We start from the raw sequence: 144179 nt of genomic DNA on the forward strand, positions 1-144179 counted from the left end.
CGGCCACTGCACTCCAGCCTGGGCGACAGAGCGAGACTCCGTCTCAAAAAAAAAAAAAAAAAAAAATTAGCTGGTTGTGTTGCTGTGCACCTGTGGTCCCATCTACTTGGGAAGCTGAGTACTCCCCTGCCATCGCTTGAACCCCGGGGGTGGAGGCTGCAATGAGCTATGGTTACACCACAGGCTGAAAAAAACATAAATACATTCAAATGCAGTCATCAAAATATTAAAGATACAATTTATGACATTAACATGTGCTTCTTTGCCCTCAGCTTTGTTAAGGTATGATTGACAAAGTTGTATATATTTATGGTGTACAGCATGATGTTTTGATATCTGTATGTATTGTGAAATGACTAAGTCAAGCTAATTTACATATAATTATCTCACATACTTATTATTATTTTGAGACAGAGTCTTGCTCTGACGTCCAGGCTGGAGTGCAGTGCCACGATCTTGGCTCACTGCAACCTCCCCCTGCTGGGTTCAAGCAATTCTCCTGCCACAGCCTCCTGAGTAGCTGGGATTGCAGGCATGCACTACCATGCCCGGCTAATTTTTGTATTTTTAATAGAGACGGGGTTTCACCATGTTGATCAAGTTGGTCTCGAACTCCTGACCTCGTGATCTGCCTGCCTTGGCCTCCCAAAGTGCTGGGATTACAGGTATGAGCCACTGCACCTGGCCTATTTTTTTGAAAAATTTTATTTTAGATTCAAGTACATGTGTATGTTTGTTACATGGGAATTAAATGTGTAATGGTGAGAACTGGGCTTCTAGTGTACATATCACCCAAATATTGAACATTGTACCCAGTAGGTAATTTTTCACCCCTTCCTCCTCTCCCACTCTCCCTCCTTTGGAGTCCCTGGAGTCTATTTTCCCCATCTTTATGTCCATGTGTGCCATTTGTTTAGTTTCCACTTGTAAGTGAGAATATGCACTATTTGATATTCCGCTTCTGTGTTGGTTCACTTAGGATAATGGCCTTCAGCTGCATCTATGTTGCTGCAAATGACATTATTTTGTTCTTTATTGTGACTGTGTAGTATTCCATGGTGTATCTCCACCATATTTTCTTTATCCAATCAACTGTTGGTGGACACTTAGGTTGGTTCCATGTCTTTGCTATTGTAAATAATGCTGTGACAAACATATGAGTGCAGGTGTCTTTTTTATACAATAATTTCTTTTCCTCTGGATAGATATACAGTAGTGGGATAGCTAGACTGAATGGTAGTTCCCTTCTTAGTTCTTGGAGATATCTCCATACTGTTTTTTTGGTAGAAGTTGTACTAATTTACATCCCCACCAACAGTGACATACTTATCATTTTTGTGTGGTGAAAACATTTAAGATCTACTCTCATAGCAATTTTCAAATATATAATACATTATTATTTACTATAGTCACCATGCTGTAAAATAGATCTCCAGAAATGATTCATCCTCACTGAAACTTTGCACACGTTGACCAACATCTTTCCATTTCTCCCACCCCAATCCCTAGTAGTCACTATTCTCTGCTTCTACTAGTTCAAACTTTTAAGATGCCACACATAAGTGAGATTATGCAGTATTTGTCTTTCTGTGCCTGGCTTATTTCACTTAGTGTAATATCCTCTAGGTTTGTCCATATTGTCACAAATGAAAGGATTTCTTTCTTCTTTTAAAGCTGAATAGTATTCTGTTGTGCATACATACCACATTTTCTTTATCCATTCATCCATTGGTGGACCGTTGATTCCATATCTTGGTTAATGTGAAGAATGCTGCAATGAATGTGAGAGTGAAGGTATGCCTTCAACGTATTGATTTCAATTCCTTTGGATATATGCCTGGAATTGGGATTGCTAGATCATATGGTAATTCTGTTTTTAATTTTTTGAGGAACCACTTACTGTTTTTCATAATGGCCGTACTAATTTACATTCCCACTAACAGTATGCAAGGGTTCCCTTTTCTGTGTACCCTCGCCAACAGTTGTTATCTTTCCTGTTTTTGAAAATAGCCATTCTAACAAGTACGAGGTGATATCTCATTGTGGTTTTGATTTGCCTTTCCATGATGATTAGCGATGTTGGACATTATATTTTTTATATCCCTGTTGGCTACTTGTTTGTCATCCTTTGAAAATGTTTATTCAGATCCTTTGCTCATTTTTAATTTTTTTTTACATTTATTTTAATTTTTTTTAGTTTTAACTTTCGTGGGTACATAGTAGGTATACATATTTATGGGGCACATGAGATGTTTGGATATAGGCATGCAATGTGTAATAATCACATCATGGAGAATGGGATATCCATCCCCTCAAGCCTTAAACTTTTGTGTTACAAATATTCCCATTATACTCTTTTAGTTATTTCTACATATACAATTAAATTATTATTGACTATAGTCAGCCTGTTTTGCTATCAAATACTAGGTCTTATTCATTCATTCAAACTATTTTAATTGAGTTATTTGTTTTCTTTCTAGTGAGTTGTTTGAGTTCCTTATGTATTGTGGATATTAACCCCTTATCAGATATACTGTTTGCAAATATTTTCTCCCATTCTGTAGATTGTCTCTCTTTGTTGATTATTTCTTTGGCTGTGCAGAAGCTTTTTAGTTTAGTGCAATTCTATTTGTCTATTTTTGCTTGTGCTTTTGGGGTCATATCCAAAAATTTATTTTCTAGACCAGTGTCAAGAAGCATTTACATTGTTTTTTTCTAGTAGTTTTGCAGTTTCAGGCTTTATGTTTAAGTCTTTAATCCATTTTGAGGTTTTTTTTTTTTTTTTAACATAGTATAAGACAAGGGTCCAATTTCATTCTTCTGCATGTGAATATCCAGTTTTCCCAACATCATTAATTTTTTTAAATTTCCTTCCTTCCTTCCTTCCTTCCTTCCTTCCTTCCTTCCTTCCTTCCTTCCTTCCTTCCTTCTTTCCTTCCTTCCTTCCTTTCTTTCTTCTCTTTTTTATAAATAGAGACAGGGCCTCACTATATTGCCAAGGCTGGTCTCAAACTCCTGGCCTCAAGTAATCCACCTGCCTTGGCCTCCCAAAGTGCTGGGATTATAGGCATGAGCACCATGCCTGGCCCCCAAAATCATTTATTGAAGAGACTACCGTTTCCCCATTGGTACCTTTGTTAAAGATCAATTGACCATAAATGTGTAGATTTATATCTGGGCTCTTATTCTGTTCCCTTAGTCTATATGTCTGTTTTTATACCATTACCATGCTGTTTTGGTTACTATCTCTCCGCAGTATAATTTGAAGTTGGGTAGCATAATTCCTCAGTTTTGTTCTTTTTGTTCAGGATGGTTTTGGCTATTATGTGCCTTTTGTGGTTCCATGTGTATGTTAGTATTTTTTATTATTATTTCTGTGAAAAATATCCTTGGAATTTTGATAGGGATTGTATTGGCTCTGTAGATCACTTTGGGTAGCATGGACATTTTAACAATATTGTGTGTTCTTTTTTTATTAACCTAGCAAATAACACAACTAGAGCAGGTCTATAATCATCACAATTTTTAAATAGTGATGAGCATAACTGATCTTATGAGATATTTGCAACAGCTATAACGTGATATGAAAATATCTTTGATATATGTTGGTGAGAAAGTTGCAGACACTGATAATAAGACCGTGATTTGTTGACTACATTCAATTAGAAATGAATAAAAATAAAGGTGTAATTTTTCCCATCAAAGTCCAAAGAACCCCCCTAAATTCTATTCACAGAACCTCAGGGAAGGAAACCTTGTACCAGAGAGTCCATTAAGTAGTATAAAGGATGTAAGAAATAATATTTCATTGATGAATTGAATTCTGTTAAAAATATGTGCAATGGCTAGAAATTTTGTCCATGTACCTCAATGCTTGCATGAATAAAAGATAAAAATCTGGCATGCCAGCCCAACAGTTCAGCGTGTTCTGGAATGGCATCTAGGCCTCAGACTCTGTGTGATCCTTTATAGAGCCAGTTTGCCAGATGTCCCTAGTGATAATAAATGTTGTTTTTAGCCACTACATGTTGGGGGTAATTTGTAACACAGCAATAAATAAATAAAATAAATAGTATTTCTTAATAGAAGATTTTCCTGTTCCAACCAGAAGATAGGTTGATCCTGTTACCATAATATTAGGCCAAGTATTTCATGTAGATTTTTTATGCAAAGAGCTTGCTGGAGTTCCTAAAGATCAGAGAGCATGTATCAGGTTGGTGCAAAAGTAATTGTGGTTTTCATCATTGCTTTTAATGGCAAAACCTGCAATTACTTTTGCACCAACCTGTACTTGACCGACTTTACAAGGAGAGACTGTATGACTGTTTTGATCCCTGATTGCTAATAGCTGTATGTGTCATAGAATTCAGTCTGACAATTACCTTCATTATAATATTCTACCTAGTAAGGAGGTAGGAGAGGTGACTTATGGTCCTCACCTACCTCTAATTTTCAGAAGCTTCCTAAATCTACCAAAAACAATGAGTTTAGGTCCATTTGCAAAGCCCTAGGTAATCTGACTTTTGTCTACCTCTCTGAACTCACCTCTCCCCACCTACCCTCACTTCTGTCCAGCAACTCTGGTTGTATTCATTCGCTGGGATGCCATAGCAAAGTATCACAAATTGAGTGGTTTAAATACCAGAATGTGTTGCCTCATACTTCTTGAGGCAGGATTTGTTCCTTATCAGGGTCTCAGTCTGTCACCCAGGCTGGAGTGCAGTGGCACAATCATGGCTCACTGCAGTCTCAACCTCCTGGGGTCAGGTGATCCTCCCACCTCAGCCTCCCAGGTGGCTGGGACCACAGGCATGCCCGGCTAATTTTTGTATTTTTTTGTAGAGATGGAGTTTCACCATGTTGCCCAGGGTGGTCCCAAACTCCTGGGCTCAAGTTATCCACTCACGTCAACCTCTCACACTGCTGGGATTATAGGTGTGAGCCACCACATCTGCCTGGGTTTGTTCCTTTTGGGGGCTGTGAGGAAGAATCTGTTCCATGCCTGTGTCCTATCTTCTGGTGGTTTGCTGGCTATCTTTGGCATTCCTTGGCTTATAGAAGCATCACCCTGATCTCTGCCTTCATCGTTATATGGTGTTCTCCCCTGTGCATGTTTGCATTCAGACATTCCCCGTTTTTAGCCAGGCACAGTGCCTCACACCTGTAATCATGGCTACTCGCGAGGCTGACACAGGAAGATTGCTTGAGGCTAGGAGTTCGAGACCAGTCTGGATGATCTAGGAAGACCCTGTCTCTAAAAAAATATTAAAAAAAAAAAAAAAAGTAAAAAACCTGCCCCCTTTTCATAAGGACACAGTCATATTGCATTAGGAGCCACCCTACTCCAGTATGACCTCATCTTAACTAATTACATCTATAAGGTACCTACTTTCTTTTTTTCTTTTTTCTTTTTCTTTTCTTTTCTTTCTTTCTTTTTTTTTTTTTTTTTTTTTTTTTTTTTTTTTTGAGATAGAGTCTTGCACTGTCACCCAGGCTGGAGTGCAGTGGTGCAATCTCAGCTCACTACACCCTCCACCTCCCAGGTTCAAGCAATTCTTGTGTCTCAGTCTCCTGAGTAGCTGGGACTACAGGCACACACTACCATGCCCAGCTAATTTTTCTATTTTTAGTAGAGATGGGGTTTCACCATGTTGGCCATGACTGGTCTCGAACTCCTGACCTCACTTGATCAGCCCACCTCGGCCTCCCATAGTGCTAGGATTACAGGCATGAGCCACCGCACCCAGCCAGTTCCCCATTTTCAAATAAGGTTATATTCTAAGGCACTAGAGGTTATGTCTTCAACATATGATTTTTTGGGGAGACACAATTCAACACATAACTCTTGCCTTCTTGCTATTCCTCTAGCACACTAAACTGATTTTCATTTCAGGTCCTTTGTACATGGCAAGTCTTTCTGTCTAGAACCCTAAAGAAGGCTGGCTGTTCCCTTCTCAGCATACACATATTATCTCATATGCCACCTTCTCAAAAAGGCCTTCCCTGATCACTCTATTTAAAATAGCCTCTCCAGATACGTTTGTCAGCTTGCTCCTTTCTGCCTGTGGACACCACCCAAGAAGCATCACTAAAGTCTCTCTTCTCCCTTCCGTCATGTCTAAGTCAGAGTCTCCTAAAGAGCCCAAACAGCTGAGGAAGCTCTTCATTAGAGGTTTGAGCTTTGAAACAACCGTTGAGAGCCTGAGGAGCCATTTTGAGCGATGGGGAACGCTCGCAGACTGTGTGGTAATGAAAGATCCAAACACCAAGCGCTCCAGGGGCTTTGGGTTTGTTACATACGCCACTGTGGAGGAGGTGGATGCAGCCACGAATGCAAGGCCACACAAAGTGGATGGAAAAGTTGTAGAACCAAAGAGAGCTGTCTCAAGAGAAGATTGTCAAAGACCAGGTGCCCACTTAACTGTGAAAAAGATAACTTGTTGGTGGCATTGAAGAAGACACTGAAGAACATCACCTAAGAGATTATTTTTAACAGCATGGAAAAATTGAAGTGATTGAAATAATGACTGACTGAGGCAGTGGCAAGAAAAGGGGCTTTGCCTTTGTAACCTTTGACGACCATGAATCCGTGAATAAGATTGTCATTCCAAAATACCATACTGTGAATGGCCACAACTGTGAAGTTAGGAAAGCCCCGTCAAAGCGAGAGATGGCTAGTGCTTCTTCCAGTCAAAGAGGTCAAAGTGGTTCTGGAAACTTTGGTGGTGGTTGTGGAGGTAGTTTCGGTGGGAATGACAACTTTGGTCATGGAGGAAATGTCAGTGGTCGTGGTGGCTTTGGTGGCAGCCGTGGTGGTGGTGGATATGGTGGCAGTGGGGATGGCTATAATGGATTTGGTAATGATTGAAGCAATTTTGGAGGTGGTGGAAGCTACAATGATTTTGGCAATTACAACAATCAGTCTTCAAATTTTGGACCCATGAAGGGAGGAAACTTTGGGGCAGAAGCTCTGGCCCCTATGGTGGTGGAGGCCAATACTTTACCGAACCACAGTGTCTATGGTAGTTCCAGTAGCAGCAGTAGCTATGGCAGTGGCAGAAGATTTTAATTAGGAAACAAAGCTTAGCAGGAGTGGAGAGCCAGAGAAGTGACAGGGAAGCTACAGGTTACAACAGATTTGTGAACTCAGCCAAGCACAGTGGTGGCAGGGCCTAGCTGCTACAAAGAAGACATATTTTAGACAAATATTCATGTGTATGGGCAAAAAACTCAAGGATTGTATTTGTGACTAATTGTATAACAGGTTGTTTTATTTTCTGTTCTGTGGAAAGTGTAAAGCATTCCAACAAAGGGTTTTAATGTAGTTTTATTTTGTTGCACCCATGTTGTTGATTGCTAAATGTAACAGTCTGATCGTGACACTGAATAAATGTCTTTTTTAAAAATGTGCTGTGTAAAGTTAGTCTACTCTGAAGCCATCTTGGTAAATTTCTCCAACAGTTTGAAGTTAGAATTCCTTCAGGGTGATGCCGGGTTCTATTTGGAATCTATATACAACCTGCTTGGGTGGAGAAGCCATTGTCTTCAGAAACCTTGGTGTAGTTGAACTGACAGTTACTGTTGTGACCTGAAGTTCACCATTAAAAGGGACTACCCAAGCAAAATCATGGAATTATTGGTTATAAAAATGATTGCTGGCACATCCTATGCAATATATCTAAGTTGAATAATGGTACCAGATAAAATTATAGATGGGAATGAAGCTTGTGTAGCATCCATTATCATATGTAATCAATAAACGATTTAATTCTCTTAAATGAAATGACAACTCTATGGATTTGGGACTGGCAGAGATTTGGACTTTCCCTACCCACTACCCCTGATAATGTTGAATGCTTCTATCACAATTCAAGTTCAAAACTCTGCTAGGAATAGAAACTAGCTGCTGGCTAATGCTCCTCCATAAACCCACAGATTTGAAGTGTTTGGGCAGCCTTTTAAAAATGACCAATTTCAGAAAGCATTTTAATGAACATAAAGAGGCTTACATTAAAGGAAAAAATAAATAAATAGCCTCTCTACCACACACACATCATTCCCTTCTCCCTTTCCTGTTTCAGTTTTCTTCATAGCACTCATTACTACCTGAAATACTTTTATTTTTAGTTGTTTTTATCTGTCCCTCCCACCAGAATGTAAGTTCCTTGAGGACAAGAAACTTGTTCATCTTCTGTATCATTAGCTCCTAACATAATGCCCGTTCAAAATTAAATATTTAATAAATGTTGAATTAACATTGAATGAATGAACACTCAGTTTATTCTCTGATTGAGTCTCTAAACACTCCAATAGAATCAAGTTTCCACTGAGAAAATAGAGCTTATTTCAAACTCCTAAAGACATTCATTTTCCCCGTTTGAAATAAACTACACCTGTCTAAGAGACCAAGTATAAAACAATAAAATACTCCTCTCTCCCACAGTTGGCTTTTCTCTCTCTTCTTGTACTACCAGGGAACTACTCAATGGTAGCAAAAATCAGAGTGAAGAGAGGTTAGTTCCAAGACAGAAACACATTGTCAATCTTTACTCAAAGATTGTCTATCACCTGCTCTCTCTCCAGTCTGGCTAGCTCTTTTCAGGCCCGATAGGCACATATTCATGGGCCTGGCTGGACCACCTATGAGAGAGAAAAGGGTGATCCCTTCCATTAGATTAACAGGCTTAGAAAAGGCTAGGAGCTAAGCTGACTTCTTTTTTTTTTTTTTTTTTGAGATGGAGTCTGGCTCTGTCACCCAAGCTGGAGTACAGTGGTGCGATCTCAGCTCACTACAACCTCCACCTCCCAGGTTCAAGCAATTCTTGAGCCTCAGCCTCCCGAGTAGCTGGGACTACAGGGATTACAGGTATTAACCACGTCCAGCTAATTTTTGTACTTTTAGTAGAGATAGGGTTTCACCATGTTAGCCAGGCTGGTCATGAACTCCTGACCTCAGGTGATCCACCCGCCTCAGCCTTCCCAAAGTGCTGGAATCATAGGCGTGAGCCACTGTGCATGGCCTAAGCTGACTTCTTCTTCTTCTTCTTCTTCTTCTTCTTTTTTTTTTGAGACAGAGTCTTGCTCTGTCGTGCAGGCTGGAGTACAGTGGCATGATCTCGGCTCACTGCAACCTCTGCCTCCTGTGTTCAAGCGATTCTTCTGCCTCAGCATCCTGAGTAGCTGGGATTACAGGCATGCCACCACCATGCCCAGCTAGTTTTTGTGTTTTTAGTAGAGGCAGGGTTTCACCATGTTGGCCAGGCAGGTCTCAAACTCCTGACCTCGTGATCCGCCCACCTCGGCCTCCCAAAGTACTGGGATTACAGGCATGAGTCACCGTGCCTGGCCCTAAGCTGACTTCTAACTGAGATTTCTGAGTGTAAGAGCTTTAAGTCAGAGCAATGGCCATGTTTTGTTCCTCAGAGTTTTTTAAAAGATAATTGTCTACTTCGAGTTCTGACCTGCCTGAAAATTGAGTGGTGAACCTAATGACCTCCTGCCTGCTGTCTCCCAGGTCTTTTATGACTTATGACAATTACTAAGACAAATTGATATCTTAAACAAAGGTCTCTTGGGGATTTTTTGTTATTGTTTGCTTTTGTATCTTCTTAATGATCAAAAGAGGACTCTAACAGGAACCTTTGATGTTTATCCAAGTAAATTCAGGCTTTTCCTGCAATAACGAAAGTAAGCTTATTTGTGGTTTGTGAAGATTTAAGCAAAGGAGGAAAGAAAAGTTGATTTTTAAAAACTGTTTCTTAAAAGACAAATCTTTAAATGAACAGAGGAAATAATTTAATTTAACAGTTTTCTGAGATCAGGTTCCAACTTTTTTCTATTTAATCTTTTTCCAAACCTGCTTAAGTCAGTAGTTTTTAAGCCCTTGTGGGTTGCAGACACCTTAGGGCAATGCATCTCAAATTTAGTATGGGTATGAACCACCTGGTGGTCCTGCTAAAATGAAAATTCTGATTCAGTAGGTCAGGGGAGGGCACTGTTGGATGGATCGAATGGATTGTCAAGCTTCCCCACTTGGGCACCCACTTTGGCTTCAGCCCACCTCCAAATGCCCAATGCACTCCTATTTTTCAAAGTCCACTGCTGCAGTATCCTGTTCTAACTATTAGTTCTTGTCAGATGCCCCTGTTACAAATCTTTCTGTTTTTACTTCACCTTCAAGTTTACCTCCCTTAGGTCTGTTTCTCTCTGGACCCTACTCTTGGTGAAAATATAATGAGCAACAGGTGATCGTGGGTTGATGGGTTATTTCTCTTTCTCCCTTGGACAGAAGACCAAGCCCACTTATCCCTCCACCACCACAAGGTAACAATGGAATTTAACTATAGCTTTCAGGAACAAAGCTTTTCTCAAAGGAAAAATTCCAAATGGTAAAATTTTTCTGCCTTATAACACACTAATGAAAAGGCTATTTTTTAGTGGCTTGGAGAGGAGGAATAGAATTTCTAATTTCTCAGAAAAAAAAAAATCCGTACAACCTACCTAGGTAACTGCCAATCTGACCTGCTTACACTCTGCTCTGCCTCTCATCTGCTGTGGTCTCATTGAAAGCAACATTGTCTGATTTTAGAAATGGAACCATGAAACTGTTAAATGACCAGTTATTTCATGGTTATGTCCAAAGGGGTTGAAATTCCAAAGCAAGGGGAGCAACCAATTTATTTTTCTTTTCTTTTTTTTTGTTACTGAGAGACCTTGATGACCCATGGTGAAGAGCTTCAAAGCAGAGTCCAAAGTCTTAACCATGAAAATCTTTTTCTTAACTGCAAAGAGGGCTCAGTCTTCAAAATTCAGATGGTCTCATCTTGTACTCTCCAGAAGGGAGGGCAAATATTTGCATTCTGTTCTGGGAGAGGTCCCATGTGTTAAGTGCTCCTAATACAACAAAGGAAAAGGATTTTTTTTTAAAGCAGTTGCATTTCCTATTTAAAAGGCCAATCGTTTACATATTGCTTTACTTGCAACCAAAATAGTTCTAATGCATTTATCCACAGCACGTTGTGTTGATGGTAGGGACTATACATTGTCAGCCTTTAGCTCTGAAATCTTGTGGCTTTATCTTCTTTTTTTTTCTTTTTTTTTTCTTGAGATGGAGTCTCGCTTTGTCACCTAGGCTGGAGTGCAGTGGCGTGATCTCAGCTCAGTGCAACCTCCACCTCCAGGGCTCAAGTAATTCTCCTGCCTCAGCCTCCCAGGTAGCTGGGATTACAGGTGCCCACCACCATGACAGGTTAATTTTTTGTGTTTTTAGTAGAGATGGAGTTTCACCATGTTGGCCAGGCTGGTCTCGAACTCCTGAACTCAAGTGACCCGCCTACCTCAGCCTCCCGAAATGCTGGGATTGCAGGTATGAGCCACTGCACCCGGCCTATCTTCTTTCCCGGGCTACGGGTAGTCAGTTCAGAGCCAGTAAATATGGTTGCAGGAAAGTCTTTTCTTTACCATCTGTATTACTTCCCTATTGCTGCTGTAACAAATTACTATAAACTTTGTGACTTAAAGCAACACACACTTATCATTATCTTATGGTTCTGGATGTCATAATTCTGCATTGGCTCTCACTGGGTTAAAATCAAGGTGCTGACAGGGCTGCATTACTTTCTGGAGGCTCTATGGCAGAAGTTCCAGCCCACATTCCTTGGCTCCTGGCTTCCTTTCTCTGTCTTCAAAGTCAGTAATAGTAGGTCATGTTCTTCTCACATCTCATCAGTCTGACTTCTGTGTCCCTCTTCCATTTCTAAGGATCCTTATGATTACATTAGGACACCCATATAATCCACAATAATCTCCCTACTTTGGGGTCAACTGATTAGCAATCTTAATTCCACCTTCATTCCCCTTTGCTATGCAAGGTAACGTATTCAAAGGCTTAGGATGTGGACATCTTTAGGGGTCTATTATTCTGCCTACCACACCACCACATGACAAATGCTTATTGAACATCTACTGTTCATGGAAAGCTTTGTGCTCTGCCTTAAGGGAAAATCTGGATAAGACAGAACTTGTTCAGAAAAGGGTAAATAACAATGGGAGGTTTCACAGGCTATGAGAGAGGTAAGAACATGAGGAACTCATGCTATGTCATGCTACAAAAATTAGAAGACAGTGTGGTATGATGACTGAGGTGGTCAGAGAAGACTTCCTGGAAGAGGCAGAGCTTAATCGGTCTTAAAGAAAAGGCAAGACTTGAACATTGTTTCTGAGCTGAATAAGTCTTACATATACACTTTTGAGGGCAGATTTCCAAAGTAGCAGATGTAACATGAAAGTACTTACTGCTATTCTAGTGATGTCTCCATGACACTTATTGGCCTAAAAATCACTGTTATACATACCAGCTCATTCGATGCTCACCACAGCCCTGTGAGGGGAGTAAGGAGAACAGGGAACTACATAAACCTTTCCATCATTGAGTCCCTGGGCCCCTTTCCAGGCTTAGGGCCACCCCCAGTGTTCTTTCTTCCTTGTGGCCATAGGGATACCACCTGTTTTCTCCTTTGGTAATTATCTCCCCAAGCCTAGCTGCAGAATGAGACACAAACTCTGCACCTTCCCAGTTTCTTGCTACTATTGAAGCCAAGCACACAGGCTCATTTAAAATTTACTAAACTCTGGAGAAAACAGGGTAAAACCGACAGACACAAGGGAGTGACAAAAGTTTCATAATCTTACAAAGTTTGTATAATAATGGTCTCTGATCTATAGTTTCTGCTCCCCTTTTCAATGGCAAAAGAAAGTAGTATTGAGTTTAGGTCCTCTGCTTATATTTTCTTAGGGCTCATCGTCATCATCATCATTGTAGCAAGCAACTATGGAGTGCTTTTTATATGTCAGGCAGTGTTCTCATTGATTTCCATACTTTAACTCATTTAATTCTTACAACAACCCATTTTATGGATAATGAGGCAGACTTCAAACCTAAGTAGACTGGCTCTGGAATCTGTTTCTAACCACTACACCATACTGCTCTACCATCTCTTCCGCAGCACCACTTTGCCTTCTGCCTGTCAATATAGGCTACAATTTGGATACGTTCTCCATGAGGGATCAGTATGCTAAGTTACAGAAGAAGAAACTGAGGCTGAGCAAAGTTAGACTTTTCCAAGGCAGCATTAATAATGAGTGGGGAGCTGGAGGTCAAATCCAGCTCCATCATACCATGTTGCCTTTATGAGGTGCTACTTTGGTGAGGTCTGGTTCTGCTCCAACGTAGTAAAAAGAATTGATTTCAAATGATTCCACATGTATCAGTCCCTTGTATCATTATGGGATGTTTCATTTTTGGATGCTGTAATCAAGACCAGATTAATACCTTTAAAGGCTCTAAGATTTAAAAGAAACGAATGTCCTCCCAACACTATCCTCTATGGATTCAAATTAAAAGTAATTATAAACAATAAAATAAGTAAAACAAACTATCATTTTTCCCATGACTACTTAAATTTTTGTTTTTGAAATACCAGCCATTAAATTCTTTTATAAATTCTTAAAAGTATTCTCAAAACAATTTTTTCTGATGATGTCCTAAGCACATGCTTAAACTATTAAGTAATTCAACACTCTCTGTTACATCTTAATTCCTGGAAGAGGTGTACAAGATTTGTAACTGTAAAGGCAAATTTGGGACAAATGAGGACAGACACAAGTGATCAGGAAGAAGACAGAACATGCAGGTCAGGGAAGGGCTGTGTGTTTATAGTTTGCAAGAATCCACCTACCATGGGTGGGATCAACCGTCTACAGGAAATCTTTCCGAAAGACTGCAGTCTATGGTAAAACTATGAATAAGTTACTGATGATGTTTAAGTACTCCCTAGAGATCTCCAGGAAGCAACCTCAAATTTAATCAATGCCCTATAATCCATAAACCTGGGAAATGCAAACATTAAAATAGGTGAAACAATACAGGGTGGAGGGGACTATTATAATGTCTAGAGCCAACAGAAGGAAAGCAATTCTTGGAGAATTTACAAAAAGGAAGTTGATGGTGAGAAGTTTTATTTATTTATTTTAACTTATTTTTATTTTACTTTAAGTTCTGGGATACATGTGCTGAACGTGCAGGTTTGTTACATAGGTATACATGTGCCATGGTGGTTTGCTGCACCCATCAACCCATCATCTAGGTTTTAAGCCCATATAGTTTTTAAGGTGGATTCTTGCAAACTGTAAACACACAGCCCTTCCCTGAGCTGCATGTTTTGTCTTCTTCCTGATCACTTGTGTCTGTCCTCATTTGTCCTCAAAGTTGCCTTTACAGTTACAACTCTGGTACACCTCTTCCAGGAATTAATATGTAACAGAGAGTGTTGAATTACTTAACAGTTTAAACATTAGGTATTTGTCCTCATGCTCTTTCTCCCCTTGCCTGCCACCCCGCAACAGGCCCCAGTGTGTGATGTTCTCCTCCCTATGTCCATGTGTTCTCATTGTTCAAATCCCACTTATGAGTGAGAACATGCAGTATTTGGTTTTCTGTTCCTGTGTTAGTTTGCTGAGGATGATGGTTTCCAGCTTCATCCATGTCCCTGCAAAGGACATGAACTCATTCTTTTTTATGGCTGCATACTATTCCATGGTACATATGTGCCACATTTTCTTTATCCAGTCTATTATTGATGGGCATTTGGGTTGGTTCCAAGTCTTTGCTATTTTAAATAGTGCTGCCGTAAACATACACGTGCATGTGTCTTTATAGTAGAATGATTTATAATCCTTTGGGTATATACCCAGTAATGGGATTGCTGGGTCAAATGGTATTTCTGGTTCTAGATTCTTGAGGAATCACCATACTGTCTTTCACAATGGTTGAACTAATTTACACTCCCACCAACAGTGTAAAAGCATACCTATTTCTCCACATACTCTCCAGCATCTGTTGTTTCCTGACTTTTTAATGATCACCATTGTAACTGGCGTGAGATGGTATCTCATTGTGGTTTTGATTTGCATTTCTCTAATGGCCAGTGATGATGAGCTTTTTTTCATATGTTTGTTGGCCGCATAAATGTATTGATGGTGAGAAGTTTTTAGTGTGTCCAGCATTGCCCAAGAGAGGGAGGTTTCAGATTTGGGGCATGAATATTTTAGTTGAATTTGCTGGTGTAATCTTATCTTGAAAAGGGCCAAGTGAGTTTGCTGCTACAGTTTAATAGTAATATTCCGTTAAGATCATCTGACTATCTTAGCTCAGATTCTGTGATCACCAACTTATCAACGGACTTCATAGTACTCTGATATTGGGAATGGGGGTCCTACCTCACAGACATAAGGGTCCGATCAGCATGGCGTATATAATTCTTTAGATAATACATAAATTATCATCCAGATTATAGATCACTCTTTTATGAATCACAGGATCTCAATGTTGGAGTATATCTAAGGGACATTTAGTTAACCATCCACCTGGTGCTGATATTCCCCTTATAAAAAGCTGACAAGGGGTTGTCCATTTTTCCTTGAGAGTCTCAAGTAATAGGAAACACATTACTTCTTTACTTCTCTGAACACCTGTGTTGGAAAATTCTGCTTTATATTGAAAAAAAAAGTGTTACTTTATTTGTATTTTTATTTTTTGACACAGAGTCTTTTTCTGTTGCCCAGGCTGGAGTGCAGTGGCATGACCTTGGCTCACCACAACCCCTGCCTCCTGGGTTCAAGTGATTCAAGTACCTCAGCCTCCTGAGTAGCTGGGACTACAGGCATGCACCACCATGCCAGGCTAATTTTTGTATTTTAGGTAGAGATGGGGTTTTGCCATGTTGGCCAGGCTGTTCTCAAACTGCTGACCCCGGTGATCCGCCCACCTCGGCCTCCCAAAGTGCTGGGATTATAGGCGTGAGCCACCGTGCCCAACCAAAAGTGTGTTACTTTAGAGCCCCCATTCCTTGGTTGACTCCTTGGGTCACATACAAAAAAATCTAAATCTTCTAAAAAAAAATGTAGATAAACTCATGTCCCTGATAAACCTTTTCCAGGCCAAATTCCCTACACTCTTTAAATCCTTCTAATATAGGATGCTTTCAAATCATTACATCAACCTGGTCACCCTTCCATGGACAGGATTTAGTTTCTCTTTTAATATGTGGTCTTGGGCATGGGCAAGTATTTTTGTAAAATTTACAAATGTAAAATATTTTCATTGCTAGTGATTGACTGTCTCTTACCACTCCAACTTCCCTCTGTCACACTTCCCCTCAGGTCAAGTGATGCTGGACTGGCCATGAGCATTTCTGGAATACAGATAAGAGGTTATTGTTTTGGTGGTATATTTAGTTTGGATTTAGGAGAATATATATTATGTGGTTCACTGCCACTTCTATATCTAGTTAACTGATCGATAGCTGCCTTAGTGTAGAAATGGCTTCCAGGAAAACTCCTACTACGCACTGTGCCAATTTCACCTGGCATTATGATACTAAATTGCAGGTGTGTTTGGCAGCTAATGAAAATGTTATTTTTATGGGTTTGGTGATGTTGAAGAGATTTTTCAGCTTTTTATAATAAATATAAAATGTACTATGCATTGAGCTATACTCCTTATAATGGGAACATTTCATGGCATATAAATTATACCTCAATAAATCTGTTTAAAATGTGCTGTGATTTCTTTTCCATTTTAAATAAATATTTGCTTTTGTTTCTAAAGTAAAGTAAAATAAAAATATGTAGCAGGATATCTACAAAACCTGTACAAAACATCCCCTTGGTATGGAAGAGTGAAATGGAAGCATCCCCTTTGAGATTGGGAATTAGGCAAGGGGATCACTACTTCTACCTTTGTGCAACATTGTACTAGAAGTTCTAGTAAGTGCAGTAAGCAAATAAAAAAAAATAAAAGTTATAAAAATTAGAAAAAAGAAGGTTGGGCACGGTGGCTCACGCCTGTGATCACCGCATTTTGGGAGGTCAAGGCGGGCGGATCACCTGAGGTCAGGCGTTTGAGACCTGCCTGGCCAACATGGTGAAACCCTGTCTCTACTAAAAATACAAAAATTAGCCGAGCATGGTGGCAGGCGCCTGTAGTTCCAGCTACTCGGGAGGCTGAGGCAGGAGAATCGCTTGAACCCAGGAGGCAGAGGTTGCAGTGAGCTGTTGCAGTGAGCTATTGCACTCCAGCCTGGGCAACAAGAGGGAAACTCCATCTCAAAAAAAAAAGATAGAATTAGAAAAAAGAAATAAAACTGTGTTTAGAGCAAAAAATGTGACCATGTTTATAGATAATCTAAGACAAAATACAGAAATATTATTACAATTAATAAGTGAGTTCAGCAATGTTGCTGGATATAAAAATCAATATGTAAAAACAAATTGTCTCTTTAACAGCCATCATTAAAAATTAAAATAAAAATATATAATTTACGACCCCATGAAAACATATAAAGTTCTTAGAAGTGAATATAACAAAGGAGATGCAAGAATTTGATTATAAAATTTACATGAAAATGAAAAGGCCAAGAATAAAAACAAAACACAGAAACCCCCCCCCCACAAAACAAAGAAACAAACAAACAAAAAGCCAAGAATAGCCAAAGCACTCTTAAAGAACAAGGTGGGAGAACTTGTCTTATCAGATGTCAAGACTTAGTAATTAAGGCAGTGGCATGTAAGAACTAAATGGAGAGCTCCGAAACAAACTCGTGTATAAAGACATTTCATATATAATAGGACTGACATTTTAGATCAGCGAAGAAAGTATGTTTTTGAAAGTACTTTTCAAAAATGGTCGGGCGCGGTGGCTCATGCCTGTAATCCCAGCACTTTGGGAGGCCCACGTGGGTGGATCACATGAGGCCAGGAGGTCAAGACCAGCCTAGCCAACATAGCAAAAACCTGTCTCCACTAAAGATACAAAAATTAGCTGGGCATGATGGTGCTTGCCTGTAATCCCAGCTACTCGGGTGGCTAAGTCATGAGAATCACTTGAACCCAGGAGGCAAAGGTTGCAGTGAACAGAGATCATACAACTGTACTCCAGCCTGGGTGACAGAGCAAGACCCTGTCTCAAAAAAAAAAAAAAAAAGTACTTTTCAAAAATGATGCTGGAGCAATTCGTTTTCCATATTTAAAAGTCGTAAATTGGATACCATAAGTAAAAATCAGCTCCAGGTGGATTCAAAACATAAATGTAAAATGCAAAAATATAAAATTTCTGGAAGAAAATATAAAAGAGTGTCTTGATATCTGGATAGTGGTGGATTTCTAAAGCAAGACATAAAATGCATAAATCATAAAAGAAATGACTGGTAATCAGAGTGCATTAAAATTAAGAACTTTCATTTATCAGAAAACACTATTAAGAGAGTGAAAAGATAAGCCATAAACATAACCAATAAAAGATTAGTATAAGATTATAAACAGAACCCTAAGAATCTATAAGCAAAAGAAAAATAAACCAATAGAAAGATAGGCCATAAGGTAGAATAGGCTCAGAATAGGCTCTTTTAAAAAGAGAAAACTCAAATGGCCAGCAGTTGAATTAAAAGATGCTCAAACACATTAGTAATCAGGGAAATGCAAATTAAAATCATAATAAAATAGTATTCCACACTTACTTGAATCATAAAAACAAAAAAGTCTGGAAAATACTGAGGGCTGGTAAGCATGTGGCGGAAGTAGAACTCTCATTCATAACTCTCTGAAGTATACATTTAGGTGGTCACTTTGGAACGGGCTTAGAATTACATAGCAAAGTAGAATATGTGCAAATCTCAGGACCCAGGAATTTCACTCCTGGGTATATACCTTAGAGAAACTGTAGCATATGTGTGACATTTGATCAACATTGTTCTGTCATCATATCTATCAGTAGTGGGATGAATGAATACATTAATGTATATTCATTCATGCAATGGCATATTAGATAGCAGTGTAAATGAACTGTAATTACATGTACATGTATGAATCTCAAAAACCCAATGTTGAAAGAAGCAAACCACAGAAGCATACATACACACTGCCAGGTTTCATTTACAAAAAGTTCAAAAACAGGAAAAACTAAACAATATATTGTTTAGGGATGCAACTATAGTTAGTAAAAATATAAAGAAAAATAACAGAATGATTACCCCAAATTTCAGGATAGTAATTACATCTGGTGGGGTAGAGGAGGGGAAGAAGATAGATGTGATCGGGGAGAGAAACACAAAGAGCTTTAAGATACCGGAGAAAAATAGTCTATTTTCTTTAATCTGAGTAGTGAACAGATAGATATTTGTTCCTTAAAATTATTCTTTAAGTTACATATATATGTTGTATACACTCTTCTGTATATATTTTACCATTTTAGAAAAGGAAAAAAAATCAGTGCCCAGAGCTGAACATACAACTCTAGTTAATCTGCCCAGAGCTGAACATACAACTCTAGTTAATCTATCATACTCGAAGGCAATCATCTCCATTCTTTTGAGTGCTCTGCCCTTGTTTATTTTGAACCAAAGAGTACACTTATACTTGTTAAATTTTCTCTTATTCTATTTGGCCCTTCTTTTCACTTGTCCTTCCAGCCAGTCAAGCTCTCCCCAAAGCCATCATCATATATGTCAAGCATGGGTCATCCTCCAGGGCAACTGGTATACTAAAGTTTCTGAGCCAGCCAGGCTGAAATCCAAATGGCAGCCGGCAGACGTGGCAACACTTTGAAAAGTCCACCTTGAAACAGCTTCCTTACCACACACGCTTCCCTCCCTACTTCTCCTGAAGTAATCTGTTTATGGACCCAGACTAATTATCTTTTTTATGAGAAACTTTAGCAAATCTTTTATCTAGGAAGGCAATGCTTCACATTAGGTTATGTTGATAAGGTGATGAGAGAGAATATTTCATCCAAGAATACTGCTATTTCCTGAAGGGGTAAAAACCCCACAGGGAAAACCCCTGTGGTTCTCATAGGTAGGGCTGGTCTATCTAAGCTGATAGCACAGTTTCATCCAGAGAAGGGAGGCAGAATAAACTTATTCATTCCCGGGGACTCTTGGGGTAGGTGTGCGTTTTTCACATCTTGAAGACTCACAGACCCTGAGCTGGATAAATGTCCCATTCCTGAAGGACCTCTCCAGAATCCGGATTGCTGAATCTTCCCTGCTGCCTAGAGGGGCTCCAAACCACCTCTTGACAATGGGAAACTGGGTGGTTAACCACTGGTTTTCAGTTTTGTTTCTGGTAAGTGATGTTTGACTTCCTATTAATCAGGAAGAATTAAGGAGAAATCATGTTTGTTAATATTTGTAAAATAATTTGAAAGGGAAAGATTCCATGCCAATTATTGGGTTCCTCAGGACCAGTTAGTTAAAAAATACAACTCTGGGTCAGATGAGAGGACAGAGGCAAATAGCATGCAATTGTTCATGTTGTCAAATCACAAGTATTTGGAATTTCAATCTGTTTTCATTTTCTGTCATCTCCCTTTCTCTTCCATCTCACTTCTAACTACTACCATGAGTGCTGATTTCTCTCTATCTTTCCTATACTGGTCCCGTCAAGATTTCAAAAAGTCGCTGAATGTTTGAGATGAAAGTGATCTTAGAGATCATCTGGCCCAGCACTACCCACTAGAAATATAGCAAACCACATAATGTATTTCCTAAATTTTCTAATACCTGCACTGAAAATGTAAAAATAAACAGGTGAAGTTAATATTTAACAATATAACTCATTTAACCCAACATATCAACAGATCCTTTCAGTATGTATTCAATATTGAACATATTAATAAGATAATTTACATATTTTTATTTTTACTGAGTCTTTCAAATCTGATATGTATACCACAGCACATCTCAGCGAAGACTAGCCACATTTCAAGTGCTCAGCAGCCCCATGTGGGTAGTGGCTGTGGCATTGCATAGTGCAGATGTAAACCAACTTATTGATTGTACAAAGGAAAATAAGACCTAGATGTCACACAATGAATTGACTGAAGAGGCATCACTCGAACCCAGCTCCCCAGTGACGTTCAGGCCAGAACCCCTTTACCACCCTATGTATGCACAATCCCTTTCTCCTAACACTCAAACACCTCTCTCTACTCTCATTCTTCCATTTCTGAGCCACAAGTGAGCCTGGGGCTCCCTGTGTCCTTTCTCACTTTCCTAGATCTTCATTCATTACTCTTTCTCTTTTCTCCTATTTTGCTTTTGGGTCCCACAGGCGAAACAGGAGAAAAGAGAAGATGTGATGCTTCTTTTTTCTCCTGTCCACCCCCTCGCTCCCCCACCAGGTGCTCCAGGGAAAAATATGTGAGTTTTCCTGGAGGGTTGTTTGTTTTACATTTAACAAAAGTGCTTATTTTGTCAGGTTATCCCATGACATATTTTAAATGCTCAATGCCTTATATTGAGTTCTTTTGCACAATAATGGAAAAAACACTAGTTTAGGAGAAAGAGAACCTGGCAAGTACTTTGAATTCTGCTACTAACTGGGTGACCTTGATCAAATTATTTATCCTCTCTAGACTTCAGGTCCTGTATGTGTATGTGGGGGGGACTGGGCAGGGGAGGGGAGCAGGGGATTAATAAAGTGACTAGATTAGATAGAAATATAAGGGTGTTTCTAGCTCTAAAATCCACATTTACCTGCATTTTTCCCCTCTTATTTTTTGCTAGGAGAGGTTACCAGCTATGATGGTGACTCACATTTAACTCTCTAGCTTTGAATTTCCATCCCCCACCAAACCAGCTGGCAAGCTTAGACTTCTCATTATCTCTGATATATACTCCTATGCACTGATTTTTAAATAAAAAATAAATTACTTAAAAATGGTTTTATTCCTCCTTCCTCCCAGGTCTTGTAGTTTACCTACTTTGTCGTTCATAGTGGAGGAAATGACAGCTAAGATGGGGAATGGAATTCATTACTCCTAGCTATCACTGTATTTCATCATTTGCCTTGCCTACAATTGATGATGGGCTGACACAGAGTTATTTGCCCCTGTGTCTCTTTGTGATCCAGAAATATTTCTGCTCCCTCTAAATAAACTTCTCTCCTCTGTCTTCCAAATTCTGGAGGTATCTGTGACTGTTGACTTTCTCTTCTTTCAAAGACGTTTCTCTGGAAGACACTCAGCTCTGGAAAAGGGTATCTGAGCAAAGGAGGCAGGAAGAAATTGATTGGTAAAGGAGGTTCGGTGGTGACACAACTCTGTAGCTAGCACTTATTGATCTCTTACTAAGCCCCAAGCATTGCATTAATCACTTTACACGCATTATCTGACGTTAGCCTCATAGCACTACTATAAAGTAGGTCCTGTTATTATCCTCATTTTACAGGTGAAGAAATTGAGGTTTAGAAAAGTTAAATCACATGTCTGTCTGAGATTACAGAGCTATTAATTGGTGATGCTACAACTTGACTCCAATATCACACTTTAAATCACTATATTATAGTACTAAAGGTGTGTGAGTGGTCTAGATCTAGGGATTCTGAATAGGCCATGTCCTAGGCTAAAGGTCCTTTGCCTGTTGTGCTGAGATGGTTCTGACTCACACTGGGTCAAGGGATATAAACTAGCGCCCTGGAGACCTGTCGAATTACAGACTGTCAAATCACCTTCACACTTGAGCTAGAGACCAGTTGGTTGGTCCTCAAGGCAATGGGCAGTGAGTTCCAAATTTCACGTTTAGCCAGTGCAGAGACAGAACTTGGGACAAGCAAAAGCAGTCTTAAGAGCTCAAATGAGTCCAAAGGAAAAATAGATTAATTTGAAAAAAGACTCACAATCTGAAAACAGGAAAATGTATGTCAGGGTGTAATTAAAAAGGCAGGCCCATCTGGAATGGTTTAGTTCTTTTCAGATAGGTATTGTTATAGATGCTAAATTTGTTCTTTGTTTCTTCAGATATCCATTTATTCACTTATTGCCATCTTTTAGGTGCAACAGTTTGAATGCTGTAGTCCAAGAATTGGCAAATGTTTCTGTAAAAAGCTAGATAGTACATATTTTAGGCTTTGCAAGCCATATGGTCTCTGTCCCAACTACTCTACTCCGTCATTGTATCACAAAAACAGCCATAAACAATACAGAAATGAGTAGCAGTGGCTAAGTTTCAATACCACTTTATTTATGGTCACTGAAATCTGAATTTTATATAACTTTCACATGCCACAAAATATTCTTCTTTTGATTTTCTCAACCATTAGCAAATTTGAAAATATAAAATATAAAAAACCATTCTGAGCTTGCAGGCTGTGGCAAAACAGGTCATGGGCCATGGACCTCAGTTTGCTGACCATGCTCTGGTCTAATGCATGTCTCAAAGTGCTGACTCACTCTGAAAGCCAGTTAGATACTGGCAGGATTGTACTCATTTAAGATGAAAACAGGTAAACACAAAATAGCCAAAATGGCGACACTCTTCCTATCCCTATCCTTTATTTACTCCTTCCCATACTCAAATTTCACTTTATTCCTTGCATGTTTTTTTTTTCTTCCTCTAGGCTGTTTGGTTGGGGCTGAATGTTTTCCTGTTTGTGGATGCCTTCCTGAAATATGAGACGGCCGACAGATACTACTACACAAGAAAAATCCTTGGGGTGAGTATCACGGTTGTGATGGAGGAATCCTATTTTTTTCCTTATCTCTGATTCTGGCTTCTTTGTGACCCAATGCCCTGATATCCTCTACGGCTAGGGTTGCCAGAAAAAGTACAGAATGCCCAACTGACTTTGAGTTTCAGATAAATGACAAATTATTTTTTGATATAAGTATGCTCCAAATATTGTATGGAACACAGGTATATGAAAATATTTATTTTTAAAAATCTGAAGTTAAAATTTAGCTTAGCATCCTGTATTTTTATTTAATAAATCTGATAACCCCATCTAGGGCACACTACCCAGACCCAATAAAGGAAACATGCCATAAAGAAAACTATTAGGCAGTGGTTTTCAAACTGGTTTCCAGAAACTCGGGTGTTCCTACAGGGTATGAGGGGAAGGCTAACTGGGCAGTGCTCCTGCTCCTGCCCCTGTTTCAACCAAAGCAGCCTATATCTATCTATGAACACCTGCTTACAATTTTAAGGAAGTGTTTGGTTTTTTTTAAAAAAAAAGGAAAGTAAAAAAGAAAAAACAAACACAACTTGAAAACACTGCTGTCATGGAAACATACCTCTCTATCAAATAAGAGGGATACTTAGGGGAGTCTCATGGGTGCTACAGAATTCAAGGCCAGCAGAAAGGAGGGCTCAGGTCAAGGTTACACAACAGAGAAGCTTGGGGAAGCGGCAGATCAAAAACAGAAGAGGGAGGGAGTGGGTAGGGCACATGGGTGTGGAGGTGACCAGGAGGAAGCGTGGAGTTGAGGATGGTTCTCTCACAGGCTGATGAACCCGGACACTGCCTGGTTAGAAGATCATATTTGACTGCTACCTCTAGTCTATTATGCAATAACAGAGGATTTTAAAATCACTTTCATCTTGACAGTGTCTTTTTTTTTTTCTTAGTAGCTTTCAGTATCCTCCCAATGTACATGTTTAAAGACAGCTTGTCCTTTTAAAAAATGCTTTTTTCTCTCTCCATAATCAAAGAATCCATGTTGAGATCACAACTAATTTGAATGTTCTGTTCATGGTTTATTTCACCCTGCTGTTTTCCATTTTAAATGTTCATCCTTGATCCTTCTTTAGAAAATAACTCCAAAGGAGGTATTAATTTGCTTTAAAAATAGCTTTTTACTAAGAGAATGATGCAATAAATGTGACTAGTTATTAACAGCTTGATCACTGCATGACCAAAATGTCAGCAGCAGAAAAATAAATTATGCTGATGTCCCATGGACATTTTGTTTTTTAAAAATTATTTAAAAATTGTTTATATATGTAGGGGGTATAACTGCAGGTCTCTTTCTTTCCTTCTTTCTTTTTTCTCTTTCTTCCTTTCTTTCTTCTTCCTTCCTTTTCTTTCTCTCTCTCTTTCTTTCTTTTCTTCCTTCCTTCTTTCCTTCCTTCTTTCCTTCCTTCTTTCTCTTTCTTTCCTTCTTTCTCTTTCTTTCTTTCTTTCTTTCTTTCTTTCTTTCTTTCTTTCTTTCTTTCTTTCTTTCTTTCTTTCTTTCTTTCTTTCTTTCTTTCTTTCTTTCTTTCTTTCCCTCCCTTCCTTCCTTCTTTCCTTCCTTCCTTCCATCCTTCCTTCTTTCCTTCTTTGTTTTCATTCTCTTTATTTTGAGACAGGGTCTTTCTCTGTTACCCAGGCTGGCATGCAGTGGCATGATCATGGCTTACTGCAGCCTCGACTCTCCCAGGCTTCAGCTATCTTCCCACCTCAGCCTCCTGGGACCACAGATGTGCACCACCAAGCCTGGCTAATTAAAAAAAATTTTTTTTTGTAGACATGGGGTCTCCCTGTGTTGCTCAGGCTAGTCTCAAAACTCCTGGGCTCAAGTAAAATTCCCACCTTGGCATCCCAAAGGCCGGGTATTACAGGTGTGAGCCTCCTTGCCCAGCCACAAGTGCAGGTTTCTTACATGCATATATTGCATAGTGATGAAGTCTGGATTTTTAGTTACCTATCACCTGAATAGTGAACATTGTACCCAGTGGGTCATTTTTCAACCCTCACTCCCCTCCCACCCTCCCACATTTTGTAGTCTCCAATGTCCATTATTCTACTCCGTAGGACATTTCATTTTTAAGGCCCTATTTTAAAAAATTAATTATCAATAATGCTGCTTGCAATGAGATCAAACCATATATTAGGTTGGTGCAAAAGTTATTGTGATTTTTGCTATTAAAACTGTTTGCAAAAACAGCAATTACTTTTGCACCAACCTAATAGAAGGGTATAAGTAAAATGTGAAAATCTCCCTCCCACCCTACTCCCCGGAGATACACACACACAAACACACACACAGACAGACATGCACACACACTGACATAAGCTCACAAATGTATCAGACACATAGGATTTGTTTTTGAGGTGGGTACTATTGTTTATTCACGTTTTCATTTTCATATAGTCAAATTTGCTGTTTTTTGGTGTACGGTTCTATGAGTTTGGGTAAATACATACGATAGGACACACAGTTTTTTTGTTTTAACCGAAAAAGGGATCACTTTGTAGATATTGGCTGGAAATTGCTTATGTTAATATATCTCACATATATCTTTTTTTTTTTTTTTTTTTTTTTTTTTTTTTTTGAGACGGAGTCTCACTCTTTCGCCCAGCCTGGAGTGCAGTGACACCACCTCCTGGGATCAAGCAATTTTCCTGCCTCAGCCTCCCGAGTAGCTGGGATTACATGTACGCGCCACCATGCCTGGCTAATTTTTTGTATTTTTAGTAGAGATGGGGTTTCACCATGTTGGCCAGGCTGGTCTCAAACTCCTGACCTCAAGTGATCCACCAGCCTTGGTCTCCCAAAGTGCTAGAATTACAGGCATAAGCCACTGCACCCAGCCTCAGATATCTTTCTATGTGAGTGCCTAACCAGTGGTGTGCTGAAACCAGCTCATATCAGGTTGCAATGCCAGTTGTGTGCATCTCTTCCCAACTCTACATTCAGTGGTGTTCAATGACATCAAGTTAGTGTCTTGAAATCCGCCATGGTAGGAGTATTTACATCATCAAAATTGGCAAATGCTAGAAATCAGGAATCCCCCTCTCCCCAAAAAGCTAGTCATTAAAATATTTACCATCACTGCGTCACTGCATAGAGCTCTCAGCCTTTTAAGAGAATAACAATTAATTACATTGGTATACCATAATTTATTTAAACATTTCACAGGTTATTTTTTCAACTCATGCTCTCCTTGGGAAAATATAGAGAGCAGTTTGATTCACTATGAAGTAGAGCAGATAAGCAGCAGAGGAAGAAGTTTAAATCCATAGTCAATGATGCATTAATGGCAGCAGGAGTTCAATTATAACACCAGTGAGTGGGGATCTAGAGAAATGAACATACATTGGCATATTTAAATGTGCTGCAATGAGGAAAAAATGTTTTCTCTAAAAAGAATTCATCCTATACAGATAGCCACCACAGAATATGGAACTGTGAAATTATAGTCCTATATTTTCAATTCACTTGCCAATTTTAGCTTTAAGAAATCTCTGTGATTCAAATAAGCAAGTAGTGGGAACCAGTGTGGAAATGCAGGATCTCTGAGATGAGCAGAGGAAATTTACTCAGAAATGGAACAGGCTGTCTGTACCGAAAACAGTCGGAGCGTGACTCAGCAGAGGGAGAAAACACAGGTCATGTGGAAAAGCCAGAAATGGAAAACAGTAGGGCAGCTTTTGTTCACCACACTGCCTGACATTCTTAGCCATTATGGATATTAGACAGGTCTTGTCCTGGTGTATTAAACTGATATCACATGTTCCTGGGTTTACGATGTAAGGAAAAATCAATTTTGTGCTTCATAGATAATTAGAAAAAGGCCAAGAAATTGTTAACCTTAACCCATACCCTTCCTTTTAGAAAGTCTTTGACATGCACACAATATAAGGCTGGCCAGTCAGCTGAAATGCAAAAAAATTGCCTGGCTGCTGCTGTCAGCTCCTCTGCTATGACAACATTGTCACACTCTATAGCAGTCCCAAGTTCATGAAGTAGACTCAGAGACCAGTTGTACAGAGTTGAGGAGAGAAGTCAGCTTTAGCTGCCATGGAGTTAAGCATATTCTGTCCAGCTTATACCTAGTAAGGCCTGTTTTTCTGGGCTAAATACTTCTTTGAAGCATTGATTTCTTGTCTCCTTTGCTAGCAGCTTCTACTGCTGGATCAGGTTGTTCTTGATTTATGCTGCCTGGCCACCCAAGAAAATCAGCTTAAAATTTTGCTCCTCTGAAGTTCTCCCTTCTCAAATATCTACCTGTTTAAAAATTTTACTCTAAGAGGTTTGCTAGTCTTGACTAACTTTGTTCAATTTTAAAAGACATTTTAATAGAATTGCTTAAAATTTTAGGGGTTTTTATTATATAACTATTATGTGCTTATAACTGCAATATTAGAAAATACAGAAAAGAATAAAATACCATCTGTAATTATACCTCTAAGTATGAGCTTTATTTAAAATGCAAATAAAGGTATATATGATCCTTGGCCAGGCATGGTGGTTCACGTCTGTAATCCCAGCACTTTGGGAGGCCAAAGCAGGCAGATCTCTTGAGCTCAGGAGTTCCAGACCAGCCTGGGCAACATGGCGAAACCCCGTCTCTACCAAAAATACAAAAATTAGCTGGGTGCGGTGGTGCATACCTGTAGTCCCAGGTACTCGGGAGGCTGAGGTGGGAGGATGGCTTGATCCCAGGAGGCAGAGGATGCAGTGAGCTGAGATCTCACCACTGCACTCCAGCCTGGGCAATAGAGCCAGACCTTGTCACACATATATATGTGTGTGTGTGTGTGTGTGTGTGTGTGTGTGTGTGTGTGTGTATGATCCTTAGGACTTTTTTACAAGTGGCAAATAACAAAATTATAATTAAGAGTATTAAGTAAAATGTTACATCCATAGAATGTTTTGCTAACATGTAATCATTAAATCCTGTTTTCTTTCATGTTAGTAAATGTAGTCAAACATTTCCAAACTACTGTCATGAGAATATCTCAATTCAATATTAAATTCAGTATATTTTATGTATTCTGCAAACAGAGCCTGGCCTGATGGTGTTAGCTACTGAGAGAGAGGGGAGGCAACTGTAGCCCCGTTCATTTGCAGGCCTCAGACGAGTGGGCTGGGTCAGTGGCTCACATGCTAGATGGTGAAATGAAGCAGCTAATGGTCTCTTTTTCTCCTCTGCTCTAGTCAACATTGGCCTGTGCCCGAGCGTCTGCTCTCTGCTTGAATTTTAACAGCATGCTGATCCTGCTTCCTGTGTGCCGCAGTCTGCTGTCCTTCCTGAGGGGCACCTGCTCAGTGAGTCCCAGCCACTCCTAAGTCAACTTTCACATTAAAGAAGGAGACCCCAGACTCCTCAGTAGGACAGCCCAACACCATGCTCCTAGGAATGGAAGGCAGAAGTCTCCTTTGGTAGCTAAGGGGGTGGGTAAGGGTGGGTGAGTATTGGCATGCTATGTGCAAGAAGACATATTGGTTATGGGTTAGTGAATTTAATAAAGCTGGCTGGATACATCTGACCATGATCACTTTACATTTGTAGTTTTGCAGTCGCACACTGAGAAAGCAATTGGATCACAACCTTACCTTCCACAAGCTGGTGGCCTATATGATCTGCCTACATACAGGTAATGCAGGCAATCCATGAATCTGCAGACTCCAGGGCATTCAGAATCTTGCTTCATTCATCCATCCATATGCATATTCAAAAAATATTTATCGAGCACTGGGCCCTATTTGTCAGGCACTGTTCTTGGCCTATTTCCATGAGCTTAAGTTCTATTCCTTTGGGAACAGAGTAAGTATAAAAAAGATCTCTGCAATCAAGGGTTTACTGGGCACCTTCTACGCACTCAGCATTCTGCTAAGCACTATAATGTAGGATTCTTCTAGTCTCATGGAGCACACCCGCCGTGATGTTGCTGAGATGCCTCTTAACATTTCTTTTCATCTTTCCATTTAGCTATTCACATCATTGCACACCTGTTTAACTTTGACCGCTATAGCAGAAGCCGACAGGCCACAGATGGCTCACTTGTCTCCATTCTCTCCAGCCTATCTCATGATGAGACAAAGGGGGGTTCTTGGCTAAATCCCATCCAGTTCCGAAACATGGTGAGCTGACTTTCTAGCAAAGCATCTGAGATCAGGTCATGAGCAGGAAGTGCACAGGTGGACATTGTGTCAGGCTGATATTTCTCCTTTCACAGACAGTGGAGTATGTGACATTCACCAGCATTGCTGGTCTCACTGGAGTGATCATGACAATAGCCTTGATTCTCATGGTAACTTCAGCTACTGAGTTCATCCGGAGGAGTTATTTTGAGGTCTTCTGGTATACTCACCACCTTTTTATCTTCTATATCCTTGGCTTAGGGATTCACGGCATTGGGTAAGATCCTCAAACCCTCATTCTCATAGCCCAGCCCCTGACCTTGCATAATTCTTTGTCCCAAACCATCCTTCTTTGTCTATTTCAGTGGAATTGTCCGGGGTCAAACAGAGGAGAGCATAAATGAGGGTCATCCTCACAAGTGTGCAGAGTATTTTGAGATGTGGAATAATCATGACTGCCGCTGTAGGCGCCCTGAGTTTGAAGGGCAGCCCCCTGAGGTAAGAGCCCTATGGGCAAGGACAGACTCTTGTTTGGAGCTGTTACTGTTATTATTCTTATTATTACTCTTATTGTTATTATCATCATTATTATTAGCTCAGTCCTGTGCTGGGTCTTATGAAGGATATCCATGGGGTTCCTACCTTTAAGAAACTTCCAATATCACTGGCAACAGGCAATTACAAGGGGATCTTGAAGAGAAAAAACTAATAGTTCTTGCATGTTGTGAGACCCTCTGCAAAGGTAATAATGATAGCCCACATTATTAATTGTGTTTATCATCTGCCAGCCTTGCTGCATAATATGGATTATTTCATTTATATATAGCGATAACCTATGAGATATGTACTTCTTTTTTGTCTAAATTTTGAAACAAAAGGACAGGAATCCAAGAGATTAAGTAAACTGACAAGCTCTTACAGTAAGTAAGTAGTGGAGCTTGAATACAAGCCCAGGCCTTTTGGATTCCAAAGGTTTGAACTCTTGACCACTATACTGCCCCAAAGCTCAGCTGTGATATTCCAGTCAAATTCTGGGGGGAAATAAAGCATTCTTGAAGTGGGCTTTCTTTGGTGTTCTAAGACTATGCTTGGAAATTTTTGTTAGATACTGGGCGATCATGAAACTGTGTTCTAGGGAACTCAAGGTGTGCCCCAGGGTAATTCTTGCAGATATTATGATTTACCTTTGCTTTCTCAAAAAATAGGTTATATTGAGGAGTAAATGGAAGGGGAAGGTTGATTTGTGGTGCCTCAAAGTACTCTGAGAATGATTAAGGTCTTTAAATCAGATTCAGGATTAAGAGCAATAGCTTAGTTCTCATCTGGAACACGAAAAATATATAAAACAAAAAGCCTTATAAAGTTGGCATTTTAATTCAGCAGGAAAAGGATAAATTAACAATTTTTAGTACAAGAAGATCATCATCTGGGAAAAAAGGTATATTTTCATTTCACACCTTGCACTAAAATATGAATCGAGGATACATGAAGCAAAAATTTACATGTAAAAAAACCCATAAAAGTACTTTAAGACCACATGGGAAGTTTTTTCTAATATTGAAATGGGGGAACATGTTTCTAAATAAAATAAACCATCCTGAAGCCATAAAAGAAGAAATATTTTTGCATGGCAAAAGAAATCCCCATCGGGCCAGGCACAGTGGCTCACACCTGTAATCCCAGCAATTTGGGAGGCTGAGGTGGGTGGATTGCTTGAGCCCAGGAGTTTGAGACCAGCTGGGCAACATGGCTAAACCCCATCTCTACAAAAAAATGCAAAAATTAATTGGGCATGGTGGCATGGAGGGTGAGGTGAAAGGATTACTTGAGCCTGGGAGGTTGAGGCTGCAGTGAGCTGTAATCATGCCACTGCACTCCAGCCTGGGTGACAGTGAGATCCTGTGTCAAAACAAACAAACAAACAAACAAACAAACAAAAATTCCCATTGTAAATAAAGATAGACAAAAAATTACCAAGTAGGAAAAGTATTTACAACTCACAGGCCATGGACTAATTTTCTAATATATCAATAACTCCTAGAAATCAATAAGAAAAAGCCTAATAACATGATAAAAAGAGACAAAGAAGATATGAACAGAATGATCTCAGAAATGGAGATATATCTTTATCTTAAATATATGAAATGATGCTTAATGTTATTCATAATTGAAAAAATGCCAAATAAAACCACAAGAATCTGTTAACCTGATAGATTAGCAAAGATAAAAAACCTGCTAATGTATGGTGTTGGCAAGAATATGGAGAAATGCTCTTATGCATTGCTGGTGAGAGTGTAAACCTATACAACTGCTTGTAGAGAGTGATTTGGCAGTAGCAATTAAGCTTTAAAACTCGACTTCCAATTTATTCCACCAATATACTTAAATATGTGTTAAATTACATGCATTAAGTTATTCATTACAGCATTGTTAAATAGAAAAGAAGATTGGAAACAAGTGTCCCTCGATGGGGAACTAGTTACATTTTGGAACTTTCATGCAGTGGAATAGTCTGCAACCAGTAAAACGAAAGAGAGAGCACCATAGACACTAATAGGGACCAGTCTCTAAGATGTTAAATGTAAAAGGCAAGGCAGTGTATATAGTCTCCTATCATTTGCATTGAAAAGATCATTTAAATGCCTGTTCTCCAGAAGAATTCACAAAATAATAACATTACCTCTGGGGATCTGGAGGGGAAGGAGGATTTGCTTTTTATTGTATATCCTGTTGTACTTTCAGATTTTGTACCATATACATGTATTACCTATTTAGAAACTAATTTTGTAATAAGATAGATGGAGTGCTAGCTACACAAATAAAGAATGGACCACTAGCTACACTAATAAAGAAAAAAGAGAGAAGATCCAAAAACCACAATCAGAAATGACAAAGAGGACATTACGACTGACCCCACAGAAATTAAAAAAAAAACAAAACCCTCAGAGACTACTATGAACATCTCTATGCATATAAACTAAAAAAAAAAAAAAAAAAAAAAAAAAAAAAAAAAAAAAACCTAGAAGAAATGGTTTAAAAACCTAGAAGAAATGGATAAATTCCTGGACACATAATACAACCTCCCAAGACCAGACCATGAAGAAATTTAATCCCTGAGCAGACCAATATTGAGTTCCAAAACTGAATCAGTAATAAAAAACCTACAACCAAAAAAAGCCCAGGACCAGACAGATTCACAGCCAAATTCTTCCAGATGTATAAATAAGATCTGGTACCATTCCTACTGAAACTTTTGCAAAAAAATTGAAGAGGGTCTCCTTCCTAACTCACTCTGTGAGGCCAGCATCATCCCGATACCAAAATGTGGCAGAGATACAATGAAAAAAGAAAACTTCAGGTCAATATCCTTGATGATCATCGATGAAAAAATCCTCAATAAAATACTGGCAAACTGAATCCAGCAGCACATCAAAAAGCTAATCCACCACGATTAAGTAGGCTTTATCCCTGGGATGCAAGTTTGGTTCAACATATGCAAACCAATAAATGTGATTCATCACATAAAGAGAACTAAAGACAAAAACCATATGATCATCTCAGTAGATACACAAAAGGCTTTCAACAAAATTCAACATTCCTTCATATGAAAAACTCTCAGCAAACTAGGCATTGCAGGAACATATTTCAAAATAATAAGAGCCGTTTATGACAAACCCACAGCCAATATCATACTGAATGGGCAAAAGCTGGAGGCATTCCCATTGAAAGCTGGAACAAGACAAGGATGCACTCTCTTACCACTCCTATTTAACATAGTGCTGGAAGTCCTGGCCAGAGCAATCAGGCAGGAGAAAGAAATAAAAGGCATTCAAATAGGAAGACAAAAAGTCAAACTATCCCTGTTTCCAGACAATATGATTCTATACCTAGAAAACCCCATAGTCTATGTCCAAAAGCTCCTAGATCTGATAAACATCTTCAGCAAAGTTTCAGGATACAAAAGCAATATACAAAAATGAATGGCATTGCTATACCCTGACACCCAAGCTGAGAGTCAAATCAAGAATGCAATCCCATTCACAATAGCCACAAAAAGAATAAAATACCTAGGGATACAGCCAACCAGGGAGGTGAAAGATCTCTCCAATGAGAGTTACAAAACACTGCTCAAAGAAATTAGAGATGACACAAACAAATGGAAAAACATTCCATACTAATGGATAGGAAAAATCAATATCATGAAAATGGCCCTACTGCCCACATCAATTTACAGATTCAACACTATTCCTACCAAACTACCAATGACATTCTTCACAGAATTAGAAAAAAACTATTTCAAAATTCATATGGAACCAAAAAAAGAGCCCAAATAGCCAAGGCAATCCTAAGCAAAAAGAACAAAGCTGGAGGCATCATGTTACCCAACTTCAAACTATACTACAAGGCTACAGTAACCGAAACAGCATGGTACTGGTATAAAAATAGACACACAGACCAATGGAACAGAAATAATGTTGCATACCCATGACCATCTGATCTTTAACAAACTCAACAAAAATAAGCAACGGGGAAAGGACTCCCTGTTCAATAGGTAGTGCTGGGATAACTGGTTAGCCATATGAAGAAGATTGAAACTGGACTCCTTCTTTACACCGTATACAAAAACCAACTCAAAATGGATTAAAGACTTAAATGTAAAACCCCCAACTATAAAAACCCTGGAAGACAACCACCCTGGAAGACAACCTAATACCATTCAGGACATAGGCCCCGGCAAAGATTTCATGATGAAGATACCAAAAGCAAATGCAACAAAAATGAAAATTGACAAATGGGATCTAATTAAACTAAAGAGCTTCTGCACAGCAAACGCAACTATCAAGAGAGTAAACAAACAACCTAGAGAATGTGAGAAAATATTTGCGAACTACACATCTGACAAAGGTCTAATATCTAGCATCTATAAGGAACCTAAACAAATTAACAGCAACAACAACAAAGAATAAATTATCCCATAACAAAGTGGACAAAGTCTCAAAAAAAAAAAAAAAAGTGGGCAAAGGACATAAAGAAACACTTTTCAAAGAAGACACACATGCAGCCAACAAGCATATGAAAAAATGCTCCACGTCACCAATCATTAGAGAAATGCAAATCCAAACCACAACGACACACCATTTCACGCTCTTCTTTTATGGCTTCGGGATGGTTTATTTTATTTAGAAACATGTTCCCCCATTTCAGTATTAGAAAAAAACTTCCCATGTGGTCTTAAAGTACTTTTTTGAAGAAATATGTGTATGGTATATATACCATTTTAATCATTTTTAAAGTAAACATTGTGGCCATTACTTTACTCATGTATAATACTTTTTCACACCTTAATTATTTATCTCCATTTCCTGGAAGTGAAGTTCCAGGGTAAAAGAGAAAGAACACTTTTGAGGCTATTGAGATGTGCTGCTCAAATGCCCTCTGGGAAGATGTTGCCAATTTGCATTTTCAGCCATGTGAAATGCATGTTCAATTTGCATGCCCACATGAACACTCCCATTTCCCTGAATCCCAGTTAATGCTGGGCATTATTACTTAAAGTTGTTTTTCAATTTGAGAGACTAAAACAGTATCTTGTTTTAATATTTATTACTCTATTTCTGAGGCCAATATTTTTTTCACATTGTTATTACCCATTTCTTAAATATATTTTTCCTCAAATTCAGCTAGGGAATTTTTTCAAATAAGAAATGGCACTGAATTGCATAATGTTCACTCTGTTTGACTTATCCCATCTCTGCCTCTTCCTTCCCTAGAGATACTCAAGGAAGTTATTTACTTGCACCAGCTTAAGAAACCTCACTTCACACAGTCCCAATGTATAACACTTGAGCAACTGTGCAAGAAAGGACATAATTTAGTATTGCTAGGAAGTACATTTTTAGTAGTTCCTGTACAGGTAGAAACAAACTGCTGCTTTGCAAAGATCTCAGGGATAGAAAGGCTGCTTTATTTATTTGTTTGTTTATTTATTTATTTATTTATTTATTTTATTTTGAGATGGAGTCTCGCTCTCTCGCCCAGGCTGGAATGCAGTGGCGCGACCTGGGCTCACTGCAACCTCCTGGATTCAAGTGATTCTCCTTCCTCAGTCTCCCAAATGGCTGGGACTACAGGCACCCACCACCACACTCAGCTAATTTTTGTATTTTTAGTAGAGATGGGGTTTCACCGTGTTGGCCAGGCTTGTCTTGAACTCCTGACGTCAAGTGATCCACTCGCCTCAGCTTCCCAAAGTACTGGGATTACAGGTGTGAACCACCACGCCTGGCCGAAAAGCTGACTTTAAAAAAAATGTAGACAAGGTAAAAAATAAAAATAAAAAAAAAGTGACTACGTTAAATGTTTAAGCACTTGAGAAAGGAGGTGATAGATAAGTACTGAGTTTTATGAGCCAATAGCATCAGCCACATACTTTCCCTTTCTTGTGTTTATTTTGTTTTTAATCATCTGCTTCTATTTCACATCTACTTTCTCTGTTGGTTTTTTAGATTGTACAAGCTGTCCTCGAAGATAATCTTAGATTCTTAAAATTAAATCTTATTTTATTTTTTAATTTTTGGAGACAGTGTCTTGCTCTGTTGCCCAGGCTGGAGTGCAGTGGCGTGATCTCAGCTCACTGCAACCTCTGCTGCCTCCCGGGTTCAAGAGATTCTTATGCCTCAGCATCCCATGTAGCTGGAATTACAAGCATGCATCACCACGCCCAGCTAATTTTTTGTATTTTTAGTAGAGACAGGGTTTCGCTATGTTGCTCAGGCTGGGTCTCCAACTCCTGAGATCAGGCAGTCTGCCCGCCTCAGCCTCCTAAAGTACCAGGATGAGCCACTGTGCCAGGCTTTAAAATTAAATTTTACATATTATCTAAGAATAAGGATGTTTACCATGTGTCCCATTTCTGTGCTTTTCTCTTGCTTCTTGGTCAGACTTGTAAATTTCCAGGAATTGGTCTGTTTTATGAATAACAGATTAGCGAACGACACCGTTGTCTTTTATTTTTTCTATTTCCGTCTTCCAGATTTGGTGAAATTAGCACCTTAAAAATGATACACATTGGAGAACTCAGTAAAGAATGAAGGATGAACTGCTACACAAATAAGTCCTAAACGAGAAATTAATGTGTAATCTCATTCTTAACCCTGTCTCTGTGCAGTCTTGGAAGTGGATCCTTGCACCGGTCATTCTTTATATCTGTGAAAGGATCCTCCGGTTTTATCGCTCCCAGCAGAAAGTTGTGATTACCAAGGTAAAGAATATGCACTTTCCTCTTGCTGTGATGAGTTCTCTTCTATCAGACTATAGAACTAAATTTTTATGTTGTCACCCTGAAAGGAATAAAGAGGAACTTGGAGGCCGGGCACCGTGGGTGGTAATCCCAGCACTTTGGGAGGCCGAGGAGGGCAGATCTGTTGAGGTCAGGAGTTCGAGACCAACCTGGCCAACATGGCGAAACCCCGTCTCTACTAAAAATTAAAAAAAAAAAAAAAATTAGCTGGGCGTGGTGGTGCCCACTTGTAATTCTGGCTACTTGGGAGGCTGAGGTGGGAGAATCGCTTGAACCTGGGAGGCGGCAGTTGCAGTGAGTCGAGTCGAAGTCACGCCATTGCACTCCAGCCTGGGTGACAGAGAAAGGCTCTGTCTCAAAAAACAAAAACAAAACAAACTTGGGTTTGGCATACAGTGCTGGACAGAACTGGGAAAGAGGGGCTTCGCCGAAATCATCAGGATGATTGTTTGGTGCACACAATGTTTGTTTATAAAGTTGAATTGGTTGCTAGCATTTAAAAATCTGGATGGAAGCTTTTGTTTGATTTTTTTTCAAAGCTATTTCTTGCTTCTCTTGAAGAATCAGAAAACCTGATAACATTGTCATGGTTCCATATTGCAACCACTGTCTGGAGCTAAGTAGCTGCTGCCCTCTTTAGAGAGGATCTGTGTTTGTAGTTCACCACTGTCACCAGCCCTCTAGCTTCACTCATTCGCTTTATCTGCCTGTCCTTGTTGCCATTAGAGTTTGCCTTCTTTGGTCTATGTGCTTCATTCACTAGGTTGTTATGCACCCATCCAAAGTTTTGGAATTGCAGATGAACAAGCGTGGCTTCAGCATGGAAGTGGGGCAGTATATCTTTGTTAATTGCCCCTCAATCTCTCCCCTGGAATGGCATCCTTTTACTTTGACCTCTGCTCCAGAGGAAGATTTCTTCTCCATTCATATCCGAGCAGCAGGGGACTGGACAGAAAATCTCATAAGGGCTTTTGAACAACAGTATTCACCAATTCCCAGGTAGGTCCTTGAGACCAGAAGAGTCCCAGACCAGAATGCAGACTGGCAGAAAAGAGAAAGCAATTCTTCCTTGAACCTTAAGTTTGGTACAATAGAATAGGATTAAAATAAATACACAGAAGTCAACCATGGGAACAACTATATTTCTGGGAGGATGTTTGAGGTTAGAGGTGGAGGGGAGTCTTCAGTTGCCCGTTATCTTCTGTCTTCTGCCAGGATTGAAGTGGATGGTCCCTTTGGCACAGCCAGTGAGGATGTTTTCCAGTATGAAGTGGCTGTGCTGGTTGGAGCAGGAATTGGGGTCACCCCCTTTGCTTCTATCTTGAAATCCATCTGGTACAAATTCCAGTGTGCAGACCACAACCTCAAAACAAAAAAGGTATAATCCCGTATATCACTTTTTATCTGACCTGGGTCTGACAAGTCTATTGCATTCTTGGGTTAAGTTCTTTATAATTGATAAGAGCAAGCTATCCCTGGGGTTATGAGAATAAGTGACCACTTCTCTTGGCCAGGACATCCACTTCAACAGATTTATCATAAGAACAGCGTCTTCTTTTCTATTTGGAGTTTAAGATAACCCTGACCAAAGATGTTGGAAGGCTCTTTCCTAAGGAAAATTGTCAGAACTCTGAACATTCCTGCTGCCTAAAGTTTGCGGCTCTGTAAATGTGACTTTTAAGGTCACCTAATAAGGCTATGTTCTCTTTTGCTGATTTCAGATCTATTTCTACTGGATCTGCAGGGAGACAGGTGCCTTTTCCTGGTTCAATGACCTGTTGACTTCCCTGGAAAAGGAAATGGAGGAATTAGGCAAAGTGGGTTTTCTAAACTACCGTCTCTTTCTCACTGGATGGGACAGCAACATTGTGAGTCCAAATAACACACTAATTCACCTAGTAAACATAAGACGAATGTCAGACAAAGGATAGTGCATATGGATTAGAAGTTATTTCTTATGATTTCCTACCTGCCCTCACACTCACACACAAGTTTAAAAGTGGTGGAAAGAAGGAAGAGGCAGCTATCAGGACTTGGTTTTTCTTTTCTTTCTTTTCTTTTCTTTTCTTTCTTTCTTTTTTTTTTTTTTTTTTTTTTTTTTTTTTTTTTTGAGACGGAGTTTTGCTCTTGTCACCCAGGCTGGAGTGCAATGGCGCAATGTCAGCTCACCGCAATCTCTGCCTCCTGGGTTTAAGCAATTCTCCTGCCTTAGCTTCCCGAGTAACTGGGATTACAGGCATGCACCACCACGCCCAGCTAATTTTGTATTTTTAGTAGAGACGGGGTTTCACCACGTTGGTCAGGCTAGTCTTGAACTCCTGACCTCAGGTGATCCACCCACCTTGGCCTCCCAAAGTACTGGGATTACAGGTGTGAGCCACGATGCCCAGCCTAGGACTTGGTTTTTCTAACTTTTTATTCCTCTGAATCCAGGTTGGTCATGCAGCATTAAACTTTGACAAGGCCACTGACATCCTGACAGGTCTGAAACAGAAAACCTCCTTTGGGAGACCAATGTGGGACAATGAGTTTTCTACAATAGCTACCTCCCACCCCAAGTAAGTATATTTTCCTCCAGTAAGATGAGTTTGCGGGGGCCATGTGCGGTGACTTACTGCCTGGAATCTCAGCACTTTGAGAAGCCGAGGCAGGTGGATCACCTGAGGTCAGGAGTTCGAGACCAATCTGGCCAACTTGGCAAAACCCTGTCTCTACTAAAAATACAAAAATTAGCTGGGTGAGGTGGCGCATGCCTGTAACCCCAGCTACTTGGGAGACTGAGGCAAGGAGAATCACTTGAACCTGGGAGGCAGAGGTTGCAGTGAGCTGAGACTGCGCCATTGCACTTCAGCCTGGGCAACAAGAGAGAAACTCCGTCTCAAAAGAAAAAAAAAAAAAGATGAGTTTGCGGAGTTAGGATTTAGGAAAGGTATTACAGCATGTTGAACACTCTTAAGAAAAGATCTCTGGGGCAGAAACCTTTTGTGCCATTCTTAGATTCTTGGTGAAGATTGAGGAAATTTCATCTGGGGTTTTAGAAAAATAGGGTCATGATCTTGAAATTGATGAAAAGAGGTTTTTTTGCCCTAGCAAACTCCATTCAAACAGTGAGGCAAGTGGAATCAGTTCTGATCTATCCTACCAAACAAACTAGAGAACTGGAGCAATTCAAATGCATTTTTTGGGGGAGGGGACTCAATAATCTCTACTTAAAGTAACAAAGGTATTATCTAGTTTACTGGCCACCTGAGCTCAATCTTTCTGGAGGGTTTTGAGACATGTTAGAGCACAAAAAACCCTGGTGCTATGAAATCAGCCATGCCAATGGGAAGGATATGAAGCTGAGATTCCCTGAACAAGTAGGCAGGTGATGATCAATTCAATGCTACAAATATTCTTTTTTTTTTTTTTTTTTTTTTTTGAGACGGAGTCTCGCTCTGTCACCCGGGCTGGAGTGCAGTGGCCGGATCTCAGCTCACTGCAAGCTCCGCCTCCCGGGTTCACGCCATTCTCCTGCCTCAGCCTCCCGAGTAGCTGGGACTACAGGCGCCCGCCACCTCGCCCGGCTAGCTTTTTGTATTTTTTAGTAGAGACGGGGTTTCACCGTGTTAGCCAGGATGGTCTCGATCTCCTGACCTTGTGATCCGCCCGTCTCAGCCTCCCAAAGTGCTGGGATTACAGGCTTGAGCCACCGCGCCCGGCCAAATATTCTTGATTACCTTTTTTTTTTTTTTTGAGATGGAGTTTCGCTTTTGTCGCCCAGACTGGAGTGCAGTGGCATGATCTCTGGTCACTGCAATCTCTGCCTCCCAGGTTCAAGCGATTCTCCTGCCTCAGCCTCCTGAGTAGCTGGGATTACAGGTGCCCACCACCATGCCCAGCTAATTTTTTTGTATTTTTAGCTGAGATGGGGTTTCACCATGTTGGTCAGGCTGGTCTCGAACTCCTGACCTCAGGTGATCCACCTGCCTCAGCCTCCAAAAGTGCTGAGGTTACAGGCATGATCCACCGAGCCCAGCCTTGGTTACTTTTTATAAGCTCAGCTTTCACCATTCTAGAAGCTTTGGAGGTTGAAAGAGAAATAGGATATGGTTCTTGCCCTCAAGGAGAATACATTTGAATAAGAGATGCACACAATCACCTCAAAGCAGAATAATGCACTCCGTGAAACAGGTGCATGGACGCTAGAGGGAAGAAAAGTCTATGGCCACATGGCATGAGGTGATTAAGAAAGGCTTCAGGAAGGCAGTGGCTGGAGCACTTAGTGACTTGGATTCAGATGATCCTGGGTCCTCATGCTGGTTCTCTTTTTTTTTTTTTTTTTTTTTTTTTTTGAGACACAGTCTTGCTTTGTCACCCAGGCTGGAGTGCAATGGTGCGATCTCGGCTTACTGCAACCTCTGCCTCCTGGGTTCAAGCTGTTCTCCTGCCTTGGCCTCCCGAGTAGCTGGGATTACAGGCGGGCGCCTGCCACCACACCCAGTTAATTTTTTTGTATTTTTAGTAGAGACAGGGTTTCGCCATGTTGGCCAGGCTGGTCTCAAACTCCTGACCTCAGGTGATTCACCCACCTTGGCCTCCCAAAGTGCTGGGATTACAGGAGTGAGCCACCGTGCCCGGCCTTCATTCCGGTTCTGACACTGTCTAGTTATGACACCTTGAACTTCTGAACCCTCTGATCTTGATTCCTCATCTGTAAGACAAGGGTCATATTAGTGAATGCCTGCTCTACTCACTTGCAGGGTTGTTGTGACAATTAAGTGAGACAATATATGAAAAAAATGCTTTGTAAACTGTAAAGCAGCATATAAGCATAAGAGATGCTAATTATCCCGTTGAATGTAACTGAAGTTTTGAGAGAGTATGAGGTTGTCAGGAGAGAGAGAAAGAGAGAGAGGGAGAGAGAGAGACTAGCAAGGGACAGAGTACCAAGGAATGCTGCCTAGGTTATATGGGAAGGGAAAAAGACAAACCAAGGAAGAAATAGGAGTACACAGAGAAGCGGTGTCACAGAACCCAAGGGAGCAAATATTAGAGAAGCGTGGTCAATAGTGTTGGAAGAGTAGCAGGGTCAGGAAATGTTTATTTAGCTTAAGCATATTTATAGACAGAACAGGGACCATTACATAGAATAAAATAAATACATGAAAGAGGGGAGAGGACTAAGAGGGCCATAATAAAAGATGGACAATAGTGTTAGCAAGGAAGTGGAGAAGTTGCAATCCTACTACATTGCTTGTGGGAATGTGAAATGGTACCACACTTGGGGAAAACTCTTTGACTGTTCCTCAAAGTGTTAAACACAGTTTCCGGCCGGGCACGGTGGCTCACTCCTGTAATCCCAGCACTTTGGGAGGCCAAGGCGGGTGGATCACGAGGTCAGGAGTTCGAGACCAGCCTGGCCAACATAGTGAAACCCCATCTCTACTAAAAATACAAAAAATTAGGCCGGGCACGGTGGCTCATGCCTGTAATCCCAGCACTTTGGGAGGCCAAGGCGGGTGGATCACGAGGTCAGGAGTTCGAGACCAGCCTGGCCAACATAGTGAAACCCCGTCTCTACTAAAAATACAAAAAATTAGGCCGGGCACGGTGGCTCATGCCTGTAATCCCAGCACTTTGGGAGGCCAAGGCGGGTGGATCACGAGGTCAGGAGTTCGAGACCAGCCTGGCCAACATAGTGAAACCCCGTCTCTACTAAAAATACAAAAAATTAGTCCGGGCACGGTGGCTCATGCCTGTAATCCCAGCACTTTGGGAGGCCAAGGCGGGTGGATCACGAGGTCAGGAGTTTGAGACCAGCCTGGCCAACATAGTGAAACCCTGTCTCTACTAAAAATACAAAAAATTAGGCCGGGCGCGGTGGCTCATGCCTGTAATCCCAGCACTTTGGGAGGCCAAGGCGGGTGGATCACGAGGTCAGGAGATCAAGACCATCCTGGCTAACATGGTGACACTCCATCTCTACTAAACATACAAAAAAAAAAATTGGCCGGGTACAGTGGCGGGCACCTGTAGTCCCAGCTACTCAGGAGGCTGAGGCAGGAGAATGGAGTGAACTCAGGAGGTGGAGCTTGCAGTGAGCTGAGATTGTGCCACTGCACTCCAGCCTGGGTGACAGCGAGACTACGTCTCAAAAAAAAAAAAAAAGGTGAAAAAAATTAGCCGGGCATGGTGGTGGGCACCTGTAATCCCAACGACTCGGGAGGCTGAGGCAGGAGAATTGCTTGAACCCGGGAGGCGGAGGTTGCAGTGACCCCAGATCACACCATTGTACTCCAGCCCAGGTGACAGTGCGACACTGTGTCTCAAAAAAAAAAAAAAAAAAAAAAATCACATAGTTTCCATATGACCCAGCAATCCCACTCCTTGTTATACACCCAAGAGAAATGAAAATATATGTCTACACAAAAACGTGTACATGATGTACACAGCAGCATTACTCATAATAGCCCCAAAGTGAAAACAAGCCAAGTGTCCATCAATAGATGAATGGATGAAGCAAATGTGGTATATTCACATACTGGAATATTATTTAGCTATAAAAAAACAACAACAAGGTACTGATACATGCTACAACATGGACAAATCTTGAAAACATCATGCTGAAAAACACCAGACACCAAAGGCCATGTATTGTATGACTTCACTTATGTGAAACGTTCAGGATAGGCATACCCAACAGAGACAGAAAGTAGGTAAGTGATCGTCTTGAGTAGGACAGGGTAGTTGGGAGGAAATAAGGACTGCTAATGTGGATAGGGTTTCTTTTGGGGATGATGGAAATGTTCTGGAATTAGATAGCGGTGATGGTTGCATAACTTTGTGGCTATGCGAAAAAGCACAAATTGCACACTTCAAAGGGGCGAATATTGTGGTATAGAAACTATACCATGATTAAATTTTTAAAAAAGAGGGGGAGAGAAGGGTATGAAAGAAGGAAGAAGAAGGTGAGACCCAGAGCATAGTTGGAAAGATTAGCCTTGGCAAGAAAGAACACCACCTCTCCAGTAGGAGAAATTTTGAGGTGGGGATAAGCTCACAGTGGATGGGTTTAATGGGAGCTAATACATATGTACTTGCTATGTGGCAGGCATTTTTCTAATTTCTTTACATGTTCTTATTTAATCCTTAAAACAACCCTATGTGGTGAGTACTATTTTTATCCCCATTTTACAGGTGGGAAAGCTGAAAGAGACAGGTTAAGAAATTTGCCCTTCTCGGGCATTGTGACTCACGCCTGTAATCCCAGCACTTAGGGAGGCTGAGGCAGGTGGATCACTCGAGGTCAGGAGTTTGAGACCAGTCTGGCCAACATGGTGAAACCCCATCTCTACTAAATATACAAAAATTAGTCTCAGCTACTCAGGAGGCTGAGGCAGAAAATTGCTTGAACCCGGGAGGCGGAGGTTGCAGTGAGCCGAGATCGTGCCATTGCACTCCAGCCTGGGCGACCGAGCAAGACTCCGTCTCAAAAAAAAAAAAAAAAAAAAAAAAGAAAGAAAAAAGAAAAAAAGAAATGTGCCCAAAGTCCCACAGGTGGGATAAATGTCAGAGCTGAGATGTGAGCCCAGACAACGCAGACAGACTGGCTGCACAGTCTGGCACTTAGCCACTGCACTGTCCTATGTCTCTCATCTGTGTTCTCAAAACAGGGAAGGCTGAGTGCTGAAAGTGTTAAGGGCTGAGAGCATATTTGGGGTTTGTGCGCAGAAAAGGTTAAAAAACTACCATGAAGAACGTGGGAGTTAACAACCAAATTTTTATTCAAGGTTCTTGGAAGTAGTAGAGGCCTAACAGAGGCAGTTTCTCCATTCTATCATTGTTGCATTCTAGCCCGTACTATTGTTCTGTTCCTACAGGTCTGTAGTGGGAGTTTTCTTATGTGGCCCTCAGACTTTGGCAAAGAGCCTGCGCAAATGCTGTCACCGATATTCCAGTCTGGATCCTAGAAAAGTTCAATTCTACTTCAACAAAGAAAATTTTTGAGTTATAGGAATAAGGACGGCAATCTGCATTTTGTTTCTCCTTTGTATCTTCAGTAATTTACTTGGTCTGGTAGGTTTGAGCAGTTACTTTGGGGTAAGAATGTACCTCTCAAGCCTTGACTCCCTGGTATTCTTTTTTTGATTGCATTCAACTTCGTTACTTGAGCTTCAGCAACTAAAGAACTTCTGAAGTTCTTAAAGTTCTGAAGTTCTTAAACCCATGGATCCTTTCTTGGAAAAATAACTGTAAACCTTTCTGGACAGCCATGACTGTAGCAAGGCTTGATAGCAGAGGTTTGGTGGTTGAGTTATACAAATAACCCCAGGTGATTTTATCAATTCTGGTGTTACCATCTCCTGAATTTTGGTTTGTAATCTTTTGTCCCTCCCATCCCCACAGAAGATTTCTAAGTAGGTTGACTTTTTAAATAAAAATTTATTGAATAATTAATGACAAACATAACAATAAACATAAATAATAAACAAAATTACTGAGAACCCCATCCCCATATAACACCAACAGTGTACATTTTTACTGTTACTTTTGATATGGTCTTATCCAGTGTGAACAGCAATTTATTCTTATTTTTGCTTGTCAAAAAATAAAGGATTTTCTTCTTTGCTTGATGAATGAGTCTTTTGTTACTTCTTTTTGGGCTCTCCATTTGGGAAAGAAAATCTAGAAAGTATGCTAATTGTAATTGAAATTGTATTACAATTGCAAGTCAGCTATATTGTCGTCTTGTATTATTCTGTTAAAAGCGATTGTGAAAACCTGAACTCCATGTTAGGATGACTTATTTAGTCAAGAGGAGCTCTTTATCACTATTTTTATTAAAGGAGTTTATTAATGTCTAGTTTTAAAAATAACAATTTATAATTTTCATAGATTTTTGTGGACTCCTACCTATATCGCTAAGGAATAATTCAGCTAATGACATAAGCAAAACGCCTTCATTCTCTATCAGAATGCTTTTTATTTCTGCCGTCTACCCAACCTCAGCCTAGAAGGACCACACTGGCTCTGGGATGTTAGGCGTCACAGTGAATCACTAGGAGAGAAGCCCAGGGCTCTTAAGAGAGAAACCTCACACTTCATTGTACCCAGACAATTCAACTCATTATAGATTTAGAAGAATGGTTCTACTGAATTAGCATTATATTATCTATTTTTTCTACCATTAAGTGACCAAGAATGAACAAATGGTCGTTTCTAATATTTTAGGAACCTCTATGGCTTGAGGAATAAAACCTTTTTTTTTGTCACTAGTCTGAGCACAATAAAGGTAGGTCATGAACTCATGGTGGCTAATAATGTTTCATTTATTACAACAGTAAAAAAATACTGATCAGTTGTTTACATAGGGAGGGATACCACTGCTGTTGCCAATTTGTTCACCCGGATTTCAGCTAATTCAGGTTCAATAAGGCTTTGGGAAAATGCACAATGAAACCTTGAAGACATGGTTCTTATTAGACAACTACTGACCAAATGACAACTTCATCTTCAATGACCTTGATTTGGAATCTTGAAACTTATAATGAGTTACTAATGAGAAAGGCATCACTCTTGGTCTCCACGTCTAAATATATTGACACACTCACTTCAAGATATGATGGCTGCCAAAATCAATATCCCAAGGCTTGAATATTTATGGAAGTAAACATAAATTCATGATTTATTATATTCATGGTAATGAAAATAATAAATCCTATGCATAGCCAACATCCAAGTTGAACTGGGGATGAGCAGGATATACAGAAAGCGCCTCATCTGCTTTGAGCAAGTTTTTCTTGCAAAGTTGTAATACGAAATACCTTAATCAGCAAATTTCTTATAAATGTTTATGAGTAGAAAATCCTTCAATTTCATTGTCACTCAAAAAGTTGATTATCTTTGCATTCTTTTGCTTGACATGTAAGCAATATGCTATTACATTCTCTAAGCCTATGCCAGGCTTTTAATTCACCTGACCATAATCCTAACCCAGAGGATAGGATTCCACGAATATAAGTTGGCTCAAAAGTAGTTCCAGTAGAACTTTACTGATTATTAAGGCAACTCTTAACCTCTTGAGGTTGGCCTGATGGAGAGAAACCATGTTCCTCCTTAATGCCACTACGAGAGAGATGGGGTGGGGTGGGGTGGGGGAAGAGAGGAGGAGGCGGTGGCGAGAGAGAGAGAGAGAGAGAGAGAGAGAGAGAGAGAGAGAGAGAGAGAGAGAGAGAGAGAGAGAGAGAGAGAGAGAGAGAATACTAGGCAAGAAGACCCATAGGTTAGAGCTAATGGCACTAATTATGTTCATACCTATCCACAAGGAAGCAGGCAGGAGCAGACCTAATGAGCAATCTGACTGTATTCTACATTTGGTCCACTTAAAATCAGAAGAATGTACAAGTTTTAGGGTTTTCTGTGTTTTAAGTTCCCAGAATAAATGTAGTTACAGGGTAGGGCTGCAGGTTAGGGACTGCCTGGAAGATAGGATGAAATGTATTTTGTTCATTTGATTTGTTTTTATTTCATCTCGAACATGTGAAAAATCAGTGGCTTTTTAAACTTTCAAAGTTGACTGCCTAGACTGATAAGTTTAAGAACACACAAGTAAATGTTAACAGTCTCTTGTGTTGCTGACAGACTCAAACCAGTGCTAAAACAATTTTTGTCTTAACTCTGAATTATACACGTTCAGACCTGCTATTGAAACAAATGCATTTTGATATTTGGATTTTTCTAAACTAAACACATGGCTGTGCTAGGCTCTTTGCTCTGTTAGCCTTCTGACCATTTTATAGCTCTAAGCACGTGCTATTTTCTCCCAGAAGACTCAGAAATCCTAGAATGTTTTCAGAGGGCAAAGCCTTATAATAATTCTTACTGGAAGCAAACTAAACAAAAACCAAGTTCCAGAAAACATTGCTTCTGAGAAATGCTCAAATATCATCAAGAAGAATAAATGGTTAACTTAAAATAAAAACAAAACTATGGCAATATGTTAAAGTACAATACTGCAGTAAGGGTAGAAAACACATCTAAGGTTTCACCCTTAGTGTTAAGCTTTTTAAAAGCAAAAAGGTCATGTATATCAATTTGCAGTGTACTAAAATTGTGTTCAAAGTTTATTTCAAGTCACAGAAAATATACAAACTAAGACAATAAAATGAAGTGATTTTGTTCTGAGAGAAGGTGATGGGAGTCCTCCACCTGGCACTGATTTGAGTCATTCAAGGGTTAGGATGCAGGTCATCGTTTTTCAATATTTCAACAAAATTATAGAATTTCCAGATTTCTTGCCAGGTATTTTTGAAAACCTGTAAGAAGAAGTTAGGAGAAAGCCATTAGGAGTGAAGACAAAGCTCTCTTCAGGAAAAACTTCAGGAAAAAAATAAAAGGCTAGGGGAGGGAGGACAGGCATACAATCAAATCACCAGGACAGATTTGCAAGGTGTCTGTCTCCGACCTCCTGCCTCCTCAAAGTAATCATCCCTTGCAGTAGGGTTTCTCAACCTCAGCACTATTGACATTTTGGGCTGGAGCACTAGTTGCTATTGGGAAGTGGGTAAGGGGGACCATCCTGTGCATTATGGGATGTTTAGCAGCATCTCTGGCCTCTACCCACTCAATTCCAATAGCATGCCATACTCCCTAAAGTTATGATGACCAAAAATGTCTCTAGACATTGCCTAATGTCCCCTAGGGGGCAAAATTGCCCCTGTTTGAGAACCATTCATCTCTAATGATAATAGTATAGAAGCCTGTCCGTGATGGCAGAGATGGATCACAACTAGCTCGGTATAGGATGAAGGAAAAGGAAAAGCCAACACTTCAGCCATGGTATGCACAAACACCAGTAGACACACAATAAAATCCTGCCCACAAAAAATTGCATAGAACCACACAAATTATGACAGGTTTTTTAAAATGGTGAAAACTGAGTTTGTAGTCAAGTTAACAGTAATGTGCCAATGTCAATTTCTTGGTTTTGTACTACACTGGGTGAAGGGTATATGAGACTCCTTGTACTATTTTTCCAACTTTCCTTGAGTCTATGATTATTTAAAAACAAAAGGTAAAAAAAATAGACAAAAACTTTGCCCTGTGGTTAATATGCAAGGCCTTAAATTAAACATCTTATAAGCAAAAACATAATGAAAGAAATTTCAGAAACATTTCTACCTCTACTATCCAGAAACAGTAAGCAGTAATTTTCTCACATTGTAGGGAATGCCTTCTCTGGCATAAGTAAATTAGTAAAAGAGAAATAATTTGTATCTATTCCTCTGAATGTAATAGGTAGTCTATACTTTTACATAAAAAAAAAGAATATGTGGGGTTTGTGGAATAAAACGTTAAGGTACCAAAAGTCTACAGAGCCCTCCATCTATGATAGCTTCTCATTAATTCATTTGAAGTCTAAATACATATATGATGCATAGTTGCAGTTTAAACGTTTAAAGACATCACAAATATGGATTAAAATGATATATTTTGTAAGAGTGATAATTACTAATAGTTAAATGAGTTCACTATTATATAACATAAGGATAGGAATTATAATATGGATGGGGTGAAAAGTAGAAATTTAAATTGTGCTGTCCTACCTGATAGTGGGGCAACGTGAATTTTAAACTGTTTTTAGAAAAAAGAATTGTTTATAAAATACAAAATGCTGGGGAAATTTTTTTTTTTAAAAGGAAACACTGATACATGTATGTGTAATCAAGTTGTCACATAATTATTTATGAAGCAGGTTACCTGGATCCTTTCTTTTTTTTTTTTTTTGAGGCAGGGTCTCACTCTGTGACCCAGGCTAGAGTGCAGTGGCATAATCATGGCTCACTGCAGCCTTGACCTCCTGGACTCAAGCGATTCTTCCACATCAGCCTCACAAGTAGCTGGAACTATAGGCGCATCTCACCATGCCTGGCTAATTTTTTTAAAAAGTGTTTGTAAAGATGGAGCCTCACTATGTTGCTTAAGCTAGTCTTGAACTCCTGGTCTCAAGTAATCCTTCCACCTCAGCCCGCCAAAGCTGAGATTACAGGGCTAAGCCACTGTGCTTGGCCCCTGGATTCTTTCTGCCTAAATGATGAGCAAGAAAAATAAAGGTAGCAGGGTACAGCGATCTCCAAAATATATAGAAACTGATGGTGATGATGGACATTTACTACCTTAAATTATGTGCTATAATAGTTCAACATCGAAATATTCACTGTAAAATAAATACAGGAAACAAAATATTTACACATTTTATTGAAATGCTCTGTATTTTTTCCATTTTGACAGGACAGTTTGGAATAAAATAATACAACTGATTGTAGAAGGATACACACCAAACTATATTTAGAGGTTTTGTCTGGGGAACAAGATAGAGGAAACAGGGCTTTTTACCTTTCACTTTCTACATTTCTATATACAATTACTTTTGTGTTTTTTTGTTTTTTTTTTTTTTTTTTTTTTTGAGACGGAGTCTCGCTGTGTCTCCCAGGCTGGAGTGCAGTGGCGTGATCTCGGCTCACTGCAAGCTCCGCCTCCCGGGTTCACGCCATTCTGCCGCCTCAGCCTCCCAAGTAGCTGAGACTACAGGCGCCCGCCACCACGCCCGGCTAGTTTTTTGTTATTTTTAGTAGAGACGGGGTTTCACCATGTTAGCCAGGATAGCCTCGATCTCCTGACCTCGTGATCCACCCGCCTCGGCCTCCCAAAGTGCTGGGATTACAGGCTTGAGCCACCGCGCCCGGCCGATTACTTTTGTTAAACTGATCATACATTACCTTTGTCATTAGGAAAGATTATAAGCAATTCAACAACTGAACAAATATTGTATAGCCTTACTCTATCCCTACAGGAGCTAACCTACTGAAGGGTAAAGAAGAGTCTAGCTAAGTGGATTGAGGGCCGCTGAGAGAACAATCTTGTTGGTTAAGGTTAAAAGTATATACCGAGAATAGACAAGGAGCTAGTCCTACTCAGATGGGATTAAGTTTGCTCACCTATCAAGGTGCTCCAGTGGATTTCTGTATTTGTTCCTTTAAAATCAGGATACTCTGCCTTTGCTCAGGAGGCAACATGGCAATCTGGTCTGCAGTCAGTTGTAGAACCTGCATAATCAAAGCAGCCTGTGCAGAGGAAAAAAAAAGGTAGTCAGTTTTAATGATGGCAGCTAAAAAATACAAAACAAAACAAAAAACCCACCACCAGCTTCTATCCAAAAAGCTACTGTAGTGGGATATGAAGCAAAATGGAAAAAGGAAGAACATTTCACACAGAAAGAAACCAACAGCTCCCCTCCAAAACAAAGACAAAAACAAAAAACAAAAAAAAACAAAACTGGTGAGAATAGCTACAATGAAAAGAACAAGTATAAATTAAAATACCTAAGATTAGACGATTCAAAACAGACAACTTCATGAACTCAAAGTTCCTGGAGACTAAGATGGTATCTGTGAGCCCTGGAAATCCTTCAGGTTTTAATCCTGTTTTGAAAGTCTCTCTTTTTCACAAATTTTAGCCTTTCCCTCAGACATAAGCTCCCCACAATGGTCAAATATAAAAACAGAAAGATATAATCATGGGGAATCTACTACTGTTTTTAGGGATAAAGTAGAAAGGGAAGGAAAAAGGGTGCGGATTTTCAGGTCACTCTGGCCTGAACAAGAAAAACCTGCTATTGGCAGATGAGTCTGAACTATAAAATAAGCTGCCATTTACATCCACTTAAGAACTTCACATCCATTAGCAACTTCAGGACCAGACTCACAAATTTTCAGGTAACAAGATCATAAAAGAGTTCTAAGTTAGAATAAACATCACCTCCAAAGGGACTTTGAAGACCCAGGATCGCCACATGGTAACTGTGAAAAGAGGAATCAAAAAGGCTAGAATTGTGCATAAGGAGGCAGTCAGACAGTGTTGCTTACCTTCTCATGATCCTGTGGAGTGACTTGGTTCTGCCCAGGACTAAAGCCGCCGGGCTGGCTTCCACCCTGTATACTCGCTCCTTGCATGCCTGTTCCCTGCATGACTGGGACCTATGTGCACAAAGAGAAAAAGAGATTTTTGGGATTTTTAATGTATAGCTAACCTGAATTCAGTAATAACGTGAAAAATTACGATCCCTACACAGATATGAGTAAAAACAGCAAACTAATGACTCTGAAGATCATTTTCTACTGTTAGCAATAGCAGAAGGCAGCGTTTAGCCAGAGATCAACTAGTAAGTTCGACATACTTGCTTACAACAGCTCCAGCACCATCAACAAATACCACACAGCACAACTGGATACCACTGAATTAATCAAAACTCAGCCAAATAAGCAAAGGGAGAACTGAGAGCACCCTGGAAACTAGCGCTCACTGGAAACACAAATGAAAGCCAACAGAGTCTAGAGAAAATGTATTCTGGTCCACTGGGGAAGTTAAATTCACAGGGCCACCCCCTACCCTAGTTCAATCAGACACAGGTAGTTTGTCCCAAAGGGCCCTATCCCACAAGTGAGGCAGAGATGTTCATAATGTCAGAGAGTTAGAAAGGCAATGGGAAGGCCTCCAGGCAAAAGACTGCTATTAGCCCAACATTTGCTGTTTATAGCTTTCCATAGAGAACATATGGCAGATGCTTTCTGCTAAATGTAGACCAAAAAATATGACTGACTTGAGTGAACGAACAAAGTACAGTGATATCATACTTACTGGTATTTAAGATCTTCAATAAGTTCAACCCTTTGCAAGACTAGCAGAACCCAAGGAAAAGACCTCTTGAGTACCAAATGTAACTATAAGAATGTCCCTATACAAGCATTATGTTCACACTCAGGCATTCACCCAGGGCTTAGGTACTCTCTTAATAAATACATTTTGTTAACAAACTTGTTACCTGCTTACCCAGCAGATTAGAAGCAGCAAAACATAAAAGAAATACAGATAAACAACTGTTAGGAGCAGATACCACTTCAGCAATATGAAGAGCCAGGTGACAGCCTGACAGTGAAGGAGACCAGAAACCAAACAGGAGATAACTATGTTTTACATTACGGTATAGACAATAATGAATCTATTTAATGATGACCTTGAGTAGTCATCACTGATTAAACTATTTTTTGTATCCTGTTCAAGAAAGGAAATATCAAATACATCTTATAATTTTTTATTAAAAAGTTAAAAAACTTGGTAGAATAGTTCTATTATCTGGTACATTCACTTACATGCATTAACTCATTTCCCAAAGACAATGGACAGATGAAACATTAGTAGAGATTTGTACAGACTGCTAGAATACTATCACTGTTCTGTTGATCATCAATACTGAATCCAGAGACAAGTTCCCAGAGACCAGTCTGAACATTAATGAGCTATCATGGGTCTGAAACACCTATGAGTATAATCTTTTTTTTTTTAATTTTGTATTTCCATAGATTATTGGGGAAATGTGGTGTTTGGTTACATGAGTTTATAGCAGCACAATTCGCAACTGAGTATAATCTTTTTGAAGCTTTAATTTGAGGTACTGTAACTGTGATCTAACCACTCCATAACGGCCCTTTTAAGTTTCTAGGTGTGCTTGTTCTAGGCAGATAAGTACTAGCAAGAGTGACTATACACATCTTGGTTTCCCTAAGATAGTCTCAGTTTATGTTTTTGCCTCCAAGTAAAGTAACAGCACTTTCTTTCATGTTCTCCTTTAGTTGATAAATTATATAATCACCCTAGTAATAATAAGCTTTTTGCCCACAAGTTTCTATCTACGTGGACTAGAGTTAATTTTAAAATCTAATTTAAAAGTATGAATTAAGGGCATGTTGTTAAGTTAAAAAAAAAAAAAAAAGGCACAGAACAGTGAAAGGGGAAAAATAAGAATATATATTCATATTTTCCGGAAAGTAACATGAAAAATCTAATAAAAGTCATTATCTACAGGACCTAGGGGGCCACAGGGGAGACAGGCGTAGGAGAGGAAGCAAGGTTCCTTTTATTTTAAGATGTGGTCTCACTATGTTGTGTAGGCTGGCCTCCAACTCCTGTGCTCTATTGATCCTCCTGCCTCAGCCTCCAGAGTAGCTAGGACTAAAGGATTCTACCCTGGCTTTTTTTTTTTTTTTTTTTTTTTAAAGATGGTAGTCTAATATGCTGCCCAGGCTGGAGTGCAGTGGCTAGTCACAAGTGCGATCAGAATGCACCACAGCCTCAAGTTCCTGGGCTCAAATGGTCTTCCTGCCCCAGCCTCCAGAATGCTGGCACTATAGGTGCGTGCCACCATGCCTGGCTTGAAATTAATATATATATCTTTTATAGATGAATGAATGTATATATTTATAAGTTAATATATTAAAATTTTTTTTTTAAGTTTGAAGATAAAATTTGTATTTTCTCTTGCCTCAGATCTAATTGGCTTTATAGAATCTACTAACGAAAATGATATAAACCTAGTATTAGGGTAATAAGTTCAAGCACCAGCAGAGAAAAAGGAGCAAAATATTACCCAGAAATGTTCTTCCAATCCTTCCTTGCAATGTCTTGCACCATAGAACTACCAGTAAAATTACATAAGTGCATTATATAGTTATTTGTTTGTTATCTGTCTTCCCAACTAGGATATAAGCCCATGGGGGAAGGGGCTTTCTTTTGTTCACACTGCAGTATCCCCCATACCTAGATCTGTTTGGTACATAGTAGGTGCTCAATAAATACTTGCTGAATGACAGAATGAATGCATAAGACCCATTTCTGTTACTAGGTTACTGACCATACAGAGTACAATAAAAATCAAGGCCCACGAACACTTCAAACACAATAGAGAACAGTTTTATTCTACACATAGCAAAAAAACCCCTCTATTTGTATTTCATATTAAAGAGGAGGGGGTAGACACATATCCACACATACACACACGCACACAAATGCGCAGATAACAGGACAGAGTAGTAAAGTGGAAAAAGTAGTGGCTTCTGTTCCTTACTCTGCCACTTTCTAGTCATGTGAATTTGGTCAAGTCACCTGAATTCTTGGGCCTTAATTTCCAAACCTATAGACTGAGGGAATTAGACGACTGATGTGTTCCATTCCAGCTCTGCCATTATCTTTCTCTCTCTCATATACACAGACATGGGGAGGAAGACACATAAACAAATAGAAGAGAGAATTCACAGAGGAAGGGGAAAAAAGGAAGGTAGAGCGGTTAGAGGGAAATGAAGGTGCCAACATATACAAACTCAGGGAAGAAAAACACATACCACCTCTCCACAACCAAGTGGAGACGAAGAGGGAGGTGATGACAATCACAGACCAGCATGTACATACAGGCAGAGAGACCCAAATAAAAGAGAGGAGACAAGACTTTGGTTCCACACCTTTTAAGGTGATTATTAATAAATTGGCTTTCACATTCCACTGTTCACTTAGGCTATATGATGACAATAAATTAACACAGGTCTCTGTAAACCCAAGATTATCTAAATGGCCACTAACAGCTCTTCATATACTCTAACCCCGTGGTTCCCAGTCAGGGTTCACATTAGAATCATTTGGGGGAGGTTTTTCAAACTATCCATGCTCAGATCCTACTAATAAGAGATTCTGAGTTATACCTGGGATGAGATCTGGGCAAGTATATTTTGGAAAAAACCGTGTACATGATGTTGGTTTGTACCCCAATGAAGACTACTTTCTAACCCCTAAATTTTCAGGGGCTCTGCTCTGAATGAATAGCTACTTACTGTGGGATAAAGTTGTTTTTTTTGAACTACAATCCTGATAGCCAGAGAATCACCACCCTAAGGGATAGAGAAGCTACAGGGAGATCCGAGTCTTCCCTTTCTAACAAGTTAAGAAACAAACCAAGTCAGAAGGCAGTAATAATTAGGCTCAATAATCAATTCCTGAATAGATCAAGATTTCACTTGGATGCCAGAAGTCAGTGTTACACATACCTGTCTGGATCCCTGGGGTACAACTGCCCCCATGTTAATTGGACTGGGACCCTGCATTCCACTAGGTATAGGTCCTCTAGGGCCAGGCACTGGGCCCCTGGTATCCATGCCTCTGGCCTCCATCCCTCGGACTTCCATCGCACGGGCCTCCATCGCTCGGGCCTCCATTGCACGAGCTTCCATTGCACGGGCCTCCATTGCACGGGCCTCCAGTCCTCTGGCATCTAACCCTCTTGCCTCCATGGCTCGGGCCTCCATCCCTCGTGCATCTATTCCTCGGGGATCCCTTCCACCTATAAAGAAAATTGTTAAGAAAACCATTATGTAGCCACTTGCATGTACTGCAAGAATGATGAACAATCCAAGAAAGATAGAAATCTCTTATAGTCACATTTGCTCCCTCAGCTATTAACATATGAGACTAATGTCTCCTCCCTAGTTTCTCAGATTTGTGGATAAACCTTAAAGATGCTTGCAAACCTACTGTTTCCAGCATTCTTTAACCCAGATTAGAGCCAAAGACGGCTGAGTTCATTATCACATTTGCAATGTGGTCTCCCCTTACCTCTGCCATCCAACGGTGGACCCCTCTGATCTAGCATGGGTCCTCTTGGTTCTGCCATTAGAGGTCTGGGTTCGGGTAATGGCCCTCCCCTCAGCTCATGTGGGGGTGGTCCTCGGCTCTCATGGCCAGGGACATGGTGCATGGGTGGACCTTGATGAGGTGGTCCCAAGTAACCTCTGGAGATGGAGAAAAACATTATATTTTAAAATAGAACAAAACAACAAAATACCAACCAGAAGATCAGTAAGTAAACATCCAACAAACAGCTGACGTAAACAGTCTATGAATACTAACAAGAAAATAACACCAAATAGATGGAAGAAAAGCTACAGAGATATACATCCATGTATTCTAGAATTTTGTATTTGGTTCATAATTAGGGAGGAATCAAGAATATTCATTATATGTATGAGTTTGCAGTACAATGTATAAGAACATGAGCTCTGGATTCAGACTGTTTGGGTTCAAATCTAGGCTCTATCACTTATTAGCTGTGTGATATTGGACACATTTACTTAACTTTTCCACACATCAGTTTCACGTGTAAAATGGGACTAATAATGGTATCCATCTCACAGGGTCTTGTGGATTTAATAAGATGATCTAAGTAAAGTACTTAGAGCAGAGTCAGAGGCATGATCCCCATTAATGTCAATTATTATTATTGCTATTATTATTTTATTTATTTATTTACTTTTGAAATGGAGTTTCACTCTTGTTGCCCAGGCTGGAGTGCAGTGGCATGATCTTGGCTCACTGCAACCTCCACCTCCTGGGTTCAAGTGATTCTCCTGCCTCAGCCTCCTGAGTAGCTGGAATTATAGGCGCCCACCACCATGCCCGGCTAATTTTTCTATTTTTAGGAGAGACGGGATTTTGCCATGTTGGTCAGGCAGGTCTCAAACTCCTGACCTCAAGTGATCCACCCGCCTTGGCCTCCCAAAGTAGTGGGATTACAGGCGTGAGCCACTGCGCCCGCCCTATTAAATTTCCCTGTTCAAGTATGTATACTAAAATTTCTAATTTCTGAAAATACAGTAGCTCAAAATGACATACTCAACTACATAGTTCTGCCTTAGGAGAAGTGCTTATCCTTGGACAGTGGCCATGAATATTTATCTATATCTTTTGAAGTAGGCAAACAGGTACAACTGGTACAGAAAGATTTTTGTTCTCAGGGAAGAAGGGACAATTCTGATTTCTTCAACTGTTTCCTTCTATGTTAGTGCTTACCTAGGTTCTACCTCTCCAGTTACAGAAAGTAAAGTGCCTCCCCGTGGATCATTCGGAGCATCTCCTAACAAGCCTCGAGGGGTTGGGACGTTGGCAGGCAAGGATCCCCGCTGCATAGCTGCTCTGGGGTCTTGCATCGGCACTGACAGGGAAACAAACGGGGAGTTACTGCTGTGAAAGACACATAAGCAAACAAGAAATGACTCTATATACCACTGACAACATAATTTAGACACCTTAGAGTGGGTGAAACCTCACCACAGCAGAATCCTCTTGCAGCTCAAGAACAGAAGCAGGGTGTAGGCAGAATCTGTGCCATGTCAGAGGTATGGATGGAATTATATAAAGAGCAAACTGGGGAGCAACCTGCCAAGGACTAGCACTGCAACCTGAAGAAACTTATGCTCCTGGTTTTCCTTCTAATCAATCTTAGTTCAAGGACCAGAGTCACAAAAGAGAGGTAGAGTCTTGGCATATGTGAACACTGCCATGGCTCTGCAAGAACCCGCTGTCTCCTTACAGACTGCTATTCCATCCAAGCCTCCTGACACCAGTAGGGAGGGAGTACAGCCTCGGACAGATGCCCATATCATCCATGTTCTCTGCCCTGTGTGAAGAGGTCAATCTTAGGCTTGTGGCCTCAACAGGAAAAAATTAAAAAAACAAAAACCCAAAAACACTACCCTTTTGGGTTCTGAACGCGAGGATGACTGCCAAGCAGCTCTTTTCCTCTCAACGTCCCACCCTGAACACCACAAGCAAAAGGAAACCCACAGATACAATGGGTACCTTGAACTCGCTCAATTGATGCAGGCCCGGCAGGTCCCACGGGCGAGTGCTGTAGGGTTCCTAGGTAAGCAGTAAGTTCAAAAGGAGAAAGAGCAGACACTTAAAATAGCTTACACATGCAGAAACACATACACGGAGATTGAGATTTACATATATAAGTTAAAAAGCCAACAGGTCATTGGCTTGCTTCAGGCTACAAATCTCCCTAAACTACACTAGCTCCTTTGGGTCTCTGAAACAGTTCCATTTTGAGCAGATAGCTTTTGAAAGGGAATCCCATGGGGCACTGGTTTGATCTAGGCGGGAATAACCAGACATTTTCGATTTTCACCTCTGCTACTAGTTTTCCCTTAGGTCTCCTTATGAAATCATTAGGAAAAAAACATATAAAAAGGATAGTTTTGGATCTTCTAGTTACGCAAAGAACATAAATGTAGTTTCAGAAGCAAAACATAAAAGAAACTGCACTGAATCTGGAAGGCAAGATTCATTCTGAAGCGGCCATAACTGAAGTACGGCAATTCTATTTTTGTCACATATTAAAGCACAAAAATTTCTGCTGTCAAAACGTATCAGATGGGGAAATGCAGTGAATGAACTTTACGTGATGAAAGAGAATATCACTCCACAAGAAATACCCTGCCACAGCAAGTCTTTGATAATAAACATCATGACAACAGCAAACAAAGACTAATGAGATGACATGGGCACCAACACTAAACAAACATGGCAGGGAAGCAAGAAGTATCTTCTCAAACATCTCCATCTCCTGTCAGCATTACAAATGTACAAAAGCAGCATGGATTTCAGGAAAAGTAACACAAACTAGGCACACACGAAAAGAAGACTCTTGCTTCCTCTGCTGGGTACTGAAGGAAACTATAAAAGAAAGCTGATCTCACTTTGTCTCTTCATGAAGACATCCTGGAAATACCCTCAAAACATGAGTCATTTCCCTTTGTCAATTTCTGACAAAAAGGTGAACATAACAAGAAGATGTCAATTTCTGACAAAAAGGTGAACTATAACAAGAAGATGTCTTGTGCAAGTATGCATCAAACAGCTAAAACCTGATGGATTGAGTGCTGGCCCCATGACAGGTAGAAGTATGACTGAAACCCTAATACCTTCTCATTACTGCAAAAATACTCTGGGGAACATATATAATCTATTGACAGTGGTGGGGTGGGGATAGGGCGGCGTACAATAGCACAAAAACATGGGATGCTTAGAGAAAATATGAGATATTTGGCCAGGGAGTTTGTCCTGCTGTCAGACATCTAACAAGAAAAAGTTAATTCTGTCACTTCAGCAATCAACCCCAGTGTAAAAACCACAGGCTTGTATATTGTTTATGTATGTATGTGTGTGTATATATATACATATATATGTGTGTATATATATATTTCTCTGTTGCCCAGGCTGAAGTGCAGTGGTGCGATTATGGCTCACTGCAGCCTCAATCTGTTGGGCTCAAGTGATCCTTCCACTTCGGCCTCCCAAGTAGTTGAGACCACAAGTGCACACCACCATTGCCCATCTAGTTTTTGTATTTTTTAAAGAGACAGGGTTTTGCCATGTTGCCTAGGTTGGTTTCAAACCTCTGAGCTCAAGCGATCCACCCACCTCAGCCTCCCAAAGTGCTGGGATTACAGGCATGAGCCACTGCACCTAGCCAATATTTTGCTTTTTAAATGGGTTCCACTTATAAGCCATATGCTACAGAAGAAAAAACCTTAAGCTTCTCTATGCTTGTCCAAAACAGTCTTTCCCATCATCTTATTCCCAAGGAATAAGAGTAGAAGACACTGAGGAATGTAAGTGGAAGTTAACAGGCAGTGTGGAGTGACAGAAAGAGGACAGATTTTGGAGTCAAAGACTTCTGAATCTTAGCTCTGCCACTTACTAGCTGGAAAAGAGAATAAGAGCACCAAATCCAGTCCAGATTACTCATACATTAATATTTACTTACCTTGTCCCCTTGAGTAAGTAACTTATTCTGAGCTTCCAACTCTTTGCCTGTAAAACTGAGGTGCTGCCACCTAACTCACAAGATTATTTATGAAAATTAAAGTACCTGGCATATAGTATGCACTCAGTTCCTTCTCTTTTCTTACCATCTCTCCTCCTAACATTGTTTCCAACTGAACCACTGCACTTTCTTGTCCTTCAAACTCCAGTAACACGAAGACATAATGTGGAGATTTTGGAACGGCAGCTACTGTTGTATACAGCAGTACAGCCACGGCACAACAGATGTTCATTAAGTAGGCTTTACAGACCTATGATCCCCTTCCAGTTTTCTCTGGGGTTTAAATCTAGTCTTCTACATACCCAGCCACATATTTACATGCTCATTATTAAAATTCCTTAATCAGTCAACAGATACCCATACAGGGAGAGAGAACATGTCAGTGGAATTATTAGACTAGGAATCAGGAAACAAAGGATCCACTTGCTTCATTATCAATTCTTGTAGAGCTGGGCTCTGAATCACCAGGTGGAAAGTCTAGACCAGCACTGTCCAATAAATCTTTTTACGATGACAGAAATGGTCTATATCTGCAATGTCCTGTGTGGTATCCACTAGTTACCTAGGGTCACTGAGCACTAGGAATGTGGCTATTGTGACTAAGGAACTGAGTTTTAAATTTTACTTAATTTTAATTAACTTAATATTGAAATAGCCATGGGTGGTTAGTGGCTGCCATATTAGATACTGTGGATGTGGAACACTTCCAAGACCAATTCACATTAGTTAGACATAAACATTTATTTACCTTGTCCCCGTTCCATGGACACTGGTCCACTTCCTGGCATTCCAACCTGAGCCTGCATTCCTCCTAGAAGACAAAGGGCAGACAAGAAAAAACACCAATTAGAACAGCAGAAAAGAAAACTTAGAACAGGGGCTGAGTTTACAAATTTCCTCATTCTGCTCCACAAGCAGAAACCTACAAAGGAAGATATTCAACAATGCAATGAGATAGAAGATGCGGTTTGTTAGTATATTTACAATTTGTACTTTATGTTTCAGTGACAGAATAGTGAGTTCAATAAGAAAAATTCATCTCATTGGTTACCAAACTCTTAGCAGGAAGCTCTTCTATAATACAGGAAAACAGTATCACTTACTCATGGATCTCCTCTCATGAAAGATAATCTAAATATAAGTATAACTCTATTAGGATAAAGCAGATACATAACAATCCTGAAGTAGATACAAAAAATTGCTGAGTTTGCAGAAATTTCTTTAAAAAATCTCTTCTTCCATTCCTCATCAACTTAGCTCTGCAGACTGGATTCTCTACAGAACAGGACAATTTAGAATTAAATCATTCTCCATGACTAGTGTTGTACTCAACGTACCCTAGATTAGATAAATTAGCAAGAAGCAAGTTTGTTACATAAAAAAACTTCAAATATTGGTAATACATCATGTGTTCATACAGATGTTTCATACGGGGAATCATTATTTCACTCAATCTTCTTAGTTACAATTGTTGAACAAGGAACAGTTACAAGTATATGAGCAATACTATTATTAATTGCCTATCTATACACTTTCAATAAATGTATATAACTTTTAAGTTTCTCTTTTTCCCTTTTGTTGTTTGGTCTGATTATGTTTGTTAAAATACAATTTTACGTCAGTTTAATATGATATAACAAATGTGACCTTGTGTTTTTTTGTCTGTTTTCTTCATGAGCTTTTGAACCCAATAGTTCATTCATATTCAGCACAGTAACAACTACATTAGTTTTTATTCTTTCCATCTTACTCTACATTTACTACTACTTATTTTACACTGCCTCTTCCTTTTTTTCTTTTCTCTATTTTTGCTGGCTTGATTTCGTTTTCACTCATTCCATTTTCCCCCTCGTTATTCCATTTTCCCCCTTGTTAACTTGGAAGTTTTACTATGCTCTTTCACTTTACTGTCCCTTTCCATGTTCTTATAATTAGACATGTAGGATTTAACATAAGAAATCTACTATTTCCTCCACCTAAGTTATATACTTTCTAGCTGTGGATTAATTTTACCTAAGGATCCCATTATCATATTTGGCTGCACTGCAGCAGTGCCTATGACAAAACTTTAGCGAGTACTGAAATGGCGAAGACTAAATGAAACTTACCTCCAGGAGCTAAGGAACCAGGGCCAGGTCCTGTGACAGCGGTTGGTATTTGCCCTGGTGCTGGAACTCCACCCTGCATAGAAGCTTGCATCAGAGGAGGTGCGCCATTGACATGCATTCCACCCTGACCAAGAAAAAAAAAAACAGAGTATGTACATGCCTCGGTGGAGACTCAATACTAAGTCTATGACCTTAAAAGTCCTCTTCAAATGAACAGCCCCAAATATACTACCAAACATCCTTTTTGTATGGCATGTCTTATGCAGCATTAGATTTGTCACACACTTTAAACTCCACAGAAGCAAGTTGCAATACACATCATGAGCCTGGTAATATGGAATACGGTTAAGATGGAACATATTCTCAATGTAGAGATTGACAAGTCTTATCTGTGTGGCAAGGCAGCACATAGCACCTATTGTTAACTTCATGACTGGGGCCTGGCAATAAGAGTTTAAAAAAAAAAAAAAAAAAAAAAGCCCTAAACCCAAAAAAGAAAAAAGGAGACTGGGCCTCTTTTTTTTTTTTTTTTTTTTTTTTTTTTTTTTGAGACGGAGTCTCGCTCTGTCGCCCAGGCTGGAGTGCAGTGGCCGGATCTCAGCTCACTGCAAGCTCCGCCTCCCGGGTTCACGCCATTCTCCTGCCTCAGCCTCCCGAGTAGCTGGGACTACAGGCGCCCGCCACCTCGCCCGGCTAGTTTTTTGTATTTTTTTTTAGTAGAGACGGAGTTTCACCGGGTTAGCCAGGATGGTCTCGATCTCCTGACCTCATGATCCGCCCGTCTCGGCCTCCCAAAGTGCTGGGATTACAGGCTTGAGCCACCGCGCCCGGCCCGACTGGGCCTCTTTTTAAAAAAAACACAACAACTGCTAGTAGTCCACATTTTTAAAATTAAATGTTCTTCTTCTTTTTTTTTTTTTAAATTTAAATTTAACCAATCTTTTCTCACTCCTGTCCTTAGACATAATTCTGGTTCTGGGGGAATGTGAATTTTTTTTTTTTAATGCTACATTAAAACTCTTTGAGAAAAAGAGAATGTCAACTTTTCATCTGTGCATTCCCCAAAAAACTGCGTAGTCCCTTGAAAAAGAAACAGCTCAATAAATAAAGAATAAAAGTCAAGTTATATAAAAAAAAATTACATACACGTTTAAGGAACACAAAACTCTACAACAGAAAAGGAAGAGCTGTATAGGAAGGTAGTTAAGAGAAAACTGGGTATGAGGTCAGATAAAACCAGGTTCAGAACTATATCTGCCACTTACAATTGTGTCCATTTTTGGACTAGCTAACCTCTCTTTTCTATCTCTGAAAACGTATTTATTTATTTAGAGCAGGAGCTGGCAAACGATGACCCATGGGTCAAATCGGGCTCACTGCCTGGTTTTGTAAACAAACTTTTATTGGAACACAACCACACACACTTGTTCACATATTGCCTATGGCTGATTTCATACTACCATGGCAGAGTAGCTGTGGCAGATCCTGTGGCTTGCAAAGCCAAAAATATTTACTATCTGATCATTTACAGAAAAATGTTTGCTGGCTCCTGCCCTATACCTCTGCCAATCTGAGAGATGAAAAATGGTAGCTTATTGTAGTTTCTATTTACATTATCTTTTAACATTACATGTATTAATAATTTATTACATTATCTTATTTTGAGGTTGAATACATTTTTATATATTTACTTTATATTTCTACTTTTGTGAAATATTTATGTCCATTTCCCATTTTTCTACCGGGTTATTGGAAATTTTCTTACTAATTTATAGGAGGCCTTTTAAAATGTATTATGAAAAATTACAGATATACAAATCATATAGGAAATAAAATAGCCACGCAGCTTGGGAAATAAACAATAAAATACACCAATGGCCTGTATGGTCTTCCCCAATTGCATCCTGTGCTCTCTTCTCCTTAGATGACCGCTAAGACATCTTCCTAATGTTTTAAAATTTTATAGGAATCATTACATACTCAATATTATTATTTTGAAACTCACTCCACATATTTTGGGGATTTATGCAGAAACATATATCCTACATTTCGGGAATGCATCCACATTCACTTAGTTTCATGTCCGTATGTTATTGTTTTGGAGTTATTTGTGTTGATATTATGTATCCTAGTTCACCTTAACTGCTGTATGGAATTATGTTTTTCAGAGTCATTCATGTTGATACGTGTAGTTCATTTAACTGTTGTACAGTATTTCACTGGATGAATGTACCACACATTTTCTCCATTCTTCCACTGATGTACATTTAGGACATTTCCAATTTTTCACTCTAAGGCAATAAACATTTCTGTGCATGACTATGGGCTCTTTATTAGTCTGTTGTCCATCACATGTGTGGCAAATACTTTTTCTCAATTTGTCATGTCTTTGATACTTATTTTTTTCTTTATACAGAAATTTTTTAGTTTTCAAATGTATCAATTTTTTATGGCTTTAGGATTTTGTGTCATGCTTTGAAAGCAAGCTTTACTTTTTTCATTGGTAAGAATGGAGATAATAAGAGTGCCAACCTCATACAATTGCTTTGAGGATTAAATGAGATAATGCATATGGAATAACAAAGTGCCAACCACAGTGCCAGGCATGCACATACACACAAAGTTAGCTTATAAGAAAAGGGCATACAGGAAGGATCTCTTTGTTTTACAAACTTGGAATCGAATCTATATTCATTCAGATGTCATGTGCTCTGCAACCTGGAAATTGCTTTTATGCCTGGAAATTGAAATTATCATCTCTGGTTCCTGACCATTCTTCTTTCAATATATTCTCCTAAAAAGAAAATGACATTCTAAGACAGATAAAAAAAAATGTTAAGGGATAAAGCCCTACCAAAGACTGGGCCTGAGGGGCCTGAGGATTCTGCTGGTTCATTGACACATTGGATCCTGACCCAGGCCCAGCACCATGGACTGGCTGAGGGTTGCCTGCAATCAGCGTTGGGATATTTGTCTGGCGATGCAGAATTTTCTAAAAAGTGAAAAGACAAACCTATAAGCTGTCTGTTTAACAAAGCAATCAGGTAGTTCCTATCCCACTCAAGGTTTACCCGACCATTTCCATAAAAGAACCAGAAGCACTCACCAGGGCAATTTCCGGATCCACAATTCTCATCACTACCTGTGCTTGCAGCAAAGCATAAGCCAGTTGAGGGTTCTGAAGCAACATGTTCCGTGCCTCCTGGGGACTATTCTGGACACAGAGCTGAGAAGATAAGCAGATTCAGGTTTAATACTTATGACTTAGAAACTGATAGTGATTTAGAGTCATTCCCCTCTGAGAAATGTAATATTCAAGAGGCTCTTTATCATTAGTTTTTGCATGGCACAAAAAAACCTTGGTCATGGCAGGCAAGAGAAGAAAGAGGCATTTCAAATACTGTGATACTATCATTTAGGAAAAAAGCCAAATTTTAATATCTACATCTGACATCTATGGGCCACAAAAATCCAGCTGGATTGTTTGGATAGCTGTGTTTGTGTACAAAAATAGAAAGCTCTTTGTACAAAATGTAAAATATACTGTGTACATACAGAATATTGAAGGTGCAAGAAATGGTGGTCTACAGACAATTTCTATTTGAGCTCAGGGAACTGATTCAATTAACTCCTTGAAAACCTGATGTGGTTTGCTTTATTCATAACCTAATGCCTCCTCCCACCTTCATTTGTTTCATCAGCTCAAACATCTGCTCTGGTGGAAGGCTGGCAACTGCTTTGCTAATGGACTCAGGGGCATCCTCAGGACTGATGGTCTCTCCATAAGGTGACTCAATGACAGGGGCACCAGTGCCAAGGCCTAATCAAGAAGAAAGTACAAGAAAGTTAGGGAGGCAAAACAAAAAGCTAAATCATTTCAAGTATCTATTTTTCAGGGCTGCTGTAAGAACCAGCTGATAATTTTAGATTCTCCAGAGCTGAGAAATAAATGATTTGAAAGCCTCTTGTTTCTGTGGAGGAAAGTGAGAGTGTATTTTCTGTTCTCAGAGGAAAGCTGGGGATCATGATCACATGGAAGGACAATGTTAACCTAAGTTAGAGAACTGGGAACACTGACTTCTTTTGACAAGTCATTTCAGAAACAAAATGTTAAAAGAGAAAAACATGCTAATTTCAAAAACTCCTGAAAACAGTGACAGGAATGACTAATGCCATAGTTAGTACTACTAATGGCTTGATGAATTTGAATTCATCTTTAACTGGAAATAACTCCTTAACAATGGAAAAATTTCGTTTTTTTTTTTTTTTTTTTTTTTTTTTTTTTGGAGACAGTCTCACTCTGTTGCCCAGGCTGGAGCAACTGAAGCATTTCTAATGTCAACTTTACAGTTTCTTAAAGATATACACTTACTAGCAAGCCTCCAGCATGCTTAGGTCTGCAGTGACCCTATGCATTCCTACAGTGCTTGCCAGAACAGTTTTGAAATGGTTTGAGGCCTTGCCCTGCTCCATCCAGAGCAAGGGTATAGAAATTTCAGACAATTACTTGAAAAAAAATTTATAAAAAATTTTTTAAAAGATATATATAATACTTGCCTAACTCAGGCACATCAGATCAGTCAAGTAATAAACAAGCTGTGTGGCTAACCATTTCAGCATATTCTAAAACATAGCAGAAACGGAAAATCTTCATTGTTACATCTTTACTAACTCACACTGCATCCAAGTTGGATTTGTACTCACTCTTCAGCTCTTCTTTGTTCTTTTCACTGGCAGCATTGTCCACTCGAAGTGCTCTCCCACTGAATTCACGCCCATTCAGGTTCCGCATGGCACTAAGTGCTGTCTCTTGGTCTTGGTATTCACAGAAGCCATAACCCTTTGGCTTTCCTGTCTCTCTATCATATACCAATCTGGAGAGCAGAACCAAGTGTCAGGAACAAATGTTACACACATACAGGGGTCCTGCTAACATTGCCAGGCTTTAATTGGGCCCACTGTAACATAAATAACTTTACAGCTCTGACAGCCTCACAGAAATATTTTTTAAAACTTTTTCTTTTTTTTTTCCCTGAGATAGAGTCTCGCTCTGTTGCCCAGGCTGGAGTGCAGTGGCACGATCTTGGCTCACTGCTGTCTCCGCCTCTTGGGTTGAAGCAATTCTCCTGTTTCAGCCTCCTGAGTAGCTAGGACACAGGCATGCGATACCACAGCAGCTAATTTTTGTATTTTTAGTAGAGACGGGATTTCACCATATTGGTCAGGCTGGTCTCGAACTCCTGACCCCAGGTGATCCGCCTGCCTCGGCCTCCCAAAGTGCTGGGATTACAGGCAAGAGCCACTACGCCCTGCCTAAAAAACATTTTTAATGAAAAAAACATATTTTAGGTAAGAATAAATGTCAATTGTATAGTATATCAATTATATCTAAATAAAGCTGTTACAAGAATAAAGTGTATGTGAAAAGTCACCAGTAAAGAAAACCTGCCATTACTAAGAGCCAAATCTGTGGTAATTTTTAAGAAGCTCCCACCATGAAGTAAAAGGGGATCTCACCTGAAACTAACAACAGGTCCAACCTCAGAAAAGATGTCCTTCAACTGTTCTTCAGTAGCTTCATAAGGAATGTTCCCCACTAAGGAAGAAAATAGGTAACATTAAAATTCCGAGTTTATAACATAGATCTTTAGTGAGAAAGTAAATGACAGAGTATCTACTTATATCATCAAATATAAGGCTCAAAATAGTGTTCTCCAATCCCAATTCCACTGTATTTCTCTAGACCTCTTAACAAAGGAAATGTACCACTGAAACTAAATACAAAATGTGTAGGTACTCTTAAATGTTAATTCTCAGACTGATCTGACAAGTGTTAGATTTTCCTTAACTTTGGTGAAAATAAATACTTCGGCACTGGTATTTACCTAAAGATCTGCAAGTCTCATCAGTGACTACAAAAAATATCAATGTTATTTAATATAATTTTTAAAACAGGTTCATATGTATTTCCACACATACAACATTTAAGGGAGAATGACCATGAATGTAGTGAAGGATGTTTAAAAATTATTCTGAACTACTTTGTCATGTCCCTTTCAAATGGCACTCTAAAATAATCACACGTATTTTTAAAAACAACTTATTTCAGCCAAAAAGATAATTCAGAATCATTTCGATCCTTTTTAAAATTCCTCGAGGAGGTCTTAACAGTTCATTCATTCATTCATTTACAAGACATCTCAGGACACCAGGTGGCCTCTACTACTATTGATGAACTAAAATGTTACGGATAAAAAGCAAAGGATGAAAGTCCTTACGAGAGAACAGGAAGTGGACACTAGGATCTATACCCTCAGCATATAGTCTGTATTCTGGGGCAGAGGATGAGAAGTAGTACGGGACAGTGAGGAGCTGTTGCCATGCGCCCTCTCCTCTAGAGAATAATTAAAGCTCATGAAAGGAGAAACGCACAGAAGCTGAACGCTAGTCTAACTTCCCCAGTGATATTGCGGAAAGCCTACGAGACCTCGGCAGAATGGGAACATCTCTTTGCTCACGAGTCCACCAGGTTGGACGCCCTACAGGATAGGCAGGGAGAACTGCATGTCCGAACCGTCAGCGGCTCCGGTAGCGATTCATGAGATAGGAGGTGCAGAGGGGAGTCCCTCCCCGAAGCTTGGCTCCAACGAATTCCTCTCACCGAACACAGAACGTAGAGAACGATCCACCGCTGGGTCTCTCACAGTCAAACCCGCCATAGCTCTATTGAGTCGGCTTCCGGTGCGCCAAAGCACACTTCCGTACGGAACACAAGCCCAGCGCTGAGCACGCTTCCGTACGGCGCGTGAGCCGGAAGTGCCTGGGTGGAACGGACGCGGAGCCCCTCCCCTGGCGACCTTCTGTTAGCCGCAGGCGCGAGTTGCGTCCACCGGAGGACTCAACCCCCACCCCTGAGATTAACTCTGTTCCGAGCCAGATGCAGGCGAGTCCAGGCTAATTTGAAGGGTTTCAGCCTGCAGACTTCCTTCTTATTTTCTCTTAGGTTGATGCAAGTACTCGTTAACCACAATAAAGATGGCGCAGCGGCTTTACCATGGTAACAGGGAAGTCTTTTGCTGACAACTGTGGCGCTTGCATTTTAGTTCCGCCCTATCAAGGGAGGGAAATGCTTGGGCGCGTCCCAGCAGCGTGCATATTAATTTGCTAAAGCTGTGCGTGTATGGAGTGAGATGAGGAAAGGGTATGCTAGCCGAGAGAAGCATAGTTGAAGAAATGGGAGAGGTAAAGGGAAAACAGACCTCTTTCTGTCCTGGTGTAGTCCGTGGGTTCCATGTGGTTCGTGGTGGGGCGGTGCGGCTGGGGATTCTGGCAGGCAGGAAACAGAAAACGTCATTCATTAGTTTTTCCACACTTTGGTGCCCACGCTCCTGTGATGTGGCATGCAGGGCAGGTCGTTGTATCAGCCCGAAAAGGCAGACCCTGCCGGGGTTGGAGGAAATCCAGAGGGCACCTCAGGAGGACAGGGTTAGGGGAGAAGCAAAAGAAGGAGCCAAGAGCGCTACCTTTGAGGGACTTGTCCGAAAAGGGAAGACAGTAAAATAGCCACGGAATTGGAGGCACGGACGTTTTTATTAATTCCACATGTATTAAAAGTATACGGACCGGGTGCGGTGGCTCACGCCTGTAATCCCAGCCTTTTGGGAGGCCAAGGCGGGCAGATCACCTGAGGTCGGGGGTTCGAGACCAGCCTGACCAACATGGAGAAACCCTTTTCTACTAAAAATACAAAATTAGCCGGGCGTGGTGGCACACGCCTGTAATCCCAGCTGCTCAGGAGGCTGAGGCCAGAGAATCGCTTGAACCCGGGAGGTGGAGGTTGTGGTGATCCGAGATCCGCCATTGCACTCCAGCCTGGGCAACAAGAGTGAAACTCCGTCTCCAAAATAAAAGTATATGAAATATGATAAATATTTAGAAAAAATTAATAAGTGCTAGTTTACACCGTGGAACATATCACTTAAAGAATTTCTGGTAAAGATGGAACGTTTGAGAAGAGTATTCTCATTTTCCATGACTCTGGAGTCCCATTTGCAATCATTGCGTGACCAAGAGGACACCTTGTGTAATGGAATAGTCCAAAACGAGATTTACAGCTCTGTAGAAGGCACAGTTTCAAAGAGTTTTGGTGTGTGTCATTGTTCCGTTGTGGTGAACTTTTGCTAAATGCATGTACGGCTGAGTATATTTCTAACTCAGTGTTTGGCAAACTTACATAAACAAAAGATTCACCTGGGGTCTTTAAGTAAGAGTATAGATTCCTGGGGCTCCACCCCAGCCCTATGGAATGGGACTCTAGGGAAAGAACTTGGGAATCGTTATATTTAAACAAGTGCCACTGGTGATTCTTAGGGTCAGGTAATTTGAGTAGTATTGTAGTTATTGAGGTAGCTTTATGGCAGCATTTAAAACACGCATGCTTTCTTATGAAATTTCCCTTAAAGTAGTTCTCGAAGTTCTCAACCCTTGTGGAGGAGCATGTTTGGAAATGTACAGGGGCATTTTCAGTTGTTGCAATGACTACTACTAGGGGAAGAGAAGCCAGAGATGATAAATGGACTGCCATGTCCCAGGCAGTTCTACACGATGAACCCTTTCCCTCATTGAATGCCAATAATGTCTCTCCCCTTGAGAAACACTTAATATCAGCCATATTAGACCAAATGGACCCTGGATCTGAAGGCACTGCCTTCAGCTGAAGGCACTGCCAGCCTTGCATAAATAATTTGTGCTTTAGTCTTCCTGTAACTGGGTAGCTGATCCCAATGAGTTAGTAATAGTAAAAGCTAACATTTATTAAGCACTTGCTCTGTCCTCATTGTATTGGTTTTCCATTGCTGTGTAACAAATTTCCACAAACTTAGTGGCTTACAGCAACACTCATTTATTAGCTCACAGTTCTGTAGGTCAGAAGTTTGGGTGGACACGAGTGGGTTCTTTGCTTAGGATCTCACAAGGCTGAAATCAAGGTGTTGGACTCTTATCCGGAATCTTTGGGGGAAGAATCAGCTTCCAAGCTCATTTTTCTTGTTGGCAGAATTTGGTTGGTTGTGGTTGTAGGACCGAGGTCCTTTTTTCTTTGCTGGCTGTTGACTGGAGGGCTGTAGCTCTTAGCTCCTAGGGGCTTCTTTTTGGTCCTTACATGTGGGTTTCTACATCTCAGAGCCAGTGATGGCACATTGAAACCTTATGCTGTGAATCTCTGACCAGAGATTCTTTTGACCGGCTGGGGAGAACTCTGCTTTTAAATGGCTCTTGTGTTTAGGCAAGGTCTAGCCAAATAATCTCCCTGTATTAAAGTCAGCTGTGCTATGTAAAAACCTAATCATGAGAGTAAAATCCATTATAATCACAGTCTTAGGAATTATGCAGGGCAAATACATCAAGTGGTCAAGAAATCTTGAAGCCAGTCAACTATACCCATTTTATTGATAAACATCTCTAAAGAAGTTTCAGTAACTTTCCTTAGGTCCCACAACAAGCAAGCTAAGGCATGGTTTGAGCTCAGGTTGCTCTGGCTTCAGAGACTGCTTAATTGTTACATCGCCTGCCTCTCAATATAACTGAGGAAATGTGGATGGCTCAGCATATTTCGTCACTGTTTCTGGGAAAGAGTATAGAACGTGTGACCTGGTGATTGTGGGTCCGTGGCTCATAACAATGAACTACTCAAGAAAAGGGTGGGGGACTTAGCCAGGGCTTGTTCTGCTATCATCAGCCATCTGTGAAAAACAGACTATTGGTTCTATGACTTCAGCAACCAACTTCACTCTGCTGGTTATAAAAGAGGAGATGTGTGCAAGGGATGTATCCCAAGTGCTTTCTTTTTTATCTTTAGATTTCACTTATACACTCTGTGCTAGTGACTCCTGCCTCAGTCTGTGAGAGTCTTTCCCTTCATTGATATCCTCCCTGAGTGACAGCATTTCCTTTGCCTCCAGTTCATAGCAAAATGAAGACAGAAGGTGGGATGTTTCATGCTGTTGTTGATGTTATGACTGAGCCTCAATTAACGATATAGGTATGGTATGAAAATTTAGGGAGAACACAAGCAAAGAAGCATATTTACAAAAAACGGGACAAAATATATAGGATAAATGTTATTTGGGGCTTTGAATGGAAGAGAAAGGGAACCTAGTGGAGAATCAAAGAATCTGGGAGATCACAGTCATGATTTGTGGGGCACTGGCAGAAAACTTTGTTGAAAAGTCCTGACTTCTTAACCAGTCATGTCGATGACACTAAGAATCTTGAGTGAGGTAAATGTAAGTGAAACAAGCAAAGATATTCAAGACTGTGAAGGCACAGAGACTTGAGTTCTTTCTCCCAGTCATAAAAGGTTAAATTTCTAAGGCTGGGGTAGATACTACTTTGTGTTTGATCCATGTTTAAACCTCTTCAAAGAGTCATGGAATAAAATCCTTCATTGGTCTCACAGGTGATATCTGGAAAGGCAGCAACTCCTGGATAGTTGTCATTGCATGAAAAAGGTGCCAGATGAGACTGGTAGCATTACCTGTGATAAGAGAAATCTTCAGTGAGCAGCACCTGCAAGAGCTAAGGAAACTTGTAGCCAGAGAGCACCTGAATGCTGACATGGATCCTGATCAATATCAGGATGAAGATATCAATTGGTCTGCTTTCCAGAAAGAAATATCATTAAGTTCTGTACTGCTGCATTATCAGGCTGGTTCTACAGCAATGTCTATACTTTCTGGGAATATTTGAGGGTTCAGCCCTGTGGCTGCTCTACAGAGAGTTGTCTAGTCCATCAAAACTGGTCATGTTTTAGCATTTTCATTTTTTATTTCTTAGCTAATAGATTGTATTCTCAATACACACTGCGTACATTTCTTTTATTCCTTCCCCAGAATCCTGTTCCTTCAAAGAAGGTTCAGAGTTGTTCACCTGCTCAAAGGATGTGTTATGAGATATGTTGTTTGGTAGAAGGCCAGGGAGTTCAACTGAATTGGAGGAAGATATGCTCTATTCTTGGCCATGGCATGATGAGCTCTTATTACTGAATAAGGACTGCTTCAAAGCCAATCATTGGGAAAAACTAGGTAAGAGGAGGAAGTCTTTGAGTTTTTGTTTTGTTTAAGAACCAGAACAGTAGGATATTGTTGGCTAGCATATGGCATCCAGGGTTTAGCAAAATGAAGGTGAGTATTCACCAGCTAGCACTCAAACTCAAACAGTGTGCTGTTGGGTAAGTGTGGCTGGGTAAAGCGTGTGGATAATGGTATCAGATTGGGGAAAATGGAGTGATAATGACTAAGAACTAACATTTGCGAAGGGCTGTATAGATTACAAGGCTTTTCTACATGGATCTCATTTGATTCTCATAAAACCTATGAGATCATTTTAGTATGTTACCTTTTTTTGTAGTAAAATATGTATAACTTAAAATTTACCATTTTAGCCATTTTTAAGTGTACAGTTCAGGGTCATTAAGTATATTCATATTGTTGTGTGCCAGTCTCCACCATCCATTTCCAGAAATTTTTTATTTTCCCAAAATGAAACTCCATACCCATTAAATGCTAACTGCCCATCCCCTCCTCCCAGCCCCTAACAACCACTGTTCTTTCTGTCTCTATGAATTTGACTACTCTAGGTACATCATATAAGTAGAATCATACAATATTTGTCCTTCTGTGGTTGGCTTATTTCATTTAGCATAATGTCTTTAAGGTTCATCTAAGTTGTAGTATGTGTCAGAATTTCTTTTTAAGACTGAATATTTTATTGTATATATATTATATATAAATACACCACATTTTGTTTATTCATCTATTAATGGACACTTGGGTTGCTTTCACCTTTTGGCTATTGTGAATCATACTGCTATGAACATGGGTATACAAGTATCTCTTTGAGTCCCTGCTTTCAGTTCTTTTGTGCCCAGAAGTGAAATTGCTAGTCCCATGGTGTGATGATTAGTTTTAGGTGTCAACTCATCTGGACTAAGGAATAACTAGAGAACAGGTGAAGCATTATTTTTTTGGTGTTTCTGTGAGTGTGTTTCCAGAGAATATTGGCATGTGAGTGTGAGTGGACTAAGTGGGGAAGATTTGCCCTCAATGTGGGCAGGCACCATCTAATCAGCTGGGAGCCAGGATAGAACAGAAATAGCAGAAAGATCTTTCTCACTCTTGAAGGTGGGATACACTCTTCTCTTGCCCTTAGACATCAGCACTCCAGGCTCTTTATCCTTTGGACTCCAGCAGCCCCCTGGGTTCTCATGCCTTCAGACTTGAATGGGGCCATGCTACTGGCATTCCAAGGTCTCCAATTTGCAGAAAGCCTGTTGTGGGACTTATCAGCCTCCATAATCACATGAGCCAATTCCCTTAGTAAATCCCCTTTCTCTCTCTAGATAGCCTATTAGTTCTGTCTCTGTGGAGAATCCTGAATAATATACATGGTAATTCTATGTTTGGTTTGTTGAGAAACTGTCATACTCTTTTTGACAGTGGTTGCACCATTTTACATTCCTACAGCAATGCACAAGAGTTCCCATTTCTCCATCTCCTTGCCAACATTTGTTATTTTCTGTTTTTTATAATAGCCATCCTAAGGGGTGTGAAATGATATTTCATTGTGGTTTTGATTTGTATTTCTCTAATGGTTAGTGATGTTGAACATCTTTTCATATGTTTACTGGTCATTTGTATAACTTCTTTGAAGTTCAAGTTCTTTGCCCATTTTTAAATCAGGTTGTTTTTTTGTTGTTGTTGTTGAGTCATAGCAGTTCCTTATATATTCTGGATATTAGTTGCTTATCACATATATGATTTGAAAATATTTTCTCCCATTCTGTGGGTTGCCTTTTCACTCTGCTGATAGTGTCCTTTGATATACAAAAGTTTTTAATTTTGATGGAGTCCAACTCATATATGTTTAAATTGTTGCCTGTACTTTTGGTATCAGATACAAGAAATCTTTGCTAAATCTTGTTATGAAACTTTTCCCCCTATGTTTTCTTCTAAGAGTTTTATAGTTTTAGCTCTTATATTTAGGTCTTTGATCTAATTTGAATTTGAGTTAATTTTTGCATGGTGCAAGGTAAGGGTTCAACTTCATGTTTTTCTATGTGGACATGCAGTTTTCCCAGCACCATTTGTTGAAAAGACTTTCTTTTCCCCATTGGATGATCTTGGCACCCTTTCTGAGAATTATTTGACCATATATGTGAGGGTTTACTTCCAGAATCTTTATTATTCCATTAGTCTATATGTCTGTCTTTATGCCACATGATTTTGATTACTGTAGCTTGTAGTTTTGAAATCAGGAAGTGAGAGACCACCAAGTTGTTTTTAAATTTTTTTTTCAAAATTGTTTTGGTTCTTTGTGATTCCTTGAATTTCCATATGAATTTTAGATTAATTTTTCTATTTCTGCAAAAATATAATTGAGATTTAATCATAGGGATTGCATTGAATTTGTAGATCACTTTGGGTAGTATTCACATCTTAACAATTTTAAGTCTTCCAACTCATTAATATGGGATGTCTTTCCATCTATTTGTGTTTTCTTTAGCTTCTTTCAGCAACATTTTGTAGTTTTCTGTGTACAAGTCTTTCACCTCTTTGGTTTTTTTCTAAGAATATTATTCTTTTCGATGCTACTGTAAATGGAATTGTTTTCTTAATTTCCTCTTCAGATTGTTTAATGTCAATATAGATACATAACTCATTTTTGTGTGTTGATTTTGTATTCTGCAACTTTGCTGAATTTATTTACTAGTTCTAACAGTTTTTTGGGGGAAATATTTACAGTGTTCTACCTGTAAGATCATATCCTCTGCAAACAGAGAAAATATTACTTCTTCCTTTCCAATTTGGATGCCTTTTGTTTCTGTCTTTTGCCTAATTGTTCTGGCTAAAAGTTCCCATGCAGTGTTGAGTATTATTTATCTGAGAATATCTTAATTTGTCCCTCATTTCTGAAGGTCAGTTTTGCAAGATGTAGAATTATATGTTGACATTAAAAAAAAAAAAATTCCTTTAGGATCATTGCAGACAGGAGGCAGGACTTGATTGCAGCTCCGGACAGAGCAGCATGCGGAGGCTTGCATTGTGAATTTTAGCTCCAGATTGACTGTAGGAACAAACCAGCAATCCCAAGAGGACCCACAGACCCTCTGAAAGAAGCAGAGTACTCCTGCAGGACAGGGAAGACACCCCAAATACTATGAGTTTCCCAACTGCGGAAATGGGAAAGGTAGACCCTCCTCTCCTGAAGACACACCCTCACTGGAGAGGCTGAAGGTCTGTTTGCAGAAGTTTCCAGCTTTACCTGGAGCTGAGTCAAGTTAGAGAGCCGAGTGAAATACAGAGGTAGAGGAAGCAACAGAAAGGACCCGGGAGCTTGCTGGGACCCAAGCACCCCATTCCTGCCTGGCACCACAGGGATCCATCCGGAGGGTGGCCAGAGGAGCAGGGGGCGAAACTCCACAGGGAGAAGGAATTCTGTAGCTGAACTTTGTAACAATTTGAATGTGGCCAGAAGCCTCCTGGCCGGAACTCAGCAGAGGGAGTGAATTGGGCATGCACATTTCACAGGCAGGGAGAAGAATTAAAGCCCTTTTCTCTCTCAGCTGGGAGGTGGATAACCTTGAGCAAGTTTTCAGTCCCGTCTCACTCTATGCCTGGAAACAGACTTGGGGCTGTTGGTCAGGACACGGTGGGAATGAGACCTGCCCTTCAGTTTGTGTGGGAGGTGGGTGAGGCCTGTGACTGCTGGCTTTCCCCCACTTCCCTGACAACCTGCATGACTCAGCAGAGACAGCCATAATCCTCCTAGGTACACAACTCCAGTGACCTGGGAATCTCACCCCCATCCTCCACAGCAGCCTCAGCAAGACCCACCCAAGGAGAGTCTGAGTTCAGACATGCCCAGTCCCTCCCCCATCTGATGGTCCTTCCCTATCCACCCTGGTAGTGGAAGACAAAGGGCATATAATCTTGGGAGTTCTAGGGCCCCATACACCACCAGTCCCTCTCCACGCTACTAAAGCTGATGCTTTCTGGAAAGCAACACCTCCTGGCAGGAGACCAACCAGCACAAAAATAGAGCATTAAATTACCAAAGCTAAAGACCTTCAAGGAGTCCATTGCACCCTCCGCCACCTCCACTGGAACAGGTGCTGGTATCTACAGCTGAGATACCCATAGTTCACATCACAGGACTCTGTGCAGAAACCCCCCGTACTAGCCTCGAGCCAGGTAGACTAGTTGGGTGGCTAGACCCAGAGGAAAGACAATAATCACTGCAGTTCAGCTCACAGGAAGCCACATCCATAGGAAAAGGGGGAGAGTACTACATCAAAGGAACACCCCGTGGGACAAAAGAATCTGAACAATAGCCTTCAGCCCTAGACATTCCCTCTGACAGAGCCTACCCAAATGAGAAGGAACCAGAAAACCAACCCTGATAATATGACAAAACAAGGCTCTTCTATACTCCCCAAAAAGCACACTACTTCACCAGCAATGCATCCAAACCAAGACAAAATACCTGGTTTACCTGAAAAAGAATTCAGGAGGTTAGTTACTAAGCTAAACAGGGAGGGACCAGAGAAAGGCAAAGCCCAATACAAGGAAGTTCAAAAAATGATACAAGAAGTGAAGGGAGTAATATTCATGGAAATAGATAGCTTAAATCACAATAAAAAACTCAGGAAACTTTGGACACACTTTTAGAAATGTGAAATTCTCTGGAAAGTTTCAGCAATAGAATTGAACAAGTAGAAGAAAGAAATTCAGAGCTTGAAGATGAGGTCTATGAATTAACCGAATCCAGCAAAGACAAAGAAAAAAGAATAAGGAAATATGAACAAAACCTCCAAGAAATCTGGGATTATGTTAAACAACCAAACTTAAGAATAATCAGTGTACCTGAGGAAGAAGAGAATTCTAAAAGCCTGGAAAACATATCTGGGGGAATAATCGAGGAAAACTTTCCTGGCCTTGCGAGAGACCTAGATGTCCAAATGCAAGAAGCACAAAGAACACCTGGGAAATTCATTGCAAAAAGATGTTCGCCTAGGCACTTTGTCATCAGGTTATCCAAACTTAAGACCAAGGAAAGAATCTTAAGAGCTGTGAGACAGAAGCACCAGGTAACCTATAAAGGAAAGCCTATCAGATTAGCAGCAGTTTTCTCAGCAGAAACCCTACAAGCAAGAAGGGATTAGGGACCTATCTTCAGCCTCCTCAAACAAAACAATTATGAGCCAAGAATTTTGTATCCAGAGAAACTAAGTGTCATATATGAAGGAAAGATACAGTCATTTTCAGACAAACAAATGCTGAGAGAATTCACCATTATGAAACCATCACTACAAGAACTGCTAAAAGGATCTCTAAATCTTGAAACAAATCCTGGAAACACATAAAAACAGAACTTCTTTAAAGCATAAATCATAGAGGACCTATAAAACAAAAATGTAAGTTAAAAAGCAAAAACAACAAAAACCAAAGTACACAGGCAACAAAGAGCATGATGAAAGCAACAATACCTCACATTTCAATACTAACATTTGAATATAAATGGTCTAAATGCTCCACTTAAAAGATACAGAACTGCAGAATGAGTAAGAACTCACCAAACAGCTATATGCTGCCTTCAGGAGACTCACCTAACACATAAGGACTCACATAAACTTAAAGTAAAGGGGCAGAAAAAGGCATTTCATGCGAATGGACACCAAAAATGAGCAGGAGTAGCTATTCTTAGACAAAACAAACTTTAAAGCAACAACAGAGACAAAGAGGGATAGTATGTAATGGTAAAAGGCCTTTCCAACAGGAAAATATCATAATCCTAAACATATAGGCACCTAACACTGGAACTCCCAAATTAATAAAACAGTTACTAATAGACCTGAGAAATGAGATAGATAGCAACACAGTAATCGTGGGGGACTTCAATACTCCACTGACAGCCCTAGACAGGTCATCGAGACAGAACGTCAACAAAGAAAGAATGGATTTAAACTATATGTTAAAACAATTGGACTTAACAGATATATATAGAACATTTCATCCAACAACTGCATGATAAAACATTCTATTCGACAGCACATGGAACTTTCTCCAGGATAGACTATATGATAGGCCATAAAATGAGCTTCAATAAATTTAAGAAAATTGAAATTATATAAGCACTCTCTCAGACCATAATGGAATAAAACTGGAAATCAACTTCAAAGAGAACCTTCAAAACCATGCAAATACATGGAAATTAAATAACCTGGTCCTGAATGAGCATTGGGTCAAAAATGAAATCAAGATGGAAATTAAAAAAAATTCTTCAAACTGAATGAAAATAATGTCACAACTATCAAAACCTCTGGGATTCAGCAAAGGCAGTGCTAAGAGGAAAGTTCAGAACCCTAAACGCCTGCATCAGAAAGTCTGAGAAAGCACAGACAGACAATCTAAGGTCATACCTCAAGGAACTAGAGAAACAAGAACAAACCAAACCCAAACCCAGCAGAAGAAAGGAAATAACCAAAATCAGAGCAGAACTAAGTGAAATTGAAACAAACAAAAATACAAAAGGTAAATGAAATGAAAAAGCTGGTTCTTTGAAAGATAAATAAAATTGATAGACCATTAGCAAGATTAACCAAGTAAAGAAGAGAGAAAATCCAAATAAGCTCAGTAAGAAATGAAACGGGAAGTATTACAACTGACACCACAGAAATACAAAAGGTCATTCAAGGCTACTATGAATACCTTTATGCACATAAACTAGAAAACCTAGAAGAGATGGATAAATTCCTGGAAAATACAACCCTTCTAGTTTAAATCAGGAAGGATTAGATACCCTGAACAGACCCACAACAAGCAGTGAGATTGAAATGGTAATTGAGAAAATTACCAACAAAAAAAGTCCAGGACCAGACTAATTCACAGCAGACTTCTAGCAGACATTCAAAGAATTGGTATCAATCCTTTTGACACTATTTTACAAGACAGAGAAAGAAGGAACCCGCCCAAATTCATTCTATGAAGCCAGCATCATCCTAATACCAAAACCAGCAAAGGGCATAACCAAAAAAGACAATTACAGACCAATATTTTTGATGAACACGGATGCTAAAATCCTCAACAAAATACTAGCTAACCAGTTCTAATAACATATCAAAAAGATAGTCCACCATGATCAAGTAAGTTTTGTACCAGGGATGTAGGGATGGTTTTACATACACAAGTCAATAAATGTGATACACCACATAAACAGAATTAAAAATAAAAATCACATGATAATCACAATACATGCAGAAAAAGCATTTGACAAAACCCATCATTCCTATATGATTAAAATGCTCAGTAAAATCGGCATACAAGGGACATACCTTAATGTAATAAAATCCATCTATGACAGACCCACAGCCAACATAATACTGAATGGGGAAAAGTTGAAACCATTCCCTCTGAGAACTAGAATGAGACAAGGATGCCCACTGTCACCACTCCTCTTCAACATAGTACTGCCAAAGCAATAAAACAAGAGAAAGAAATAAAGGGCATCCAAATTGGTAAAGAGGAAGTCAAACTGTCACTGTTTGCTGATGATATGATCATGTTAGATATGAGTTCTAAATTTCTTTTCAAAGAATTAATATGTATGTTCAATTCTTTGCCTTCTACTTTTAAACTTAACTTCCTTGTAAAGCAACCTTTTTGGATTACCTACTCCACCCTGACTCATTCTGATCACCTGCTCCACCCTACATTCCAATCACCTGCTCCACCCTAACTCATTCCAATTACCTGCTACCTGCTCTGCCCTGACTCCCTCCAAAGCACTCACCCCGTCATTCTTTTTAGCCAATCGGAATCAGTTTAGCGTGTGTGGTCTAACCCTAGCCAATAGGGGAAAAACACAGCAGCAGGGGCCACATGCATCAGGGATAAGAACCCCTTCCCCTCCCTTGTCCAAGTGTGCACTCACCATTGTTCCATCTGTAGGGGCGCACCCTTCTATATAGAAGTAACTAGACTTGCTGAGAATTAAAAAGAAAATTTTATATTCGAGTGCTGTTTCTTTTGCGGCACCAAAACTTTATATATAACAATCATTTACCTTGAAAACCCTAAAGACTCCTCCAGAAAGCTCCTAGAACTGATAAAAGAATTCAGCAAAATTTCTGCATACAAAGTTAATGTACACAAATAAGTAGCTCTTCTATACACCAACAGCGACCAAGCAGAGAATCAAATCAAGAACTCAACCCCTTTTACAATAGTCACACACACACAAAAAAAACCCACTTAGGAATATACCTAACCAATGAGTCGAAAGACCGCTACAAGGAAAACTACAAACACTGCTGTAAGAAATCATATATGACACAAACAAATGGAAACACCTCCCATGCTCATGGATGGGTAGAATTAATATTGTGAAAATGACCATACTGCCAAAAGCCATCTACAAATTCAATGCACTGTCCATCAGAATACCACCATCATTCTTCGCAGAATTAGAAAAAACAATTCCCAAAATCATATGGAACCAAAAAAGAGCCCACATCGCCAAAGCAAGACTAAGCAAAAAGGACAAATGTGGAGGCATCACACTAGCTGATTTCAAACTATACTATAAGGCCATAGTCACCAAAACAGTGTGGTACTGGTATAAAAATAGGCATGTAGACCAATGGAGCAGAATAGAGAACCCAGAAATAAACCCAAATACTTAGAGCCAACTGATCTTCAACAAAGCAAACAAAAACATAAAGTGGGAAAAGGACACCTTTTTCAACAAATGGTGCTGGGGTAATTGGCTAGCCCCATGTAGGAGAATGACACTGGATCTTCATCTCTCACCTTATACAAAAATCAACTCAAGGTGGATTAAGGACTTAAACCTAAGACCTGAAACTATGAAAAGTCTAGAAGATAGCATTGGAAAAACCCTTCTAGACATTGGCTTCGGCAAGGATTTCATGACCAAGAACCCAAAAGCAAATGCAATAAAAAGATAAATAGCTGGGACCTAATTAAACTAAAGAGCTTTTGCACAGAAAAGGCCCAGTCAGCAGAGTAAACAGACAACCCACGGAGTGGGAGAAAAGCTTCACAATCTATACATGTGACAAAGGGCTAATATCCAGAATCTACAACAAACTGAAACAAATCAATAAGAAAAAAACACACACAATCCCATAAAAAAGTGGACTAAGGAGATGAATAGAAAATTCTCAAAAGAAGATATACAAATGGCCAACAAACATATGAAAAAATGCTCAACATCACTAATGATCAGGGAAATGCAAATCAAAACCACAATGCAATACCTCCTTACTCCTGCAAGAATGGCCATAATGAAAAAACAGTAGATGTCGGTGTGGATGTGGTAAACAGAGAAAACTTCTGCACTGCTGGTGGAAAGTAAACTACTACAGGCACTATGGAAAATAGTGTAGAGATTCCTTAAAGAACTAAAAGTAGAACTACCCTTTGATCCAGCAATCCCACTACTGGGTATCTACCCAGAGGAAAAGAAGTCATTATTCAAAAAAGATAACTTGCATATGTATGTTTATAGCAGCACAATTCACAATTGCAAAATCATGGAACCAACCGAAATGCCCAGCAATCAACAAGTGGATAAAGAAACTGTGGTATATATATACAATGGAATACTATGCAGCCATAAAAAGGGATGAATTAGCAGCATTTGCAGTGACCCGGATGAGATTGGAGAGTATTATTCTAAGTGAAGTAACTCAGGAATGGAAAACCAAACATCATGTGTTCTCACTAATACGTGGGAGCGAAGCTATGAGGATGCAAAAGCATAAGAATGATACAATGGACTTTGGGGACTTGGGGGGAAGAGTGGAGGTGGGTGAGGGATGAAAGACTATAAATATAGTGCAGTGTATACTGCTTCGGTGACAGGTCACCAAAATCTCACAAATCACCATTAAAGAACTTACTCATGTAACCAAATACCACTTGAACTCCAATAACTTATGGAAAAATAAAATAACAATTAAAAAATTTCCTTTAAATATGGTATCTAATTCCTTCTGGCCTTCAAGGTTTTTGCTGAGAAATCCATTGATAATCTTAGTGAAGATCCATTGGACATGATGAGTTACTTTTCTCTTGCTGCTTTCAAGATTCTTGAGGGGGCCTTAGACTTTGTATTGTATTCCTTTACCTCTGATCTCTTGCCCCCGGTTTCTGTGAGTCTGTAGTCCCCCTGCAGTGTTCCATGTCTTTGGCTTTTGTTAGAATATAATGTGTCTTGGTATGTACTGCTTTGGGTTTATCCTACCTGGAGGTCATCAAGATTTTTGGATTTGTGAATCAATGCCTTTCCTCAAATTTGGGAAGTTTTCAGCCATTATTTTTTCAGATAGTTCCTCTGCTCCTTTCTTTATCCCTTCACCATCTGAGACTTCTGTAATGCATATATTGGTCAGCCTGATGGTATCCCATAGGTCTCTTAGTCTCTGTCCACTTTTCTTAATTATTATTATTATTATTATTAGGTCTTCAGATTAAATAATTTCAAAGGACTTATCTTCAAGTTCACTGATTCTTTCTTCTTCCTGTTTGAATCTACTGTTGAATCCCTCTAGGTGTTTTTCAATTCAGATACTGTATTTTCAGCTCCAGAATTTCTGTTTGGTTCCTTTTTATAGTTTCTCTTTGTTAATATTCTCTTTTGTTTATGTATTGTTTTTCCGATTTCCTTTAGTTCTTTGAGTTTTCATTTAGCTCTTTGAGCATATTTAAGACATTTTGTCTTTGTCTAGTACTTCTGATGCTTGTGTTTCTTCAGGGACAGTTTCCGACAGTTTATTTTCTTCCTTTGAATGGGCCATATTTTCCTGTTTCTTTGCATGGTTTGTTATTTTTTTGTTCTTTTTAAAAATTGGTCATTCAAAAAAACAGCCACCTCTGCTAGTCATTACAAGTATGTGCCAGGGAAGACCTTCACTCATTAGCAGGGCATGCTGTCAGCTTGGGATCAGCCCCATGTGAGGTCTTAAGGTCTTCTTAGGCCTCTTCTGGCTATGCATTTTGCCTTGGCCTGGGTATCTGTTGTTGTTGTTGTTTTCCAGTTCCCTTGAATGCATGACTGCTTACAAATGTCTCAGTTTCCTAAAGAGTCTCACCCCAGGCCGGGCGCGGTGGCTCAAGCCTGTAATCCCAGTACTTTGGGAGGCCGAGGCGGGTGGATCACGAAGTCAGGAGATCGAGACCATCCTGGCTAACATGGTGAAACCCCGTCTCTACTAAAAATACAAAAAACTAGCCAGGCGTGGTGGCGGGCGCCTGTAGTCCCAGCTACTCGGAGGCTGAGGCAGGAGAATGGCGTAAACCCGGGAGGCGGAGCTTGCAGTGAGCCGAGATCGCGCCACTGCACTCCAGCCTGGGTGACACAGCGAGACTCCGTCTCAAAAAAAAAAAAAAAAAAAAAGAGTCTCACCCCTGCTTCTCTGAGGGTGGACTTAGATGTTCTATTGTGTTCCTCTACCTCTGACCTCTTGCTCCAGGTATCTGTGAGTTTGTAGGCCGCCTGCAGTGTTCATGAGTAGTGCTCACCATTTCCTGTGGCTTTTTCTGAACCTGAGTATCCAGCCATGCTGCTTTTCCCTGTCTGACCTCCGAATTAGGTAAAACAGAGACCAGTACCTCAGGCAGCCCCTTGACAGGTTAGAATGTTGCAAATAAAGTCCACTCTCCTGGCTCTGGAGTTCTAAGGAGGGAATTGGCAGCAGGGCTGCTGCATCCCCAGGTGTGCCAGGAGGGAAGGATAGGGTACAGGCAAGTAAAAATGTTACAAAATTTCTTAGCGTTTTGACTGTGTCTTTTTCTTGATTAGGTGTTTGCTTGGTTGCTATAGAACTTTGAGTATTTTTCAGACTTCCTATAAAGTTATTGTGTAGCCAGTCTGTAATACTGTAATTTTTTTTAACAGCTTATAACACAACTTTTATTAGAAAAGTTATACATAACATAGCATCAACTATTTCCAAGAACTTTTTTTTTTTTTTTTTTTTTTTTGAGAGGAATCTTGCTCTGCTACCCAGGCTGGAGTGCAGTGGCGCGATCTCGGTTCACTGCAAGCTCCGCCTCCCGGGTTCACGCCATTCTCCTGCCTCAGCCTCCCCAGTAGCTGGAACTACAGACACCGCCACCTCGCCCGCCCGGCTAATTTTTTGTATTTTTTAGTAGAGACGGGGTTTCACCGTGTTGGCCAGGATGGTCTTGATCTCCTGACCTCGTGATCCACCCGCCTCGGCCTCCCAAAGTGCTGGGATTACAGGCATGAGCCACCGTGCCCGGCAATCCAAGAACAATATTGAACCCGATAAGCAAAAAAACCAGACTAACAAAATGTGTAACAAGAAACCAATGACCTTTCTAAAATCAAACATTCAATTATCTACAATGTCTTTTTACAAATGGGGAAAACTCCATGGTTTACAGGCATAGAATATTGAAAATAAATCTGCAATAGCAATTTTTTACAATTAAACTCTCAAGAAACTGAATCATTAAAACAGTAATGAGTTCACAAATTTAAAACATTTTGCATAATTTTAAATTGTTAGGTATACACTGAAGTCTGAATTTCAAAAGTGATTGTTTCCCTATGAAAGTGTCAACACTTAAGCTAGAACTTTCAGTGTTAATTTTGCCCTAAAAATTTAAGAAATATTCTGATAATCATAATAGTCACATGATTTCTGATGCTGTCTGGTCTGTTAATATAGACCTTTATTTGGTTGTGTTTTTCTTCAGTTAAGTTATAGGAAACTGGATATAGGATTTCGTTGCAAAGCTATTAAAGTTCCAAACACAGGAGTGTGCAGCACTGGAAAAGGAGATCAGTACTAAAACTTATAATAAATATCAGAGAAGCCATTAGTTTTTACAGCATTGTCTGCTTAAAGGTTAAGTTGACCTGGTGTATAATTTCCCATCAGTCTGTCCTTGTAGTAGGCAGGGCAATTTCTATTTTCATGATCTGAATACTCAGATATATCCAAACATCTTTTTAAAACTTTGATTTATAACTCCTAGAAAGTTATGTTTTTTGATAGTCACTGTACTCTAATCAGGCCTATATTTCTGCTCATTTTGGAGCCTCATTAAAATGACAGATTTTGAGATAGCCGAGTTCATCAGAAAGACTTAAATGGAATGATTGACAAAATAGAACACTTTAAACCAAGTCAGTCCTATCTTTTTGTAGCTGAAGGGTATCAGTCACAACACAATTTCACATATACCTTTGCTCATTAGGGAATTATACTTAAAATGAATCTCAAGAGGGTGACCTTTGTTATTTCAGGTGCCACCCCTAAGGTTAACAAGAAGATCGCCAGTGTTACAACTGATGGAAAGCCTTTTCTTTTCTTTTTTTCTTGTCAAAGACTCATACCATAGTTTTAAATTAAACTGTCAGGCATTTGCCCAGACAGGTTTTCCTTTTCAATGCAGTAATGAAGAACTAAGATTAAAATCATGACTTTCAACTGCCACTCAGCATCATTACATGCACCAATATTGCACACATCTGTTCTGTACTGTTAAAATAATCTTCTGAGTCCTTGGGGTGCTGTTTTCTCCATCAGAACACAAACACAACCCATCTAATCAGTTTCCCTCAAAGATGAAACTGACAAATTTAATATACTGGAAAAAAATGAAGAAAGAAAAAGGCAAAGACTTTGTACAGACAAAAATCTAAGTTTTTTTAAAGGGTTCTGTGTCTCCTACACATGGGGGCAATTTGTAAGCACTAGTGAAATAAACAGTAGCTATAATGCTTCTAGCTCCTTATAAAATGTGGAACTTTGGCCCAGGTGTTGCGATGATGTTACTGTACAGTTCTTGTGTCAGCTCAATAGCTTGCTGCTTTTTAAGAACTAAGAAGCTGTAGAACTTTGCGGCAGCTTGTTTTCTGTTTGTGTTTTGACATAACTCAAGCAAACTGATAGATTCAGCTCCAGTTTTAGCAAGAGCTCATTGAAGACCATGAAGCATCTGCTGAGTCCTTTTCTTCCATCTTCTTTCTTCCTGATCTTGATCACCCCCTGAAACATCTTCATCCTTTTCGTCTTCATCATCATTTTTTCCCCCCTTTTCTTTCTTTTTGGCAGAAGTTCTGACTCTTATATTAGCTGACAGATATTTGGAGGTTCTTCTGGGGGAAGCTCTACAGGCAGTATTTCCATCTGCTCAACCTGCTGAGGAGGCATCACAGGCTCTGGGTTAATTTGTCCAGCTTTTCGCTTAACTCCCTGAGGTGGTGGTGGAGGCATAGCTGGCTCATCCAGGTTTGTTCTGCTGGCCTCATCACTGACTCCTGGAGGCGGCTTGGCTCTTCCAAAATGGGCTTATCAGTAACATAATGCTGCTGGTGTAGCTGTTGCTGGTCCTCTCTAGGAACCTCTGGATTTTCACGTTATTTGAGGAACTCATCCAAATTATCTGCCCTACTTTCCCCCTTTTTCTAAGGTCTTCTGGTACAAGTGGTGTAAGACAGCATGTAAAGAGCTTCAGTAGTCTGTTATTCCACAAAGGCTGAGCAGGTAAAGAAAACAGTTTTTCTACTCCTGTCTCTTTCCACATCACCTATTTCTTGGTGGGTGGTGCTAGATCCCAAGTAGTAACAATATCAGAATAATCATTAAGTTGGGCTCTAATTGTCTTGCTATCCAAGTTTTTGACACTGTCAACAATTGGCTTCCTCTTCCTCTTGGCTTTTGTTTCTTTAACAGTTATATCAATAGGTTCCAATGCAAATGCTTCTTCCTCATTTGGAACAAGTGTTGTTTGATCAGACATAGCTGGCTGGTTCGACAGGATTCACTGAATCAGGACTATCAGGCCCACCCATTGATGTATTATCATCCTCATCCATATATCATCATGTGCAGGCTGCTCTGGCAACATCACCTCTGCCTCAGAGAGGGCAGGGGGATCGTCAAAGATACTACCATCATTATTAGTAATAAGTTTGTCATCTAATATTCCACCATCATTTCCTTCTCTAAAATTATTATCTTTATATTGGTCTTCATATTCTAAATGGTTAATTTTCTCATTCAGATTGCTGGTGCTCTCTCTGTTCAGACTCTAATAGGAGGTTAGAAGCAGTAGTGCCTACTAACATGTCATCATCCTCAAAAGCACTGCCTTCTCTCATTATCTCATGATCATCCATTCCAAAATCACCAAAATCATTTTCTTGTAAAATACTGATATTCCCAACTTCTTCTCTCGTGGTTATTTCTTCCACTCTACTCTGACCCAAGCTGAACTCCTGGGCTTGATCACATCAGTGTCATCTAAGTCAGGCAGTGGCTGACCAAAGTCATGAAATTCTTCAGGTAAAGTAATGGTGTTATAAACTGCTTCCTGATTTTCCTCAGGCAGGTCAACACCTGGTCAAAAAACCATCTTTATCTTAATGAATGCTTCATTACAGTCTGCAAGAAGGTATTTGACTTTCCTGTGATATATTCAAACTACTCCCAGTAAGAGATGTCCGTAATGCTATCTTCACCTTTCGTGAGATGATACTCTCCATGCTACTCTCTAAATTACACTGTAACACAGGGGCTTTGGTTAGCTTCTTATCCCAATGGGCCACTAGCCAAATTTTGGCCAGAGGCCCTCTTACTGAGGACAAAATGTGCATAGAACATTGTTCTGGTTGGCTATGAAAATAGAAGGAAACCTTGCTCTCCACTGGGAGTTGGGCGGGCTGGGTCCAGTCTGTATTTTTTTTTTAATGTTTTGTCAATTGAGAAAAAGTAAGTTCCAATCATTTTAGGAGATTTATTTGCCAAAGTTAAGAACATGCCCGGGAGACAGGTCTATACCTTTCTCCAAAGATAATTTTGAGGGCTCCAAATTTAAAGGGGAAAGGGTGGGATATTGAGAAGCAAACAATTTTCATATAAGAGGGGGTAGCGAAAAATAGTCATTCATGCCTTTGCCTGGTTCAATGAATCTGCATTTTTTAAATATAAGATAATATAGAATGGCTGCTTCGCAGATGCTGCCGCTGCCAGGAGCCCCATACTATCAGCCATGGTCAACATCTTCTTCAACATCACCATAAATGGTGAGCCCTTGGGCCACATCTCCTTCAAGCTGTTTGCAGACAAGTTTCCAAAGACAGCAGAAAGCTTTCATGCTCTGCGCACTGGAGAGAAAGGATTTGGTTATAAGGGTTCCTGCATTCACCGAATTATTCCAGGGTTTATGTGTCAGGGTGGTGACTTCACATGCCATAATGGTACTGGTGGCAAGTCCATCTACAGGGAGAAATGTGATGACAAGAACTTCATCCTAAAGCATACAGGTCCTGGCATCTTGTCCATGGCAAATGCTGGACACAAACAGTTCCCAGTTTTTCATCTGCACTGCCAAGACTGAGTGGTTGGATGACAAACATGTGGTCTTTGGCAAGGTAAAAGAAGGCATGAATATTGTGGAGGCTATGGAACGCTTTGGGTCCGGGAATGGCAAGACCAGCAAGAAGATCACCATTGCTGACTGTGGACAACTTATTAAAGTTAGACTTGTGTTTTATCTTAACCACCAGACCATTCTTTCTGTAGCTCAGGAGAGTACCCCTCCTCCCCATTTGCTGGCAATAGCCTATAATCTTTGTGCTCTCATTGCAGTTCCCTTTGGGTTCCATGTTTTCCTTGTTCCCTTCCATGCCTAGCTGGATTGCAGAGTTAAGTTTATGATATAAAATAAAACTAAATAACAAACAACAAAAAAAGATGACATAAACAAAAGGGGCAGAGGAAAAATCTGGGGAATCTGCATTTTACATAAGATAACAGACAAAATGGGGGCAGGGGAACACTCAGATATGCATTTATGTCTGGTGGACCAGGGCGGCTGCACCTGTAAAGATAAGCTATCAATTTGCATTGCCATGGTGAAATTTTAACAACTCACTAGGAATTTCCTTGTGGGCAAAATATGGAGGAGGCATGTAGCTTTTCATCTTGTAACCATTTTATTGAGGAACCAAAACGGGGAGGCAGGTTTGCATGACCCAGTTCCCATTTTGACTTTTGCCTTTGGCTAAATGAGTTTGGGGGGATCCCAGAATTTAATTTCCTTTCACATTTCCCTTCTTTTTTATTTAAAATCTTTTGGAGGAAGCATTTTAAAAGAAATATGGGTTCTTGGCTTCAGGTTGCTTTTTCCTCCCTTTTTTGAGCTGGTTTCCTGTTGCTGGGATAGTTTATTTCTACAAGTTTAGGTCCCACATTGCCAGGAAGGCTCATTCCTAGGAAGTTGTGTCCCATAAAGATTAAAAAAAAAAAAAAAAAAAAAAGAGAGGAAAGAAGGAAAAAGGAAAGGAAAAAAGAAAGAGAAAAAAACATATATATATAGGGACCTAGGCCAGATTTATAGCAACAAAAGGAAAGCAAACCTGGAAGCTGGGTCAGGCTATATTACTGCTTCCTCAATTAAAGCAATTCTCTGGGCAATTATTACCCCAGCCCTTTCAGTTGTGCATTAACTTATTTGCAAGCACATACCGTAACAACATTGTAAGCAGAAACAGGACAGAACACAAATTATTACTATCCCTATTATAAGCAATAGCTTCTGCCACCAAGTTCCCCAGGATCCAAACCAACTACTCAACCAATTGATTAGTGAGGGTTTTGGATCTGACAGGTTGGTTATCTGGGTTTTCATATCAGTCATAAATCAAGTTATGTTCTTTGATTCATCTGGAATATACACACAACATTCAGTTTTTATGATGGCACAGGTCTCCCTTGTGCTGCAATGAGTATATCTAAAGCCATATGGTAGTATAGCACAACTTTCCTCATAAGCATGACCTCATTGTTTAGCAAGGCAATACTCATGTGGCTATCATTCAGGGCCTTTTGGGTGTAATTGGTTAAGGCCTCTATATGCCATATAACATCTTCAATACCTGTCTGTGGTACAAAGATTGAAGCTAAGTGATCATACCATTGGAATACCTAACATGTCCAATGAAATTGTAAATGAAAAAGGTTTGCTGGTTTTGGCAGGGTCTGAATTACATGCCCTTGTGCCCAAGCATAACCTAGGGAACGTCATCCTAACTACCCTGGAGGTAACCACGGCCATAAGTTAGTGCCACATAGCCAATATGTCCCATTTGGAGCTAGCCAATAAATACTTGGTTGCTGCACCCAATCGGTGGCATTCTAGTCAGCGTCTTGTAATATGATAATGTGGTCACAGCATTCTCCAGGTGTCCACCCCATATCTCTCGTACTGTTTGGCCATAGGTCCTTGGTATGGTTTCTTCGCTGCCAGCACAAAGAAGCATTTTGGCTGAGTTGGCCAGACATGGGGTGAGCCAGATAAACCCAGCCCAAATTTGCATTATTCCATTTTGAAAATGGGCTGTTGTTTGGGGTGTGGTTACCACCTTCTGTTTTAGCTGGGGGTGGGGGGTGGGATGTTAAAGTGAGATCTAATGACCTGGTCCTTTCCATTCAAAAACTTTTCCCATGTCCCTTGTTCTTAAGAGTGTTTTTAATGGGCCAGTTATATATATTGTCTTTTGTTATCCCAGCACTAAGTATGCCAGACCACTTCTGTGATGTGATAATTTTTTGGTATTCTATCCAGTCCTGACCTTGGAAGGGGGATATCCACCATGGCAGGCTGAAGCCACTGGAAAGAGGCTTGAGTCTGCATACCCAGCAGGTATTCTTTTGTAATCAGTCTGCATAATGCTGAACCCACTGTAGAAACAGGTTTGTTTCATGGGCATCCATGGGTGGCAGTGGCAAGAAGGTGTAGGGATACAGGATTAATAATAGCAAGGTTGTGAAATTCATTTTAGTTACTAAATGGTGTTAAATCAGACAAGGCAAGTGCCCTGTCATTTATAAGACAGGAGTTGCCAGTATTTCTAGGACAATAATTGTAATGGTTACTGTACAATAAACAGAGGCGTTCCCTTTGCATACAGGCCTGGTCCTTTGTCTTGGGTTTAAGCAGTCCACAACAACTGTTGTCTGCTTCTAATCCTGGGTTGCAGGTTCATGTTTAGTGAACCGGAGGTGAAGGTCTTTGGTGGGAGTTACAGTCCACTCAGGAGGTTGTGCCTTTTTAAGATGAGAGATGTGAATCCATGAATCTATACTCTTTAATTTTGTGGTACATGGATTAGTCAGTAGTACCTGGTACATGCCCTTCCATCAGGGTTGAAGGGAATCCTTTATTAGATGTCTTTTCCAATAGATGAAATCTCCAGGTTGCAGATCGTGACCAGGCACCTTATCTTCAGGGAGCACACTGTGAAAGGAATTCTTTAACAAATCTTGGCTTTTTCTAAGATGATAAATGAGTTCCTCACAATATTGCAATATATTTCCCTTGAGAAAAGTTGGATTGGTTATGTTCGTTCCCATACACTTGGGTCTTCCTGTTATAATTTCATAAGGAGACAATTGATGTTTTCCAAAAGGAGTGGATCGGAGTATAAGCAGCACTAGGGGGAGTGCTTTGGGCCAGAGGAGGTGAAATGCCTCTGTGAACTTAGCCAATTGTGTTTTAATTATTCCGTTAGTCCTCTCCACCAGGCCTGAAGACTGGGGATGGTTGGCACAATGGAAATGTTGAAATGTGGGCCAAATTTTACAAATATTTTGAGTAACCTGGCCAATAAAGTATGTTCCCCTGTCATTGTGAAGTTCACAGAGGACTCCCCACAGTGGGACAATTTTTTTTAGTAGGATTTTTCCAACTGTCATGGCTGTTGCTTGCCTGCAGGGAAAAGCTTCAACCCAATGGTATAACATGCAGACCATTACTAAAACATACTTGTAACCTTGAGATGATGGCAGCTGGATAAAATCAAGCTATCATACCTCAAAAGGTCAGCCGGAAGGGGAAAATGACCCTGGACTCCATGGAGGGGTTTTCCTGGGTTATGTTTGGGACAAATAACACATGAGAGTAAACTTTTTTGTTTGTTTGGTTTTTTGAGATGGAGTTTCGCTCTTGTTGCCGAGGCTAGAGTGCAATGGTGCAATCTCAGCTCACTGCAACCTCTTCCTCCCGGGTTCAGGTGATTCTTCTACCTCAGCCTCCCAAGTAGCAGGATTACAGGTGCACACCACCATCCCCGGCTAATTTTTGTATTTTCAGTAGATACAGGGTTTTGCCATGTTAGCCAGGCTGGTCTTGAACTCCTGACCTCAGGTGATCCACCTCCCTGGGCCTCCCAAAGTGCTGGGATTACAGGTGTGAGCCACGGTACCCGAATGAGAGTAAACTTTTTGTGCCACTATAAAGGATGGTTTCCAGTAATACTGTTTATACCAGGATATTACTTTATCTGGATTCCAATAGGTTAGATTATGAACATATTTCATAAGGGACACCTGACATTCTATTGGAATAATGGGCTTCTTGGAATGGAATAATTAGGTCCACATCATATTTCAGTTTTGGGAGTCAAGTATCCCCCTGCCTGTTTCCAAGTAGATTTCTCTTTTGTAGGAGCTATGCGCTGGGTTTCTTTCAACATGTATTTAAGTATTTTGGGTTTTATGGCCATTTTCCAACTTAGGGGTGATGGCTTGAATGCTGCTTTTTTAGCTGTGGCGTCAGCGAATTGGTTACCCTGACTTTCTGTGGTGTCTAATTTTGAGTGACCTGGGATTTTTATAATTGCCAAGCTTTTTGGTTTTAGAACACCTTCTAACAGCTCTGATACTTGTCCATTTTTTATGGGTTACCCTGAGGGGGTTAAATATCCTCTCTCTTTCCATAGCATCCCAGTCATGAGCAACCCCAAAAGCATAGTGGCTGTCAGTGTAAATGTCTGCAGCCTTGTCTTTTGCCAATTGACAAGCTTTGGTCAGGGCAACCAATTTGGTCACTTGAGCTGATCTGGCTTGGGGGAGATGATTGACTTCAATTACCTCTAGTAAGGAAACCACAGCATATCCTGCTATAAAATTTCCATCCTCTCCTCTTAAATAAGACCCATCTGTATACCATTCTATCTCAGCATTATCCAGTGGCATCTCTTGTAGGTCTGTCCTGGGGGTGAGAAGTCAGTCAGTCATTAGAACACAGTCATGAGGGGTTTTGTCAGAAGGGCCTGGCAAGAGAGGGGCCAGATTAAGATTATTACAGCAGGAAATAGTAATATTGGGAGATGATAAAAGCAAAATTTCCTAAGAGGCTAACCAGTTGACAGACAGATGTTGTATATGATGAGAGTTTAGAAGGGTCTCAAGAGAATGTGGCACAAAAATGGTAAGGGGGAACCCATAATTATTTCTTCAACAGACTTTGAGATGGTGTTATCTTTTGAGCAAAATCCTGGGAACTTTGTACACAGCAAGGCCGTGGCTGCTATTGCTGTCATACAAGGAGGCAGCCCTCGAGCCACAGGGTCCAGCTGTTGGCTATAATAGCCTATAGGTCTCTGATGATCACCATGTTTCTGGGTCAGTACTCCGGATGCAGTACCTCCAACTTTGTGTATGAAAAGGGAGAAAGGCAATTTGTAGTTTGGGTGCCCTAAGGCCGGGGCATTAATTGGAATTTCCTTTATTTGTTGTACAGCTGATTGTCCCTCTGGAGTCCACATGATGGGATCAGGTTGTTCATTTTTTAGGTATGCACACTGAAGTTGAGCCATAAGGGAGAAATTTGGTATCCAGTTTCTACAATAGCCCGCCAGGCCCCAAAAACTCTTAAGTTGTTTCTTAGTGGCAGGCATTGGGAAAACTAAAATTCCTCACTCTTATCAGGGTTAATACTCAGTCCTTTGGCTGAGATAATATGTCCCAAATACTTAACTTGAGGTAAGCATAGCTGAACTTTGTCTTTAGACATTTGTGTCCCTTGGTGGCTGTTTGAGTAAATATAGACTATCTTCCTGAGAGGAAGAGAGTGTGTCTGAACAAAGGAGAGTAGATGAATGCTGAGCCCTGGGAAAATATTTAATCCTCTAAATCAGCTTCTAATATTTGGGAACAGTAAGTGGGACTTTCTGTTTACCTTTGGGGCATTACAGTCCACGTATATTGCCGTTCTTTCCAAATAAAGGCAAACAAATATTGGCTGCCTGGTTCTACAGGAATACTAAAGAAGGCACTATAGAGATCCACAACTGAGAAATACTGACTGGTAATGGATATAGGTGATAGAAGGGTTTGTGGGTTGGGGACTACTGGGTGCCTGGGAATTATGATATTGTTTATTGCCCTCAAGTCCTGCACAAATTTCCATCCTCTCCCACTTGGTTTCTTGACAGGGAATATAGGGCTGTTTCAGGGGATTGTGCAGGGAATAATGATAATCTCAGATTATCATTATTTCTCAAATGATATATTATTCATATATCATTTCTCAGATAATCTTCTATGATAGGAGCAATTCCATATATGGGTTCCTTTTGCAGAGGATAGTGTTTAAGATTGGATAGGGGTTTCTTTGGGTTTATCTCTACCTTTACTGGAATGGCTGAGAATACTTTCTCTGTATCTGTATTTGAGTGAGACTATAAGCAGGAAGACACATCCTTGAGCAAGTGCCCCACTTCTGGTGTTAACAGGAAGATTGGGGAAGCTAAAAGGAGTTTTACTGTTTTCTGCTCTGTATTCCAGTGTTCTTTCTTCTTCCGTAATATTTCCTTCTCTGTCTCCATTTTATTTTCCTGGTCACAAGATGACGTTTTAACATTACCAGTACTAAATTGTACATTATCAGGACATTTTAAAATTTAGTATTTTTGGTCTCCTGGCTCCAATTCTAAAACAGTTTCACCTTTTGATGAAAAAGAGATATGGGCATTATGGATGTTGAGATCACGGCCCAAAAGATTGACAGGAGCCCCAGCGCATATTAGAAACATATGGGACCTACTGAGTGTGTCACACTTAGAGCCTGCGACAGGGTAGTGGAACCTGATGAACCCTAAGGTACGGGTTTGGACTTAAAACATGAGATCATTTTATTAGACACACTCACCATGTTAATTCTTTCATTACTCTGAGGAATGGGGTTTCTAAATAAGGTGAGATTGTTGTACCCGAGCAAGTTAGAGAAACACCACACTTTGAGACAAATTTAGGAGTCCTTTATTAGCCAGTGACTCGAAATTCTCTTGGCCCCAAGGAAGGGGCTCGATTTTCTTTTATACTTCGGTTTAGGAAGGGGAGGGGGAGCTCAGTTGCAACAATTCTACAGAAGTAAAAACATGCAAAAAGTTAAAAAGACAAATGGTTACAGAGAAGCAAACAGTTCCAGGTGCAGGGGCTCTAAATCTTTTATAAGATGTTATATATGGGGACTCTGCCGGACACAAACTCAAGGCTTTATGGTGTTATCTTTTAAGCAAAATCCTGGGAACTTTGTACATTGCTTGCTTCAGTATGTTATCAGTTAATTGGACTCTGATATGTTGAGAGTCAGCTTACACAAGTTAACCCCTTGAGGAAGAGGGTGAGGTAAGGAGTCCTTGATGTCCTGTAAATGAAGGAGCCAAATAGAGTTCCTCTGGCTTTCTCAGCTAAGGGAGAGTCTATTCATGTGGAAATAAGGCTAGGTGATTACAGGATTTATCAGAGATAGTCACACCTATGTCAGTTAAGGCAGTTGTAAACTCATGGTTTATTATTATATTAATCTCTCCCAATTGGTTTGTCAGGGTAGAATATTTGGAGAGGTGAAACCCCTGTATTTCCTTGGAGCACCCCTTGTCTTCCTGAGTTGCATTCTGCCTTTTCTTTCGTTTCAGCCTAAGGCAATCTCTCTTAAGGTGTCTCGGTCATTTACAGTTGTAACAGACTGCGAGGGAAGAGTCCTCAGACAGAGGGAGCTTAAAATCTTTCTGGGGCTGAGAGGCTTGAGAAGTTAATTGCTTTAGCTGTAAATGCATAATTTGGGCAATCTTCTTTTTTTTTTTTTTTTTTTTTTTTTTGAGACGGAGTCTTGCTCTGTCGCCCATGCTGGGGTGCAGTGGCCGGATCTCAGCTCACTGCAAGCTCCACCTCCCGGGTTTACGCCATTCTCCTGCCTCAGCCTCCTGAGTAGCTGGGACTACAGGCGCCCGCCACCTCGCCCGGCTAGTTTTTTGTATTTTTTAGTAGAGACGGGGTTTCACCGTGTTAGCCAGGATGGTCTCGATCTCCTGACCTCGTGATCCACCCGTCTCGGCCTCCCAAAGTGCTGGGATTACAGGCTTGAGCCACCGCGCCCGGCAAATGGTATATTTTGTATTTTTTAGTAGAGACGGGGTTTCACCATGTTAGCCAGGATGGTCTCGATCGCCTGACCTCGTGATCCGCCCGTCTCGGCCTCCCAAAGTGCTGGGATTACAGGCTTGAGCCACCGCGCCCGGCCTGGGCAATCTTCTGTTTTTCCTTGTTTTATCATATTGCGGGATAATTGGTCAGCTAACTAGTTCATTAGTTCTGGCTGTGGTCCAATTTGCATTTTACAAGGGTGGCTAAATCATCATCTAGTCCGTTAAGAAATTTGCATTTAATAATGTATCATTTTTATTGTTTTCAAAGCAATCAGCTGACATCCCACAATATTGTTTTAAAGTTTTATCAGAATGTGTTAAATAATCTAAAACTAATTCATTTGGGTTCCAGTGGCGTTGTTGGATTTTATTCCAATCCACAACCCTTTGGAACACTGAAAGAATGATATTTAATAGGGTGTTTTTTCATTCCTGCACATCTTTGTGCCTGTCTTCTGGATTTTGGGGGACTGGTTGTTGTGGCTGTATTGGGCCTTCAGGGGTCAAATCTGCTATAGGGTCTGACCATTGTGCTTTTCCCAGCCATTCCTTAGCTTTAGCTTCTGAGACCAACATGTGGACTAGCTGATAAAAGTCTGAATGACCTGGGTCATAAGTTCTGACAATGAACTCAAATTCTCAAACCCAATTGGATCTTTATGGGGGTCAGGAAATTCTTTATGCCTCAGAATTCAGCCTTTGACCAGGGTGTTGGTAGACAATCACCAGGGTTGCCCTACCTGTTAGCAGTTGTTCCCAAAATAGGGTGATCATGAGAGATGTCCCTGCAGGATCCCCCTTTTCCACATCTTCCAGATGAGATGTTGCCATTGGAGCTGTCAGGGAATCATGAGGGGGTGGGGTCTTTGCAGCCAGACTCCGAACTGCCTTCTGTTGAGCAAGTGTTAGACATGCAGTAGAAGCAGGGGACAGATCTGGTCCAGGAAGTTCAGATAGGTCAGGGGTATAGAGGAAGGTGCCAAGGGGGAAGTAAGGAATTCTGAGGATTTCTTTAAGAGAGATTCGAGATTAGAGAGTTCTTGATTAGCATTTCTAAGTTGTTTGTTGGCCTCCTGTGGGGAGATGAGGTGGTTGTCAGGCCTCCAAGGCCAAGCCTGCATATATATATACATCCAGATAACCTGAAGCAACTGAAGAATCACAAAAGAAGTGAAAATGGCCGGTTCCTGCTTTAACTGATGACATTACCTTGTGAAATTCCTTCTCCTGGCTCAGACGCTCCCCAACTAAGCACCTTGTGACCCCAGCCCTTGCCCGCAAGAGAACAACCCCCTTTGACTGTAATTTTCCACTACCTACCCAAATCCTATAAAACAGCCCCACCCCAACTCCCTTTTGCTGACTCCTTTTTTAGACTCAGCCCTCCTGCACCCAGGTGAAATAAACAGCCTTGTTGCTCACACAAAGCCTGTTTGGTGGTCTCTTCACATGGACGTGTGTGAAATTTGGTGCCGAAGACCCGGGTCAGCGGGACTCCTTTGGGAGACCAGTCCCCTGTCCTCACCCTCACTCCATGAGGAGATCCACCTACGACCTCGGGTCCTCAGACCAACCAGCCCAAGGAACATCTCACCAATTTCAAATCAGGTAAGCGATCTTTTCACTCTCTTCTCCAGCCTCTCTTGCTACCCTTCAATCTCCCTGTCCTTCCAATTCCAGTTCTTTTTCCTCTCTAGTAGAGACAAAGGAGACACATTTTATCTGTGGACCCAAAACTCCGGCGCTGGTCACGGACTTGGGAAGATACTCTTCCCTTGGTGTTTAATCACTGCAGGGATGCCTGCCTGATTATTCACCCACACTCCATTGGTGTCTGATCACCGCAGGGATGCCTGCCTTGGTCATTCACCCACATTCCCTTGGTAGCAAGTCAATTGCAGGGACGCCTGCTTTGGCTGCTCACCCACATTGCAGCCCAGGGCTGCTCACCACCCCCCTTCTCCGTGTCTCTACCCTTTCTTTTCTCTGGGCTTGCCTTCTTCACTATGAGCAACCTTCCACCCTCCATTCCCTCTTCTTATCCCTTAGACTGTGTTCTCAAAAAACTTAAAATCTCTTCAACTCTCACCTGACCTAAGACCTAAGTGTCTTATTTTCTTCTGCAACAGCACTTGGCCCCAATACAAACTCGATAATGGTTCTAAATAGCCAGAAAATGGCACTTTTGATTTCTCCATTTTACAAGACTTGGATGATTTTTGTCGAAAAATGGGCAAATGGGTCTGAGGTGCCTGACGTCCAGGCATTCTTTTACACATTGATCCCTTCTTAGTCTCTGCTCCCAATGCAACTTGTCCCAAATCTTTCTTCTTTCTCTCCGGTTCCTTCAGTATCCACCCAAAGTTCTGAGTCCTTTGAATCCTCCTTTTCTACGGACTCATCTGACCTCTCCCCTCCTCCCCAGGCTGCTTCTCACCACGCTGAGCCAGGTCCCAATTCTTCCTCAGCCTCCGCTCCCCCACCCTATAATCCTTTTATCACCTCCACTCCTCACACCTGGTCCAGCTTACAGTTTCGTTCTGCGACTAGCCCTCCCCCACCTGCCCAACAATTTCCTCTTAAAGAGGTGGCTGGAGCTGAAGGCATAGCCAAGGTTAATGCTCCTTTTTCTTTATCCAACTTCTCCCAAATCAGTTAGCGGTTAGGCTCTTTTTCATTAAATATAAAAACCCAGCCCAGTTCATGGCCCATTTGGCAACAACCCTTAGATGCTTTACCACCCTAGACCCAGAAGGGCCAGAAGACCGTCTTATTCTCAATATGCATTTTATTACCCAACCTGCTCCCGACATTAGAAAAAGCTCCAAAAATTAGATTCTGGCCCTCAAACTCCACAACAGGACTTAATTAACCTCACCTTCAAGGTGTACAATAATGGAGTAGAGGCAGCCAAGTAGCAACGTATTTCTGAGTTGCAATTACTTGCCTCCACTGTGAGAGAAACCCTAGCCACATCTCCAGCACACAAAAACTTCAAAACGCCTGAACCGCAGCGGCCAGGCATTCCTCCAGGACTGCCTCCCTCAGGATCTTGCTTCAAGTGCCAGAAATCTGGCCACTGGGCCAAGGAATGCCCACAGCCCGGGATTCCTCCTAAGCTGTGCCCCATCTATGCAGGACCCCACTGGAAATCGGACTGTCCAACTTGCCTGGCAGCCCCTCCCAGATCCCCTGGAACTCTGGCCCAAGGCTCTCTGACTGACTCCTTCCCAGATCTTCTCAGCTTAGCAGCTGAAGACTGACGCTGCCTAATCGCCTCGGAAGCCTCCTGGACCATCACAGACACTTTGGGTAACTCTTAAAGCAGAGGGTAAGTCCATCTTCTTAATCAATACGGAGGCTACTCACTCCACTTTACCTTCTTTTCAAGGGTCTGTTTCCCTCGCCTCCGTAACTGTTGTGGGTATTCATGGCCAGGCTTTTAAACCCCTTAAAACTCCCCAACTCTGTTGCCAACTTGGACAACATTCTTTTATGCACTCTTTTTTAGTTATCCCCACCTGCCCACTTCCCTTATTAAGCCGAGACATTTTAACTAAATTATCTGCTTCCCTGACTATTCCTAGGCTACAGCCACACCTCATTGCTGCCGCTTTAATACTTTTAGAGGCCCTCAAAATCACAAGCTATGCTCCACTTACTCTCTACAGTTCCCATAACTTTCAAAATCTATTTTCCTCCTCACACTTGATGCATATACTTTCTGCCCCCTGGCTCCTTCAGCTGTACTCACTCTTTGTTGAGTCTCCCAGTTACCATTGTTCCTGGCCTGGACTTCAATCTGGCCTCTCACATTATTCCTGATACCATATCTGACCCCATGACTGTATCTCTCTGATCCACCTGGCATTCACTCCATTTCTCCATATTTCTTTCTTTCCTGTTCTTCACTCTGATCACACTTGGTTTATTGATGACAGTTCCACCAGGCCTAATCGCCAATCACCGGCAAAGGCAGGCTAAGCTATAGTGTCTTCCACATCTATCCTTCAGGCTACTACTCTGCCCCCCTCCACTACCTCTCAGCAAGCCAAACTCATTGCCTTAACTCAGGCCCTCACTCTTGCAAAGGGACTATGCATCAATATTTATACTGACTTTAAATATGCCTTCCATATCCTGCACCACCATGCTGTTATAAGGGCAGAAAAAAATTTCCTCACTATACAAAGGTCCTTCATAATTAATGCCTCCTTAATAAAAACTCTTCTTAAAGCTGCTCTACTTCCAAAAAACCTAGGGTCATTCACTGCAAGGGCCATCAAAAGGCATCAGATCCCATCGCTCAAGGCAATGCTTATGCTAACAAGATAACTAGAAAAGCAGCTAGGTTCCAACTTCTGTCCCTCACTGCCAGTTTTTCTCCTTTTCATCAGTCACTCCCACCTACTTCCCCACTGAAACTTCCACCTATCAATCTCTTCCCACATAAGGCAAATGGTTCTTGGACCAAGGAAAATTCTCCTTCCAGCCTCACAGGCCCATTCTATTCTGTCGTCATTTCATAACCTCTTCCATGTAGGTTACAAGTCGCTAGCCCACCTCTTGGAACCTTTCATTTCCTTTCCATCGTGGAAATCTGTCCTCAAGGAAATCACTTCTCAGTGTTCCATCCGCTTAGAAGAGCAGTAGTAGAATAGTAGTAGTAATAGTAGTAATAGTAGTAGAATCTACTCCTCAGGGATTGTTCAGGCCCCCTCCCTTCCCTACACATCAAGCTCGGGGATTTGCCCAGGACTGGCAAATTGACTTTACTCACATGCCCCAAGTCAGGAAACTAAAATACCTCTTGGTCTGGGTAGACGCTTTCACTGGATGGGTAGAGGCCTTTCCCACAGGGTTGGAGAAGGCCACCGCGGTCATTTCTTCCCTACTGTCAGACAAAATTTCTTGGTTTGGCCTTCCCACCCCTATATAGTCCAATAACAGACCAGCCTTTATTAGTCAAATTACCCAAGCAGTTTCTCAGGCTCTGGGTATTCAGTGGAAACTTCATACCCCTTACCATCCTCAATCTTCAGGAAAGGTAACACGGTTTTTTAAATACACACCTCACCAAGCTCAGCCTCCAACTTAAAAAGGACTGGACAATACTTTTACCACTTGCCCTTCTCAGAATTCGGGCCTGTCCTCAGGATGCTACAGGGTACAGCCCATTTGAGCTCCCGTATGGACGCTCTTTTTATTAGGCCCCAGTCTCATTCCACACACCAGCCCAACTTGGACTGTGCCACAAAAACTTGTCATCCCTACTGTCTTCTGTCTAGTCATACTCCTATTCACCATTCTCAACTACTCATAAATGCCCTGCCCTTGTTTACACTGCCAGTTTACACTTTTCCTCCAAACCATCATAACTGATATCTCCCGGTTTTACCTCAAACCTCCACCCTTAAGTCTCTCTTGAAGTGGATAAAAGATCTTCAGTGGCAAGGTACACTCCAATACTTTCACCCTGATGAAGTCCTATTCTTTACTTTTATGCTCACTCTTATTCTCATTCCCATTCTTATGCCACCCTCTATCTCTCCCCAACTATCTCCACCACACTATCAATTTCACTCTCTCCTAGCCGTTTCTAATACTTCTTTAACAAACAACTGCTGGCTTTGCATTTCTCTTTCCTCCAAAATCACCAAGGCTTCAACTTACTCACTGCTAAAAAAAGGGGGACTCTATATTTAATTTTTAAATGAAGAATGTTGTTTTTACCTAAATCAATCTGACTTGGTATATGACAACATAAAAAACTCAAGATAGAGTCCAAAAACTCACCAACCAAGCAAATAATCATGCTGAACCTCCTTAGGCACTCTAATTAGATGTCCTGGGTCCTCCCAATTCTTAGTCCTTTAATACCTGTTTTTCTCCTTCTCTTATTCAGACCTTGTGTCTTCTGTTTAGTTCTCAATTCATACAAAACCGTATCCAGGCCATCATCATTCTATATGACAAATGTTCCTTCTAACGACCCCACAATATCACCCCTTACCACAGAATCTTCCTTCAGCTTAATCTCTCCCACTCTATGTTCCTATACTGCCCCTAATCCTGCTCAAAGCAGCCCTGAGAAACATCGCCCATTATCTCTCTATATCACCCCCAAAAATGTTTGCCACCCCAACAGTTCACCACTATCTTGTTTTGTTTTTCTTATTAATGTAAGAAGACAGAAATGTCAGGCCTCTGAGCCCAAGCCTACACATATACATCTAGATGGCCTGAAGCAACTGAAGAATCACAAAAGAAGTGAAAATGGCCAGTTCCTGCCTTAACTGATGACATTACCTTGTGAAATTCCTTCTCCTGGCTCAGACGCTCCCCCACTAAGCACCTTGTGACCCCAGCCCCTGCCCACAAGAGAACAACCCCCTTTTACTAATTTTCCACTACCTACCCAAATCCTATAAAACAGCCCCACCCCTAACTCCCTTTGCTGACTCCTTTTTTGGACTCAGCCCACCCACACCCAGGTGAAATAAACAGCCTTGTTGCTCACACAAAGCCTGTTTGGTGGTCTCTTCACAGAGACACGCATGACAGTGGTCTTCCCCCCTTTTGCTACTTTGCAGCTACCACTAAAAATAGCTCTCCCTTTCTGGTTGTTTAGTTTTTGTGTCTGCGTTTTCCATCCTGGTTCACAGGTACACTGATTTGGACATCTCAAAAGATCCCCATTTAGGCCATTGTAACTTAGAATCTGCTTAGTTAGAGTGGTCTGCTTGGTTAAATATTTGCATGATGATTCACTGTAAGTATTTTGCATATACCCTGCTGGAGTTTCTAAAGGGGGAACTTTATGTTCTGCAGCTGTTGGGGTCTTAGAGGCCTTGTTCTCCATAATTTGGAGTTCCCCTTTGGATTTGACGAAGTGGGGATGTGTGTTGGACCAAAATGTGCTGCTTGCAGACCTAGCTTTTCACAGGGCCATTACGCCCTGAACCAATTTGGTCCACCCATGTCATGGCTACCTGGCATAATGTGTCAGGGGCTCAAAGTTTGGGAGGGGTCAGTTCCTTATATGCACCTCCTGGCTGAGATTAGACCCTAAGTATGCTCTTCTGAGGGGGAAATCTATTTAGAGCTGCTGCACGTCTTAGGGAGCATTTCTCCTAGACACCCTCACGTGATTCTCAAAGTCGCCTGAGAATGCCCCAAAGGGCTGAGGGGAGCAACATGTTCTGTTTCTTCAGAGTGGAGAATTTCACACTCATGAACTTGAAGGTTCAGAATTGGTCAAATCCGATAGGGGAAAGGACAAAAACATACATACACACACACACACACACACACACACACACACACACACACAAAAGACAGAAAAACAAAACAAGCAAAACTAACAATGATCACACAAATTTCTGAGTGCTCTAAGTGTAAGTAGGAAATTAACACCAGCTGATTGTTAGTGCTAATTCTAGTCATTTAAAAGAATTTGCAAGACAGAATCCCAAACCAGTTTCTTACCTAGTGTTGGGGGCCCCAGCTGAAGATTGCTTTTTGCAGATGCAGAAGCAGACAGGCTCGCCTTCCTTGATGGAAGAGAGTGGAAACGCCTACAAAAAAAGGAATCTTTGTTGTTGTTGTTTTGTTTTGTTTTTAACAACAAATAAACCTCAGACCCCCAACTGGAAAATGTTGAAAGATCAGAGATCCCTGGAGGAAAGGGTCCTGGACTTTGGCAAATTGTCCTCTCAGTTTGGGCTATAAGGTACCCAAGCCGGTGCCAAGCACTGAGAGGTGAGCTACTGCAGGCTGGGCCACTTTCACTCAGGATCCCTTCATGGTTACCAGATGTCAATTGAGAAAAATGACAAGTCTTAATCATTTTGGGGGATTTATTTGCCAAAGTTAAGGATGCACTCGGGAGACAGGTCTGTGCCTATCTCCGAAGATGATTTTGCGGGCTCCAAATTTAAAGGAGAAAGGGTGGTATATTGAGAAGTACACAATTTTCACGTAAGAGGAAGGTAGGGAAAAAATAGTCATTCATGCCTTTGTCTGGCTCAGGGAATCTGCATTAATAAGATGACATAAAAGAGGCAGAGGAAAAATGTGGGGAATATGCATTTTACATAAGATAACAGACAAAATGGGGCAGGGGAACACTCAGACGTGCGTTTATGTCTAGTGTGCCGAGGGTGACTGCACCTGTAAAGATAAGCTATCAATTTTCATTGCCATGGTGACATTTTAACAACTCACTAGGAATTTCCTTGTGGGCAAAATATGGAGGAGGCATGTAGCTTTTCATCTTGTAGCCATCTTATTGAGGAGCCAAAAGGGAGAGGCAGGTTTGCATGACCCAATTCCCAGTTTGACATTTCCCTTTCGCTAAATGAGTTTGGCGTCCCAAAATTTAATTTCCTTTCACAGATTCCATGGGGGAAAGGAGGGCCTGGAGCTTCCTACTCTGCTATCTTTCAGATGTCACTCAAAAACAGTATTCTATCGCTTTTATAAACAGGGACACCAAAGCTCAGAGAGTGACTTGTACAAGATTACACAATTAATACAAATACAGCTGGGATTTGACTCTTTTTTTTTCATTTTTAATTTTTTTAAAATAAAATTTTCCAGGTTTTGTGATTTTTTTTTTTTTTAAAAAAGAAACTTAGTATCTTGGAGTAGTTTTAGATTTGCCAAAAAGTTGCTAAGATAGCGCGGAGACTTCCCGTATCAGCCCACTTCCCTTCCTTTGGCCCTACACAGAGTTATGGGCTTTATTATCATCTTAGATTAGTATGGTACATTTGTTACAAGTAATAAACCAATAATGATACATTATTATTACTAAAGTCCATACTTTATTCAATTTTGTTAGTTTTTATCTATTGACTTTTTCTATTCTAGGAGCCAGTCCATGATACCTCATTACATTTAGTTGTAATTTCTCCTTAGTCTCTTCTTGACTGTGACAGTTTCTCAAACTTGTTTCGATGACCTATTGAGGAGTACTGCTCAGGTATTTTGTAGAATGTCCCTCAATTGGGATTTGTTTTATGCTTTCCTCATGATTAGAATGGAGTTATAAGTGTTTGAGAGAAAGATCACAAAGGTAATGTTCCATTCTCATTGCACCATATCAAGGCTTTGCTCAGCTAACCAAGGTAGTGTTTGCCGGGTTTTTCCACTATCAAGTTACTTCACCCCTTTTCCATACTCTATTCTTTGAAAGGAAGTTACCAAGTCCAGCCCACACTTATGAGGGTTTGAGGGGGATTAAGTGCCACTTCCTGGAAGGCAAGTATCTATGTAAATTATTTAGAATTCCTCTATAAGGAAGAATAACTTACTTTGTTGCCCAAATTGTTCCAACCTTGTCCATTGCAAGCTCTTTCAGGCTGGCTCCTGTGTCCATTTGGCATGCTCCCATAATTTTGTTTTTGAGTACTTTCTGAAGTTGCCTCTAAATTTCATTCTAAATACCTATCTACCTCAGTTCAGTTTCTTTTACCCAGTACATCATGCCTGGCTTTCAACAGAAAAATTTTAAGACATGCTAAAAAGCATAAAAACAAAAACAAACAAACAAACAAAAAAAACCACAGTCTTGAAGAAACAAAGCAAACACTAGAACCAGACTCAGATGTGGCAGATATTTTGGAATTATGGGACCAGAGATTTAAAGTAACTGTGATGAATATGCTAAGGGTTCTTAGTTTGCTTGGGCTGCTATAACTTATACTGTAGGCCGCGTGGCTTAAACAGCAGAAATTTATTTCTCACAGTTTTGGAAGCTGGGAAGTTTAAGATCAAGGTGACAGTAATTTGGTTTCTGGTGAGGGCCCACTTCTTGACTTGTAGATGGCCACTTTCTTGCTGTGTCCTCGTACGGCAGAGAGCGAGAAAACTGGCATCTCTTCCTCTTATAAGGGCACTAGCCTTATTCAGCTAGGGCCCTATCCTTATGACTTCATTTAACCTCTGTCACCTTCTCACAGGCCCTATAAATGTAAAACAGAGAACTACAAAGCTTCTAGAAGATAACATAGGAGAACATAGAGGTAACCTTGTGTTTGGCAATGAGTTTTTAGATACAACACATGAAGCACAATCCATGAAAGAAAAAATTGGTAAATTAGACTTCATCAAAGTTAAAACCTTCTGTTTTACAAAAGACACTGTTAAGTAAATGAAAAGACACAACAAAGACTAGGAGAAAATATTTGCAGAAGACATATCTGATAAACAACTGTTATCAAAAATATATGAAGAACTCTTAAAACTCAATAAGAAAATGAGCAACCCAATGAAAAGATGTGCAAAAGACCTGAATGGACACCTGCCCAAAGAAAATATACAGATGGTAAATATGCATATGAAAAGATGCTCAACATATATGTTATTAGGGAATTGCAAAATTAAAACAACAATGAGATACCACTCCACACCAATTAGAATGGCTAAAATCCAAAACCTTGATAACACCAATGTTGCTGAAGATGTAGAACAGAAACTCTTTCATAGCTGGTGGGAATGCAAAATGGTACAGATACTGTGGAAGACAGTTTGGTAGTTTCTTATAAAACTAAATATGCCTTATGCTCTTAGGTGTTTACCTCAACAAATTGAAAACATATATCCATGCAAAATCCTACACAAAAATTTTTATATCAACTTTATTCATTATTGCCAGAAATTAGAAGTAATCAAGATGTCCTTTAATGATGAGTAGATTTTAAGAAAAGCTATGGTATACCTATACAATGCAATATTATTCAGTGATAAAAAGAAATGAACTGTCAAGCCACAAGAGACCCAGAGGACCCTTAAATGCACGTTGCTGAGTGAAAGAAACCAGTCTGAAAAGCCACATACTATTGTGATTCTAATGATATGATGTTCTGCAAAAGGGAAAACTATATATTAAAAAGATAAGTGGTTGTCAGGGCTTTGGTGTGGTCATGGCAAGTGGGGAAAAGATGAATGAGTGGAGCACAGGGCATTTTCAGGACAGTGAAATTATGCTGGATGATACTGTAATGATGGATACATGACATATTAATACATTTGGCAAAACCCATAGAACTGTATAGCACACAGAATGAACACTAACATATGGACTTTAATTTATCAATATTGATTCACTGATTGTAAAAAATATGCCACAGTCATGCAAATGTTAATAACAGGGAAAACTGGGGGCAGGGAGTAAGGAATATATGGAGACTGTACTTTCTGCTCAGTTTTTCTGTAAACCTGAAACTGCTTTTAAAAATAAAGTCTTTTAAGGCCGGGCGCGGTGGCTCAAGCCTGTAATCCCAGCACTTTGGGAGGCCGAGACGGGCGGATCACGAGGTCAGGAGATCAAGACCATCTTGGCGAACACGGTGAAACCCCGTCTCTACTAAAAAATACAAAAAAAACTAGCCGGGCGAGGTGGCGGGCGCCTGTAGTCCCAGCTACTCGGGAGGCTAAGACAGGAGAATGGCGTAAACCCAGGAGGCGAAGCTTGCAGTGAGCTGAGATCCGGCCACTGCACTCCAGCCTGGGCGACAGAGCGAGACTCTGTCTCAAAAAAAAAAAAAAATAAAAAAAATAAAGTCTTTTAATTTAAAAATTAATATCAGGAGTCGGGTGCAGTGGCTCATGCCTATAATCCTAGCACTTTGGGAGGCTGAGGCTGGTGGATCACCTGAAGTCAGGAGTTTGAGACCAGGCTGGCCAACATGGCAAAGCCCTGTCTCTACTAAAAATACACACAAAAAATTAGCTGGATGTGGTGGTGGGAGCCTGTAATCCCAGCTACTTGGGAGGCTGAGGCAGGAGAATTGCTTGAACCCAGGAGGCGGAGGTTGCAGTGAGCCAAGATAGTGCCACTGCACTCCAGCCTGGGTGACAGAGCGAGACTCTGTCTCAAAATAAATAAATAAATAAATAAAATTAATATCAGGTAGACAGGGAAGGGAAATAAAAACTAGCAGAATTATCCACCCCCCCACCAAAGACAACCTGATTAACAAATGTACAAAAGACTTGAATAGACATTTGTCTAAAGAAAATATACAAATGGCCAATAAGTACATGAAGAGATGTTTAACATCATTAGTCATTAAGCAAATGCAAATTAAAACAATAATGAGATACCACTTCACACAGACTAGGAAGGCTATAATTTAAAAAAAAGACAGTAACAAGTGCTGACAAAGATGTGGAGAAATTGTAACCTTCATACATTACTGGTGAGAATGTAAAATGGTGTAACTGCTGTGTAAAACAGTCTGGCAGTTTCTTTAAAGGTTAGACATAGAGTTACTATATGATACAGGAATTTCCCTCCTATGTATATACATAAGAGAAATAAAAATTTATTTCCACACAAAAACTTGTACACAAATGTTCATAGCAGTGTTATTCATAAAAGCCAAAAAGTAGAAACAGTCTTTACGTCCATCAGCTGATTAATGGATAAACAGAGTTAATATATTTGTGCAATGTACTATTATTTGGAAATACTACCAAATGAAGTAGTGATACCTGCTACAACATGAATGTCCTTGAAAACATGTTAAGTGAAATAAGCCAGTCACAAAAGATGACGTATTTTATGATTCCATGTATACAAGGTGACGTCAAAAGATTTGTAGAGCAATGATATTAAAAGATAAAACATGTAAACTTTACTTCTCAACATAAGCTCCATCAAGTTCAAGACACTTTTGTAAACAATGATACTAGTGATTTAGTCTGTCTCTAAAGAACTGAGAGTTCTGAGAATTTAGCCATGTTAATGCAATCTTTTTTACATTATTAAGAAAAATGGGTGCCCTTGACAGATTTTTAAAAAAGATTAGGAAACAAAAAGAAATCAGAAGGTCTAAAGAGATATCATGAAGTTGGAAAATACAACAACTGAAGTAAAAAAATTACTAGAAGGGCTTAACAGCAGATTTAGTCTGGCAGAAGAAAACATTGATGAACTTGAAGATAGGTCAATTGAGATTATCCAGTTGAGGAACAGAAGGTAAAAAGAATGAAAGAAAGTTAACAGACCCCAAGAAACTTGTGGGACAATATTAATCATGCAATATGCCTCAGAAAAGTTTCAGGAGAAGAAAGAGAAAAGGATAAAAAGAATATTTTAAGAAATAATGGCAGAAAAGTTCCCAAATTTGATGAAAAATATTAATTTACACATTCAAGAAGCCAAACAAACTTCAAGAGACACATTATAATTAAACTGTCCAAAGTTAAAGCCAAATAGAATCTTTTGTTTGTTTGTTTTGAGACAGAGCCTCGCTCTGTTGCCCAGGCTGGAGTGCAGTGGCATGATCTTGGCTCGCTGCAACCTCCCCCTCCTGGGTTCAAGCAATTCTCCTGCCTTAGCCTCCTGAGTAGTTGGGACTACAGGCACACACCATCATGCCTGGCTACTTTTTGTATTTTTAGTAGAGATGGGGTTTTGCCATGTTGGCCAGGATAGTCTTATACTCCTGACCTTAGGTGATCCGCCTGCCTCAGGCTCCCAAAGTGCTGGGATTACAGATGTGAGCCACCGTACCTGGCTGAAAGCCAAATAGAATCTTGAAAGCAGCAAGAGAAAAGTGGCTTATTACATACAGGGGGTCTGCAATAAGATTAACACTTTTTATCAGAAACCGTGGAAGCCTGAAGATGGTGGGAAGACATATTCAAAGTTCTAAAAGAAAAAAAAAATTTTTAAAGACCCCCCCCAAGCCTCTATCAACTAAGACATCTATATTGGGTAAAATTATGCTTCAAAAATAAGGCAAAATTAAGACATTCTCAGATAAACAAAAACTGACCTAGTTGATTGCTAGCATTCCTGACCTAGAAGAAATGCTAAAAATAGTCCTACAAGCTCAAATGAAAGATGAATCTACACATAGGTAAACATATGAAAGAGCATATTAGTGAATCTTTTATTTATAGTTCTCTTTTTTTCCTATGTGATTGAGAACACAACTTGATGAAACAATAATTGTGAATTTATTTTGGTGGGCACACAAAGTATAAAGATGTTATTTTTGACAATAATGATATAAGGGGAGGGAGAATGGAGCTATATTATTTGAAAGTTTTTGTATACTTTTGAAATTAAGTTTGTGTTAATCTGAACTACATTGTTACATATTAAGATGTTAATATGTGATTGTAATCCTCACGGCAACCATGAAGAAAATAATAAAAATGTATAGTAAAATAAAGGAAATTAAACTGGTACACTAGAAAATATCTATTAAGTCAGAAGGAAGTAACGAAGTGACTGTAGAACAAAAATTTATAAGACATAGAAAATAAAATTTCAAAATGGTAGAAGTAATTTTTTTATCAGTAATTACATCAAATATAAATGCATTAAACTCTCCAATTAAAAGGTAGACATTGGCAGACTGGATTTAAAAACATGATATAACGGGTCTCTACAGGAGACAGTTTATATACAAAGATGCAAGTATCTTGAAAGTAAAAGGATAGAAAACATATACCCTGCATTCTGTAACCAAAAGAGAACTGAAGTACCTATATTAATATCAGACAAAATAAGACTTTTAGACAAAAGCTGTTACTAGAGACAAAAGACATTTTATCCATTTCATGACGATAAAGGGGTCAATCAAGAAAATATAAACTCCAAAACACATGAAGCCAAAACTGACAAAAGTGAAGGGAGAAGTAGACTACTCAATAATAGTTGGAGACTTTTATACTCCACCTACAGTAATGGGTAGAACAACTAGGTAAAACATGAAAAATGAAATAGAAGTGTTTTATAACACTACAGAACAACTAGACCTAACAAACATTTACAGAGCATTCCACCCAACAACAGCAAATTATACATTCTTCTTATGTGCACATGGACCATTCCCCAGGATACAGCATAGAGCATATGCTAGGCCATGAAAAAAGCCTTTACAAGATCTTTCCTTTAAGGTGGCTGACTAGAGACATCTTGTAATCACCTCTTCCACAAGAATAACCTAAATAGTGAATAGATAATTTCCATTTGAATAGATCGTCCAAGAGAGAACACTGGAATTAAACAGATAAATGACAGGAAATACTTTAAGGAAGGAAGGAGAGGGAAGTGAGGCAGCCTGCTCAGCTGGGATTGTCTGGAAGCCTGGAGAGACTCCTCAGTGTGAGGAAAAAGTGAGAGTCTCTCTCTCCGCCCCCCACCCCTTGAGTGGCCCACATTCCCACCATGGACTCTTGCAATCCAGCCACAAGAGAGCCCCCTGAGATTTGTGAGCCCTGGAAGTAACAGGAAGTACCTGGAGACTGTGCAATGGCACTGCTTCAAAAAGGGAGCTCATGCTGGATTCCACACATCCCCTGAGTCCTAAGTAGTTGTGGAAAAGTGCCATTTTGAGGTCCCAGCCCCCAACTGACTGCACCCTTCCTTGGAGCTCAACAGTGCCTGCATCACCACATCCCTGGAGCTCCACTGACATTCCCTGCCTACAGCCACCACAGTGGCTGGCTGATGCTGCCAGGGCCAAAGTGTGGGCCACCGGCAGTGACCTTGCTGTCTTCAGCAGTAGAACAATTGTACATTTTCATGTGCTCAGACAGCCTGCCTGCAGCTGCCATCACTATAGGCTACATCTGCTGGGGCTGAAGCATGAGCAAAGCACACACCCCACCCACCTGCATACAGATACTACCAATGAAAGCACCTGTGCCCTCCCCAGTAATGGCCACAGCATAGTCCCTGCCATACACCACCTTACTATTCTTCTGGGAGCCTAGGGATCACCCTGCTCCTGCCTACCACAGCCAGCACCTGCACACACCATCAAGGAACCTAGGATAAGCCTCTGCCAGCCCAGCTTTGCCCACAGCCCTTTTATGCCAGAGCATGCAGTCTAGGGACATGGGAATTTTCCAGTTTAGTTCAACACCATTGACACCTGGGCATTCTTCCTGGGGGCCAAAGGTTGGGCCCGCCCACCTACTATCACCTCCTACTACCACCACAGCTTGCGCCTATCTATACCCACCACCTGCCGGTCTGGAGACTGCCCCACCCAGCCCAGGCCACTGCCAACACAAGTGAACACTGCCTGGGACCCAGAGGGTGGTCTTGGAATTGCTACTGCTGTCCTCCCCACCACACCTGTTGCCTAAGTGTCCAAGAACCCACCCACCTACCTGTACAATTGCTACCACTACTGGCATCCAAGCAAGCCACCTGGAGGCCCAGGCATCAGCCTGCCTTAAGCTGCTAACACTAAGTACAGTGCATACCGTTCTGGGGCCAAGGACAGGCACACTCAGCCCACTGTAATCACCAATGAGACCTGAAGACTGGCCTACCTGGTGTTCCAGTCCCCAGCAAAACATTACCACAGTCTCCACTAATAACCACACCCTAAACCATTTGAGGAATCACAGATACCACTGTGTCACAGATACCACTGACACTGTTTACAGCTGAAGAAATCATACAGAAACTGCATTGTGCAATACACTATTGTACACACCCAGAATCAAAGCCAAATTGCCTTACCCAACGAACACCATAGATACATCTTTAGAAAAAAGTCATCCCCTTCAAAAAATTGGAAGAAGTGACTTATATTAGAAGCACAGATATCAATATAAAGACACAGGAAACATGAAAAAGCAAGGAAATATGACATTTCCAAAGAAATAATAATTTTCCAGCAACAGATAACAATCAAAAGGAAATTTTCAAAATCTCAGATAAAGACTTTGAAATACTGGTTTTAAAGAAGCTCAGTGAGATAAAAGAAAAAAATTTAAAAACATAAATCAGAAAAACTATTCAGGATATGAATGAGGAATTTACTGAAGAGATATATAAAAGAATCAAGTAGAAATTCTGGAACTGAATAATTTATTGAATGAAATATGAAATACATCTGGAAGCTTCAACAATAGACTATATCAAGCAGAAGTATCTTCAAACTTAAAAACAGATCTTTTTGAACATTAAAAAAGCACCTCGAGGCTGGCCGTGGTGGCTCAAGCCTGTAATCCCAGCAATTTGGGAAACCAAGGCAGACAGATCACCTGAGGTCAGGAGTTCAAGAACAGCCTGGCCAATATAGCGAAATCCTGTCTCTAATAAAAATACAAAAATTAGCTGGGCATGATGGTGGGTGCCTGTAATCCCAGCTACTCAGGAGGCTGAGGCAGGAGAATCACCTGAGCCCGGGAGGCAGATGTTTCAGTGAGCTGAGATCGCACCACTGCACTCCAGCCTGGATGACAAGAGCAAGACTCCATCTCAAAACAAAAATTAAAAAATTAAAAAGCACATTGGAAAGGGTTTACATATCATTATGGCAGACTGGAGGCAGGACTAGATTGCAGCTCCAGAGAGAGCAGCATGCAGAGGCTCACATTGTGAATTTTAGCTCCAGATTGACTGCAAGAACAAACCAGCAATCACAAGAGGGCCCATGGAAGAAAGGAAGGAAGGAAAGAAGGAAGGAAGGAAGAGAAAACCATAATCCTCCTAGGTACACAACTCCAGTGACCTGGGAATCTCATCCCCATCCCCCACAGCAGCCACAGCAAGACCCACCCAAGGAGAGTCTGAGCTCAGACACACCTAGCCCCAACCCCATCTGATGATCATTCCCTATCCATATGGTAGTAGAAGACAAAGGGCATATAATCTTGGGAGTTTGAGGGCCCCACATGCCACCAGTTCCTCTCCACACTACTATAGCTGATGCTTTCTGGAAAGTGCCACCTCCTGGCAGGAGGCCAAACAGCACAAAAATAGAGTATTAAACCACCAAAGCTATGGACCCTCATGGAGTCCACTGCACCTAAGGACCCTCACAGAGTCCATTGCACCCTCTGCCACCTCCGCTGGAACAGGCACTGATATCCATGGCTGAGAGACCCATAGATGGTTCACATCACAGGACTCTGTGCAGAAACCCCCCGTACTAGCCTCGAGCCAGGTAGACTAGCTGGGTGGCTAGACCCAGAAGAAAGACAATAATCACTGCAGTTCAGCTCATAGGAAGCCACATGCATAGGAAAAGGGGGAGAGTACTACATCAAGGGAACACCCTGTGGGACAAAAAATCTGAATGATAGCCTTCAGCCCTAGACCTTCCCTCTGACAGAGCCTACCCAAATGAGAAGGAACCAGAAAACCAATCCTGGTAATGTGACAAAACAAGGCTCTTCAGCACCCCCCCAAAAATCACACTAGTTCACCAGCAATGGATCCAAACCAAGAATAAATACCTGATTTACCTGAAAAAGAGTTCAGGAGGGTAGTTATTAAGCTAATCAGGGAGGCACCAGAGAAAGACAAAGCCCAATGCAAAAAAGTCCAAAAAAATGATACAAGAAGTGAAGGGAGAAATATTCATGAAAATAGATAACTTAAAGAAACCTCAATCAAAAACTCAGGAAACTTTGGACACACTTTTAGAAATGTGAAATGCTCTGGAAAGTCTCAGCAATAGAATTGAACAAGTAGAAGAAAGAAATTCAGAGCTCGATGACAAGGTCTATGAATTAACCCAATCCAGCAAAGACAAAGAATAAGGAAATATGAACAAAACCTCCAAGAAATGTGGGATTATGTTAAATGACCAAACTTAAGATAATCGGTGTACCTGAGGAAGAAGAGAATTCTAAAAGCCTGGAAAACATATTTGGGGGAACAATCGAGGAAAACTTTCCTGGCCTTGCGAGAGACCTAGACATCTGAATACGAGAAGCACAAAGAACACCTGGGAAATTCATTGCAAAAAGATATTTGCCTAGGCACATTGTCATCAGGTTATCCAAAGTTAAGACCAAGGAAAGAATCTTAAGAGCTGTGAGACAGAAGCACCAGGTAACCTATAAGGAAAACCTTAACAGCAGATTTCTCAGCAGAGACCCTACAAGCTAGAAGGGATTGGGGCCCTATCTTCAGCCTCGTCAAACAATTATCAGACAGTAATTTTGTATCCAGTGAAACTAAGCATCGTATATGAAGGAAAGATACAGTCATTCTCAGACAAACAAATACTGAGAGAATTTGCCATTATCAAGCCACTACTACAAGAACTGTTTAAAGGAGCTCTAAATCTTGAAAGAAATCCTGGAAACACTTCAAGACAGAACCTCTTTAAAGCATAAATGACACAGGACCTATAAAACAAAAATACAAGGTAAAGAGCAAAATTAAAAAACAAACCAAAGTACACAGGCGACAAAGAGCATGATGAATGCAATGGTACTTCAAATTTCAATACCAACATTGCATGTAAATGGCCTAAATGACCCACTTAAAAGATACAGAATTGCAGAATAGGTAAGAACTCACCAACCAACTATCTGCTGCTTTCAGGGAACTCACCTAACACATAAGGACTCACATAAAGTAAAGGGGTGGAGAAAGGCTTTTCATGCACATGGACACCAAAAGTGAGCAGGGGTAGCTATTCTTTTTTTTTTTTTTTTTTTTGAGACAGAGTCTCGCTTTTTGCCCAGGCTGGAGTGCAGTGATGTGATCTCGGCTCACTGCAAGCTCCGCCTCCTGGGTTCATGCCATTCTCCTGCCTCAGCCTCCCAAGTAGCTGGTACTACAGGCGCCCGCCACCATGCCTGGCTAATTTTTATTTTATTTTATTTTATTTTTGTATTTTTAGTAGAGACAGGGTTTTACCGTGTTAGCCAGGATGGTCTCGATCTCCTGACCTCATGATCTGCCCACCTCGGCCTCCCAAAGTGCTGGGATTACAGGCATGAGCCACTGTGCCCGGCCAGGGGTAGCTATTCTTATATCAGACAAAACAAATTTTAAAGCAACAGCAGTTAAAAGGGACAAAAGAGGACATTATATAATGGTAAAAGGCCTTGTCCAACAGGAAAATATCACAATTCTAAACATATAGATACTAAACACTGGAGATCCCAAATTTATAAAACAGTTACTACGAGTTGGATGTGGTGGCTCATGCCTGTAATCCCAGCACTTTAGGAGGCTGAGGCGGGCAGATCACCAGAGGTCGGGAGTTGAAGACCAGCCTGACCAACATGGAGAAACCTCGTCTCTATTAAAAATACAAAATTAGCCTGGCATGGTGGTGCATGCCTGTAGTCCCAGCTACTCAGGAGGCTGAGGCAGGAGAATCGCTTGAACCCAGAAGATGGAGGTTGCAGTGAGCTGAGAGCACGCCATTGCACTCCAGCCTGGGCAACAAGAGCAAAACTCCATCTCAAAAAAAGAAACAAAACAAAACAAAACAAAAAAATCTGTTACTAATAGACCTAAGAAATGAGATAGACAGCAACACAATAGTCTTGGGGGACTTCAATACTCCACTGACAGCCCTAGACAGGTCATCAAGACAGAAAGTCAACAAAGAAACAATGGATTTAAACTATACGTTGGAAGAAATGGACTTAACAGATATATATAGAACATTTCATCCAAAAACTGCAGAATTGACTATCTATTCAATTAGATACCCTGAACAGACCAATAACAAGCAGCGAGATTGAAATGGTAATTTAAAAATTACCAACAAAAAAGTCCAAGACCAGACGGATTCACAGCAGAATTATATCAGACATTCAAAGAAGAATTGGTACCTATCCTTTTGATGCTATTCCACAAGGTAGAGAAAGAAGGAACCTTCCCAAATTCATTCTATTAAGCCAGCATCGCCCTAATACCAAAACCAGCAAAGGGCATAACCAAAAAAGAAAATTACAGACCAATATGTTTGATGAACACAGAGGCTAAAATCCTCAACAAAATACTAGCTAACCAGTTCCAACAACATATCAAAAAGATAATCAACCATGATCAAGTAAGTTTCATACCAGGGATGGTTTAACATATGCAAGTCAATAAATGTGATACACCACATAAACAGAATTAAAAACAAAAATCACATGATCATCACAATACATGCAGAAAAAGCATTTGACAAAATCCAGCATCGCTTTATGATTAAAACTCATAGCAAAATCGGCATACGTGGGACATGCCTTAATTTAATAAAAGCCATCTATGACAAACCCAGAGCCAACATAATACTAAATGGGGAAAAGTTGAAAGCATTCCCTCTGAGAACTGGAACAAGACAAGGATGCCCACTCTCACCACTCCTCTTCAACATAGTACGGGAAGACCTAGCCAGAGCAATCAGACAAGAGAAATAAATAAAGGGCATCCAAATCGGCAAAGAGGAAGTCAAACTGTCACTGTTTGCTGATGATATGGTCATTTACCTTGAAAACCATAAGGACTCCTCCAGAAAGCTCCTAGAACTGATAAAAGAATTCAGCAAAGTTTCCGGATACAAGATTAATGTACTCAAATCAGTAGCTCTTCTACACACCAACAGCAACCAAGCAGAGAATCAAATCAAGAGCTCAACCCGTTTTATAATAGCTGCCAAAAAAAAAAACCAAAAAAAAAAAAAAACAAAAAACCCACTTAGGAATATACCTAACCAAGGAGTTGAAAGACCTCTACAAGGAAAACTACAAAACACTGCTGAGAGAAATCATAGATGACACAAACAAATGGAAACACATCTAATGCTCGAGGATGGGTAAAATCAATATTGTGAAAATGACCATACTGCCAAAAGCAATCTACAAACTCAGTGCAATTCCCATCAAAATACCACCATCATTCATTGCAGAATTGGAAAAAACAATTCCCAAAATCATATAGAAACAAACAAAAAAGAGCCTGCATAGCCAAAGCAAGACTAAGCAAAAAGCACAAATCTGGAGGCATCACACTACCTGATTTCAAACTATACTATGAGGCTATAGTCGTCAAAACAGCATGGTACTGGTATAAAAATAGGCACATAGACCAATGGATCAGAATAGAGAACCCAGAAATAAACCCAAATACTTATGGCCAACTGGTCTTCATCAAAGCCAGCAAAAATGTAAAGAAAAAATTCAACAAATGGTGCTGGGATAATTGGCTAGCCACATGTAGAAGAATGAAACTGGATCCTCATCTCTCACCGTATACAAAAATCAACTCAAGATGGATTAAGGACTTAAACCTAAGACCTGAAACTATAAAAATTCTAGAAGATAACATTGGAAAAACCCTTCTATACATTGGCTTAGGCAAGGAGTTCATGACCAAGAACCCAAAAGCAAATGCAACAACAAAGATTAACAGCTGGGACCTAATTAAACTAAAGAACTTTTGCACAAAAAAAGAGCACAGTCAGCAGAGTAAACAGACAACCCACAAAGTGGGAGAAAAGCTTTACAATCTATACATCTGACAAAGGACTAACATCCAGAATCTACAATGAACTCAAATCAATAAGAAAAAAATAACAATCCCATCAAAAAGTGGGCTAAGGAGATGAATAGACAATTCTCAAAAGAAGATATACAAATGGCCAACAAACATATGAAAAAATGCTCAACAACACTAATGATCAGGGAAATGTAAATCAAAACCACAATGTGATACCACCTTACTCCTGCAAGAATGGCCATAATCAAAAAATCAAAAAACAGTAGATGTTGGCATGGATGCAGTGATCAGGGAATGCTTCTACACAGCTGGTGGGAATGTAAACTAATACAGCTGCTATGGAAAACAGTGTGGAGATTCCTTAAAGAACTAAAAGTAGAACTACCATTTGATCCAGCAATCCCACTACTGGCCATATACCCCAACCTTACCAGCTGTATCTAAAGAACCTTGCTCCTATCATGCTGGTCTCAGGGTACTGACAAGATGTGGCACATTCTAAGCTCCTGAGAGCCACCCAAAACAGTGATGGCAGTCTGGACAAACACAAAGATTAGAGAGGCACCTTAAAACCTCTGGCCACATGGATTGGTGAAAACCTTCTTCTATACAAGGCTAGTAAAACAAGATGGAGAGAAGTAGATATTTTATCTAACGTGCAGAAATCAACACAAAGAATTGAGAAAAATGAAGAAACAGGATTATATTCCAAATAAAGGAACAAGATAAATCTCCAGAAACTGACCCAAAGGCAGTGGAGTTTTGTAATTTACCCAACAGGGAATTCAGAATAATGGTCATAAAGATGCTAACAGGGTCAGGGCAGCAATGGAAGAACAAGATGATAACTTAAAGAGACAGAAAGTATTACAAAGAACCAAATGGAAATCATGGATCAGAAGAATATTATAACTGAACTGAAAAATTCAGTAGTGGGGTTCAACAACAGAATAGATCAAGCAGTCAAAAGAATCAGTGAACTTGGAGACAGAACACTGGAAATCATTCAATCTGAGGAACAAAAAGAAAATAAATGACAAAGAGTGAAGATAACTTAAGTGACTTATGGGATAGCGTCAAGCAAAATAACTTACACATAATTGATAGCCAGAGTCAGAGCCAGAAGTAGAAAAAAAGAGAGAAAGGGAGAGAAAACATATACAAAGAAATAATGGTAGAAAACTTCCCAAGTCTGGGAAAAAATTGGAAAGCCAGATCCAGGAAGTCCATAGCACACCAAACAAGAAGAACCTAAGGAGATCCACACCAGGCCACATCATAGTCAAACTGTTAAAGTTAAAAGACTGAGAGAGTATTGAAAGCAGGAAGGGAAAAGCAAATTATCATAGGGGAACTTCCATAAGAATATAAACAGACTTCTCAGCAGAAACCTTGCAAGTTATAATAGAGTGGGATGATATAGTCAAAACCCTGAAAGAAAAAGACCACCAATCAAGAAAACTATACCCAGCAACACTGTCTTTCAAAAAATGAAGGGGTGATTAAGACTTTCTCAGAAAAACAAAAGTTGAGAGACTTTATTACCATTAGACCTGCATTACAAAAACTAAATGAACTTCTTCACCTGAAGAGGATGCTAATTAGCAACTAAATCATATGAAAGTATAAAACTCACTGGTAAAAAAGTACATTGTAAAATCCAAAACCCTTTAATACTGTAACAGTAGTAGATAAGTCAATTGTATTTCTAGTATAATGTTCAAAAGGGAAAACCATTTAAAACAACTAAAGCTACAATAATTTGCTAAGGGATACATGTTATAAGATGATATAAAAGTGTAACATCAAAAACAAAACATGGGAGGAGGTGGAGTAAAAGTGGAGGTATTGTGTATGCAACCAAAATTAAGTTATTATTGATAATCTATTATGAGTATAAGATGTTTTTATTTTTTAAATTTTATTTTAATTTAATTTTTGAGACAGGGTCTTTCTTTGTCACCCAGGCTGGAGTGCAGCAGCACAATCATGGCTCACTGCTGGCTTGAACTCCTGGGCTCAAGTGATCCTCCCACTTCAGTCTTTCAAGTAGCTGGGACCACAGGTGTGTGACATCATGCCCAACTAATTTTTATGTTATTTATTTATTATTTTTAACTTTAAAATTTTTAAATTTTTCATTTCCATAGGTTTTTGGGGAACAGGTGTTATTTGGTTACATGAGTAAGTTCTTTAGTGGTGATTTGTGAGATTTTGGTGTACCCATTTTTCCTGAGCAGTACACACTGAACCCAGTTGTAGCCTTTTATCCCTCACCCCCTTCTCATCCTTTTCCCCTGAGTCCCCAAAGTCCATGGTATCACTCTTCTGCCTTTGCATCTTCATAGCTTAGCTCCTACTTATGAGTCAGAACATACGATGTTTGGTTTTCCATTGCTGAGTTGCTTCACTTAGAATAATAGTCTGCAATCCCATCCAGGTTGCTGTGAATGCTATTAGTTCATTCCTTTTTATGGCTGAGTAGTATTCCATCATATATATATATGTGTGTGTGTGTGTGTGTGTGTGTGTGTGTGTACACACCACAATTTCTTTATCCACTTGTTGATTGATGGGCATTTGACGAATTTGACGGCCAGCTAATTAAAAAAATTTTTTTAGGGATGGAATCTTACTATGTTGCCCAGGCTGGAGTGCAGTGGCTATTCAGGGGCATGATCATGGTGTACTACAGCCTTGAACTCCTGGGGTCAAGTGATCATCCTGTCTCAGCCTCCCAAGTAGCTAGAATTACAAGCATGCACCACTGTGCCTGGCTGTATAAGATGTTTTATGTAAACCTCAGGGTAACCACAAAGCAAAAGCCTACAATAGAAAGACAAAAGAGAAATAGAAAAGACCCAAGGTATACCACTACAGAAAGCCATCAAACAACTAAGAAAGAAAGCAAGAGAAGAGGAAGGGAGCAAAAGATCCGTAAAACAACTAGAAATATCCAGAATCTGTAGGGAACTTAAATCAACAAGCAAAAAGCAAATAACCTCATTGAAAAGTGGTCAAAGGACATGAACAGACACTTCTCAAAAGAAGGCATACAAGTGACCCACAAACATGAAAAATGCTCATCATCTCTAATCATCAGAGAAATGCAAGTCAAAACCACAAGGCGATACCATCTCACACTAGTCAGAATGGCTTTTGTTAAAAAGTAAAAAACAAAAACAGATATTGGTGAGGCTGCAGAGAAAAGGGGACACCTATATATGGCTGGTGGGAATGTAAAAATTAGTCCAGCTGCTGTGGAGAGCAGTTTGGAGATTTCTCAAAGAACTAATTGTTGAACTACCATTTGACCCAGCAATCCCATTACTGGGTATACGCTCAAACAAAAATAAATTGTTTTACCAAGATGACACATGCATCCATATGTTCATCACAGTGCTATTCATAATAACAAAAACATGGAATCAACCCACGTACCCATCAACAGTGGACTGGATAAAGAAAATGTGGTATGCATACACCATGGAATACTATGCAGCCATAAGGAAGAATGAAATCATGTCCTTTGCAGCAACGTGGTTGCAGCTGGAGGCCATTATCCTAAGGGAACTAATGCAGAAACAGAAAACTGAACACTGCATGTTCTCACTTATAAGTGGGAGCTAAACATCAGGTACTCATTGTCATAAAGATGGCAACAAAACTAGTGACTTCTAGCGGGTGGAGGAGGGGAAAGGGCTGAAAAACTACCTATTGGGTACTATGCTCACTACCTGGGTGACAGGTTCAGTCATACCCCAAACCTCAGCATCATGCAATATACCTTTGTAACAAATATGTACATGTACCCCTGACTCTAAAAAGTTGAAAAAAAAAAAGAAAACTCTAGAAAACAATGAACTAAATGGCAAGAGTAAGTTCATACCTATCAATAATAATCTTGAATGTATATGAATTAATTTCTTCAAATAAAAGATATGCAATGACTGGATGATAAAAAACAAGACACATATATATGTGGCCTACAAGAGGCTCACCTCATACGTAAGGACACACATAGACTGAAAGTGAAGGGATGAAAAGAGGATACTTCCTGCAAATGTAAATTAAAAGAGAGCAGGAGTAGCTATACTTATATCAGATAAAACAGACTTTAAGTCAAAAACAGCAAAAAGAGACAAAGCCATCATATGACGATAAATAGGTCAATTCAGCAAGAGTATATAACAATTGTAAATATAAATGCACCTAACACCTGAACACCCAAATGTGTATAGAAAATATTGATGGATCTAAAGGTAGATATAGACTACAATATAATAATACTAGGGGACTTTTAACACCGTTTTCAGCAATGGACAGATTGCCCAGACAAGAACATCAGAAAAAAATCAGAGCTAAACTACACTCTAGACCAGGTGGACCTAACTGACATTTACAGAGCATTTCATCAAACAACTTCAGAATATGCATTCTTGTCATCAGTACATAGAACATTCTTCAGGTTGGATCATATGGGTTAGGTCATAAAACAAGTCTCAAAAAATTTAAAACATTGAAATCATATCAAGTATCTTTTCTGACCGTAGTAGAATAAAACTAGGAATCAATAACAAGAGGAACTTTGGAAACTATACAAATACATGGAAATTAAACATGCCTTTGGACAACCAATGGCTAAAGGGAGAAATTAAGAAGAAAAATTTAAAATTTCCTGAAAGAAATGAAAATGGAAACCCACCATACCAAACCTATGGGATACAGAAAAAGCAGTACTAAGAAGGAAGTTTGTAGCAATAAATGCCTATGTCAAAAAAGTAGAAAGATTTCAAATAAACAACCTAATGATGCACTTCAAGGAACTAGAAAAACAAGAACACGCCAAACCCAAAATTAGTAGAAGGAAATGAATAAGAAATGTCAGAGCAGAAATAAACAAAATAGAGACTAGGAAAACAATACAAAAGATCAAGAAAACAAAAGGTTTGTTTTAGGAAAAGATAAACAAAACAAAACAAAACAAAAAACTACTAGTTAAAATAAGAAAGAAAGAGAGATGACCCAAATAAATAAAATCAGAAACAAAAAAGAAGACATTACAGGTGATAAAACAGAAATATGAATCATCATTAGAGAATATTATGAACAGCAATACACTAACAAATTGGAAAACCTAGAAAAAATGGATTAATTCCTGGTCACATATAACCCACCAAGATTGAAAAAAATAGAAAACATGAACAGACTGATAATAAGTAATAAGATTGAATCAGTAATACAAAGTCTCCCAATAAAGAAAAATCTAGGATTGGATGGCTTCACTGCTGAGTTATACCAAAGTTTAAAGAACCAACATCGGTTATCCTCAAACTATTCCAAACAATGGAAGAGGAAAGAATTCTTTCTACTCATTTTACAGGGCCAACATTACTCTTTTACCAAAACCAGACAAAGACACAACAACAAAAACAGAAAACTACGTGCAAATAGCCCTAATGAACATAGATGAGAAATCCTCAACGAAATGCTAGTAAACCACATCCCACAGCACATCAAAAAGATTATACAATATGATCAAGCGGAATTTATCCCAGGAATGGAAGGCTGGTTCAACATATGCAAATCAATAAATGTGATATAGCATATCAACAGAATGAAGGACAAAATCCATATAACCATCTCAACACATGAAGAAAAACATTTAATAAAATTCAACATCTCTTCATGGTAAAAACTATCAACAAATTAGATATAGAAAAAACATACCTCAAAACAATAAAGACCATATATGATGAACCCACAGGTAACATCAAACTGAATAAGGAAAAGTTGAAAGCCTTTTTTTCTAAGATCTGGTCAAAGACAAGGAAACCCACTTTCACCACTTTTATTCAGCATAGTGCTGGAAGTTTTAGCCACTAAGAGCAATTAGGCAGGAGAAAGAAATAAAAGGCATCTAAATTGGAAAGGAGGAAGTCAAATTGTCCCTGTTTGCAGATGACATGATCTTATATTTTGAAAACCCCAAAGACTCCTCCAAAACACTCTTAGAACTGATAAATGCATTTGGTAGGATCAAAGTATCTCAAATAATATATAAAATATCTCAAAATAATAAGAGCTATTTATGACGAACCCATAGCCAATATCATACTGAATGGGCAAAAGCTGGAAGCATTCCCTTTGAAAACCGGCACAAGACAAGGATGCCCTCTCTCACCACTCCTATTCAACGTAGTATTCGAAGTTCTGGCCAGGGCAATCAGGCAAGAGAGAGAAATAAAGGATATTCAAATAGGAAGAGAGGACATCAAATTGTCTCTGTTTGCAGATGACATGATTGTATACTTAGAAAACCCCATCGTCTCAGCCCCAAAACTCCTTAAGCTAATAAGCAACTTCAGCAAATTCTCAGGATACAAAATCAATGTGCAAAGATCACAAGCATTCCTATACACCAATAATAGACAAGCAGAGAGTCAAATCATGAGTGAATTCCCATTCACAATTGCTACAAAGAGAATAAAATACCTAGGAATACAATTTACAAGGGACACGAAGGACCTCTTCAAGGAAAACTACAAACCACTGCTCAAGGAAATAAGAGAGGACACAAACAAATGGAAAAACATTCCATGCTCATGGATAGGAAGAATCAATAGCGTAAAAATGGCCACACTGCCCAAAGTAATTTGTAGATTAAATGCTATTCCCATCAAGCTACCATTGACTTTCTTCACAGAATTAGAAAAAATTACTTTAAATTTCATATGGAACCAAAAAAGAGCCCCTATAGCAAAGACAAGCAAAAAGAACAAAGCTGGAGGCATCACGCTACCTGACCTCAAACTATAATACAAGGGTATAGTAACCAAAACAGCATGGTAGTGGTACCAAAATAGATATATAGACCAATGGAACAGAACAGAGGCCTCAGAAATAACACCACACATCTACAACCATCTGATCTTCGACAAACCTGACAAAAACAAGCAATGGGGAAAGGTTTCCCTATGTAATACATGGTGCTGGGAAAACTGGCTAACCATATGCAGAAAACAAACTGGACCCCTTCCTTACACCTTATACAAAAATTAACTCAAGGTGGATTAAAGACTTAAATGTAAAAACCAAAACCATAAAAACCCTAGAAAAAAAAAACTTAGGAAATACCATTCAGGACATAGGCATGGGCAAAAAGTTCATGACTAAAACACCAAAAGCAATGGCAACAAAAGCCAAAATTGACAAATGGAATCTAACTAAAGAGCTTCTGCACAGCAAAAGAAACTATCATCAGAGTGAACAGGCAACTTACAGAATGGGAGAAAATGTTTGCAATCTATCCATCTGACAAAGGTCTAATATCCAAAATCTACAAGGAACGTAAACAAATTTACAAGAAAAAAACAACCCCATCAAAAAGTGGGCAAAGGATACGAACAGACGCTTCTCAAAAGAAGACATTTATGTGACCAAGAAACATATACAAAATGTTCACCATCGCTGGTCATTAGAGATTAGAGAAGTGCAAATCAAAACCACAGTGAGATACCATCTCATGCCAGTTACAATGGCAATTATTAAAAAGTCAGGAAACAACAGATGCTAGAGAGGATGTGGAGAAATAAGAATGCTTTTACACTGTTGGCGGGAGTGTAAGTTAATTCAACAATTGTGGAGACAGTGTGGTGATTCCTCGAGGATCTAGAACCAGAAATACCATTTGACCCAGCAATCCCATTACTGGGTATATACCCAAAGGATTATAAATCATTCTACTGTAAAGACACAGGCACGCATATGTTTATTGCAGCACTATTTACAATAGCAAAGACTTGGAACCAACCCAAATGCCCATCAATGATAGATTGGATAAAGAAAATGTGGCACACATACACCATAGAATACTATACAGCCATAAAAAAGAATGAGTTCATGTCCTTTGCAGGGACATGGATGAAGCTGCAAACCATCATCCTCAGCAAACTAACACAGGAACAGAAAACCAAACACTGCATGTTCTCACTCATAAGTGGGAGTTGAGTAATGAGAACACATGGACACAGGGAGGGGAAGATCACACGGTGGGGCCTGTTGGGGGGGGCAAGAGAAGGGAGAACATTAGGACAAATAATGCATGCTGGGTTTAAAACCTAGATGACGGTTGATGGGTGCAGCAAGCCACCATGGCACATGTACACCTATGTAACCTGCACGTTCTGCACATGTATCCCATAACTTAAAATAATAAATAAATAAGTTTCTGCATCACAGGCTAGTGTGAAGCCAACCAAATTGAAGTGTGGTAAGAAAGAAAACATGACATTCACTTGCCAAAGCCCTTTCTTCCAAAATAGCAGGCGCGATTGGGAAAGAAATCCCAACTCCTGAAGTCTCCCTGAGTAGGGAAAGAAGAATGGAAAATATATCCAACATTCTAACTTTTCTGGAATACGGGCGGTGGCTTCCCGTGGCACTAGTTTCTCGCTTGCTAAAGCTAGGTACTAGTAAGAATGGGGTGCCAGGTTGGGGGCTGCTGAGAAAAAAGAAGGTAAACGTTCACCAGAGTGCATTATCACAGATAGACACTAGGCGGCGCTCCAGTGCTATGTCTTTCTAAACCACCAGTGAGGCGGCAGTACTACAGATAGACACCAGGTGGAGTTCCTAAGTAGAAGCCAGTAAAGTTCATTTGGGAGCTTAACATACAAAAGCCCAGGCAGGAAGGATCCTTAGAAAGGTTTACGTGTCTCCAGAACGCTAGTTGATCTAATTGGAGAAAGTCCTCCCTGCATGAAACCAGACTCCAAAGACTGCAAGAGGTAGCTGTTTCGTGAATGCTGAGGTCCCAACAGATGATAACAAGGCATACAAAGAAACAAGGAAACATGACCCAACAAAAGAACAAGTTAATATTCAGAAACTGACCCTAAAGAAGTAGAGATAAGTGAATTACCAGAGGAAGAATTTAAAAATAATCACCATAAGGACACTCAATGTGAATTAAAAGAGAGTACAGACAGACAACTGAATAAAATCAGGAAAATAAACAAAATGAGAATATCAACAGATATAAAAACCATGAAGAAGAACCAAACAGAAATTCCGAAACTGAAGAATACAATAACTGAATTGAAAAGTTCACTATAGAGGTCCAACAGCAGATTTGACCAGATAGAATAAATCAGTGAACTTGAAGAAAGGAAATTGAAATTATCTAGGCAGAGGAGCCAAAAGAAAAAAACAATGAATAAAACTGAACAGAGCCTAAAGGACTTATGGGACACTATCAAGTGTAACAATATATGCATTATGGGAGTCCTTGAGGGGGAGAAAAGGAGGAAGGAGCAGAGAATTTGGAGAACTATTTGAAGAACTAATGGCTGAAAACTTCCCATATCAGAGGAGAGAAAGACATACATATTCAAGAAGCTCAAAGAAGTTCAACTAGGATAAATATAAAGAGACCTATACTGAGGCACATTATAATCAAACTATAAAAAGTCACAGACAAAGAAAGAATCTTGTAAGCAACAAAAGAAAAACAAATTGTCATTTAAAAGTGTGCTTCTAAAAGATTGTCAGCAGATTTTTCAGCTGAAACCTTGCAGGATAGAACTGATGTATTCAAAACTCTGAAATAAAAAACTGCTACTCAATAATATTATATCTGGTAAAACTGTCCTTCAAAAATGGAAGCAAAATGAAGAGTTTCTGAGATAAACAAAAGCTGAGGTAGTTAATCACACTAGACCTGTCCTATAAGAAATGCTGAAGAAAGTCTGTCAAGTTGAAGAAAAAAGATAATAAACAGAAACGTGAAACCATATGAAAATATAAAATTCCTTGGTAAAGGTTAATGTATAGATAAATGTAGAATCCTGTAGGTAGTATTTTAATATAGGTACATAAATCACTTTAAAAATCTTGTCTAGCATTTAAAAACAAGAGCAGAAAAATAAATTTTCATTCTATGTTAATGGATATGCAATATTAAAGAGATATTTTGTGTCATGAAATTAAGTTGTTATAAGTTCAAAATAGATTGTTATAACTCTAAGCTGTTTTATGTAATTACAATGGCAATCACAAAGAAAATACCTGTAGAGATCAGAGGAGGGAGGTGGAGGAAAATGGAAGAATAGAAGGCTCCACCAATCATCCCCCATGCAAGCACACCAGTTTAACAACTATCTACACAAAAAAAGCACCTTCATAGGAACCAAATATCAGATGTGCACTCACAGTACCTGGTTTTAACTTCATATGACTGAAAGAGGCACTGAAGAGATAGGAGAAACAGTCTTGAATTGCCAATGCCACTCCTCCCCCAACCCCTGGCAGCAGCTGTGTGGTGCAGAGAGCATCTCTGGGTGCTGGGGGAGGAAGAACACAGCAATTGTGAGACTTTGAACTCAGTGCTGTCTTTTTAGAGCAGAAAGGAAAGCCAGACGAAACTCAACTTGATGTGTGCCCACAGAGGGAGCATTTAAACCAGCCCTAGCCAGAGGGTAATTTCTGATCCCAGCATTTGGAACTTGAGTCTCCACAAGCCTCACCACTGCAGGATAAAGTGCTCTGGGTCTCTAAATAATCTTGGAAGGCAGTTTAACAAGGCATACAAGGAAACAAGGACTATAACTCCTAGGAAAGTCCTCAAGGACTATAACTCCTAGGAAAGCCCTAGTGCTTAATGGGGCCCAGAGACAGTGGACTGCAGGGGAGCATGCAACCTGCTGAGACACCAGTCAGGGTGGCTAACGGAGTACTGGTATCACTCCTCTCCTAACCTGAGGCTGCACAGCTTGTGGCTCCAAAAGAGACCCTTTCCTTCCACTTGAGAAGAGGGAAGGGAAGAGTAGGGAAGACTTTGTCTTGCATCTTGGGTACCAGCTCAGCCACAGCAAGATAGGGCATGAGTTAGAGCCATGAGGCCCTCTTTTCAGACCCTAGCTCCTGGATAACATTTCTAGACATATGCTGGGCCAGAAGGGAACTCACTGCCTTAAAGGGAAGGACTCACTCCTGGCCGGCTTCATCGCCTGCTAACTGAAGCTCTCTTGGGCCCTGAATGACCAGCAACAATACCCAGGTACTACATTGAGGGCCTTTGGTGAGACTCTGAGACCTGCTGGCTTCAGGTGAGACTCAGCACATTCCCAGCTGTGATGGCTATGGGATGAGATGGCTTTTAGAGATTCCTTCTTCAGAAAAACAGAGGAAAAGTAAAGGGGACTTTGTCTCACACCTTAGGTACCAGCTCAGCCACAGGGGAATAGAGCACCATGTGAGCTCTTAAGGTCCCTGATTCCAGGACTTAGCTCTTGGATGGGATTTTTGGACCTGCCCTGGGTCACAGGGGACCCACTGCCCTGAAGGGTGAGTCCAAGGCCAAGCAGCATTCACCACAAGCTAACTGAAGAGCGCTTTGGCCTTAAGTGAACATCAGTGGTAGTCTGGCAATACTCCCCATGGTCCTGTTGTGGTGGCCATGGGGTAGGAACCTCTGCCTTTGGAAAGGGGAGGGAAGAGTAGGAAGGATTGCATCTTGTGGTTTGAATGCCAGCTTAGCCACAGTATGGTAGAACACAAAATAGATGTCTACGGTTTTTCACTCTAGTCCCTGACTCCCAGACAGTACCTCTGGATGTGCCCGGGGCCTGGGGGAACTCATGGCCCTGAAAAGAAAGACACAGGCCTGGCTGGCTTTGCTACCTGCTGATTGTAGAGCCATAGGGCCTTGAGCAAATATAGGTGGTAACCAGAGAGTGGTTATAGCAGACCTTGGGTGAGACCCAGTGCTGTGCTGGCTTCAGGTCTGACCCAATGCAGTCATAGTGGTAGTGGCCACAGGAGTGCTTGTGTAACTCAACCTCCAGCTTCAGGTGGCTCAGGACAGAGAGAGAGAGAGAGAGAGACTGTTTGTTTGGGAGAAAGTAAGGGAAGAGAACAAGAGTCTCTGCCTGATAATCCAGAGAATTCTCTGAGATCTTGTCCAAGACCATCAAGGTGGTACCTCTAAGAGTCTGCAAGAACTACAGTGTTACTGAGCTTGGGGTGCCCCCTAAAGTAGATAAAGCTTAGATCACAGCACTCAGGTCCTTTTGAATATCTGGAAATCTGTCCCAAGAAGGATGGGTACAAACAAACCTAAATTGTGAAGACTATAGTAAATACCTAATTCTTTAATGCCCAAACCTAAAAGTAAAAAACTCACTAATAATAGTAAGTACACAGAAAAACAGTAGAATATTACAACCCTGTAACTGTGGTGTGTAAACTACTCTTATCTTCTTTATTTTTATTTTTGAGATGGAGTCTTGCTCTGTCACCCAAGCTGGAATGCAGTGGCATAATCTTGGCTCACTGCAACCTCCGCTCCTGGGTTCAAGCAGTTCTCCTGGCTCAGCCTCCTGAGTAGCTGGAACTATAGGGACATGCCACCACACTTGGCTAATTTTTGTATTTTTAGTAGAGATGGGGTTTCACCATATTGGTCAGGCTGGTCTCAAACTCCTGTTCTCAGGTGATCTACCCACCTCAGTCTCCCAAAGTGCTGGGATTACAGGTGTGAGCCACCACACCCAGCCAACTATTCTTATCTTAAGTAGAAAGACTAAATGATGAACCAATCAAAAATAATAACTACAACAACTTTTAAAGACATAGGCAGTACAATAAGCTATAAATAGAAACAACAAAAAGTTAAAAAGTTAGGGGACAAAGTTTAGGCACAGAGTTTTATTAGTTTTCTTTTTGCTTATTTGTTCGTTTATGCAAACACTGTTAAATTGTTATTAGCATAAAATAATGGGTTATAAGATAGTATTTGCAAGTCTTATGGTAAGCTCAAACTGGAAACCATACAATGGATACACAAAAGATAAAAAATAAGAAACTAAATTATATCACCAGAGAAAATTACCTTCACTAAAAAGAAGACAGGAAGAAATGAAAGAAGGAAAAGAAGACCACAAAACAACCAGAAAGCAAATAAAATTGTAGGAGTAAGCCCTCACTTATTAATAGTAACATTGAATGTAAATGGACTAAACTTTCCAATCAAAAGACAGAGAATGGATTAAAAAAAAACCACGATTCGTTGATCTGCTGCCTACAAGAAACTCACTTCACCTGTAAAGACATATATAGACTAAAAATAAAGGTATGAAAAAAGATATTTCATGCCATTGGAAACCAAGAAAGAGCAGGAGTAGCTATACTTATATCACACAAAATACACAAAATAGATGTCAAGACAAAAACTGTAAGAAGAGACAAAGAAAGTCACTATATAATGATAAAGGGGTCAGCTTAGCAAGAGGATATATATATATATATACACACACACACACATATATATATGCACTGAACCCTGGAGCATCCAGATATATAAAGTGAATATTATAGAGCTAAAGAGAGAGATAGGGCCAGGTGCATTGGCTTACACCTGTAATCCCAGCACTTTGGGAGGTCAAGATAGGTGGATCATGAAGTCAGAAGTTCAAGACCTGCCTGGCCAAGATGGTGAAACCCCGTCTCTACTAAAAATACAAAAAAAAAGTAGCTGGGCGTGGTGGCAGGCTCCTGTAATCCCTGCTACTCAGGAGGCTGAGGAAGAGAATTGTTTGACCCCAGGCGGTAGAGGTTCAGTGAGCTGAAATCAGGCCACTGCACTCCAGCCTGGGCAACAGAGCGAGATTCCATCTAAAAAAAAGAAAAAGAAAAAGAGAGAGATAGACTCCAATACAATAATAGCTGGAGAGTTCAACACCCCACTTTCAGCAGTGGACAGATCTTCCAAACAGAAAATCAACAAAAAAAATTAATCTGCACTATAGACCAAATGGATCTAACAGATATTTACAGAAGATTTTATCCAATGGCTACAGAATACACATTTTTTTGCTCAGCATGGGGATTACTCTTAAGGATAGATCATATGTTAGGTTGCAAGACAACTCTGAACACATTGAAAAAAATTGAAATAATATCAGACATCTTCTCTGACCACAACGGACTAAAACTAGAAATCAATGATGAGGAATATTGGAAACTATACAAATATATGGAACTATACAATATGCTCCTGAATGACCAGCAGGTCAATGAAGAAATTAGGAAGGAAATTGAAAAATGTCTTGAAACAAATGATAATCCAAACACAACATACCAACTTACCTTTAGCAGTACTAAGAGGGAACTTTATAGCTATAAGTGCCTACATCAAAAAAGAGGAAAAAACTTCAAATAAACAACCTAATGATGCATCTTAAAGAACTAGAAAAGCAAGAGCAAACTAAACACAAAATTAGTAGAAGAAAAGAATAATAAAGATCAGAGCACTGACTGGGCACAGTGGCTCACATCTGTATTCCCAGCACCTTGGGAGGCCAAGGCAGCCACTTGAGGCCAGGGGTTCAAGACCAGTCTGAACAACATGGAGAAACTACATCTCTACAGAAAAATACAAAAATTAGCCAGATGTGATAGTGCACACCTGTAATCCCAGCCTTTTGGGTGGCCAAGGCACGATAATTGCTTGAACCTGCAGGGTGGAGGTTGCAGTGAGCTGAGATTGTGCCACTGCATTCCAGTCTGGGTGACTGAATGGGACTCTGTCTCAAAAAAGATCAGAGCACAAATAAATGAAATTAAAATGAAGAAAACAATACAAAAGATCAATGAAACAAAAAGCTGTTTTTAAAAAAAAAAAAAAAAAAAGTTAAACAAAATTGACAAACCTTTAGCCAGACTAAGAAAATAAGAACTAAAATCCAAATAAATACATAAGAGATACAAAAAGAGACATCACAACTGATACCTCAGAAACTCAAAGGATCATTAGTGGCTACCATGAGCAACTATATACCAATAAATTGGAAAATCTAGAAGAAGTGGACAAATTACTAGACACATACAATCTACAAGATTAAACCAGGAAGAAATCTAAAACCTGAAGAGACCAATAACAAGTAACAAGATTGAAGCCATAATGAAAAGTCTCCCAATAAAGAAAAGCCCAGAACCTGATGACTTCACTGCTGAATTCTACCAAACATTTTAAGAAGAACAAATACTAATCCTGCTCAAACTGTTCCAAAAAATAGAGGAGGAGGGAGCATTTCCAAACTCATTCTGAATAAGAGGCCAGTATTACCCTTATACCAAAACCAAACACATAAAAAAAGAAAACTATAGGCCAATATCTCTGATGAATATGGATGCCAAAATCTTCAACAAAATAGTAGCAAACTGAATTCAACAATTCATTAGAAAAATCATTCATCACGACCAAGTGGGATTTACATCTGAGATGCAAGGATGGTTCAACATACTCAAATCAATCAGTGTGATACATCATGTAAACAGAATGAAGAACAAAAACCGTATGGTCATTTCAATTGATGCTGAAAAATAATTTGATAAAATTCTATCCCTTTATGATAAAAACCCTCAACCAACTGGGTATAGAGGAAACATACCTCAACAGAATATACTCCATATATGACAGACTCACATCTGCTAGTACTACACTGTAGGAAAAAAAACCGAAAGCCTTTCCTCTAAAATTTGGAACATGACAAGTGTGCCCACTGTCACCATGTTATTCAACATAGCATTGGAAGTCCTAATTAGAGCAATCAGACAAGAGAAAGATATAAAGGGCATCCAAATCAGAAAGGAAGAAGTCAAATTATCCTTGTTTGCTGATGATATAATCTTGTACTGGAAAAATCAAAACTATTAGAACAGATAAACAAATTTAGTAAACTTTCAGGACAGAAAATTAATATACAAAAATCAGTGGCATTTCTTTCTTTTTTTTCTTTCTTTCTTTCTTTCTTTTTTTTTTTTTTTTTTTTTTTTTTGAGACAGAGTCTCGCTCTGTCGCCCAGGCTGGAGTGCAGTGGTGCAATCTTGGCTCACTGCCAGCTCTGACTCCTGGGTTCATGCCATTATCCTACCTCAGCCTCCCAAGTAGCTGGGACTACAGGCACCCACCACTACGCCTGGCTAATTTCTTTTTGTATTTTTAGTAGAAATGGGGTTTCGCCGTGTCAGCCAGGAAGGTCTTGATCTCCTGACCTTGTGATCTGCCCACCTCGGCCTCCCAAAGTGCTGCGATTACAGGCGTGAGCCACCGCACCCAGCTGCAAAAATCAGTGGCATTTCTATATGCCACAGCGAACAATGTGAAAAAGAAATTTTAAAAATCCCATTTACAGGCTGGGTGCATCTCAAAAAAAAAAAAACTCCATCTCAAAAAAAAAAAAAAAAATCCCATTTACAGTAGCCACAAGTAAAATTAAATACCTAGGAATTAGCTTAACCAAAGAAGGGAAAGATCTCTACAATTAAAACTATAAAACACTGATGAAATTGATGAGAACACCAAAAAAGGAAAGATATTTCATGTTCATGAATTGGAAGACTCAATATCGTTAAAATGTCCATACTACTCAAAGCAATCTACGGATTCAATGCAATCCCTATCAAAATACCAATGACATTATTCACAGGAACAGAAAAAACAATTCTAAAATTTATATAAAACCACAAAAGACACAAAATAGCTGATATGGTTTGGCTGTGTCCCTACCTAAATCTCATCTTGAATTCCCACATATTTTGGGAGTGATATGGTGGGAGGTAATTGAATCATGGGGGCAGGTCTTTCCCGTGCTGTCCTTGTGATAGTGAATAAGTCTCACGAGATCTGATGGTTCTATAAAGGGGAGTTTCCCTGCACAAGCTCTCTCTTTGCCTGCTGCCATCCATGTAAGACATGACTTGCTCCTCCTTGCCTTCCACCATGATTATGAGTCATGTGGACATGTAAGTCCATTAAACCCATTTTCCTGTGTAAATTACCCAGTCTTGGGTATGTCTTTATCAGCAGCGTGAGAATGGACTAACACAATAGCCAAAGCTGTTCTAAGCAAAAAGAACAAAACTGGAGGAATCACATTACTTGACTTCATGTTATACTACAAAACTATAGTAAACAAAACAACATGAGACTGGCATAAAAACAGACACATAGACCAATGGAATAGAATAGAGAACCCACAAACAAATCCATACACCTACAGTGAACTCATTTTCAACAAAGGAGCCAAAAACATACATTGAAGAAAGAAGACAATCTCTTCAATAAATGGTACTGGGAAAACTGGATATCTATATGCAGCAGAATGAAATTTGACCCCTATATCTTGCTGTATGCAAAAATCAAATCAAAATGGATTACATATTTAAATATAAGACCTAAACCATAAAACCACTACAAAAACCAGTGGAGAAAATCTCCAGGACATTGGTTTGGCCAAAAATTTCTTGAGTAATACTCCACAAGCACAGGCAGCCAAAGCAAAAAAGGACAAATGGGGTCACATCAACTTAAAAAGCTTCTGCACAGCAAAAGACACAATCAACAAAGTGAAGAGACAACCCATAGAATGGGAGAAAATATTTGCAGACTATCCGTCTGACAAGGGATTAATAATCAGAATATGCAAGGAGCTCAAACAACTCTACAGGAAGAAATGTAATAATCTGATCTTAAAATGGGAAAAAGATGTAAATAGACATTTCTCAAAAGAAGACATACAAATGGCAAGCAGGCATATGGAAAGATGCTCAACAAAATTGATCATCAGAGAAATACAAGTCAAAACTACAATGAGATATTAACTCACCCGAATTAAAATGGGTTATATCCAAAACACAGACAGTAACAAATGCTGGAGAGGACGTGGAGAAAAAGGAACCCTCATACATTGTTCGTGGGAGTGTCAATTAGTACAACTACTATGGAGAACAGTTGGAAATTCTTCAAAAAACTAAAAATAAAGAACTGCTATATGTTCTAGCAATTCCACTCCTGGGTATATATCCCAAAGAAAGAAATCAGTATATTGTATATTGAAGAGATATCTGCACTCCCATGTTTGTTGCAGCACTATTCACAGTAGCCAAGATTTGGAAGCCACCTAAATGTCCATCCATATACGAATGGTTAAAGAAAATGTTTCTATACACAACAGAGTAGTATTCAGTCATAAAAAAGAATGAGATTCAGTCATTTGCAACAACACGGATAGAACTGGAGATCATTATGTTAAGTTAAATAAGCCAGGCACAGAAAGACAAACATCACATGTTCTCACTTATTTGTGGGATGTAAAAATCAAAACAACTGAGTATATGGAGATAGAGAGCAGAAGGATGGTTACCAGAAGCTGGGAAGGGTAGCTGGGGGGTAGGGGTGGGGGCAGTAGTGATGATTAATGGATACAAAAAATAGTTTGAAAGAATGAATAATATCTGGCATTTGGTAGCACAACAGGGTGACTAAAGTCAAAATAATTTAATTGTAAATTTAAAAACAAAATATTTTAATTGGAGTGTTTGTAATACAAAGGATCAACGCTTGAGGGGATATATACCCCATTTTTCATGATGTGATTATTACACATTGAATACCTATATAAAATATCTCATGTACCTAATAAATATATACACCTACTATGTACCCATAACAATTTAAAAAATAATTTAAAAATTCAAAAATGGGCTAAAGAAGTGAATAAATTCCAAAGAAGATATACAAAGAAGATATTCTCCAAAGAAGACTTACAAATGGCCAGAAAGTATATGGAAAGCTACCCAACATCACTAATCATAAGAGAAATGCAAATCAAAACCACAGTAAGCTATAACTTCACATCCATTACGATGGCCACTATCAACAGAGCAGAAAATCACAAGTATTGGCAAGGATGCAGAGAAATTGGAAGTCGTGCACTATTGGTGGGAATGTAAAATAGTGTAGCTACCATGGAAAAACAGTACAGAGGTTCCTAAAAAATTAAAAACTGAATTACCATATGATCCAGGAATTTTGCTTCTGAGTATATATAGAAAAATAATTCAAAACAGGATCTCAAACAGATCTTTGTACACTCATGTTCATTGCAGCATTAGTCACAATGGCCAAAAGGTGGAAGAAACCCAAGTGTCCATCAAAGGATGAATGGATAAACAAAATGTCATATATACATACAATTAAATTTTATGCAACCTTCCAAAATAATAAAATCCTATCACATATTACAATATGAATGAACTCAAGAACATTATGCTAAGTGAAATAAACCAGTTACAAAAGGACAAATACGGTGTGATTCCACCCACATGAAGTATCTAAAGCAGACAAAGCCAGAAAGAAGAAAGGTGGTTGTCAAGGGTTGGGGCAAAGGTAAAGGGAGAATTAGTGTTTAATGAGTATAGAGTTTCAAATTTGCAAGATGAAAAAGTTCTAGAGTTCTGTTGCACAACAATATGTATATACTCACTAGTGAACTCTACACTTAAAAATGGTTAAGATGATAAACTTAATATCATATGGTTTTTATCACAATAAAAAGAGAATGGCTAAAGGAAGCTCTCCAAACAGAAACGATAAAAGAAGAAAACTTATGGCCAGGAGTGGTGACCCATGCCTGTAATCCCAGCTCTTTGGGAGACTAAGGTGGGAGGATCACTTGAGCATGAGAATTCAAGATCATCCTGGACAACATGGGGAAACCTCATCTTTACAAAAAAAAAATAATAATAATACAAAAAATTAGCCAGGCATGGTGGTGTGTGCCTGTAGTCTCAGCTACCCAGGAGGTGGAGGTGGAAGGATCAAGTGAGCTTGGGAAGTTGAGGCTGCAGTTAGCTGTGATCATGTCACTGCACTTTAGGCTGAGTGATAGAGTGAGATCTCGTCTTAAAAAGAAGAAGAAGAGGAAGAGGAAGAGGAAGGAGAAGGAGAAGGAGAAGAAGAAAAAGAAAAAGAAAACTTGGAACTTTAGAAAGGAAGACAGAACAGGGAGTGATGAATGGGTGAAACTAGGAATAAATATAATAGATTATCTTTTTCTTTATGTGTTTTCAATCATGTTTCATGATTGAAGCAAAATTATGACCTCATCTGATGTTATGCTTAATGTATGTATACAAAATACTCAAGACAATTGTGTTTAAAATGTGGGGAGGGTAACAGGACCTAAATGGAAGCAAATTTTCTATACTTCACTTGAAGAGTTAAAAGGTCAGTACAAGCAGTCTGTGATAAATAACACATATTTACTGCAATACCTAGAGCAACCACTTCAAAATCTATACAGAGGCCAGGCATGGTGGCTCATGCCTGTAATCCTAGCACTTTGGGAGGCCAAGGTGAAAGTATTACTTGAGCTCAGGAGTTCAAGACCAGCCTAAGCAATATAGTAAGACCTCATCTCTAAAAAATATAGAAAAATTGTTAATAGCTGGGTATAGTGGCACATTCCTATAGTCCCAGCTATTCAGGAGACTGAGGCAGGAGGATCAACTGAGCCTGAGACGTGGAGGCTGCAGTGAGCTGTGAACACACCACTGCACTCCAGCCTGGGTGACAGAGCAAGACCTGGTCTCAAAGAAAAAAAATCTATACACAGGCATACTTAAAAAACACTATGCATAATTTAAGATGGAATTCTCAACAAAGATAAAATAACCAACAGGGAGGGGAGAAAAGGGAACAGAGAAACACACAAACAAAAAACCAGAAAATTAACAAGAAAATGACATATAACCACTAACATTCAATAATTACTTCAAATGTAAATAGTTTAAAGACATCAATTAAAGACAAGATGGCAGAGAAAGGAGAAAAACATGACCTAAAATAATGAAAAATATATGCAATTAGAACAATCAAAAGAAAGTAGAAGGGGCTATAGTTGTAGCAGATAATATAGATTTCAAAGCAAAGAAAATTACCAGAGACAGAGAACGCTATTATATAATGATAAAAAGGCCAATTCACCAAGAAGTCATAGAAATTCTAAATGTGTGTGCACCAAACAACAGAGCTGTAATATACATGGAGCAAATGCAGCTAAAATTAAAAGGAGACATAGACAAATTAGTAATTATAGTTGTGGATTTCAGCAACCCTTGCACAGCAATTGATAGGACTGTTAAACAATATCATCAAGGAAATAGAAAAATTAAACATTATCATCAACTAACACAATCTAATTTATATTACTTGAACATGCCATCCACAATAGAATAATACACATCTTTTCAGGTGCATATAGAAAATTTATCACGATAGACTATACCTTGGTTCATAAAATGAACCTCAGCAAATTGAAAAGAACTTAAATTATAAATAGCACAGACATCAGCAAGACGGGCCAACTAGAAACCACTAGCACTTGTCCCTTCCACAAAGACAACCAAAACAAATGAAAAACTACATTTTAATGAAAACAACTAAAGGAGAACACTGGAGTACATCAAAGGGGTAACAAAAACGCTGCTGAGCACAGAAACTTAGGATAGCCACATAGCAAATGGAAGGAAACATGAGGACTCCACCACTCCATCCCCCAGCCACGATCAGCTAGGAAGCAGGAGCAATTTCTCTCTGTGGTGAAAAGGTAGGCAAGAGGATCCCAGCAGCCCACACTAAGATCTTGGACACCTATGTCCTCACCACTGGGGTCCTCTGCTGTCCTTACAGGCACTAAGCCCTGCTGAAGGAGTTCCCTGGAGGCCACACAACTGCGATTCCCTCAGAGAAGGAGCTGACACTGTGCCCCACTCCCTGTGGCCCGCACAAATACTGGGCTATGCCATCTTGGAGCTGAAACTAATCCTGGAGCATTCTTACTCTGGGGACAAGTGGTCATGGTACCCCTTCGTCCCTGAGGCTAAATCACCATTAAACCTGTTCTACCTGGTTGCTCAACAGCCCCAAGCCATGCTGTGAGCAATTGTTACATCCTTCTCTGTGGAGCCAGTCCGCTATGAAACTGTTCCACTATCCCTCCCCTTCACCCTCTATGGCCAGAGCTGAAGCTGGACACTCCCTCCTGGGGAAGCAGTGCTTTGGCAGAATAGCTCCATCTTCCTCTCTCAGCTGTGGCTGTGCCCAGCCCCTAGAAGCCTGAACTAAAACCGCGCAGGGCATCCTGAGGAGACAGTGCTTCAACAGAGCCCTGTATCCCAGGGAAACAGTGCCTGGGCCACCTAGAACAGTCAGAAACCCCAGGCCTGATCAGGTTGAAGCAGCATGTCACTCTCAGGAAATCTGTGCCTTTGCCGAATTGAGCACTTGCATATCCCAATGCTGAGCTGATACAGTTCCCTACATTCCAGGGAAACAGAGTAGTGGCTGAGCTGAAACGCCTCACTCTACAGGCCAAACAACCTGCTTACCCTGCTTTTCTGCAAATTGGACTAGGTCCCTAGAGTCTGAGCTGTTGAGACACCCCTCCACCCCTCTGCCTGGGGAGTGGAATCATTGTGCTACTTCCTGCTCTCCAGGGCCCAAACAACAGCCATGCTTGACCATTCTGTGGTGCTTGCTGCTGCTGTACCTGGCCTCACAGAGTCTGGGATACTGCCAGGCCCCACTATCCCAGGCTGTAAGGTTAACCCTATATGGTGCTTCATCCTCAGAGACTTGAGTTGCCACTGAGCCCCACTGGCTCAGGCTCCTAAGTTACAGGCCTACCTGGTGCCCTGGGCTAAAGCCTCCAGAGTCTCTTTCTTTCCCAGAGTTGGGCTAGGGATGTGCCCTACCCCCCAGTGGTAAAATCACAGCTATAACATAATCCTTTGGAACCCAAGCTGCCAGAAGGTAGCTCAGAGTCACAAATCCTGGTGTTGCAGGCAACCTATGTCCAACCCTGCCGCAGAGAGCAAACCTGCACCCCAAGACCCATATGTCACAACAGGTTCATGAGACTCTGAGCCTATGACTCTGGCCCCACAGCCACTCCAAGCACCTGTACCTGGAACCTAGTGCCACAGCAGCTGCTTGTAGGCCACGTCAGACCTGATACCAAGAGGAATCCTCTCAGCTAAATCTCCTCACTGTGAGGAAAATGAGAATAGAAGGACCCCCCCCCCCCAACTCCACCCAAAGCTGAGGACATTAACAACATATGCAGTCACTACCACAAGCTTCTGCAGCCTAGGCCACTAAGACACCCACAGTTATTACTGACACTGGATGCAGCCAAAGAGGCTGCACAGAGACAACACCACTACACCTACCTGGAAACAGAGTCACCACACCCTTCCCAACTGGCACACTAAGTCCTAACTGCAGATGAAAGTCTTTCTTCATGAAATCCACTCTAGAAAGTTTGGAAGAGGTTATAGTTTCATCAGATGCCTAGACATCAATACAGGGACATACAAAACATAAAAAAGCAAGGAAATATGACATCACAAAAAGAACATAACTCTCTAATAACAGATCCCAATAAAAAAGAAATCAATAAATTGCCAGAAAAGAAATTCAAAATAATGATATTTTAAAAACTGGACGAAATAAAAGAAAAGACAGACAATTCAACAAAATCAGGAAAACAATTCAGTATATGAATGAGAAATTCAACAAAGAAATAACTATCATAAAAAGAATGAAACAAATTTTACAGCTAAATAATTCAATGAATGAAATTAAAAAAACACAATAGACAGTTTCGATTGCAGACTTGATCAAGCAGAAGAGAGAATCTCTTAATTTGAAGATAGGTCATTTGAAACCACCCAGTTGAAAAAAAAAAAAGAACTAAGAATAAAAAGAGTGAAGAAAGTCTAAAAGACTTATGAGACACAAGTAAGCACACAAATTTTCATATTATGGGAATTCCAGAAGGAAAAGGGATGGAAAAGGGCATAAAAAACCTATTTAGTAAAATAAGAGCTAAAAACTTCTTAAGCCTAGAGATGATATATAGACATCCAGGTCCAGGAAGCTTCATTGTTCCCAAATTGATTCAAAAAGGTCCTCCTCAAGGCCCATTACAATAAAATTGTCAGAAGTCAAAGAGAGAATTCTAAAAACATTCAGAGAAAAGCATCAAGTCACACATAGGGGAATCTCTATTAGACTAAGAGCAGATTTGTCATCAGAAATTTTACAGGCCAGGATAGAATGGATTAATATATTCAAAGTACTGAAAAAAAAAATT

The 144179-nt window shown here is 40.1% G+C and overlaps 3 protein-coding genes, 1 non-coding gene and 2 pseudogenes across 8 annotated transcripts; 4 read left to right on the plus strand and 2 right to left on the minus strand.

Annotated features, from left to right (window-relative positions):
- Positions 1 to 5496: 5496 nt before the first annotated feature.
- On the plus strand, positions 5497 to 8692 carry LOC105499301 (heterogeneous nuclear ribonucleoprotein A1-like; annotated as a pseudogene).
- A 10950-nt stretch (positions 8693 to 19642) lies between these two features.
- On the plus strand, positions 19643 to 45598 carry LOC105499300 (NADPH oxidase 1). Of its 2 annotated transcripts, XM_011771823.3 has the most exons (13): positions 19838 to 20178; positions 23452 to 23547; positions 28757 to 28867; positions 29112 to 29196; positions 29532 to 29683; positions 29779 to 29960; positions 30049 to 30181; positions 36852 to 36944; positions 37747 to 37982; positions 38199 to 38361; positions 38705 to 38851; positions 39417 to 39541; positions 44846 to 45598. In XM_011771823.3, the coding sequence occupies exons 1-13, from the start codon at positions 20134 to 20136 to the stop codon at positions 44970 to 44972; spliced, it is 1695 nt and encodes a 564-aa protein (XP_011770125.1). In that variant the 5' UTR covers positions 19838 to 20133; the 3' UTR covers positions 44973 to 45598. The 2 variants fall into 2 exon arrangements, with proteins under 2 accessions (XP_011770126.1, XP_011770125.1); XM_011771824.3 differs by lacking the exon at positions 39417 to 39541 and having other exon boundaries at positions 19643 to 20178.
- On the minus strand, positions 45575 to 69393 carry LOC105499298 (cleavage stimulation factor subunit 2). Of its 4 annotated transcripts, none has more exons than XM_011771818.2 (16): positions 69283 to 69393; positions 68139 to 68217; positions 67326 to 67495; positions 66305 to 66441; positions 65728 to 65847; positions 65476 to 65613; positions 62622 to 62745; positions 61262 to 61324; positions 58482 to 58541; positions 58213 to 58299; positions 57693 to 57834; positions 56460 to 56635; positions 55895 to 56187; positions 51890 to 52000; positions 50963 to 51088; positions 45575 to 48280 (listed from the first exon to the last, which is right to left on the minus strand). In XM_011771818.2, the coding sequence occupies exons 1-15, from the start codon at positions 69338 to 69340 to the stop codon at positions 50966 to 50968; spliced, it is 1881 nt and encodes a 626-aa protein (XP_011770120.1). In that variant the 5' UTR covers positions 69341 to 69393; the 3' UTR covers positions 45575 to 48280; positions 50963 to 50965. The 4 variants fall into 4 exon arrangements, with proteins under 4 accessions (XP_011770120.1, XP_011770121.1, XP_011770122.1 ...); XM_011771819.3 differs by lacking the exon at positions 69283 to 69393 and adding an exon at positions 69109 to 69265; XM_011771820.3 differs by lacking the exon at positions 58213 to 58299 and having other exon boundaries at positions 69283 to 69391.
- On the plus strand, positions 66994 to 67126 carry LOC112423177 (small nucleolar RNA SNORA9). The gene has a single exon (XR_003013648.1). It is a non-coding gene; the product is annotated as a small nucleolar RNA SNORA9 (small nucleolar RNA).
- Positions 69394 to 69421: 28 nt separating the features above from the next.
- On the plus strand, positions 69422 to 105054 carry LOC139360849 (embryonic stem cell-related gene protein-like). The gene is made up of 5 exons (XM_071089044.1): positions 69422 to 69863; positions 73511 to 73702; positions 99328 to 99560; positions 101091 to 101283; positions 104140 to 105054. Exons 2-4 carry the CDS (start codon positions 73573 to 73575, stop codon positions 101169 to 101171), a joined length of 444 nt encoding a protein of 147 aa, XP_070945145.1. The 5' UTR covers positions 69422 to 69863; positions 73511 to 73572; the 3' UTR covers positions 101172 to 101283; positions 104140 to 105054.
- On the minus strand, positions 87467 to 89340 carry LOC105499297 (double-strand-break repair protein rad21 homolog pseudogene; annotated as a pseudogene).
- Positions 105055 to 144179: the final 39125 nt, after the last annotated feature.

The sequence above is a fragment of the Macaca nemestrina genome, chromosome X, assembly GCF_043159975.1.
Source record: "Macaca nemestrina isolate mMacNem1 chromosome X, mMacNem.hap1, whole genome shotgun sequence".
Lineage (NCBI taxonomy): Eukaryota > Metazoa > Chordata > Mammalia > Primates > Cercopithecidae > Macaca > Macaca nemestrina.

Coding starts and splice junctions, on each gene's coding strand:
- LOC105499300 (XM_011771823.3), top strand. CDS start 20,134: ATGGGAAACTGGGTGGTTAACCACTGGTTTTCAGTTTTGTTTCTG. Junction 29,961..30,048: donor TTAGGGATTCACGGCATTGG/GTAAGATCCTCA, acceptor TGTCTATTTCAG/TGGAATTGTCCGGGGTCAAA. Junction 39,542..44,845: donor ATAGCTACCTCCCACCCCAA/GTAAGTATATTT, acceptor CTGTTCCTACAG/GTCTGTAGTGGGAGTTTTCT.
- LOC105499298 (XM_011771818.2), bottom strand. CDS start 69,340: ATGGCGGGTTTGACTGTGAGAGACCCAGCGGTGGATCGTTCTCTACGT. Junction 56,636..57,692: donor ACTGGAGAGGTAGAACCTAG/GTAAGCACTAAC, acceptor CTCCATCTCCAG/AGGTTACTTGGGACCACCTC. Junction 52,001..55,894: donor TACCCCAGGGATCCAGACAG/GTATGTGTAACA, acceptor TTGTGCACATAG/GTCCCAGTCATGCAGGGAAC.
- LOC139360849 (XM_071089044.1), top strand. CDS start 73,573: ATGTTGTTTGGTAGAAGGCCAGGGAGTTCAACTGAATTGGAGGAAGAT. Junction 73,703..99,327: donor CAATCATTGGGAAAAACTAG/GTAAGAGGAGGA, acceptor CTCCTTTTTTAG/ACTCAGCCCTCCTGCACCCA. Junction 99,561..101,090: donor TCTCACCAATTTCAAATCAG/GTAAGCGATCTT, acceptor CCATCTATGCAG/GACCCCACTGGAAATCGGAC.